The following is a 144,179-nucleotide window of genomic DNA, read 5'->3' as shown; positions in this document are numbered from 1 at the left end:
CGCGGTCCCCATGTACTGTCTTTGTCTTTCCCTCGCGGTCCCCATGTACTGTCTTTCCCTCGCGGTCCCCATGTACTGTCTTTGTCTTTCCCTCGCGGTCCCTATGTGCTGTCTTTGTCTTTCCCTCGCGGTCCCCATGTACTGTCTTTCCCTCGCGGTCCCCATGTACTGTCTTTCCCTCGCGGTCCCCATGTGCTGTTTTTGTCTTTCCCTCGCGGTCCCCATGTACTGTCTTTGTCTTTCCCTCGCGGTCCCCATGTACTGTCTTTCCCTCGCGGTCCCCATGTGCTGTTTTTGTCTTTCCCTCGCGGTCCCCATGTACTGTCTTCGTCTTTCCCTCGCGGTCCCTATGTGCTGTCTTTGTCTTTCCCTCGCGGTCCCCATGTGCTGTTTTTGTCTTTCCCTCGCGGTCCCCATGTACTGTCTTTCCCTCGCGGTCCCCATGTGCTGTTTTTGTCTTTCCCTCGCGGTCCCCATGTACTGTCTTTCCCTCGCGGTCCCCATGTACTGTCTTTGTCTTTCCCTCGCGGTTGTCAGCTCTTCCACGAGCCTCGATTCAGTATATTAAAAAAAAAAAAAAAAAAAAAAAAAAAAACTGAATTTTCTCGAGTTTTTGCAGTGTGCCGCCCTGTGGCGAAGCACAAGTACTGCATGGAAATCTGACCTGGCAGGAGTAATTCCCTGCCAGTGGATTAAGGGGTCTCACTCCTATTAAGAGGAGTGGTCCCACCTGTATGACCATGCATTGTGGCCCTCTGGGGGCATGATGCATGCGTTTTGAATGACCATGCGTTTCCCCCTCGGGGTTGAGGCGCATGTGTATTGTAATGGGGACAGCCTTGTTGACGATGTGCCTTGACCATGGGGTCAAGGTGCACGTCCAAGGCTGTTCAAATGTTTGACTTTTTACCTTTTTTATTGTAAAAAAGGCAGGCCTTCCGGGCGGGCCCTAAACGCCAGCATAATCCTTTGCTCTGCTTCCAACTAATGGCTGCATCATCTTAGATTAATGCTTTGACTGAATCTTCTCTAGTTTTGCATTATTCTGCTGCGCTGGAGGTCACATTCCATCCTGAGCTGGGTCATCTCAGCTTCATGTTTCAACTGAATTTTCTCGAGTTTTTGCAGTGTGCCGCCCTGTGGCGACGCGAAGAACTGCATGCAAATCGGACCTGGCAGGAGTAATGCCCTGCCGGTGGATTAAGGGGTCTCACTCCTATTAAGAGGAGTGGTCCCACCTGTATGACCATGCATTGTGGCCCTTCGGGGGCATGATGCATGCGTTTGAATGACCATGCGCTTCCCCCTAGGGGTTGAGGCGCATGTGTATTGTAATGGGGACAGCCTTGTTGACGATGTGCCTTGACCATGGGGTCAAGGTGCACGTCCAAGGCTGTTCAAATGTTTGACTTTTTACCTTTTTTCTTGTAAAAAAGGCAGGCCTTCCGGGCGGGCCCTAAACGCCAGCATAATCCTTTGCTCTGCTTCCAACTAATGGCTGCATCATCTTAGATTAATGCTTTGACTGAATCTTCTCTAGTTTTGCATTATTCTGCTGCGCTGGAGGTCACATTCCATCCTGAGCTGGGTCATCTCAGCTTCATGTTTCAACTGAATTTTCTCGAGTTTTTGCAGTGTGCCGCCCTGTGGCGACCGCAAAACTGCATGCAAATCGGACCTGGCAGGAGTAATTCCCTGCCGGTGGATTAAGGGGTCTCACTCCTATTAAGAGGAGTGGTCCCACCTGTATGACCATGCATTGTGGCCCTTCGGGGGCATGATGCATGCGTTTGAATGACCATGCGCTTCCCTCTCGGGGTTGAGGCGCATGTGTATTGTTATGGGGACAGCCTTGTTGACGATGTGCCTTGACCATGGGGTCAAGGTGCACGTCCAAGGCTGTTCAAATGTTTGACTTTTTACCTTTTTTCTTGTAAAAAAGGCAGGCCCTGTCCGGGGCCCTAAAACGGCCAGCATAATCCTTTGCTCTGCTTCCAACCAATGGCTGCATCATCTTAGATTAATGCTTTGACTGAATCTTCTCTAGTTTTGCATTATTCTGCTGCGCTGGAGGTCACATTCCATCCTGAGCTGGGTCATCTCAGCTTCATGTTTCAACTGAATTTTCTCGAGTTTTTGCAGTGTGCCGCCCTGTGGCGACGCGAAAAACTGCATGCAAATCGGACCTGGCAGGAGTAATGCCCTGCCGGTGGATTAAGGGGTCTCACTCCTATTAAGAGGAGTGGTCCCACCTGTATGACCATGCATTGTGGCCCTTCGGGGGCATGATGCATGCGTTTGAATGACCATGCGCTTCCCCCTAGGGGTTGAGGCGCATGTGTATTGTTATGGGGACAGCCTTGTTGACGATGTGCCTTGACCATGGGGTCAAGGTGCACGTCCAAGGCTGTTCAAATGTTTGACTTTTTACCTTTTTTCTTTGTAAAAAAGGCAGGCCTTCTTGGTGGGCCCTAAACGCCAGCATAATCCTTTGCTCTGCTTCCAACTAATGGCTGCATCATCTTAGATTAATGCTTTGACTGAATCTTCTCTAGTTTTGCATTATTCTGCTGCGCTGGAGGTCACATTCCATCCTGAGCTGGGTCATCTCAGCTTCATGTTTCAACTGAATTTTCTCGAGTTTTTGCAGTGTCCCGCCCTGTGGCGACGCGAAGAACTGCATGCAAATCGGACCTGGCAGGAGTAATGCCCTGCCGGTGGATTAAGGGGTCTCACTCCTATTAAGAGGAGTGGTCCCACCTGTATGACCATGCATTGTGGCCCTTCGGGGGCATGATGCATGCGTTTGAATGACCATGCGCTTCCCTCTAGGGGTTGAGGCGCATGTGTATTGTTATGGGGACAGCCTTGTTGACGATGTCCCTTGACCATGGGGTCAAGGTGCACGTCCAAGGCTGTTCAAATGTTTGACTTTTTACCTTTTTTCTTTGTAAAAAAGGCAGGCCCTGTCCGGGGCCCTAAAACGGGCCAGCATAATCCTTTGCTCTGCTTCCAACTAATGGCTGCATCATCTTAGATTAATGCTTTGACTGAATCTTCTCTAGTTTTGCATTATTCTGCTGCGCTGGAGGTCACATTCCATCCTGAGCTGGGTCATCTCAGCTTCATGTTTCAACTGAATTTTCTCGAGTTTTTGCAGTGTGCCGCCCTGTGGCGACCGCAAAACTGCATGCAAATCGGACCTGGCAGGAGTAATGCCCTGCCGGTGGATTAAGGGGTCTCACTCCTATTAAGAGGAGTGGTCCCACCTGTATGACCATGCATTGTGGCCCTTCGGGGGCATGATGCATGCGTTTGAATGACCATGCGCTTCCCCCTCGGGGTTGAGGCGCATGTGTATTGTTATGGGGACAGCCTTGTTGACGATGTGCCTTGACCATGGGGTCAAGGTGCACGTCCAAGGCTGTTCAAATGTTTGACTTTTTACCTTTTTTCTTGTAAAAAAGGCAGGCCCTGTCCGGGGCCCTAAAACGGGGGCCAGCATAATCCTTTGCTCTGCTTCCAACTAATGGCTGCATCATCTTAGATTAATGCTTTGACTGAATCTTCTCCAGTTTTGCATTATTCTGCTGCGCTGGAGGTCACATTCCATCCTGAGCTGGGTCATCTCAGCTTCATGTTTCAACTGAATTTTCTCGAGTTTTTGCAGTGTGCCGCCCTGTGGCGAAGCATAAAACTGCATGCAAATCTGACCTGGCAGGAGTAATTCCCTGCCGGTGGATTAAGGGGTCTCACTCCTATTAAGAGGAGTGGTCCCACCTGTATGACCATGCATTGTGGCCCTTTGGGGGGCATGATGCATGCGTTTGAATGACCATGCGCTTCCCCCTCGGGGTTGAGGCGCATGTGTATTGTTATGGGGACAGCCTTGTTGACGATGTGCCTTGACCATGGGGTCAAGGTGCACGTCCAAGGCTGTTCAAATGTTTGACTTTTTACCTTTTTTCTTGTAAAAAAAGGCAGGCCCTGTCCGGGGCCCTAAAACGGCCAGCATAATCCTTTGCTCTGCTTCCAACTAATGGCTGCATCATCTTAGATTAATGCTTTGACTGAATCTTCTCTAGTTTTGCATTATTCTGCTGCGCTGGAGGTCACATTCCATCCTGAGCTGGGTCATCTCAGCTTCATGTTTCAACTGAATTTTCTCGAGTTTTTGCAGTGTGCCGCCCTGTGGCGACGCGAAAAACTGCATGCAAATCGGACCTGGCAGGAGTAATGCCCTGCCGGTGGATTAAGGGGTCTCACTCCTATTAAGAGGAGTGGTCCCACCTGTATGACCATGCATTGTGGCCCTTCGGGGGCATGATGCATGCGTTTGAATGACCATGCGCTTCCCCCTAGGGGTTGAGGCGCATGTGTATTGTTATGGGGACAGCCTTGTTGACGATGTGCCTTGACCATGGGGTCAAGGTGCACGTCCAAGGCTGTTCAAATGTTTGACTTTTTACCTTTTTTCTTTGTAAAAAAGGCAGGGCTTCTTGGTGGGCCCTAAACGCCAGCATAATCCTTTGCTCTGCTTCCAACTAATGGCTGCATCATCTTAGATTAATGCTTTGACTGAATCTTCTCTAGTTTTGCATTATTCTGCTGCGCTGGAGGTCACATTCCATCCTGAGCTGGGTCATCTCAGCTTCATGTTTCAACTGAATTTTCTCGAGTTTTCGCAGTGTGCCGCCCTGTGGCTGTGCGCAAGTACTGCATGGAAATCGGACCTGGCAGGAGTAATTCCCTGCCGGTGGATTAAGGGGTCTCACTCCTATTAAGAGGAGAGGTCCCACCTGTATGACCATGCATTGTGGCCCTTCGGGGGCATGATGCATGCGTTTGAATGACCATGTGCTTCCCCCTCGGGGTTGAGGCGCATGTGTATTGTTTTGGGGACAGCCTTGTTGACGATGGGCCTTGACCATGGGGTCAAGGTGCACGTCCAAGGCTGTTCAAATGTTTGAGTTTTTACCTTTTTTCACTGCAAAAAAGGCAGGCCTTCTGTGCGGGCCCTAAATGTGCTCAGTATAATGCAAAACTGGAGAAGATTCAGTCAAAGTATGAATCTAAGGTGATGCAGCTATTAGTTGCAAGAAGCAGAGCAAAGGGTTATGCTGGCGGTCACAACGCTCAATAATCCCGCGCATCAGTGGGTGGCTCGACGGCCAGGCGTGGAACTGGAATACATGCCCCCGCCCTTCGACCGACCGACCACGCCCGGGGGCAAGGCGTGGCCTCGGGACATATACAGGGGCTCTAAGCTCGAGCCTGCCCAGTGCTGATATGCGAGTAGTGTAGCAGCATAGCAAACCTGTTGTGCATTTTGTGATACAAGCACCAAATTTGGCACAAATGTACATTAATATGTTGCGAACATTTTCAGATATTGGGCCACTTGAAATTCTCTCTTTATGTCCGCCATATTGGATTTCAAAATGGCTGCCACTTGAAACTACATTTGCTTTTATCTCTGGACGTAATGCAGCTATTGACTTGATTCTGGTATCTAAATGTATGTTTTTGGGGGCAAGGAATCCAATGGTACCAATTTCAACTTAATATTATCTATCACAGTCTGTTATATAATTTTATTTGGAAATTATCTAGGCAAATATTGGATTCAACACAATACTTTGAAAAGAATGTCTTAGTTCTGTAAATATAAATAAAATAAAAAACTATACTAAATCACTAGTAACAACTCAGACAAGCTCATATATACTGGCAGTCTAAAATATAAATTCATATCCCATTAGGAAACAAAGTGACCCATTCATTTGTGTTTTTCATATGCATATTTTATGTAACATTACATTCATATTGTCAATAAATACCAAACATGCATAATCCCCTTTTCCTAGACCCTTTAAGCCATCTTTTGTGTTTCTAGAGTACAGAAATTTCTTGTATAGGCTTCCATCTGTCTTGTTTCCTTAACAATGCACTGTAGCATGTCTTTAACAATGTTTACAAACATGACTCCACTACATGCAGTATATATAACAAAATGTTAACATTATATCATTGTATCGTTGCAGATTCAGAAGACAGTTCCACCATGTCCAAGAGCTTCAGACTAGCTGATGTTGAGCGAACTTCACCATCAACATCACAGCACCTCACCACAACTGACTGGAAGTTATGCCTTATATGTCAAGAGGACAAGACGGAGACACTGACCAAACCTGACCAATCAAAGAGAAAAGACATTGGGAGTGGGTACACTTCACTCGCAGAGAACTTGGTCAAATTCAGTGAACTTGGAGAGCTTCCAGGATCATTTCACCTGGAAAGACTCGATGATGGTCATGGCATTGAAGCTGCGATGGTTGCACACGGTGCAAAATATCATCAGACATGCAGGCTCCAGTACAACAACACCAAACTGCAGAGAGCACAAAAGAGAGCACTCAAGAAAGAATGTGAGAGCGATGAGGAACAAGCTGCATGCAAACGCACCAGGTTACATTCACGCTCATCGAGTACAGAGAAGAAGGTCCCAGAAAATTGTTTCTTCTGTGAACAACCTGCTGGGGCTGACAGTCTTCGGAAAGCTGCAACATTCCAAATGGACAAACGGGTGCGTGCCTGTGCAACCCTTCTTGGTGATACAGAACTGCTGGGCCGTCTCAGTGGTGGGGACATGATAGCGTTGGACGCCCAGTATCACCCACGGTGCTTGATAGGACTTTACAATCGCACAAGAAAGGCCCAGTCAACAGGATCACAGGACACAAAACAAGAGCGAGCAATGTCGGCAGTTGTCTTCGCTGAACTCGTCCTCTACATTGAAGAAACCAGACAAGATGAGGAGACGGCACCAGTATTCAGATTGGCTGACCTTGTCCAGCTCTATCAGTCCAGAATGGAACAGCTAGGAGTCCAGCTCGACACGAGAGTCCACTCCACACGACTGAAACAGAGACTGTTGGCTCAGTTTCCTGACATGCGGGCACACACCAAGGGGAGAGACATCCTGATGGCATTTGAAGAAGATGTCGGTGCTGCTCTTGCCAAAGCCTGCGAGCTGGACAGTGATAGTGATGCAGTCCATCTTGCCCATGCTGCACAGATTGTTCGCCGTCACATGTTTGGAGAAGCCAAGCCCTTCACAGGATTCCCTGAAGTATGTCAAGAAGAATCTGTGCCACCGTTGCTGCTTGCCCTAGTCAGTATGATCCTAGAGGGACCCAGCATCAAGGAACAGATGGCAGACACTAACCCTGCAGCAATTGCCACAGCTCAGATACTGAAGTTCAACAGCATCAAACACAAGCGAACACGTGGCACCACATCATCCACCAGCGTCAGGCACAGTGTTGCACAGGAGACCCCACTTCCAATATACATAGGGATGATGCTGCATGCTCATACACGCAAGAAGGAATTGGTCGACAGACTGTCACACCTTGGCCTGAGCATCTCCTATGATAGAGTGCTCCAGCTCTCAGCACAGATGGGCAACAGTGTCTGCCAACAGTTTCACAGAGAACGAGTGGTCTGCCCTCCGAAGATGCGTGGCAAAGTGTTTACAACTGCCGCTGTAGACAACATAGATCACAACCCCAGTGCAACAACATCAAAGGACTCCTTCCATGGTACCGCTATCTCCCTCATACAACCTCATACAACGATTGACCAGGCACATGAGCAGAATAATGCCTGCATCAAAGGAGACGGTGGAGCAGTTGGGCTCACTGACAACCCTAGTGCCCTACGTCGCTGGATGGTTGCGGGACCAGAAGTTGCCAGGGTGATCGAAGAATTCCAGGATGGGAACCAACACTGGAGACGGCAAACAGCAGACACACGTCATCATGATCAGACGCCAAGTGTACAGGCCTCATTTGTGAAAGATGTTCGCTCTCTCGTCGGTGTCATAGAGGAGATGGGCAACCCATTCGAGGAGGAGAGTCAGGATGTAGTCAAACTGGACACAAAGGAGTTCGCAGATCCTGCTGCTGTGGAGACCGTGATGAATGCCAAGAGGATTGGCCAAGAGCAGTTCGAGGCTTTCACCAGAGAGTGTCTGTTGGACAGAACAAAGGCAGTGGACGCACCCATTCGTCGTAACAAGCTGAAGGTGTTCAGCACTTCCACTCCAAGAAGCCAGAGCAAAGGTCAGCAACAGCTCGCCTCCATCAAGAATGACCGTGAACTCTTCGCACGCCTGTACATTGGCTGCCAGACGAGGGATGGAAACCTTGAGGAGTTCTTTTGTCACGAGAATCAGGCATGTCCTCCTGCATTGTCTGATGGTGGAAGCCTCTGCACTGGTACCAAGAGTGATCTCCTCACATGCTTGGAAGAAGTCTCCGACGCAAAGACAGAGACTCCTGTCACGACCTGTATTGTGCTTGATGGACAGCCATCGTCCAGATGCTGAAGCCGGCTGCATCAAAGACCTTTGAAGAGTATGCACAACAGATCTTCATCCCATATATGTCCACGAAGCTGCAAACAGTGTCACGCCTGGATCTGGTCTGGGATACTTACCTTGCTGATTCACTGAAAGGTAGTACACGTGCAAAGCGGGGACAAGGTGTGCGGAGACGTGTGGTGGCTGCCGCAGCCATACCAGGAAACTGGCAGAACTTCCTACGAGTGGACAGCAACAAGACCGAGCTGTTCAGGTTCCTCTCAGCAGCTCTCATGGAATGGTTTGGCCAGGAGGACAAGCAACTCGTCATTACTGATGGAGAGGCAGTGCTCAGCAAGCCACTACTGCCAGATCTGACCTCACTCGCCCCATGTAACCATGAAGAGGCTGACAGTCGGATGTTGCTGCATGCATCTCACGCAGTCCAGCATGGACACCATGCAATACTCATCCGGACTGTAGACACCGATGTTGTGGTGCTGGCAGTGTCCCTGGCACAGGAGTTGCAACCAGAAGGCAAACTGTGGCTGGCATTCGGAACAGGCCAGAGTTTCCGATACCTAGCAGCACACGAAATAGCAGCTGGATTGGGACGAGAGAAGGCTCGTGCACTGCCAATGTTCCACGCTCTAACTGGATGCGACACTGTGTCTAGTTTTCATAGACATGGCAAGAACACTGCGTGGGCAGTCTGGACGGTACTGCCAGAACTCACTGAGGCGCTGCTGCTGCTGTCCTCTGCACCTCGTGACATACCAGACGATGCAATGCGCATCATCGAGAGGTTCGTGATCCTGTTGTATGATCGAACCAGCAAATGCACAGACATTGACAAGGCCAGGAGGAAACTCTTCGCAAGGAAGAACAATGTGCAGCTCATCCCTCCAACGAAGGCAGCTCTGGAGGAACATGTCAAGAGGGCAGTGTATCAAGGTGGACATGTGTGGGGTCAGATACTGCTGCCAGCACCAGAGCTCCCTCCACCAACCAACTGGGGTTGGTCAAGGACTGGAGAAGGACAGTACACACCTTACTGGACCAGGCTAACTGAAGCAGCTCACAGCTGCATTGAGCTGGTTTCTTGCAAGTGCAAGAAAGGGTGTGTGAGGCGCTGCAAGTGCAAAATGGCTGCCCTTCAGTGCACAGCCCTCTGTGTGTGTGAAGGGGACTGCACATGACGATGAGTCAACAACATACATGTACTTGTGGCAATGCTGAACTTGTTAACATGACACTGTTTATGTACACGTATCTTCAGTACCGGTATATACCTAGCCTCAGATACCAGTACACCTAGCCTCAAATACTAGACCATGTAGCATGTCAGTATTATACCTAAGACATTTACAGAACTAAGACATTCTTTTCAAAGTATTGTGTTGAATCCAATATTTGCCTAGATAATTTCCAAATAAAATTATATAACAGACTGTGATAGATAATATTAAGTTGAAATTGGTACCATTGGATTCCTTGCCCCCAAAAACATACATTTAGATACCAGAATCAAGTCAATAGCTGCATTACGTCCAGAGATAATAGCAAATGTAGATTTCAAGTGGCGGCCATTTTGAAATCCAATATGGCGGACATAAAGAGAGAATTTCAAGTGGCCCAATATCTGAAAATGTTCGCAACATATTAATGTACATTTGTGCCAAATTTGGTGCTTGTATCACAAAATGCACAATTCTTTTGAATATTTGGGCTAAGCCGCCCCACTAGAGCTCTTAATAAAGAGTCTTGTTTGTATCCACGCGTTGTGGCCTACCTCTCTGGCAATCGAGTCGTGTGTGCACAGCACCACACTGGTGACCCCGATTGGTTCAGCCGTTGCTGACCCCCCAACGCGCCATGGCTACCAACGCTGTCGCAATCAACTCCCGGAGTTTTGGGAAGCGCCAGCCGACGTTTGATTTGTGCAAGCCGAAGCTCAATTCCAACTCCGGGTCATCACGGCGGACGAGACCCTGTACTACCACGTGGGCGCCGCCCTCGGGCCCGGCACTGCCGCCTGCGTCGTGTCCATCCTTTGGCGCCCGCCGGGCGACCACAAGTACGAGGCACTCAAACGTCTCCTCCTCGCCACGTTCGGGCTCACGGAGGTCGAACGTGCCGACCGCCTCCTGGACCTTCCCGCCCTCGGCGACACATGACCATCCGTCCGGATGGATTGCATGCTGTCCCTGCTTGGAGACCAGCACCCGGATTTCTTATTCCGAGCACTTTTCCTACGCCAGCTACCTGTACAGGTGCACCTCGCGCTGGCCGGTTCCAATATAACGGAACCCCGCGCCCTGGCTGGAGAGGCCGACAAGTATTTCGCGACCTGCGACACGCGGTCGGTGTACGGTGCTGCAGTAGTGGATCCCGGCGCGGAGGCTACAGCGCCCCCTGCTTCCCTCGTGGCCGCTGCTACACCCCGCCCACTACCGCCGCCGCCACCACCACCGCCGCCGGCATGGCCGCCGCGGGGACCACCTCTGCAAACCTGGTGCTACTACCATGCCAGGTTCAGCCGCCAGGCTAAAACGTGCCGCCCGCCGTGTTCTTTTGACGGGTCGGGCCGGCGCTCACTTGCGACCATGAGCATCGGCCATTCCGGCAGCCTCCTGTTCATCACGGACACCTCGTCCGGGCACCGTTTTCTTTGCGACATGGGAGCGCAGGTAAGCGTCCTCCTTGCCTCCGCGTCCGACAAGCAAGCCGCGGGCCGGGGCCCCACTTTGCTTGCCGCCAACGGTACACCCATCCGCACATTCGGGAAGCGTTGCCTCTCATTGCGGTTCAGAGGGCAGCGCTTTCAATGGTCGTTCATCACCGCCAGCGTGCCAATGGCCCTGCTCGGCGCGGACTTCCTATTTGCGCATGGGCTGTTGGTCGACGTTAAGCGCAGACGTCTCGTCCAGGCCGAAACCTTCAGCTCGCTCGCTTGTTCGCTGAGCGGCTCGTTGAGCAGCTCGCTGAGCGGCTCACCGAGCAGCTTGCCAAGCGGCTTGCTGAAAGGTTCCGTCCTGGCAAGGTTAGTCTGTACGCTTCCGGCAGCGGACGGGTTAACCCGCCTCCTCGCCAGTTTCTCGGCCCTCACGCGGCCCACCTTCTCAGCGGTGGCCGGCAAACACGGGGTGGAGCACCATATCCCCACGGTCGGGCCGCCGGTCTACGCCCGGGCACGCCGCCTCGACCGCACGAAGCTCGCCATGGCGAAAGCGGAGTTCGCCACGCTGGAACGGCTGGGTATCGTACAGCGCTCCAACAGCGCTTGGGCCTCTCCTCTGCACATTGTGCCGAAGCCCGGCGGCGGACGGCGGCCGTGCGGTGACTGCCGCCGGCTCAATGATGCCACCACCCCCGACCGCGACCCGGTCCCGCATATCCAGGACTTTTCCGCCCGGTTGGCAAACACGACCGTGTTCTCCAAGGTGGACTTCATCCGGGGTTACCACCAGGTCCCCGTACGACCGGACGATGTCCCAAAGATGGCCGTCATCACCCCTTTCAGCCTCTTTGAGTTCCTGCGGATGCCTTTTGGGTTGAAGAATGCGGCCCAGGCGTTCCAGTGGCTCATGGACAGCGTCTTGCGTGACTTACCTTTCATCTATGTCTACCTGGATGACATCCTAGTCGCGAGCGTGTCCCGGGAGGAGCACCTGCTCCACCTCTGCACGCTTTTCGAATGCCTGGGCCAGCATGGCCTGATCATCAACCCCGCAAAGTGCCGTTTCGGCGTCCGTCCTGGCATCGACATCGACATCTTGGGGCACCGCATCACCAGGCACGGGGCCGTCCCTTTACCGGCCAAGGTGGTGGCTGTCAAGAGTTTTCCGCGCCCCCGCACGATCAAGGGGCTCCAGGAATTCCTGGGCATGGTCAATTTTTACCACCACTTCGTGGCCGCGTCGCCCAGCTCCTCCGCCCCCTGCACGAGGCCCTCCGGGGAAAGCCGGGCAAAGGTGACATCGCCTGGTTGGAGCCAATGGCCGCGGCATTTGCGGGCGCAAAGCTGGCCTTGGCCAACGCCACCATGCTGGTGCACCCGGCGCCCGATGCACCGATCGCCCTCACCACCGACGCGTCAGACTACGCGGTGGGTGCGGTGCATGAGCAGTGGATGCGTGGTGCTTGACAGCCCCTGGCGTTTTTTTAGCCAGCAGCTTCGCCCGCACGAACGCCGCTGCAGCACCTTCGACCGCGAGCTGCTCGGGCTCCACCTGGAGTTCCGACACTGCCGCCATCTGCTTCAGGGCCGCCCGTTCACGGCTTTCGTTGATCACAAGCCCCTTGTGTTCGTGATGGCCAAGGTCGCTGAGCCATGGTCGGCCCGGCGCCAACGTCACCTCTCTGCCGTGTCCGAGTACACAACGGACATCCGTCACGTCCGTCGCGCACGCGGTCCACCTCGGGATCGACTATGCCCAGATGGCGGAGGACCAGACCGCCGACCCCGGTGTCCAGGCCTTGCGGACCGCCGTCACGGGCCTCCGCATCACCGAGGTGCCGTTCGACGTCGCGGGCGCGGCCCTCCTGTGCGACGTCTCCCTCGGCCGGCCTCGCCCCATGGTGCCCGCTAGCTGGCAGCGCCCGGTTTTCGACGCCATCCACGGCCTGTCCCACCCGGGCACGAAGGCCTCCCAGAAGCTAGTCGCGGCGAAGTTCGTCTGGCATGGCCTCAGGAAGGACGTCTGCGACTGGGCCAGGATGTGCCTTGCGTGCCAGCGCGCAAATGTCCACCACCACACCCGGGCCCCGTTGGCCCCGTTTACGGTGCCTGAGCGTCGGTTCGACCACGTCCATGTCGACTTGGTGGGACCTCTGCCCCCCTCGCGAGGGTTCACCCACCTCCTCACCATGGTGGACCGCACCACCCAGTGGCCGGAGGCCATGCCCTTGGCGGCGACGACTGCGGCTGACATCGCACACGCTTTCATCGCCACGTGGGTTGCCCGGTTTGGTGCCCCCTCGGACATCTCGTCCGACCGTGGCCCCCAGTTCACCTCGGAGCTCTGGGCCGCGGTCGCGCGGCGGCTCGGGGTCCAGCTGCACCGAACCACGGCCTACCACCCTCAGGCCAACGGCCTGTGCGAGCGGTTCCACCGCTCGTTGAAGGCCGCCCTCCGGGCCACCCTCCGTGACGGCGGCTGGGTCGACAGGCTCCCCTGGGTCCTGCTGGGCCTCCGGACGGCACCCAAGGACGACCTGCGCGCTTCCGCGGCGGAGTTGGTCTTTGGACAACCACTGCGGGTGCCGGGCGAGTTCCTCCCCGACCCTACAACACCATGGTTCGCGGCGCAGGAGCGCTCTGCACTGCAGGGGACCGCCCGGAGGTTCGCCCCAGTGCCGACGGCGTACCACGGGCACCCACCCACGCACGTCGCCCTGGAGCTTCGCACCGCGGAGTATGTCTTCATCCGGCACGACGCCCACCGGACACCACTGCGGCCCCCGTATGACAGGCCTTTCCGCGTGCTGGAGACCGGGGTGAAGCACTTCACCTTGGACATTGGCGGTACTCCCGACCGCGTCTCGGTGGATCGACTCAAGCCGGCCCACCTCGACGTGGACCACCCACCGCCGGTGGCTCAGCCTCCGCGTCGGGGCCGCCCCCCTGTGGGCGGACCCCCGGCACCGCCCGGCGCCGCCGGCACGCCGCCCCCCGGTCCGGCACCCATCCCGGGTACAGCCGGGGGCATCCCAGCTGGCATCCCTGCACCCCGGACGCTGCCGGTCGCCAGAGGGCACTTCGGCCGGGTCATCCGTTTGCCCCGCAAACTGGCCCTCCGGGTGCACGGGAATTCTGGGCGGGGCACCTGTAGCGGACACAAAAGCTCACTGGCATGGCGACATCATTCCGCGCACCAAGTGGGCGGCGGCCACGCCCGAGTGGTATATAGGCGTGGCCTCATGATATACACCGGGCACGCAGCCCGGAGCGCGCCAGTGTTACAGTGAGCTCCTGAAATAAAGACGCTTATAAGTTACCGCTTGTCCGCTTCCTCCTTGCTCGCAAGCAGCGCGCGTAACGCCGCGCTTTACTGGTGACCCCCTCGACGTTGGATCTGCCGGAGCGATCCTTCCACACGCGACGCCATTGCCATGGCCAACCTCATCAAACTTCCCGAATTTTGGGAGGCTCAGGCCGAAGTCTGGTTCGTCCAGGCCGAAGCCCAATTTCAGCTTCGGCGCCTCAGCGGCGAAGACACGCGCTATTGCCACATCGTCGCCTCCCTCGGGCCCGGCACGGCCGCTCGAGTTGTGTCCGTCCTTCGCCACCCACCGGACGGCCACAAGTATGAGGCACTCAAGCGGCTACTCCTAGCCACGTTCGGCCTCACGGACGACGCACGGGCCGACCGCCTCCTGGATCTCCCCGAGCTCGGTGACACGCGCCCGTCGGTCCGAATGGACCATATGCTGTCACTGTTGGGCGACGAAGCCCCCGGTTCTCTATTCCGGGCGCTTTTCCGTCGCCAACTTCCAGCGCAGGTTCGCCTCGCGTTGGCCGGGACCGGGCTAACGGAACCCCGAGCATTGGCAGCCGAGGCGGACAGGTACTTCGCCGCTTCCGACACGCGGGCGAGAGTCGGCGTGGCCGTCACGGCCCTCGAGGCTGATGCTGCTGATGCTGCTGATGCTGCTGATGCTGCTGATGCTGCTGTTCCACAGCATCAGCTTATACAGCATACGCAGCATGCTGATACGCACCTCGTGACCGCCGCCACGCCCCGCCCACCACCGCGGAGAAAACTGCCACCGCGGGGAAACCTGCCAACTCCACCGGCCTGGCGGAGCCAGCCGCGCTCCTCCAGCTCCACCACCTGGTGCTGGTTCCACGCCAAGTTCGGCCACGAAGCTCGGCAGTGTCATCCGCCATGCTCCTTCAACAGGTCGGAAAACGCCCGGGCCGGCGCTCAATAGTGGCGATGAGCGCCGGCCGTTCGAGCAGCCTGCAGTTCATAACGGACACCTTCTCTGGGCGCCGTTACCTGTGCGACACGGGAGCGCAGGTGAGTGTCGTTCCCGCCGGCACGTCAGAGAAGCACGCCGCGGGTGGGGGCCCCGCGCTGCTTGCCGCGAACGGGACGCCCATCCGTACGTACGGAAAACGCTGCCTCTCTCTGCGGTTCGGAGGGCAGGTTTTCCGATGGACGTTCGTCACTGCCGACGTGCCCATGGCACTGCTTGGCGTGGACTTCCTGTGCGCTAATGGGCTCCTGGTCGACGTCAAGCGCAGACGTCTTGTCCAGGCCGAGACGTTCAGCTCGCTCGCTTGTGCGTTGCCCAGCTCAACGAGCGGCTTGCCAAGCGGCTTGCCGAACGGTTCAGTTCCGGCCACGTTGGTCTGTACGCTTCCGGCAGCGGACGCATTCACCCGCCTCCTCGCCGGCTTCCCGGCACTCACGCGGCCCACCTTCTCGGCGGGGGCCGTCAAGCACGGGGTGGCCCATCACATCCCCACCGTCGGGCCACCGGTCTACGCCCGGGCACGCCGCCTCGAGCCGACGAAGCTGGCGGTGGCAAAAGCGGCGTTCGCTACCCTGGAGCGACTCGGCATCGTTCGGCGCTCAGAGAGCGCTTGGGCGTCGCCGCTGCACATCGTGCCGAAGCCCGGCGGGGGATGGCGACCGTGCGGGGACTATCGCCGTCTCAATGACGCCACGACTCCCGACCGCTACCCCGTCCCCCACATTCAGGACTTTTCCGCCCGTTTGGCGGGCAGGTCCTTCTTCTCGAAGGTGGACCTCATACGCGGCTACCATCAGGTCCCCGTCAGGCCGGAGGACGTCCCGAAGACGGCGGTCATCACGCCATTCGGACTTTTCGAGTTCCTGCGCATGCCCTTCGGTCTGAAGAATGCGGCTCAGGTGTTCCAGCGACTGATGGACAGCGTCCTGCGCGACTTGGATTTTGTCTACGTCTACCTGGACGATATCCTCGTCGCCAGTGCGTCCCACGAAGAGCACCTACGCCATCTCCGCACGCTCTTCGAACGCCTGGGCCAGAATGGCCTGATTGTGAACCCCGCAAAGTGCCGGTTCGGCGCCGCCATAATCGATTTTCTGGGGCACCGTGTCACCAGGCACGGAGCCGTCCCCCTGCCGGCCAAGGTGGAGGCGGTGAAGGGGTTTCCGCGCCCCCGCACGATCAGAGGGCTGCAGGAGTTCCTGGGCATGGTGAACTTTTACCATCGGTTCCTGCCCCGTATCGCCCAGCTCCTGCGCCCCCTGCACGAAGCTCTCCGAGGTAAGCCGGGCAAAGGCGACGTTACCTGGACCGAGCAGATGGACACGGCGTTCACGGGCGCGAAGCTCGCCTTGGCTAACGCCACCATGCTCGCGCACCCGGCGCCCGATGCACCGATCGCCCTCACCACCGATGCCTCGGACTACGCGGTGGGCGCGGTGCACAAGCAATGGGTGCGTGGAGCTTGGCAACCGCTGGCGTTCTTTAGCCGGCAGCTTCGCCCGCCCGAACGCCGTTACAGTACCTTCGACCGCGAGTTGCTCGGGCTTCACTTGGCGGTCAGGCACTTCCACCATCTGCTCGAGGGCCGTGCGTTCACTGCCTTCGTCGACCACAAGCCGCTGATCTTCGCGATGGGCAAGGTCACCGAGCCGTGGTCGGCCCGGCAGCAGCGTCACCTCTCGGCCGTGTCCGAGTACACGACGGACATCCAGCACGTCGTGGGGAAGGACAACCCGGTGGCGGATTGCCTTTCCCGGGCCGTCGCCCACGCAGTCCACCTCGGCATCGACTATGCCCGGATGGCAGCCGACCAGGCCGCTGACCCCGACGTCCAGGCCTTGCGGACCGCCATCACGGGCCTCCGCGTCACCGAGGTGCCGTTCGATGGCGCGGGCGCGGCCCTCTTGTGCGACGTCTCCCTCGGGCGTCCTCGCCCCATCGTGCCCGCGGGCTGGCAGCGCCAGGTGTTTGACGCCAACCACGGCCTGTCCCACCCGGGCGCGAGGGCCTCCCAAAGGCTGATCGCCGACAAATTCGTCTGGCATGGCCTCCGGAAGGCCGTCCGTGGCTGGGCCAGGATGTGCCTCGCGTGCCAGCGCGCCAAGGTGCACCGGCACACCCAGGCCCCGTTGGCCCCGTTCACGGTGCCGGAACGCCGGTTTGACCACGTCCACGTGGACCTGGTGGGACCTCTGCCCCCCTCGCGGGGTTTCACCTACGTCCTCACCATGGTGGACCGCACCATCCGGTGGCCGGAGGCCGTGCCCTTGGCGTCGACAACGGCGGCCGATGTCGCGCAGGCTTTCATCGCCACCTGAGTTGCCCGGTTCGGCGCCCCCTCAGACATCTCGTCCGACCGCGGCCCCCAGTTCACCTCGGAGCTCTGGGGGGCGGTCGCGCAGGGGCTCGGGGTCCGGCTGCACCGAACCATGGCGTACCACCCCCAGGCTAATGGCCTGTGTGAGCGATTTCACCGCTCATTGAAGGCCGTGCTCCGGGCCACCCTCCGCGACGGCGGCTGGGTCGACAGGCTCCCCTGGGTCCTGCTGGGCCTCCGGACGGCGCCCAAGGAGGACCTGCGCGCATCAGCGGCGGAGTTGGTCTTCGGGCAACCGCTGCGGGTGCCGGGCGAGTTCCTCCCCGACTCCACGGCACCATGGTCCGCGGCACAGCAGCGCTCCGCTCTGCAAGAGACCGCCCAGAGGTTCGCCCCGGTGCCAACGGCATGCCACGGGCACCCACCGACGCACGTCGCCCCGGAGCTTCGCACGGCGGAGTACGTCTTCGTCCGCCACGATGCCCACCGGACACCACTGCGGCCCCTGTACGACGGGCCTTTCCGCGTGCTGGAGACCGGGGCGAAGCACTTCACCCTGGACATCGGCGGTACTCCTGACCGCGTTTCGGTAGACCGCCTCAAGCCGGCCCACCTCGACGTGGACCATCCACCGCCAGTGGCCCGACCCCCACGTCGGGGCCGCCCCCCTGCGGGCGGACCCCCGGCACCGCCCAGCCCCGCCGCCACGTCGCCCCTCGGTCCTGCACCCATCCCAGGGGCAGCCAGGGGCATCCCACCTGGCATCCCTGCACCCCGGACGCCGCCGATCGCCAGGGGGCGCTTCGGCCGGGTCATTCGTCTGCCCCGCAAACTGGCCCTCCAGGTGCGCGGGAATTCTGGGGGGGCGCGTGTGGCGGACACAAAAGCCCACTGGCGTGGTGACATCATTCCGCGCACCAAGTGGGCGGTGGCCACGCCCGAGGGGTAGGCGTGGCCTCATGATATACACCGGGCGCGCAGCCCGGAGCGCACCAGTGTTACAGTGAGCTCCTGAAATAAAGACGCTTATAAGTTACCGCTTGTCCGCTTCCTCCTTGCTCGCAAGCAGCGCGCGTAACGCCGCGCTTTAAAAGAACCTTAAACCTACCGCGTTGTCCACTTCCTCCTGCGTAGCAAGTAGCGCGCGTGGCACCGCGCTTTAATACACTTTTCATCACACACTTTTCATCATACACTTTTCATCATACACTTTTCATCACACACTTTTCATCATACACTTTTCATCGCACACCTTTCATCATGCACTTTTCATCATACACTTTTCATCGTACACTTTTCATCACACACTTTTCATCATACACTTTTCATCACACACTTTTCATCATACACTTTTCATGATACACTTTTCATCATACACTTTTCATCATACACTTTTCATCATACACTTTTCATCGCACACTTTTCATCACACACTTTTCATCATACACTTTTCATCATACACTTTTCATCATACACTTTTCATCATACACTTTTCATCATACACTTTTCATCATACACTTTTCATCATACACTTTTCATCATACACTTTTCATCATACACTTTTCATCACACACTTTTCGTCACACACTTTTCGTCATACACTTTTCATCATACACTTTTCATCATACAGTTTTCATCATACACTTTTCATCACACACTTTTCATCATACACTTTTCATCATACAGTTTTCATCATACACTTTTCATCATACACTTTTCATCATACACTTTTCATCATACACTTTTCATCATACACTTTTCATCATACACTTTTCATCATACACTTTTCATCATACTAAAGCGCGGCGTTACGCGCGCTGCTTGTGAGCAAGGAGGAAGCGGACAAGCGGTAACATATAAACGTCTTTATTGTAAGAGCACACTGTAACACTGAACTGCTCCGGGCTGGGCGCCCGGTGTATATCATGAGGCCACGCCTACCCCTCGGGCGTGGCCACCGCCCACTTGGTGCGCGGAATGATGTCACCACTCCAGTGGGCTTTCGTGTCCGCCACACGCGCCCCCCCAGAATTCCCGCGCACCTGGAGGGCCAGTTTGCGGGGCAAACGGATGACCCGGCCGAAGCGCCCCCTGGCGATCGGCGGCGTCCGGGGTGCAGGGATGCCAGGTGGGATGCCCCTGGCTGCCCCTGGGATGGGTGCAGGACCGGGGGGCGGCGTGGCGGCGGGGCTGGGTGGTGCCGGGGGTCCGCCCGCAGGAGGGCGGCCCCGACGTGGGGGTCGGGCCACTGGCGGTGGATGGTCCACATCGAGGTGGGCCGGCTTGAGGCGGTCTACCGAAACGCGGTCAGGAGTACCGCCGATGTCCAGGGTGAAGTGCTTTGCCCCGGTCTCCAGCACGCGGAAAGGCCCGTCATACGGGGGCCGCAGTGGTGTCCGATGGGCATCGTGGCGGACGAAGACGTACTCCGCCGTGCGAAGCTCCGGGGCGACGTGCGTCGGTGGGTGCCCGTGGCATGCCGTTGGCACCGGGGCGAACCTCTGGGCGGTCTCTTGCAGAGCGGAGCGCTGCTGTGCCGCGGACCATGGTGCCGTGGAGTCGGGGAGGAACTCGCCCGGCACCCGCAGCGGTTGCCCGAAGACCAACTCCGCCGCGGATGCGCGCAGGTCCTCCTTGGGCGCCGTCCGGAGGCCCAGCAGGACCCAGGGGAGCCTGTCGACCCAGCCGCCATCGCGGAGGGTGGCCTGGAGCACGGCCTTCAATGAGCGGTGAAATCGCTCACACAGGACGTTAGCCTGGGGGTGGTAGGCCGTGGTTCGGTGCAGCCGGACCCCAAGCCCCTGCGCAACCGCCCCCCAGAGCTCCGAGGTGAACTGGGGGCCGCGGTCGGATGAGATGTCTGAGGGGGCGCCGAACCGGGCGACCCAGGTGGCGATGAAAGCCTGCGCGACATCGGCCGCCGTTGTTGACGCCAAGGGCACGGCCTCCGGCCACCGGGTGGTGCGGTCCACCATGGTGAGGACGTAGGTGAAACCCCGCGAGGGGGGCAGAGGTCCCACCAGGTCCACGTGGACATGGTCAAACCGGCGTTCCGGCACCGTGAACGGGGCCAACGGGTCCTGGGTGTGCCGGTGCACCTTGGCGCGCTGGCACGCGAGGCATGTCCTGGCCCAGCCGCGGACGGCCTTCCGGAGGCCATGCCAGACAAACTTGTCGGCGATGAGCCTTTGGGAGGCCCTCGCGCCCGGGTGGGACAGGCCGTGGATGGCGTCAAACACCTGGCGCTGCCAGCCCGCGGGCACGATGGGGCGAGGACGCCCGAGGGAGACGTCGCACAAGAGGGCCGCGCCCGCGCTGTCGAACGGCACCTCGGTGACGCGGAGGCCCATGACGGTGGTCCGCAAGGCCTGGACGTCGGGGTCAGCGGCCTGGTCCGCTGCCATCCGGGCATAGTCGATGCCGAGGTGGACTGCGTGGGCGACGGCCCGGGGAAGGCAATCCACCACCGGGTTGTCCTTCCCCGCGACGTGCTGGATGTCCGTCGTGTACTCGGACACGGCCGAGAGGTGACGCTGCTGCCGGGCCGACCACGGCTCGGTGACCTTGCCCATCGCGAAGATCAGCGGCTTGTGGTCGACGAAGGCAGTGAACGCACGGCCCTCGAGCAGATGGCGGAAGTGCCTGACCGCCAAGTGAAGTCCGAGCAACTCGCGGTCGAAGGTACTGTAACGGCGTTCGGGCGGGCGAAGCTGCCGGCTAAAGAACGCCAGCGGTTGCCAAGCTCCACGCACCCATTGCTCGTGCACCGCGCCCACCGCATAGTCCGAGGCATCGGTGGTGAGGGCGATCGGTGCATCGGGCGCCGGGTGCGCGAGCATGGTGGCGTTAGCCAAGGCGAGCTTCGCGCCCGTGAACGCCGTGTCCATCTGCTCGGTCCAGGTAACGTCGCCTTTGCCCGGCTTACCTCGGAGAGCTTCGTGCAGGGGGCGCAGGAGCTGGGCGATACGGGGCAGGAACCGATGGTAAAAGTTCACCGTGCCCAGGAACTCCTGCAGCCCTCTGATCGTGCGGGGGCGCGGAAACCCCTTCACCGCCTCCACCTTGGCCGGTGACACGGTGCCCCAGAAAATCGATTGTGGCGGCGCCGAACCGGCACTTTGCGGGGTTCACAATCAGGCCATGCTGGCCCAGGCGTTCGAAGAGCGTGCGGAGGTGGCGTAGGTGCTCTTCGCGGGACGCGCTGGCGACGAGGATATCGTCCAGGTAGACGTAGACAAAATCCAAGTCGCGCAGGACGCTGTCCATCAGTCGCTGGAACGCCTGAGCCGCATTCTTCAGACCGAAGGGCATGCGCAGGAACTCGAAGAGTCCGAATGGCGTGATGACCGCCGTCTTCGGGACGTCCTCCGGCCTGACGGGGACCTGATGGTAGCCGCGTATGAGGTCCACCTTCGAGAAGAAGGACCTGCCCGCCAAACAGGCGGAAAAGTCCTGAATGTGGGGGACGGGGTAGCGGTCGGGAGTCGTGACGTCATTGAGACGGCGATAGTCCCCGCACGGTCGCCATCCCCCGCCGGGCTTCGGCACGATGTGCAGCGGCGACGCCCAAGCGCTCTCTGAGCGCCGAACGATGCCGAGTCGCTCCAGGGTAGCGAACGCCGCTTTTGCCACCGCCAGCTTCGTCGGCTCGAGGCGGCGTGCCCGGGCGTAGACCGGTGACGCGACGGTGGGGATGTAATGGGCCACCCCGTGCTTGACGGCCCCCGCTGAGAAGGTGGGCCGCGTGAGGGCCGGGAAGCCGGCGAGGAGGCGGGTGAATGCGTCCGCTGCCGGAAGCGTACAGACCAACGTGGCCGGAACCGAATCGTTCGGCAAGCCGCTTGGCAAGCTGCTCGTTGAGCTGGGCAATGCACAAGCGAGCGAGCTGAACGTCTCGGCCTGGACAAGACGTCTGCGCTTGACGTCGACCAGGAGCCCATTAGCGCACAGGAAGTCCGCGCCAAGCAGTGCCATGGGCACGTCGGCGGTGACGAACGTCCATCGGAAAACCTGCCCTCCAAACCGCAGAGAGAGGCAGCGTTTTCCATACGTACGGATGGGCGTCCCGTTCGCGGCAAGCAGCGCGGGGCCCCCACCCTCGGCGTGCTTGTCTGACGTGCCGGCGGGAATGACACTCACCTGCGCTCCCGTGTCGCACAGGTAACGGCGCCCGGAGAAGGTGTCCGTTATGAACAGCAGGCTGCTCGAACGGCCGGTGCTCATCGCCACTATTGAGCGCCGGCCCGGGCGTTTCCCGACCCGTTGAAGGAGCACGGCGGATGACACCGCCGAGCTTCGTGGCCGAACTTGGCGTGGAACCAGCACCAGGTGGTGGAGCTGGAGGAGCGCGGCTGGCTCCGCCAGGCCGGTGGAGTTGGCGGGTTTCCCCGCGGTGGCGGTTTTCGCCGCGGCGGTGGGCGGGGCGTGGCGGCGTTCACGAGGTGCGTATCAGCATGCTGCGTATGCTGTAGAAGCTGATGCTGTGGAACATGCTGCTGAACATCAGCGTCGAGGGCCGTGACGGCCACGCCGACGCTCGCCCGCGTGTCCGAAGCGGCGAAGTACCTGTCCGCCTCGGCTGCCAATGCTCGGGGCTCCGTTAGCTCGGTCCCGGCCAACGCGAGGCGAACCTGCGCTGGAAGTTGACGCCGGAAAAGCGCCCGGAATAGTGAACCAGGGGCTTCGTCGCCCAACAGTGACAGCATATGGTCCATTCGGACCGACGGGCGCGTCTCACCGAGCTCGGGGAGATCCAGGAGGCGGTCGGCCCGTGCGTCGTCTGTGAGGCCGAACGTGGCTCGGAGTAGTCGCTTGAGTGCCTCGTACTTGTGGCCGTCCGGTGGGTGGCGAAGGACGGACACAACTCGAGCGGCCGTGCCGGGCCCGAGGGAGGCGACGACATGGCAGTAGCGCATGTCGTCGTTGGTGAGGCGCCGAAGCTGAAATTGGGCTTCGGCTTGAACGAACCAGACTTCGGCCTGGGCCTCCCAAAATTCGGGAAGTTTAATCGCCATTGCCTTGTCGTTGGCCATTGCAATGGCGTCGTGTTCGGAAGGATCGCTACGGCAGATCCAACGTCGAGGGTCACCAGTAAAGCGCGGCGTTACGCGTGCTGCTTGTGAGCAAGGAGGAAGCGGACAAGCGGTAACATATAAACGTCTTTATTGTAAGAGCACACTGTAACACTGAACTGCTCCGGGCTGGGCGCCCGGTGTATATCATGAGGCCACGCCTACCCCTCGGGCGTGGCCACCGCCCACTTGGTGCGCGGAATGATGTCACCACGCCAGTGGGCTTTTGTGTCCGCCACAATACACTTTTCATCACACACTTTTCATCATACACTTTTCATCATACACTTTTCATCATACACTTTTCATCATACACTTTTCATCACACACTTTTCATCACACACTTTTCATCATACACTTTTCATCATACACTTTTCATGTGCTGTAAATCACACGGATGTGCTGTAAAACCAGTGGTGTTGTTCACAGCAGATGGGCCGAGGCTGCATCTCCACTCATTATTATTATTCGGACTGGTTTCTGAGTTGTAATATTAATCTCGTCATTATTCTGAATTGTATAATAATCGCAGATATAAAACAGGAGATGCAGGCTTGTTGCTTCCGATACGCCGTTCGCGGCAACTGGGGCGCTGTAAGAGGGACTGTGCGTTAACACTCGGTGGTCAGCGGGTGCATCTCCACTCTTTGTTGTCATTCAGGCTGCCTTCTGCGTTTTAATATTAATCTCATCATTATTTTGAGGTTTTTTATGGGGTGGTAGTAATGAAAATGGGGGTAGTAGTTTTCCTCGTAACACATTCATGCGTTTGACGTCATCACGTTTTGATATGCTTGTCAATTTGTGTGGATTTTACCGTTAAACAAAGTGAACATTGATTATTTTCACGAGTAGATGACTTTTTGAGATATAATTTAATGTTTTCTATTACATATGTACTAGTACCGACTGCAAAGCCGCAATGAGCCGGCGAAGACAAAGCCTCTTGCCACTATTTTACCCATCACTATGGCATCAGTAGGTTAGGTAGTTGGTAGTAGGTAGGTGTAGTAGGTACCGTACCTAGTAAGACTTGGTAAAAGAGAAGAGCAGACAGTCCTCCCCAATACCTGCATACCTCTTGCCACTATTTTACCCATCACCATGGCATCAGTAGGTTAGGTAGTTGGTAGTAGGTAGGTAGGTAGTAGGTAGGTGTAGTAGGTACCGTACCTGGTAAGACTTGGTGAAAGAGAAGAGCAGACAGTCCTCCCCAATACCTGCATACAATAAATGTCACAAGAAGCTTAAGGAAGTAACGATACGATGTGCTAGCTTAAGGCCTATTTTAAGAAATTTTAACTGGGCTTAACATACGTTTTCACAGTATGTGTGTAGTCTTCTAACTTCAGTCGCTGGCAGGACTGGTTCTCTCCGGGCACGGCAGCTTCCTCCACCAGAAGACGTTAGCTTGCAGTGATTAATTCGGTGAATTCCGTCTCAACTTCGGATATTTCCGGCCGTGAAAAACTATCCGTATTTCTAAACGAAATATGTAAACCGCTTATACCGTATTTCTGGCCGTGAAAAACTATCCCATACGGCCGCGAGATTTCTAAAAAATAATTCTTCGTCAATTTTAGAATATTTGACGCCGTTTTCACCGTCCGAAACGCGTAATAATATTTTTTCAAATGCTCGAATCTCATTGGTTCTGGTGTTTGATGACGATTTTCGTTGAAGATAACGACGTTGGTCTTAACGTATTTTAATTACAAATTAGAGGTTTCATTAGATTGTGAATCAAAGAACGACGGGTGAAACAAACTCCTATTGAACTTTTTCGCAATTGTTTTATGCAAACTTCCGCATCCGGTCGATGGCGCCCACCATTGAGCGCTTTCATTTTAGAAATATTTTTGCAAATACTCGACTCTCATTGGGTCCGGTGTTGGTGACGCGTTTTGTTGAAGATAACCAGGCCCGTGCGGGCCAATGTTGGTCTTAAATTATTTTATTAATTCATCGGAGGTGCATAAGATTGTGAATCAAACGACGATGGGTGAAAGAAACTCCTAATGAACGTTCTAAATTTGTGATGCATACTTCCGCATCCGCAAGATGGCTGCGCCCACTGCGCTTCGGATTCTCGAGCCAAGGCATAATCAGGTTTTCAACATAATACGTACTCGTTTATTGACAACACCGGCTTCGCCGGCTACGAGTACCGACTGCAAAGCCGCAATGAGCGGGCGAAGCCAAAACCTCTTGCCACTATTTTACCCATCACCATGGCATCAGTAGGTTAGGTAGTTGGTAGTAGGTAGGTAGGTAGTTGGTAGTAGGTAGGTAGGTAGTTGGTAGTAGGTAGGTGTAGTAGGTACCGTACCTGGTAAGACTTGGTAAAAGAGAAGAGCCTCCCCAGTGACAATACCTGCATACAATAAATGTCACAAGAAGCTTAAGGAAGTAACTATACGATGTGCTAGCTTAAGGCCTATTTTTAACTGGGCTTAACATACGTTTTCACAGTAAGTGTGTAGTCTTCTAACTTCAGTCGCTGTCAGGCGCCAGGGCTGGTTCTCTGACTCTCCGGGCACGGCGGCTTCGTCCACCAGAAGAAGTTAGCTTGCAGTGATTAATTTGGTGAATTCCGTCTCCACTTCGGATATTTCCGGCCGTGAAAAACTATCCGTATTTCTAAACTAAATATGTAAACCGCTTATACAGTATTTCTGGCCGTGAAAAACTATCCCATACGGCCGTGAGATTTCTAAAAAATAATTCTTCGTCAATGTTGGAATATTTGACGCCGTTTTCACCGTCCGAAACGCGTAATAAGCTTTAAAAAAAATATTTTTCCAAATGCTCGAATCTCATTGGTTCTGGTGTTTGATGACGATTTTCGTTGAAGATAACGAGGTTGGTCTTAACGTATTTTAATTACTAATGAGAGGTTTCATTAGATTGTGAATCAAAGAACGACGGGTGAAACAAACTCCTATTGAACTTTTTCGCAATTGTTTTATGCAAACTTCCGCATCCGGTCAATGGCGCCCACCATTGAGCGCTTTCATTTTAGAAATATTTTTGCAAATACTCGACTCTCATTGGGTCCGGTGTTTGGTGACGCGTTTTGTTGAAGATAACCAGACCCGTGCGGGCCGATGTTGGTCTTAAATTATTTTATTAATACATCGGAGGTGCATAAGATTGTGAATCAAACGACGACGGGTGAAAGAAACTCCTAATGAACGTTTTAAATTTGTTATGCATACTTCCGCCTCCACAAGATGGCTGCGCCCACTGCGCTTCGGATTCTCGAGCCAAGGCATAATGAGGTTTTCAACATAATACGTACTCGTTTATTGACAACACCGGCTTCGCCGGCTATTAATTTAAGTCGAACCTCTTTAATACCCATTAATGTCACGGGGTCTGAGCAAGGGAAAAGATGAGGTGTTATTCCAGGAAATACAAGATGCCCCAGCTCGATGGAATGCCAGCTGCGATGCAACTATGAGTTTCAAGTAGCAGAGCAAAGGATTATGCAAAGTGTTGATTATCTGCAGAGTGAGAAGTTCTTGCTGAACCAGAGATTGACCCGTATTGATCAGAAATCGGAGGATGAAATGATCAGGTTTGCAAGCGAGAAGAGAAAATTAGAGCACAAGTTGAAAGACGTGATCACCGCTGAGTTCGCACAACAAAAGCAAATGGAAAAGGATGAGAAAGATTTGGAGGAATTGAAACGTCAGTTGTTGTCCAAGATATTCTGTGCAGAGAAAGAAATCAGGGTCCAGCATGCCAAGGTGGAAGAACTCGAGCATGTTCATAAAAAGGATACAAATGAGGCTGCACAAACACGCACACAACTTGAGCAGAAGGACAATCAAATTGCAGCACTGCAAATGGAGCTGCAGATGCAACAGAATTCTGACAACTTTCCGACAGATGGCCTCACATTATCTTCAAGCACCCTCTGGTACAATGAAGCATTCATAGTTGATTCTATGATGGTGAGCTGCCCAGGCCCTGATGCAGCAAAGCTGCCCCAAACCATAATAATTCCACCACCATGCTTTACAGTTGGTATGAGGTTCTTGTGGTCAAATGCTGTCTTTGCTTTTTGTCAAACATGTCTTCTGGTACTGTGGCCAAATAGCTCTACCTTTGACTCATCTGTCCAGAGCACATTGTTCCAGAAGTGCTGATCTTTGCCTCGGTGTTCATTGGCAAACTTTAGTCTTGCCCTGATGTTCTTTCTGGACAGCAACGGTTTCCTCCTGGCACACCTCCCATGTAGATCAAATTTGTGCAGCCTCTTTCTAATGGTAGACTCGTGCACTTTGACATCAACAGTGGCAAGAGCTACCTGTAGGTCCCTTGATGACATTCTGGGGTTCTTAGAGACTTCTTTCAGCATCTTGCGGTCTGCTCTCAGGCTGAACTTGCTGGGGCGGCCTGGCCTGAACTTGCTGGGGCGGCCTGGCCTGAACAAGTTGGCAGTTGTTTGGAATCCTCTCCACTTGTAGATGATCTTCCCGACAGTCGAATGATTGATTTCAAATTGTTTGGAGATCTTTTTAATCCCTTCCCAGACTCGTAGGCATCTATAACCTTCTTTCTGAAGGCCTCAGAGAGCTCTTTTGATCTCGGCATGGTGACACCGCACACTTCAACAACAAAGAGCAAACCAAACTAAATGTCTGAGGTTTAAATAAGATAGGTTCCTCCAAGATCCTCTCTAACGATGTTCTAATCATTTGCACCTGAGCTGGTGCACCTGATTCTAATTTTAGGTATTTGAAGTAGTGATAAATGTAGGGGTGTACTTACTTTTTCCACATACGAAATTTGCATTTATGTTTATTTAAATTATACAATGGACTACAAAATGTAAATGTTTCATGATAGTTGTTTTATTATATCACCTTTACCTATCAATATTGTTGAAATGAAGATCAAATAGCTGTATGTTGAAATATGTTGAAAAGTCAAAACTTTACATGGGGTGTACTTACTTTTTCACGTGACTGTATATATATACATATATGTATTACATGGAGAAGAGGAAGAAGTTGTTTCTTCGGTTTGTTGATCTGGAGAAAGCATTCGATAGGGTTCCACGCAAAGTATTGACATGGGCATTGAGGAAGTTAGGAGTGGAGGAATTGTTGATCAACGTAGTGATGGCAATGTACAAAAGAGCGCGCACAGCTGTAAGGACGAAGGACGGGAACAGTGGTGAGTTTGAGGTGAAGGTGGGAGTGCATCAGGGGTCGGTACTAAGTCCACTACTATTTGTAGCTGTGATGGAGGTGCTGGTTCAGAACGTAAAGGAGGGCTTACCATGGGAGTTGTTGTGTGCAGATGATCTGGTGTTGATTGCGGAAAGTATGGATGGATTGAAGGAGAAGATGAACAAGTGGAAGGAATGTATGGAGACAAAAGGTCTGAAAGTGAATATCAGAAAAACGAAGGTGATAGCAAGTGGTAAAGTATGTGGTGAGGTGGAAAGAACTGTTAAGTGGCCATGTGCTGTGTTCATGAAGGGTGTCGGAGTGAACTCCATTCAATGTACAATGTGCGCTGAGTGGGTTCATCAAAAATGTAGTGGTTTGAGAGGGTCATTAACCAGTGTGGCAGCTACATTCAAGAGTAAGGTGTGCACAGAGGGAGCTGCAGGTGGAGGAAATGTTGAGTTGGATCTTGGAGACGGCGTGAAGCTGGAAGGTGTGAAAACATTTTAATACCTAGGAGACATGCTGAATGGAGAAGGTGGATCAGACTCGGCAACGGTTGCTCTCGTGAGATGTGCATGGAAGAAGTTTCGGGAACTGAGTGGCGTGCTGATGAGGAGGGGAGTGTTGTTGAAACTGAAGGGAAAGGTGTATGCTGCATGTGTGAGAAGTGTTATGATTTATGGGAGCGAGACATGGGTAATGAATGTAGAGCAGCAACAAAGGCTGGAAAGGGTGGAAATGCGAATGGTTCGGTGGATGTGTGGAGTATCGTTGAGAGAGAGGAATACAAATGATGAATTGCGAAAGATGATGGGAATGGAGCCTGTGATGGATGCTGAGAAGAGAAACAGTTTGAGATGGTTTGGTCATGTGTTGAGGAAGGATGAAAGTGACTGGTTGAGAAGAGTAATGGAAATGAATGTAGAAGGAAGTAGAGGACGGGGAAGACCGCGAAAGACTTGGCTAAATATGGTGGAAGAAGAAATGCAGGCAACGGGGTTAACAAGGGGAGATGCAGAAAATAGGGCAAAATGGAGAAGATTGTCATGGGGCCCGCAAGGCTCAGCCCCGCTCTAGCAGGGAAAATGGCCTTAAAATGCCTGTTGTTGTTGTTGTTATTGTATATATATATATATATATATATATATATATATATATATATATATACATATATATATATATATATATATATATATCTATATATCTATATATATATATATATATATATATATATATATATATATATATGTCCTGTCCTGATCGTTGGGAAAGGCAAAGGCAAACCATCGACAATAAAAAAAATCAGCAACTATTCTTATTGGTAAAGGCCTAGTGTCAAACTGTGTTGGCAGATAGGTAGAACAATGGATGATATCGAGAGAACGTTTATTGAGGTATACCAGCCACCACGGTCCATGAGAAGCTGACCTTCCGAGCGTTTGCCCATCTTGAGCAGAAGACCATCCTTCCACAATAACCCGTGCCAAGAGACTACTTTTGGCAGCACCGACACCAAGTCTGCAGAGTACGGATATCTGAGAGAGTAAAGTAAATTGGGCAAAACAAATGATGTAAAGTGCAAGATATTGCCCCGGGTTTTAATCCTCTTGCCCAAATTGTCATTCCGCAGGCTCTGTGGCTATCCGCCTTTTTATGATGAGAGCGATGCTTGCCTCTTTGAGCAGATTATGCGTGCCGACTACGAGTTTGATTCTCCATACTGGGATGACATATCGGACTCCGGTACGTGTTCAGGTGGCACACACAACAGCACACAGGTAATCACTTAAAATTGAGTGACCTTTTCTTGTTTTTCTTGTGGATGCGCCATTGTTTGCATCATTGCATCATCTTTCTTCTTTGCTGACCTACTTTACATTGTTTTGTTTTGTTTGTTTGATAATGTTTTTTGTAAAGTCGGTCAACAAACAAGAAAGATGATGCAATCGTTAACTTGTTCTTTTAATTCTAGCATTCCAGTGGATGTCTCGTAGAAAACAACTCTTGTTCACAAGTTTCTACAATAAACAAATCTGTTATTTCATTTTATTCCCCCTAACCTGCCCCAACCACTTCGCTTTCCACACTCTTGGTTCTGGGCTTTTCCTACTCCTTCGGCCTTCTAAACCAATCAGCAAAAGACTTTATTCGACACTTGATGGAGAAGGATCCAGCCAAGCGGTACAGTTGCAAGGAAGCGCTACAACACCCATGGTAAATATCACAAGTACCCAAGCTCTCTTTCTAATCACCAACAAACCAAGCTTTCCAATTATTTTGCTTCTTCACTTGCTGCACTTCTTATGTCCATAAGGATGTACGAGGGGTTTCTGTCGTGTCTTTGTTTACATTAAACAAGGTTAGTGGATTGATACAACTTGGAGGAGGAAATCATTCCTGGTTGTTTGCTTGGTTTGGATGTGTGATCATTTTGTAGGCACTTTAGAAGCATCTCAAAAACAATTCGTGATTCGGAACCAGTTTCAGATTTAAGGTGACAACCAATATTTATATGGTGGGAGGTCAAGGGATGTAGACGTGCTCAGTGACAGAATGAGAGGGTGACACGCCAACAATGTAGCGGAGTGGAATTGGTGGATAGAAAGTACGGTACAGACAAACAGGTAGAACATGCAGAACAAGCAAGAGCAATCAGAGATTGCAAACCCTCGCCAGGATGTATTTTCAGTGTTTTTTTTAAGGCTTTTGTGTTAAAACAAATATGGCGGCCGAACCATGTGACCGATGACGTTCTCATTATTTGTTTTCGAAACCAATTTATTCCTAGATTATGCTCAAGAAATTTCATCTTGATCGATGAAGTTTTCTACGAGTCGAATGATGACGTCATAATGGAGGCACCTATGACATCATCATTAACATATTTTATTCCCCATGGAGAGCTCTTTTCTGTGAGCCATGTCTCCATTTTTTCGATTGAGCACTTTCGGAATTATAGAGGTGCAAAGTTTTTCGTTTTTTCCAAGATGGCGGCCGGACCACATGACCAATGATGTCATCAATTGGGCACAGTCTATTCCAGGCAAGACAATTATGTGTGTACAGTTTGGCGATTCTACGTGCAACGGTGTCGACGTAGTGTTGCGCACAGACAAACAGACAGACAGACAAACAAACCAACCGATCAACATACTTGCCGGAATCTTTTCCGGCAAGTAACAAATGAAAAATCACTCATAGAGCGACACTTGGCAAAAGAGAACAAAGCAGAATGGCACTCAGTAGAATATCCTTTTGACCTCACAAATAATTGGTGGTTGAATTCCGTTAGCTGATATGAAAATCCAATTCAAATTTCAAGTCAATCGGATGAAAATTGAGGCGTTTAGAAATTTGAAAAACGTGGTTGACCTTCCTATTTTGACCTTTTGGCCTATGCTGATCTCAAAAATAGTTGGTGGTTGAATTGAGTTAGCTGATATGTAAATCCCTTTCAAATTTCAAGCGAATCAGATGAAAATTAAGGATTTTAGAAATTTGAAATTGTTGTTGACCTTTGGCCTATGTTGACCCTTTGGTCTATGCTGATCTCAAAAATAGTTGGTGGTTGAATTCAGTTAGCCGAAATGAAAATCCCATTCAAATATCAAGTCAATTGGATTAATATTGAGGATTTTAGAAATTTGAAAAAAGTGGTTGTCCAATGGCCTTTGTTGACCCTTTGACCTTTTGATCTCAAATATATGTAGGATTTTGTCAGACCTCAAACTCATTTGGTGCAGTTTCGTGAAGATCGGTTTCAAATTGTGACCTGTATGCAAGTATAAGTGAGCGGACAGACAAACATAAACACACAAACCGGAGTGATCAACATACAGTCACGTGAAAAGGTAAGTACACCCTATGTAATTGACTTTTTCAACATATTTCAACATACAGCTATTTGATCTTCATTTCAACAATATTGATAGATAAAGGTGATATAATATAACAAATATCATGAAGCATTTACATTTTGTAGTCCATTGTATAATTTAAAATTTAAATAAACAGAAATGCAAATTTCGCATGTGGAAAAAGTAAGTACACCCCGACATTTATCACTACTTCAAATACCTAAAATTAGAATCAGGTGCACCAGCTCAGGTGCAAATGATTAGAACATCGTTAGAGAGGATCTTGGAGGAACCTGTCTTATTTAAACCTCAGACATTTAGTTTGGTTTGCTCTTTGTTGTTGAAGTGTACGGCGTCACCATGCCCAGATCAAAAGAGCTCTCTGAGGCCTTCAGAAAAAAGGTTATAGATGCCTACGAGACTGGGAAGGGATTTTAAAAGATCTCCAAACAATTTGAAATCAATCATTCGACTATCCAGAAGATCATCTACGAGTGGAGAAGATTCCAAACAACTGCCAACTTGTTCAGGCCAGGCCGCCCCAGCAAGTTCAGCCTGAGAGCAGACCGCAAGATGCTGAAAGAAGTCTCTAAGAACCCCCAATGTCATCACGGGAGCTACAGGTAGCTCTTGCCACTGTTGATGTCAAAATGTACGAGTCTACCATTAGAAAGAGGCTGCACAAATTTGATCTACATGGGAGGTGTGCCAGGAGGAAACCTTTGCTGTCCAGAAAGAACATCAGGGCAAGACTAAAGTTTGCCAATGAACTCCTAGGCAAAGATCAGCACTTCTGGAACAATGTGCTCTGGACAGATGAGTCAAAGGTGGAGCTATTTGGCCACAGTACCAGAAGACATGTTTGGCGAAAACCAAAGACAGCATTTGAGCACAAGAACCTGATGCCAACTGTAAAGCATGGTGGTGGAAATATTATGGTTTGGGGCAGCTTTGCTGCATCAGGGCCTGGGCAGCTCACCATCATAGAATCCACTATGAATTATTCATTGTGCCAGAGGGTGCTTGAGGATAATGTGAGGCCATCTGTCGGAAAGTTGAAGCTCAACCGAAGATGAACCTTGCAACATGACAATGACCCTAAACATACCAGTAAATCCACCAAGGAATGGCTGAAAAGAAAGAAATGGAGGGTTCTGGAATGGCCAAGTCAAAGCCCGGATCTAAATCCCATCGAGATGTTGTGGGGGGATTTGAAACGAGCTGTGCATGCAAGAAACCCCTCAAATATCGCACAGCTGAAAGAATTCTGCATGGAGGAGTGGGCAAAAATTTCCCCCAGACGATGTCAGAGGCTGGTAGACAGTTATAAGGAACGCCAACTTGAGGTCGTTTCTGCCAAAGCGGGCAATACCACCTATTAGAGCCAAGGGTGTACTTTCTTTTTCCATATGCGAAATTTGCATTTCTGTTTATTTAAATTATACAATGGACTACAAAATGTAAATGTTTCATGATATTTGTTATATTATACCACCCGTATCTATCAATATTGTTGAAATGCAGATCAAATAGCTGTATGTTGAAATATGTTGAAAAAGTCAAAACTTTACATGGGGTGTACATACTTTTTCACATGACTGTACTTGTAAAAAAAACAATTCTTTTTTTGCCAAGTAACAAACGGACTCCAATGCAATACCCTCTCCTCAGGCAAGCATAATGACTAGAACGGCACTTGTTAGGGAGCACACCTCTGCCAGACGAACAGTTTACGTTTTGTTTTGTATTCTGCTGGATCTGTATTTGGACCTGAACTAAAATCTCATTGGCTTATTGTTGTCACCTAACCAACTCATCTACCTAGTTTTGTCAAAAGTCGTCCACAGCTTGAAAGATCATGCTGTACATTGTTTTTGGTCATATCACTCAATGGTGAAGAATCACTTACAAAAATTTAAGAATTATTGTATCTGGATCCGGATTCGGATATTCACCAAAATCGAATCGATTTGTCCTTGTCACACACCCAACCTGTCTTTGCTGAATCTATTCACAACTTTTTGTGATATCCTGCTATATATCCTTTTTAGCCCTATCTCTCAATGATGAAGAATCACATTCAATGATGAATGCAGATCCGGATCTTCACTAAAATGTAATGATTTGTTCAATGATCAAGTACGCAAATCCTTTTCAAATCGCAAGTCAATCAGATGAAAATTAACGACCTATGTTAGAAATTTGGCCTATGTTGTCCCTTTCACCTTTAGACCTCAAAAATAATTGGTGGTTGAATTGAGTGACCGGATATGCAAATCCCGTTCAAATTTCAAATCAATCAGATGACAATTGAGGATTTTAGAAATTTGACAAAGTTGTTGACCTTTGGTGGCCTCCATTGACCTTTTGACTTTTTACCTCAAAATCAATAGTCTTCTTCCTTATGACCAACTCTCTCATTTGGTGAAGTATCCTAAAGATTGGTTTAAAATTGTGAACTGTAGGTGATTGACATCATACTAAAATACACAATTTAGTGTCTGTCTGTGTCTGTCTGTCTGTCTTACAACGATTTTTGACCACGATACATGCGGTCGTTACTTATCCAATCTCAACCAAACTTGACAGAAGGACTAAGGGTCACACAATGAAGGTTGTAACGATTTAACTTTCCCTCCACTCCAAGGGGATTTTCCCTGCCGAGGGGGTTACGTGTTAATGTGTATATCCGTGTTAAGAAAGCTTAATCATGGCGTTTTTCAAAGCCGCTTCTAAGAACAAAAGCAACAAGAAAGAGCAATCAGAGATTGCAGACCGTGCCAGGATGTGATTTCAGTGGTTTTTAATGCTTTTGTGTTAAAACAAATATGGCGGCCGAACCACGTGACCGATGACGTCATCATTTTTTTCTGCACCAATTTATCCCGAGATTATGCTCAAGAAATTTCATCTTGATCGGATGGCGTTTTGTACTTGTCGAATTATGACGTTGAAGAAGCTGCGCTCCAACGCGAGTCGAAAGAATTGACGCGACCAAAGACGGAATTCGTCCGAGTTGCTTTATTGAAACAAAACAGCTCAGGTATTCTGACAAAAGCCCGTTTATCGGGCAGCAATATATATACACATTTATGCCGGGAAGTTTGCCCGGCAAAAGCTATACCGGGCATGCCCGGGTGTCAAGGGCTAGCCTTGGAAAGGCGAGTCTGGACCTGCCCGGGCGTGTTTGGCTGCGGCCTGGCAATTCGAGGCTGGGCGTGCCCGGACGCTCTGGGCGAGCCCTGGAAAGGCGGTAGCGGGCATGCCCGGACGCTCTGGGCGAGCCCTGGAAAGGCGAGAGCGGGCATGCCCGGGAAAGACGAGACCGGGCGTGCCCGGGAGGTTCGGGCGTGCCCGGGAACAGTGAGTCCGGGCATGCCCGGGAGAGGCGCGTCTGGCCGTGTTCTGGCCGGTGCAAGGCGATTGTGTGCATCCAGCGGTAACCGCTACACACGCCCCTCCAGAATCGACCTGCACCGGCAGGGTCAATTTAAGGGGGGTCCGGATGACCCGGCCGAAGCGACCCCTGGAGGGTCGTGGGGAGGGGTCCTACGTGGTGGTGGGTGGTCGAGCGGGGGGAACTGTGGACGGGGGGCGGCCTCGCCGCGGCGGAAGGGCCAACCGTGGTGGTCGGTCGACGTCCATGTGCACCGGTTTGAGGCGGTCCACAGAGATCCGGTCCGACCGGCCGCCAACGTCGACGACAAAGGACTTGTCGCCCCGTCGCAGGACCCGGAAGGGCCCGTCGTACGGCGGCCGGAGTGGCCCCCGGTGCGCGTCATGACGCACAAAGACGTACTCCGCTGTGCGAAGCGCCGGGGGGACGTAGGACTGGGGGCCACCGTGGCGGGACGTTGGCACGGGGGCAAATCGGCGGGCGGCCTCCTGGAGGTCCGAGCGCTGGTGTGCGGCGGACCAGGGACTGGTAGCGTCGGGCACGAACTCGCCCGGGACGTGGAGCGGCTGGCCGTAGACGAGCTCGGCGGCGGATGCCCGGAGGTCCTCCTTGGGGGCCGCGCGGAGGCCCAAAAGGACCCACGGCAGCCGGTCGGTCCAACCGTCGTCCTGAAGGCCGGCCATGAGTGCGGCCTTCATGGAGTGGAGAAACCGCTCGCACAACCCGTTGGCTTGGGGGTGGTAGGCCGTGGTGCGGTGCAGCGTGACCCCCAACGAGCGGGCGACCGCGCCCCAAAGTTCGGACGTGAACTGTGGGCCGCGGTCGGACGAGATGTCCGCCGGTGCGCCGAAGCGCGCGACCCAGGTGGCGATGAACGCCTGTGCCACGTCGGCGGTGGTGGTGGAGGTGAGGGGCACGGCCTCCGGCCACCTGGTGGTCCTGTCCACCATGGTGAGCAGGTGGGTGAACCCCCGCGATGGGGGCAGGCGACCCACCAGGTCCACGTGGACGTGGTCGAAACGCCGTGCAGGCACGGTGAAAGGTGCCAGCAGGGCCTGGGTGTGGCGGTGGACCTTGGCCCGCTGGCAGGCCGTGCAGGCGTTGGCCCAGTCGCGGACGTTCCGTCGAAGGCCGTGCCAGACGAAACGCGCCGACACCAGCTTCTGAGAAGCTTTCCGGCCCGGGTGAGAAAGGCCGTGGATGGAGGAGAAGATGCGGCGCTGCCAGGAAACGGGCACGATGGGGCGAGGCTGGCCCTGGGAGACGTCGCAGAGCAGGACGGTGCCCGCGAAGGGGATGTCGGCCAGGCGGAGGCCCGTGTCCGCCGCCCGGAGGGCCTGCACCGAGGTGTCGGTGGTCTGGTCGGCCGCCATGAGCGCGAAGTCCACGCCGAGGTGGACCGCGTTCGCGTTGGCCCAAGAAAGACAGTCAGCCACAGCGTTGTCTTTGCCGGCGACGTGCCGGATGTCCGTGGTGAATTACGACACGGCGGAGAGGTGGCGCTGCTGGCGGGCCGACCACGGCTCCGTGACTTTGGCCATTGCGTAGACCAACGGCTTGTGGTCGACGAAAGCCGTGAACGGGCGGCCCTCCAGGAGGTGTCGGAAATGGCGAACGGCCAGGAATAGACCGAGCAGCTCGCGGTCGAACGTGCTGTATTTTAACTCGTTCGGCCGGAGCTGCCGGCTGAAAAAAGCGAGTGGCTGCCAAACCCTGTCCACCCATTGTTCATGGACGGCGCCCACCGCGTAGTTGGAGGCGTCCGTAGTGAGGGCGATGGGCGCGTTGAGCACCGGGTGAGCCAGCAGCGTTGCGTTGGCGAGGGCCCGTTTTGTGCTCGCGAAGGCCCGCGTCCATGGCCACGGACCAAACGATGTCATGCTTGGCCGGCTTGCCCCGGAGGGCCTCGTAAAGGGGCCGCATGAGCTGAGCAGCGCGGGGCACGAATCGGTGATAAAAATTCACCATGCCGAGGAACTCTTGTAGGGCCTTGATGGAACGGGGACGCGGGAACGTGGTGATGGCCTCGACCTTGGTCGGCAGCGGCACGGCCCCGGTCTTGGTGATGCGGTGGCCCAAAAAGTCAACGGTCGTCGTGCCGAAGTGGCATTTGGCCGGGTTGACAATTAAGCCGTGCTCGCTGAGGCGACCGAACAGTGTTCGGAGGTGGAGGAGGTGCTCGGCGTGGGACGTGCTGGCGACGAGGATGTCGTCCAGATAGACGAAAAGAAATGGCAGGTCGCGCAGCACGCCATCCATTAAGCGCTGGAACGCCTGGGCCGCGTTCTTGAGGCCAAACGGCATCCTCAAAAATTCGAACAGGCCGAACGGCGTGATGACGGCCGTCTTCGGGACGTTGGCCGCCCGGACAGGTACCTGGTGGTATCCCCGTATCAGGTCAATTTTGGAAAATATGACCCGTCCCGCCAAACGGGTGGAAAAGTCCTGGATGTGCGGGATCGGGTACCTGTCGGGGGTGGTAGCGTCGTTGAGGCGGCGGTAGTCGCCACACGGGCGCCATCCGCCCCCCGGCTTTGGCACGATGTGCATTGGTGAGGCCCACGCGCTATTGGAGCGCCGCACGATGCCGAGGTGCTCCAACGCGTCGAACTCGGCCTTTGCCACGGCGAGCTTGGCCGGGTCGAGGCGGCGGGCCCTGGCATAGACCGGCGGGCCCGTAGTGGGTATGTGGTGCTCGATCCCATGCCGTACTGCGACGGCTGAAAACGTCGGCCGTGTGAGGGCCGGGAATTCTGCGAGCAGGCGAGCGAACTCGTTCGCCGTCGGGAGGGCGCACGCCAGTTCGGTCGGCGCGGAGCTGCTCATCGTGCACGCCAGGGAGCTGAAGGTCTCGGCGTTGACAAGGCGACGATGTTTGACGTCGACCAGCAGCCCGTGCGCGCAGAGGAAGTCGGCGCCCAGCAAAGCCATGGGGACGCAGGTGGTCACAAAGGTCCACTGAAAGCGCTGGCTGCCGAAGCAGAGGGTGACGTTGCGTGGGCCGAAAGTGCGTATGGCCGAGCCATTAGCAGCGACCAAAGAGGGGCCGCAAACGGCGTCCCGCCTGTCCTGCTCGGAGGCGGGTATGACGCTCAGTTGGGCGCCGGTGTCACAAAGGAAACGCCGCCCGGACGCTTTGTCCTGAATAAAAAGCAAGTTGCCCGAGTGGCCGGCGCTCATGGCTGGGAATGAATGCCGGCCCGGCCGTTTCCCGACTTGCCGAAAGTGCACGGGGGTCGGCACGTCCGAGCCTTGTGTCCGAACCTGGCTTGGTAATAACACCATGCCTGGTCAGGTGGAGGCCCCGGCCGTCGTGTCGGAAGCGGTCGGTGCGGCGTGGCGGCCGCCAGTTTCACCGGCAGTTCGGCCTCCAACCGCGCAGGGCGCTCGGGCGTCGTGGGCGTCGCCTCGGACGGCGGCAGGCTCCAGGTAGCCGCGCCGATGTGTTGGCCCACCGAGGAGATCTTATCGGCTTCCCTGGCGAGGGCGCGGGGATCGGTGATCGACGTGCCAGTCAGGGCGAGGCGTACCGGGTGAGGCAGCTGGCGAAGGAACAACTCGCGGAACAGAAAATCCGGAGAGTGCTCACCGAGCAACGAGAGCATATAGTCCATGCGCTCGGACGGGCGCAGGTCGCCGAGCTCGGGCAGGTCGAGCAGGCGCCGTGCGCGTGCCGCCGGTGAGAGGGCGAAAGCGTCGAGGAGGAGCGTCTTCAGCGCGTCATACTTGTCGGCAGCCGGCGGGTGCTCGAGGAGGCTCAGGGCGCGGGCCGCGGTGGCGAACCGAGCGCTGCCATGACGTGGTGGAAGCAGGTGTCGTCCGCGGTGATGCCTCGCAGGGCGAACTGGGAGTACGCCTGGGCGAACCAAACAGCCGCGTGAGCCTCCCAGAAGGTAGGCAGTTTAAGAGTCACTGCCGTGTCCATGTCGGTAGGTCACCAGTGAAGAAGCTGCGCTCCAACGTGAGTCGAAAGAATTGACGCGACCAAAGACGGAATTCGTCCGAGTTGCTTCATTGAAACAAAACAGCTCAGGTATTCTGACAAAAGCCCGTTTATCGGGCAGCAATATATATACACATTTATGTCGGGAAGTTTGCCCGGCAAAAGCTATACCGGACATGCCCGGGTGTCAAGGGCGAGCCTTGGAAAGGCGAGTCTGGACCTGCCCGGGCGTGTTTGGCTGTGGCCTGGCAAGTCGAGGCTGGGCGTGCCCGGGCGCTCTGGAAGAGCCCTGGAAAGGCGAGAGCGGGCATGCCCGGACGCTCTGGGCGAGCCCTGGAAAGGCAATAGCGGGCATGCCCGGACGCTCTGGGCGAGCCCTGGAAAGGCGATAGCGGGCATGCCCGGACGCTCTGGGCGAGCCCTGGAAAGGCGATAGCGGGCATGCCCGGACGCTCTGGGCGAGCCCTGGAAAGGCGATAGCGGGCATGCCCGGACGCTCTGGGCGAGCCCTGGAAAGGCGAGAGCGGGCATGCCCGGGAAAGACGAGACCGGGCGTGCTCGGGAGGTTCGGGCGTGCCCGGGAACAGTGAGTCCGGGCATGCCCGGGAGAGGCGCGTCTGGCCGTGTTCTGGCCGGTGCAAGGCGATTGTGTGCATCCAGCGGTAACCGCTACAACGTCATAATTGCAGCACCTATGACGGAGATATTGAGGTGCAAAGTTTTTCGGTTTTTCCAAGATGGCAGCCGAACCACGTGACCTATGACGTCCTAGTTATCATAAAAAATTATACAGGTGGAGTTGCACCTATGGTGAAAATTCCCTGTCAATCGGACCAACGGTTGCAGAGAAAATCATATTTATTCTGTGCGGACAAACAGACAAACGGACTCGAATGCAATACTCTCTCCTCTGGCGAGAGTAATAATGCTTATGATAATAGCATAATATTAATGTTATTACAAAACAATATTAATACTAATAATATCCACCCTCCCGAAGGGGTATTTCCACCTTGGCCAAAATGCTGTGTTAATGTGTATAAAATAGTGTTACGTTTGTGATGGGGTAGGCAATGAAATAACTTAGGGCCAGGTAGGATTGTATAGGTAGTGTGCTCCGACTGTCGTAAAGAAGAATAAACACACATTTAAGTAAGTAGGGAATCCATTAGACCACATGTCGCGTTCGTGTACAATTGTCCCCATGGCGAGGGATGGGGCTTTGTTAATTAGGTAGGGTATAAGGGCAATTAAATCCCCTGTTTGTAAATGACCTCTGTGATTTTTCCTTTGTTCCTTATGACACACACCACACCAGCCATGCACTCCGGACATATACTAATAACCCCATAGAAAGTAACCAGAACCAGGACATTCAACTACCGCTGATTCCACCAGCCGAGGCACCGTCGGGGACAGTGGGAGGGGCCATGAGGCCACGCCCCAGAGGGTGAGGATTGGTCCGGATGGAACGATGAGATGGACTCTTTGATTGGAGCACGCACGAACGCCATCGGATGACGTGGGAGACCGGGGAACAAAAGGACTGACTCCTGACATTTTCTTTCTTTTGGGGTCCCGAGCTGATGAAAGGCGGTCACAGTTCGTGCTCTTGGCACTTGCTTGGTGGATGTCGTGACAAGCGGACGCATTGCCATTTTGTCAATGGGACAGTCATTACGAGCAGTCACGGTTTTATCTTCTTGGTCCGTGGTTTGCCAACGAGCGGTCACAGCTTTATCCTCGCTTTTGGTCCTGACATTGGCGGTCGCAGCTCGTAGACTATAACACCTTTAACTCGTGGCTTCATGACGGCTGTGTGCACCTGAGAGACCTCCGTGCTTTGTAGAGTGTGGGGCGAGGACGGAACGAGGCCCTACTCACTTCATGTTCGGTGGTTGGCAAGTGAACGAACTTCATGCCAAGGCGTGTTTTTTCCCCGCGCATGGACCAGGGACCTGTTCGAGGACCGACGGGGTTCATGGACTGCTCAAAGCTGAGTACTGAGTAAACAAACCAAACACACATTTGTTACTTTCAGTAATTTTTCCCCTTGTGTTGTATACGAGTCCGTATGTGGGCGCTCCAATTAGGAATTAGATTTCACTGTGCATTATTTTTTTACTGGCATTTCTTTCATTAAACCCAGTATTGTTGCATTTCAATTCCCTGTCGGTTTGATTTGATTATTGTGGTTCGAGGACGCTCCAGTGGAATCCGTGCAGGTACGAGCCTTGCTGCCCTCCTCCACTCCTCCCGCGTTTAAAGAAGGTCCGCCATAGTTGACTGAATGCCTCGGAGGTAAGCTCGATCAGCCTCCCTTCACCTTGGGGGATCTTAATCCCCTGGCAACATGACAATAGCTTATCGTAGCGTTTCATGGGAGCAACAGGCTCAACCAGAGGTAAAATACGATAAACCACAAACATGTATGATTACCTTTTTAAACAGTTGCTAATGCTGTTTAACACTAAACTGAAAAGGAGGTAACCCGTGGTAAGTTCAGTTACTAAGCAGCTAGCTAGCGCTTGCTAAGCCAGCCATTCCTTAACGGTTTTGAATGGAGTGCTTGCTTGAATGCTTTTACCACTTTGTGATCTCTCCACAACAAACTTGGTAAATGAACACACACCCGATGTTCTTGAGACCCGATCATAGAGAGAATGTAATCTATGTACTTCAAAGAGGAATGACCTTTCCTGCCGGTCTCGAAGTGAGCAGATGTTGACGACGTAATGACATCATATATGTAATTGACGTAGCATGACGGCCGGACACAAAAATTGCGCTACTTTAATATATATAAGATATATATTTAACTTCCAGTACGTTTGCAGTCACTACAAAGGGATTCGTGCTACAAATTTACTATAACAATAACGTTACGTTATTATTACGAAAATTATATTATTTTTTAAAAACCAAAGTGAATTCCTTACTTCTGCTTTTACACCGCTTCAATCCATCAACTTTCCATTCATGACATTGGGATTAAAGTGTTATGGTTATATTTACTATAATATTATTATTATTACGAAAACGATACGACTGAAACGATGCACTACGGTACTGTATTTATAAACCTGGGTTTAATTTGTCCGAAGCGGATGGTGAGTCATAACGCCTAAGGCCTGTACGTACTGTTTTATTGGAAGAGACGTAACGTCCATGATTTAGATATTTGATGATAATTTTAACAATCGGTTTGTTTGTGTTTCACACTGAATAAAAATCGTAAAGGTAGAGCATGGCGATTGTGATATATGACAGGTTTGACGGTATGTTCGGCATGAACGGCATCTACATCAAAATTGCGGTGCGTGGAGAGTCAGCCGCACCGCCGTAATGACATCAGACATAATCACATCATCCTGTCATGTGACCAGATTCTCAGCTCTGATTGGTATATGTTTGAGGGGACACACATACATACATATACATACAGACGGACAAACACTGTTCTAGACGGCTCTGCCCGATGGGCTACGCCGTACAAATCTGGCCTTGGAGGGGGTGGGTTGCCACCCAAAGTAAGTATTTGCTATCTTCTCCTTTAATTCACTCATAGGAGGCTGGGTGGAACTCTAAAAACCTTTTCATTACCACGTGTACCTCTCTTAATAGTGGTGTGGTTTTTTTTTTTGGTTTTTTTTTACGTTTAACGAGTATTTCTCCTGAGCAATTATCTTTATTTATTTCCCTGTTCAGGATAGCAGGCGACACAGCATTGGAGAGGAACATCCATGAGTCTGTGAGTGCCCAAATTCGCAAGAACTTTGCCAAGACCAAGTGGAAGGTGAGAGCACAAGACAATAACCTGTGGACTACACTGTGTAAAGGTATATGGATAATCACTCCTTTATGATTTCGCTGAATAAGCAGATCACTGTTACTTTCGAGGTGGGATTTCCTTATATGGCGACGCGGTGGCTGCGATGCTAGTAGTGTAATAATGTTGCTTCTGGGACACCTCCGTTTAACATGGGAAATCCCTATCTAATGTCATTTACCCCCTTGTCTTTTTCAAAAATCATAAACACCTCTATTTCTCCCACCCTCATCTTTATGAACCTTTTGTCTGTAGTACCTATCCTTAATGTTGTTCATTAGACCACTCAAACACTACAAATATTTGTTTTCTCTTATAGACCTATCATCCTTCTTCTACATATCATCTGGCAGATTAATCTTTGACCCATTCACTTCCATATTAATTCTTTCCCTCCCTCATTGCCCCTAAAGACCTCTATTTCTCTCACCCTGTTCTTTACGAACCTTCTAACCTTTTGACATGCTATCCTTATTCATTAGACCACTTAAACACCTGTGATCCTTCTGACCTTATGAACCTTTTAACCTTTTACTCTTAATATCATCTGGTGAATATAACCCACTCAAACAACGACCCTACAAATATTTGTTTATGCGTGGGAAATAATTTAATTCTCCTACAACTCTCTTCACCATCTAATATATTAACAAAAAATATGTTTGAGTTTGGTTCTTTATTAAGATATTTTAACTGAGCTAAGATAAAATGGTAAACCTCCCTCAATGTTCTTGCTTGAGCGCCTCCAGTGCCACATACCATTTTTAAATTAAAGTATATATTTTCCTGACAACCATCAAAGTTTTCCGTCCACTCAAAAATATTTCCATCTTTTTTACCCAATTCACCGGTATTTAAATTAATTCTCTTATTTGTTTTGTGAACTTTTTTACCAGTTGCCTTTTCAATTATACCTATTTGATATTTTTCACATTCATTATGTTTTCCATTTATATACCAAGGTTGATTACACCTCCACTCTTTAGTCTGGTTGATACTTGGTTCTATCATTTATATAATAGTAAAAAAGGCGGCGGTAGCCCGTTAAAATCCCCAACCCCCCCCCCCTTTTAACTTATCACTTATATATATCTTATCACTTATATATATCTTATCACTTATGTATATCTTATCACTTATATATATCTTATCACTTATATATATATCTTATCACTTATATACTTATATAACCATAAGGGAGACTATCAATTCCATTTTCTAAAATAAACCTCTTATCATCAAAAGCCCCCAATGCTTTCTTATTTATCTCTTCTGAATATAATTGATGTTTATAACTTCTTATTCCATTAATCTTTCTAAACTCTTCTTTCTTTGTTGTTAAACAGTTATAATAATCCTTAAAGTTTATTGTTTCTTTAATAACATTTTTCTTTACACCTTTTAACTTCTTATCAGTCTTTTCAACGTTATTCACAATGTATTTATAAGCATAAGCCTTTGACCTCAATCCCACAAATTCACTCTTAACATTTCCTCCTAATTCATCCTTGAACTTTCCAATCACCTTTTTATTTTTAGAAGAGAACAACTCACTCTCTGGACTGTAATTACTCGTGTCATAGATATTAATGTCTCTTTTCATGTCTGAATAAACATCGTTGGTATTAATTTTCAAAATAAAACTATCTGTATCCATATAAAGTAGATTAACATCATTTTGATATTTCTTCCTCAAGTTATTATAAAAGTAATCATACATTAATGACTTTGATAAATCAAGAATTGTTGTTCCAATATAAATAGGTTTGTTCATTTCAATACTCTCTTTAATCAAATGGATCGCACAAAAGTTCTCAGTAAAGACCTCAGCTCGAGTAAAACTCGGTCTATTAATTAATTTTGATGCTTGTTCCCAAGATGTTGATAGTCTGATATTTTGTCTTTTCCTCACATTCTCCATAGTCTTACCAAAGACCGCATTATTCATCAATTTATAAAAGTCTTTCTCAAAATCTGTTTTTGACTCTGTTCTTCTTTGTGTATTAAAATCAATGTACCCCTTTAACCAATGACTTTGATTGAACTTTAGAACCCTATGGATCTTCTCTACTCTTAGACCTTTTGATAAATATTGTCGCAAATTTCTTTGGTGTAGAACATAATTTTTCTTGTTATATAATGTAGTAAGTAATTTTTCTGTTGATTCACCTATATCAAACGATCGTTGATAATCACTCAACCATTCTTTCTTTGGACTTTCTTTCTCACAAGCAAATGGGAGATCTTTGTGTAGGTTATGGAGTTCCTCTGGATATTTTAAATCAATTTCAAAATAATAACCAACTTTTTCTTCATCCAATTCTTTTTGTGTAGAGATACATACATCTTGTAAAACGTTTTTGTAGTCTTTTTCCTTTACCCATCTAAGTTTTCCATAAGGAAGAGCCTGAGACATTGCCCAGCCATACAGGTTGTTCGCGTCATAGTACATCAAGTAAGAACTCTCTTTCGTTGGATCATAATTTGGAAGATATTTGTTATTTGCTTTTGCGTATCTACTCGAGCAGACTTGTGAAATTCCACCTCTTTTTGCCTTTTCAATCATCAAAAGCATATCAACATCGGTTATCAAATCCAAATCTTGTTTTGTCATTTTCAACATCGCACTCCAGGCCAATCCAGGTGCTGTGTAGTAGTGAGCAGGATCCAATCCATATCCAGTGCGACAAACAGATCTAAAGGCTTCAAATACATCGGCCAATAAAAGCACATCAGTTTTGAGATACAAATCGTGATACTCGCCAAGATTCTTGATGTTATATTTTTCCCAAACATTTTGTGCGTGTACATAATCTTTATCAGATATATGACTATTATTTAATTTGTTATAGAAATTTTCTTTTGAAGGAAGTTGTGTTTCATTGAATCTCTCAAATGAGTCCATATAGTCATAGGGGTAAATTCCCTTTTGTGTTAGAAAATCTTTATCTAAAAAATACTCTGAAAGACATGGAAACTCTTTTAGATTTTGAACCAAGTTAACCAATGGACTTGCCATGAATTTAAATGTATCAAGAAATCTGATATGAGTAATAGGAGATGTGTGAATTGTTTTTGTGAATGAAATGTATTTCTGATCCGTGTTTGGAATTGCTGAGATACTTCCAGAAGTCTTTGAGAGTTCCTTGATAAATAGATGTGTATCATAATGAGCGTTGTTATGAAGAAAGACAGGAATGAAAGAGGGGAGTTGATAATTAATATTACAACTTTGATGAGCCGGACCTCTATATTTACCAGTGAGATGACAATGGTCTCTAACCTTTAGACCTTTACCAATTTTCTCCTCACAAATATGACAGACATTGTTTTTTATAAATTCCCTTTTTTCTTTACTTGTTAAGGACATTGGTTTATTGGTTTCTCTCATTATCTTGGTTAATCGAACACAGTCTTTTTCTAGTCGTTTCACAAACTCCTCTGGGGTATTTGAGCCTCTATACATCTCTAACTTGTTATATTTATCACCAACGGATGATTTGATATAATAACAAAAACCACAAGGAGTATGTTTTTGATATTTATTTGTGTATGATTCTTTTGGATCTTGAGAAGCAGTATCAATTTTTTCTAAAATACTTTCAAAATCAGCATATATAACAAATGGATGTTTGATCTTTTTATTTTCATCTTTGAATGTGATCTTTGAGCCTTCTTTAGGCATATTGATTACCGTTGATTTATGTTCGCCACAATAATTTGAATGTTTATCTAATCTTTCTTGTGAATTGAAGAAGTTAAGACAACGCAAACAAATATATATTTTATTTGTTCTCTTACAGACTTGTGGTTTTATTAATTTAGCAATATCTTTGATGTATGTATAATGTGAATTTTCGTCTGAATTAAAATATAGAAGATTAATATGAGTTTGTTTACAATTGTCAGAAAGCTTTAAAACCTGAATGTTGTTTGTTTCTGTTAGACCATAAACATTAACTGATAAATTATTCATCTTTTCAAATTTAGGAATATCATTTAAAGTCATCGGAAACTTTAGATCTTTCGTATTTAATGTATTCTCATATTTTTTATAATGAGATACTCTTTCATCATGAAAATGTGGAGGATGTAAGTGTGCTAAAATAGACCAGAGAAAACATTTATTGTCTTTATTTTTGATATTGATAACTGCTTTTCTATTTTTGATAACACTGGGTAAATCAATGTAAGAAGAAGCTTTTAGAGGATCTGATTTAAGAATATGAATGTCTATGTAAATAATTTTTCCTATATTGAATCCACTTCCTACGATTGAATTATCCACATCTTGCTCTTGTTTAATAAGTTCATCATAGACTCCTGATGTTTTAAAATCTTGATATGAAGATATAAAGTGTGGCTCAGTTCTCATGTATGGTGCATCTATAACTCCTTCATCCTTTGTCATTTCTAATTTTACTCCCATATAAAATTTAAGTGGTTTCATTTCCTTTAGTGTTTTTTCAATCAACGTTTGAACAGCAGGTTTAACTATTTCTACAGCATCAACTATAGACTCTGGTTCAGGAGGTTTGAAGTTAAAGACTCTTATTTTAATATGTCCTTTGAATGCTCCATCAGAGTTTTTAGTTGTGATAAAATTTGATAAATGTAGATTTGTTTTAAGATGTATTTTGAAGCCTTTCTTGAGGATATTTTTATTACATGTAGAACAGTGTTTTGTTTCAGGTGGAAGAGGGGAAAGTTTGTTTAAAATGTTGTATGTATGTTTTGCGGTGAGAATATGTTGTTTATAATATTTTACTTCCTTCTCGCAAGTATCACAATAAACCATATTTATAGCGTGAGAAAACGTGGTGTTTTATATATATCACTGTGCTTAAAATAAAACACTTTTGAGCTTTACAGCTCCGTTTTATATATATCACTGTGCTTAAACTAAAACACTTTTTCACTCAGAATCATCTAAGTCATAACTATCACATGAATACTCAGAATCATACTCAGAGTCATCAATAAAGCTACTCTCATAACTATCATTTGAGCACAAACTATTAGTATCATAACTATCATCTGTGTTCAATGAAATACTATCATCACCATCATCCAAGTTCAATGAAATACTATCATCACTATCGTCCGAGTTCAATGAAATAGTAAAATCTTCACTGCTGTATTGACTCATATTTAATTAGCAAGAAAAATATTCCCATCAATATCTATATACTTTCTTTCATTAACAGATTCAATCTCTACAATTTTTATATCAAAAGTTATCTTTAAATAATCTCTAACTATCATAGAACGAAATGACATTTCACCAGAAATATTAACATCATTCATTTTACTTAGATCTACACCCTTTGGATTATTAAAGAAAATACAAATGTCTCCTCTAGAATTATTAATGGTCTTATCATTCTTTTTCAAAGTATCGTGGTCAATCACTTTTTCAAGCTTTGAATAAATTGCCAGGAGTAGAGGAGAAACTTTTGTTAGATTTACTTTAATGGATGTCTTTCCAGGTATAGTTAGAGCTCTTCCTTTAAATGAAATAGAGGGGCTCATGTTATTTTCCATAACTGGTTTTACCCAAAAATTTCCATATTTATCTTTGTTCAATTTAACATCTTTGACATATTTTTCTATATTTTCCACCGAAGTAGAGATTGATTGAAATTTGTCTTTTGTGCTTTGAAACATTGTATTTATTAATGAATAAACTTGCGTTTAGTTTAAGTAAAAATTTACCACATAAATATGATAAGTTCTGAAGGATATTTAGAATTTCCAGACTCTCCATATGATAAATTAGAGAATTGTCCGGCTTGTGATAGAGTGGGGCTTAATGATGAGGATTCATATAAACAATGTTTATTCTGTGATTATATTCTAATTAATGATAATAAGAAATATAAAAAAACATATAACTCTTTTAAATTAGAACCAAAAATGAATTACTTTACAAGATTAATAAGAGAGATGAATGTTAAGCATTATGGTGATAATACACCATTTCTTACAAGGAAAGAGACTCTTTGTATTGAGGAAATGTATAAGGGTTTAATGATATTTATTATTCAAAATAATTTTAATGGAAATGTTAATACAAGATACTACATAAATAAAATAATGAATTATTTTGAAATTAAACCAGAACTCAGGATAAAATATAGAGTTTCTAAAATAGCTCAAAAAAAGTTGGATGACTTGTTTTCCAAATATATAAATGAATGATTTTTTACCCGTTTGGGAAAATAAGATAAAATTTAATAACCATAAAAACATTCCAAATTCATTGAGATGTCTAATAGTTGGTTCAAGCGGATGTGGGAAAACCTGTTTACTTTTAAAGATGCTCCTTGGTCCTAATTTTTTAGATTATGATAATTTAATAATTTTTACAAAGTCAAGTTTTCAACCCGAGTATCAACTACTCTCACAGGGTTTTAATGCAGGTCTTAAAAAGGAAGACATTATCGGTTTATTTAAACTTCAAAACAAACTGAATGATTATAATATTGAAGATATAATACAATTATTTTGTGATACACAGAAATCAAAATCGAAACCCATAACTTGTATTCTCAGTGATAATACGGATGATATACCTTCACCTCAAGATTTAGATAAATCAAAAAAGAACCTCGTCATCTTTGATGATTGTGTTAATGAGAGAAACCAAACAGTAATGGATAGCTACTATACAAGAGGGAGACATTCTTCTTGTAATTGTATATATCTTAGTCAATCATATTTTCAACTCCCTCGACGCTCAATAAGAAACAATGCCAATACTTTTATTTTATTTAAGTTAAATTCAATAGATGTAAATAATTTTTGGAGAGATAATTGCTCTACGTTATGTAGTAAAAAAGAATTTGAAAATTATATGAAACACACGATTGGAAAATATAAATATATTGTTGTGAAACAAGATGAGATACTAAATGATATTTTTCAATAAATAAATACAGAAAATGAATACTGAAGAAAGAGAAAGAAAGTTTAAGGAACATCAACAATTAGTTTCAAAAGTTGTTAAACAACAGGAAGAGATAAAGAAGAAACGGAGACAGAAACTAACTGGTGAAGAAGCCTTTGAAAGAAAACAAGAGAAATTCTTTAAACCACTTTTGAAAACTCAACACTCACCTACAGTACCCACGGTAGAATTTACTCCGAAAAAACTTCAAATGCTCAAAGATTTTAGTCAGATAACAAAACAAGAACTTGGTGAATTAGAATATGATGACGAGGGATTATTTCGGAAACTTGAGGAGGTAAATCAACCCCCTAATTATGTTGTGGAAGCTCTTCAAAACAATGAATATTCGGCGGGTTCAAAAACCAGAGCAGGTCTCATTCCAACAGAAGAACCAGCAGTGTTTCATCTTGTGGAAGAAAAGGTATTGATATTTAATGATGAATTGATGTTCTTGAGTTCTACTCAACCAAATGTTAAATTAACTCCAAGATTAATGTTTCTTCTAACAAACCCCGGATTCAGCGGTTCAAAATATTTTGAGGAACCACTTGATATGGAAAGAGAGGAAGATAGGGTATATATTGAGTTGCTAAATGCACTTGATTATGGAGTTTCTGTTGCTGGTAAAAGTAAGAAGAATGAGAAGGAGAAACATATTATTGATGCTTTAAGTAAGCTTGGTTCGGGTGTTAGTTTTCTTCCAAATGACCCATCACAATTAGTTAATAGGCTATTATTGTTGTTAGGTAGTAAGAAGGCTGGAAACAACAATTGTTTTAATGAATCCTCAGCCATTTTAGATCAGTTGATGAACATGAAAATAATTAATAAATGTCAATACAAAGATATTTTATTAGATATTAAATAAGATGAGAAGCACAATTCTTAGTTTTAATTTCACAACGAGCGATTACACAGCTTCATTCCCTTACCCACTACAACTTGACCCCCTTACCTCATATGAGGCATCTTTGTTGTCAATGGAAACTTACAATACCCTTTTTAATATCACAGAGAAAAACAACAAGTTTAGTTATAATCCAGGAAGTGGATATAAAACTATAACCGTTTCACCTGGAGCTTACGAGATTTCTCAAATATCTTCAGAAGTCTCTCGCCTTATGAAAGAAAAAGGTGATGAACCAAAAAATATTGTAATAGATATTCAAAAACACACTTCAAAATCAACTATTAAACTTAAAAATAATTATAAAGTTGATTTCACGATTGAAAATTCGTTTAGAGAGCTATTGGGTTTCTCTTCAAAAAAGATTGAAAATAACGGGACGTTTTACAGTGATAATGTTATCCAAATATCCTCCGGTATAAATTCAGTATTAATTCATTGTGATTTGATTGATGGTGCTTATAACGATGGAATAAGAACAAATACAATATTTTCATTCAGTGCATACTCAACCCCGATTGGTTATAAATTTAATATGGAACCAAAAAATCTTGTCTATTTACCTGTGTCAGGAAAAACCATATACAGAGTAAATTTTAGGATAACCGACCAAGATAATCGTATGATATCCTTTAATGATGAAATTATATCCATCAGAATTCACCTACGTGAAGTTTTTCAATAAATAAATAATGGTTATTGTGAGAAAACACGAGTTGGGAAAATATAAAATAATTACAGGGGAGGGCATGTTCCTTTCACCAGACTATACAAGGTATGTGGGTAGAGGATACTATAAACCTAAGAGACAACGAGGTGTAGGTCATCAATTTCGAAATAAAGGAGATGGGATAATTGATACTCTAATGGGTATTGGTTCAACCATCCTTAAACATAAAGACCTAATTGGTTCAACTGCTTCTGCCGTGGGCTCCGTTGCGGGTGCTATAAAGAGTATAAAAGATGCTCAAAAGGAGTCTCATAAATTACAAGCAATCAAAGAAATAAAAAAAGGTAAAACTCAACTATCTTCACAAGAACGACAAAAAATCATTAAAATACTTGGGTCAGGGTTTCAACAATTTTAATGCTATATAAATACAAGTATGGAAGCGATTGATAGTATCTATGATTTGGATGATACGATTATCATTTCAAACTCCACTAAAAAGGAAGACTATTTTAAGGTAAATGCTATAACAGGAACAGACTGGAATTCAAACGGAACAAAAAGTTTTGAAATAAATAATCAACAAACTTACTTGAATATAGCTGATAGTTTCTTGCTGTGTAAATTTAAATTAACTAAGGCTGCGAATAATACTAATGCTACACTCGTAAATGATTTCTTCTGGAAAATGTTTGACAGTGTCCGCCTGTATATTGGAACACAAGAGGTTGAAGCGGTTGATTATGTCTCTGCTACATCTGAAATGATGAAATTTACACTATATTCGTTTAGTGATAGAATGGGTAAGGGAGCTGTTGAGGGTTTTATTCCTGATATGTCAACGGGTACAAACGCAGACCCTGGTTATAGTCAAAGGAAGTCAATGTATAATGATGACGCAAAAGCTGAGAATAGTTTTACCGTAGCAGTACCTCTGAAAGGTATATTTGGATTTTGTGATTATGATAAAGTTTTGTATGGGCTTAAAATTAGATTTCAACTACAAAGGAATGATAATGTAAATAGATTGCTTTTTGGGGATGAAAATGCTTTTGGAGAAAATAATAAATTTGTTATTAATGATTTGTGTTGGTATATCAGTGAATATACTCCTAATCTTAAAACGGAAGAGATGTTAAATAGAAGACTTAACTCAAAGAAACCGCTAAATGTATCATACCTTAAAAGAAGATGTCAACACGTTAAACTGGAACACACTACCTACACTTGGAATTTAGGTGTTCTTCAAGGAAAGCCACGATACCTCTGGCTCATTTTTAAAAAACCAGATGGAGAGGACGGTACTAATAAGAATAATGCCCTGAGTGATAATGCAAAGGTGAAACAACTTCGGGTTTCTCTTGATGGCACATTTTATCCGCGAGATAGATTGGAAATTGATTGGGAAAAAAATGATTATGCGGAAGCCTACAAGTCCTACCAAAAGGTGTGTGAAAGTAATGGTAATAATGATCCTATTTTGGATATGGTTGCGTTTCAAAAACTTTATACAATCTACGCAATTGACCTGAGTTCTCAAAAGGAAACTATAAAGTCTAATCGAGTAGATACTTCTCTATACATTGAAAGAGGGGAGAGTGAAGAGGTTAATGCATATTGTTTGCTTTTGGAGGAAACAGAATTACAGATTAATACAGATAATGGTGTTATGATTAATATCACATAGGTTTTTTCTCATAAATAAATGGTTGGGGTATATGTTAATCAAATCAATCTTAATAAATTAACATCTTGTATTCAAAATCAAAAGCCTTGTATTATTAATGTTAATACAATTCAAAGAAAAGGAGCTGTAAGAATTGATGTTTTACTCACACACACACAAGTAAAAACACTAAATGATGTTGGATCACTTAAAATTAAAATGACGAAACCTATGTTAAAGAAATATTCAATAGACGAGTCAAGAGGAGGATTTCTCCCGTTTCTAATTCCTTTATTTGCTGGTTTAAGTGCGGCGGGAGCATTGACTGGTGGTATTTCAGCAGCGGTAAAAACTGCTAACGAAAGGAAGGCACAACTAAAAGCTCAAAAAGAATTGGAAAGACATAACAAGGAGTTGGAGAAACAAATTAGTGGAAGTGGTGTAATTGTAGATTTTGCTCAAAAACTTGAAAGTCTACCTGATAAAGCTAGATTGTTGGTTGGAGATATGCTTTCCTCTATCGCTCAAGCGGGTGTTAAACTAACTAAACGGGGTAATGGATTGTATCTTTCTCATAAATAAATGGATAAATGGTTTAAACAATTTGGAAAGAATACAACGTCAAATATAGAACTAGCTAAGTATTGTAAAACACTAAAAATTGATAATGTGGTTATTTGTATGAGAGATGAATTAACACATATAAATAAGAATACAAAGAATATTATTATGAATTTAGACACACAGAATGGTTCTCATTGGGTTTGTATTCATAATAGTCAGGATAAATATTATTTTGATAGTTATGGTATGCCACCACCTGTTGAAGTAATACAATTCTTACAGAATGGTGTTTATCAAACATTCCAAGTTCAAGAAATTAATTCTAAATGTTGTGGCCAATTATGTTTATATGTATTATTTCAACTCAACAATAATGAAAATTTTTATGATATCATTTTTTATCTAATATAAATGACCTATGTTGGAAAAGATGGTTCTATCTTTGGAAAATCCTCTCAGGATATTGATTTATCAAATTATTATACAAAGGCACAGGCTGAACGACAAAAATATAGTGTAAGTAAAAATATTAATATGAAGAATACTTATAAATTAATCAATTATCCAAACCCTACAGATGCGAATGACTTGATTAGATTCAGTGATTTATCACAATATATATCTTTAAAGAAAACAGCACGTTTTGTGAAACAAGTAAAATTTACAACCACAACACCTGGTTATACTGACCATACACCTTTCCTCATTGAATTTAACTACCTGCTTACAATTAAATTTTATAAAGAAGGACATTTAGTTAATATGCGAATTAATAAATGGGGGTATGATATGCCTGATTTAGGGTATAATTGGTCTTTTTCAATAAACATAGAAGACCTACATGATTTAAATCAGTCTCGTAAAGAAGAATATTATCCACTTGGTGAAGATAAGGATTTATGTGGAAGTACAATTAGTAAACAACAAATACGTGATTTTAAGAAAATAAAAATATATGATAGTATAGCGATGGTTCGCATGACAAAGAAGGAAGGTAATGAGATAAGGATAGAAAGCCGAGGAATACAAACCGATTTGGTAGTGGGAAGATGGGGTGGTATTACCTGTCATAATATTAATCTCACATATATTTCTGATACATAAATGGCAGGAAGAAGACTACAAGAGAATTATAATTTTTGTATTCAAGGATACCTACAAGAAAAGGGTGCTCGGTATTACATACCTTATGATTTGGAGCATATACATGGGAATTTTGTCATAAAAAACTGGCCTTATACTGATATTGTTAAACCCACAAATATAGACTTGTTTAAAATATTAAATAAAAATGAACTTCTCAAAGTTATGAAATATAAAACTCTTTTAGAAATCGTCAACAAATCTTATTGGTATCCTATTATGAGAAAAATAATTATAGATACAAGAATATCTCAAAATCCAGATGAGTATATGTATAATATTCTTTGGGGTTCAAACTCAAGGGTAGCAAGGGATGAGGAAGGAGTTGAAGAAGAGAAGGAGGAAAGAGAGAAAAAGGAGAAGGAGGAAAGGGAGAGGGAGGAGAGGGAGGAGAAGGAGGAGAGGGAGAAAAAGGAGGAGAAGGAGGAGAGGGAGAAAAAGGAGAAGGAGGAAAGGGAGAAAAGGGAGAAGGAGGAAAGGGAGAAAAGGGAGAAAAAGGAGAAGGAGGAGAGGGAGAAAATGGAGGAGGAGGAGAGGGAGCAAAGAGAGAGGGAGGAAAAATATAAAAAGATGGAAATCAGTGAGATTCATAAAAGATTGAGTGTATTAAAGCAAATAAATCAATCTCAACGCACCGAAGAGGAAATTAAAGAATTAACAACTCTTATGAAGATAATTGTTTCAAAAATAAGAACGTCAATGTCTTCAATTTCAGGGAGGAGATTTAAACGAGAAAGTGGTGAAGAAGAAGAAGAAGAAGAAGGAAAAGATTATGTGATTGATGATGTTGGTGTCATTGACTTTAGTTAGTTTTATTTGTAAATAAATGGAGGAGAGAGTGAAGGCATTCCTTAGGATTATTTATGTTTTAAAAATCAAGATTGAAATGTATATGTTGAAAACCAAAAAGGTTTTGATACTCTGTCGGAATTTTTCTGATAAATAAATATGAGTTATTGTCTCAAATGTAAAAAGAAAACTAAATCTAAAAATATCTCTTATGTTAAAGCTAAAAATAATAGAGTTTGTCAAAAAGGAATATGTCAAGTGTGTGGCTCTAAAAAGTGCCAATTCATCTCTCCTAAAAGAGGAGGAGACATACAAAAGTTTCTGTCAGGAAGTAAATTTACAACAACTGGAATTCCAGGGGAATTACACCTTCCAGGGTATTCTTTCTGTGGTCCAGGAACAAACTTGGATAAAAGATTAGATGAGGCTAACAATCCTAAACCTTGGTCTAAACCTACAAATAGGGTTGATGAAGTGTGTATGAAGCATGATATTGCTTATGGGGATACCACTACGTTGACTGAAAAACATAAAGCCGACAGCGAAATGTTGTATAATTTGTCTTTGATACAAAATCCAACGTTGAGAGAGAAAGTTGATAGGTTTATTGTGAGAAATTTGATAAATGCTAAATTGAAACTTGGTCTTGGTTATTCCTCAAAAAACTATTAGGCTCTAATGATGTCATCAAGACTGAGGAGCTTTTGGCTGAAGAATTACACAAACCTATAATCACAAAGTTTAAAAGAAGGAAGGTTTATTCTAAATACACCGACCACATATGGTCCGCTGATTTAATTGAATTGAATAATGACAGGGGATACAGGTATGCTTTAACCGTTATTGATTTGAGGAGTAGATTTGCCTGGGTTGTCCCTTTAAAAAATAAAAGGGGTGATACTTTAATGTTAGCCTTTAAGCGAATATTTGATCGGGATAAAAGGAAACCAAAGAAGTTATGGACTGATGAGGGAACAGAGTTCTATAACAAAATATTCATGAAATTTCTTAAGGGGAAGGGTATTAAATTATACAGCACCTTTAATGAAGGAAAGGCAGTTGTTATTGAGCGTTTTAATCGTACTTTAAAAGAGAAATTATATAAAAAATTCACACAACTCAGTTCTCAAAAATGGGTGTATTTAATTCAGGATATTGTAGATAATTACAATAATACAGTTCATTCATCAACACAATCAAAACCATCAGAAACATTTACAAAATTAGAATATGAAAAGGAGATTAATTTGAGAAAGCCCAAGTTTAAAGTTGGTGATATTGTAAGAATATACAAATGGAAAAGCCATTTTGAGAAAGGTTATACAAAGAGATGGACTAATGAATTATTTAAAATCGTTGATGTAATGGATACAGTCCCTTGGACCTACAAATTATATGATTTAAATGGAGAAGAAATCTTGGGTTCATTTTACTCACAAGAATTACAAAAAACACAAGTAAGCAGATAATACCCTTGAAAATAATAAATAAATAAATAAAATGTAATGGGGATACGTTTTTAAATCTGTGAACCCCAAACACAGAATCCCTCAACTTTCCAGTTGGGGCTTAACTTTTGTGTGTGTATAATGGGGATACGTTTTTAAATCTGTGAACCCCAAACACAGAATCCCACAACTTTTTAGTTGGGGCTTAACTTTTGTGTGTGTATAATGGGGATACGTTTTTAAATCTGTGAACCCCAAACACAGAATCCCACAACTTTTCAGTTGGGGCTTGACTTTTGTGTGTGTATAATGGGGATACGTTTTTAAATCTGTGAACCCCAAACACAGAATCCCACAACTTTTCAGTTGGGGCTTAACTTTTGAGTGTGTATAATGGGGATACGTTTTTAAATCTGTGAACCCCAAACACAGAATCCCACAACTTTTCAGTTGGGGCTTAACTTTTGTGTATGTGTGAGTGAGTCATAATAATATACAAACCCTAACCCAACCCCATCCCTAACCCAAACCCATCCCTAACCCAAACCCATCCCTAACCCAAACCCATCCCTAACCCAACCCCATCCCTAACCCAACCCATTCCTAACCCAACCCCATCCCTAACCCAACCCAATCCCTAACCCAACCCCATCCCTAACCCAACCCCATCCCTAACCCAACCCCATCCCTAACCCAACCCCATCCCTAACCCTCACATTCAAAATCCCAACCCTAACCCAACCCCATCCCTAACCCAACCCCAACCCATCCCTAACCCTCACATTCAAAATCCCAACCCTAACCCAATCCCATCCCTAACCCAACCCCAACCCTCACATTCAAAATCCCAACCCTAACCCAACCCCATCCCTAACCCAACCCCATCCCTAACCCTCACATTCAAAATCCCACCCAAACCCTAACATAATCTTTTTTTTCTTCTTTTTAAAAAATATGTATTTCATTTTTTTTTTTTCCTCTTCTTCCAATTCTGTCTTTCAAGGCTTTCAAGTTTGAAGAAGTAGAAATGGGAAGAAAGAATTTTCCAGCATTTTCTTCCTCGAACTTTCTTGATATTGCTTAAATCAAGCATCATTAAACAAAGAACATTGTTCATTGCTTTAGAATCCAAAGAGTCTCCAAGATGGACCCCACAGGTAGAGTCTCCAAAATAAAACCAACTTTCCAAGTTCCCAAGGTATAACCACATTCCTGTTGAGTCTCCAAGATAGGTATCACATTCCGAGTTATCAAAACAAAACCCCCATTCAGAGTCTCCAAAACGAAACCAGTTTTCAAAGTCTCCAAGGTAAAACTCTTTTCCTAATTTTATGAAATTTAGTGAGTCTCCAAGGTAGGCTCCACAGTTAGAACCATCTAGGCAGACCTCATAATTTGTTTTTCCCAAATTTAGTGAGTCTCCAAGGTAGGCTCCACAGTTAGAACCATCTAGGCAGACCTCATAATTTGTTTTTCCCAAATTTAGTGAGTCTCCAAGGTAGGCTCCACAGTTAGAACCATCTAGGCAGACCTCATAATTTGTTTTTCCCAAATTTAGTGAGTCTCCAAGGTAGGCTCCACAGTTAGAACCATCTAGGCAGACCTCATAATTTGTTTTTCCCAAATTTAGTGAGTCTCCAAGGTAGGCTCCACAGTTAGAACCATCTAGGCAGACCTCATAATTTGTTTTTCCCAAATTTAGTGAGTCTCCAAGGTAGGCTCCACAGTTAGAACCATCTAGGCAGACCTCATAATTTGTTTTTCCCAAATTTAGTGAGTCTCCAAGGTAGGCTCCACAGTTAGAACCATCTAGGCAGACCTCATAATTTGTTTTTCCCAAATTTAGTGAGTCTCCAAGGTAGGCTCCACAGTTAGAACCATCTAGGCAGACCTCATAATTTGTTTTTCCCAAATTTAGTGAGTCTCCAAGGTAGGCTCCACAGTTAGAACCATCTAGGCAGACCTCATAATTTGTTTTTCCCAAATTTAGTGAGTCTCCAAGGTAGGCTCCACAGTTAGAACCATCTAGGCAGACCTCATAATTTGTTTTTCCCAAATTTAGTGAGTCTCCAAGGTAGGCTCCACAGTTAGAACCATCTAGGCAGACCTCATAATTTGTTTTTCCCAAATTTAGTGAGTCTCCAAGGTAGGCTCCACAGTTAGAACCATCTAGGCAGACCTCATAATTTGTTTTTCCCAAATTTAGTGAGTCTCCAAGGTAGGCTCCACAGTTAGAACCATCTAGGCAGACCTCATAATTTGTTTTTCCCAAATTTAGTGAGTCTCCAAGGTAGGCTCCACAGTTAGAACCATCTAGGCAGACCTCATAATTTGTTTTTCCCAAATTTAGTGAGTCTCCAAGGTAGGCTCCACAGTTAGAACCATCTAGGCAGACCTCATAATTTGTTTTTCCCAAATTTAGTGAGTCTCCAAGGTATAACTCTTTGGCTGGGTCATCAAGGTAGAACTCATTCAGTGGGTTTTGTTTTGATAACTCACAATAAGTATCATCATGGTAGAACTCTTTTTCACGATTTTGTGGATCTCCAAGGTATAACTCTTTGGCTGGGTCATCAAGGTAGAACTCGTTCTGTGGGTCTTGGTTGTTCAAAAGATCTTCAAACAAAAAAAGAACTTTATCCCAAGTTGTGTTAAAAGTAGAATTTTCATTTCGTAGCTCAGATACAATTTCCTCCATCGACAAGAGGTTCGAGTCCAGTTCATCAATCTGAAGGTTGAGCGCTACACAGGTAGTAGGACTCCAAGGGATACCAAAATTATCCCATTCAATTTCGGCATAGTAGTCCATTCTCAAGTGAAGCAGAAAGAGTGTTTGAAAAAGCCTGTGTGGTCGGTGCCTTTTATAAGAAGGACTGGGTGTGTCATTTCCTGTGGAAATTCCCTGGGCATGTCTTCACTGGAAATGATGTGATGGAAATTCCCTGAAAATGATGTAATGTCTTAACTAAAAATGATACAATGACAGAGTTTATAAAGTGGGTGGGGCTTAGCAAGAAGTGGGGGCGGGGCTTGCCAAAAGTGGGCGGGACTTACCAAAAAGGGAGTGGACATACCAAAAGTGGGCGTGGCTTAACAAAAAAGTGGGCGAAGCTTAACAAAAAGTGGGCGGGGCTTAACAAAAAGTGGGCGGAGCTTAGTAAAAAGTGGGCATAGCCTACCAAAAAGTGTGTGGCACAGGAGGTGCTCAGACAAGAACATTGAGGGAGGTTTACCATTTTATCTTAGCTCAGTTAAAATATCTTAATAAAGAACCAAACTCAAACATATTTTTTGTTAATATATTAGATGGTGAAGAGAGTTGTAGGAGAATTAAATTATTTCCCACGCATAAACAAATATTTGTAGGGTCGTTGTTTGAGTGGGTTATATTCACCAGATGATATTAAGAGTAAAAGGTTAAAAGGTTCATAAGGTCAGAAGGATCACAGGTGTTTAAGTGGTCTAATGAATAAGGATAGCATGTCAAAAGGTTAGAAGGTTCGTAAAGAACAGGGTGAGAGAAATAGAGGTCTTTAGGGGCAATGAGGGAGGGAAAGAATTAATATGGAAGTGAATGGGTCAAAGATTAATCTGCCAGATGATATGTAGAAGAAGGATGATAGGTCTATAAGAGAAAACAAATATTTGTAGTGTTTGAGTGGTCTAATGAACAACATTAAGGATAGGTACTACAGACAAAAGGTTCATAAAGATGAGGGTGGGAGAAATAGAGGTGTTTATGATTTTTGAAAAAGACAAGGGGGTAAATGACATTAGATAGGGATTTCCCATGTTAAACGGAGGTGTCCCAGAAGCAACATTATTACACTACTGATGCTGGATCATGGTGAAGTTTTCACTTGCTGTGATGTCTGTCGGGGATTTTGCCTGGAATTACCGCCATACATTTCTGTTCCCCAGGTTATCTATCTATAATTCCAGTAATCTCTGTGTGTGTGTGTGTATGTGTGTATGTCTGTGTGTTTGTCTGTGACCGCTGTTTCTCGACAACCACGGGTCCGATATACTTGAAACTTGCCAGGTATATTGCTGGGGACCCGAGGATGTGCCTTTTCAAGGTTTCATATTAATCGGAGAAGTAGTTACCGAGCTATGTCCAAAAAACGATTCAACCAATCAGAGAGCAGCGAGCTATCACGTGTGCCGAACGTGGCGAACAGACTCTGCCTCGGACGGCACATTTGAGAGCGTATTCATTTATTTCACGTTGGCAAACTATGTTGCCGCTATGTTGGCGTTAAACGATGTTTTAAAACTAATTAAAACTAATTTGCGATTCTTTCGCTTTCCTGCGCGTTTGTGCATGCTATGGCGATTTCTTTACCAAACTCCGCAAGCCGTTCGCTTTGGACCAAACCATTTCATGTAAATAGAGGGGGGGGATTGTCACCGTACTCGCAAGCCGTTCGCTTTGGACCAAACCATTTCATGTAAATAGAGGGGGGGGATATAATTTTAGATATAGATATAGTACTGGCATGCCCTAGTCTATCTATAATTCCAGTAATCTCTGTGTGTGTGTGTGTATGTGTGTATGTCTGTGTGTTTGTCTGTGACCGCTGTTTCTCGACAACCACGGGTCCGATATACTTGAAACTTGCCAGGTATATTGCTGGGGACCCGAGGATGTGCCTTTTCAAGGTTTCATATTAATCGGAGAAGTAGTTACCGAGCTATGTCCAAAAAACGATTCAACCAATCAGAGAGCAGCGAGCTATCACGTGTGCCGAACGTGGCGAACAGACTCTGCCTCAGACGGCACATTTGAGAGCGTATTCATTTATTTCACGTTGGCAAACTATGTTACCGTTAAACTATGTTTTAAAACTAATTAAAACTAATTTGCGATTCATTCGCTTTCCTGCGCGTTTGTGCACGCGATGGCGATTTCTTTACCAAACTCCGCAAGCCGTTCGCTTTGGACCAAACCATTTCATGTAAATAGAGGGGGGGGATTGTCACCGTACTCGCAAGCCGTTCGCTTTGGACCAAACCATTTCATGTAAATAGAGGGGGGGGGGGGGGATTGTCACCGTACTCGCAAGCCGTTCGCTTTGGACCAAACCATTTCATGTAAATAGAGGGGGGGGGGGGGGGGATTGTCACCGTACTCGCAAGCCGTTCGCTTTGGCTTTGCAAATGGACCAAACCATTTCATGTAAATAGAGGGGGGGGGGGGGATATAATTTTACATATATATATAGTACGGGCATGCCCTAGTCTATCTATAATGCCAGTAATCTCTGTGTGTCTGTCTGTGACCGCTGTTTCTCGACAACCACGGGTCCGATATACTTGAAACTTGCCAGGTATATTGCTGGGGACCCGAGGATGTGCCTTTTCAAGGTTTCATATTAATCGGAGAAGTAGTTACCGAGCTATGTCCAAAAAACGATTCAACCAATCAGAGAGCAGCGAGCTATCACATGTGCCGAACGTGGCGAACAGACTCTGCCTCGGACGGCACATTTGAGAGCGTATTCATTTATTTCACGTTGGCAAACTATGTTGCCGTTAAACTATGTTTTAAAACTAATTAAAACTAATTTGCGATTCATTCGCTTTCCTGCGCGTTTGTGCACGCGATGGCGATTTCTTTACCAAACTCCGCAAGCCGTTCGCTTTGGACCAAACCATTTCATGTAAATAGAGGGGGGGGGGGGATTGTCACCGTACTCACAAGCCGTTCGCTTTGGACCAAACCATTTCATGTAAATAGAGGGGGGGGGGGGGATTGTCACCGTACTCGCAAGCCGTTCGCTTTGGACCAAACCATTTCATGTAAATAGAGGGGGGGGATTGTCACCGTACTCGCAAGCCGTTCGCTTTGGCTTTGCGAATGGACCAAACCATTTCATGTAAATAGAGGGGGGGGATATAATTTTACATATATATATAGTACGGGCATGCCCTAGTCTATCTATAATGCCAGTAATCTCTGTGTGTCTGTCTGTGACCGCTGTTTCTCGACAACCACGGGTCCGATATACTTGAAACTTGCCAGGTATATTGCTGGGGACCCGAGGATGTGCCTTTTCAAGGTTTCATATTAATCGGACAAGTAGTTAGCGAGCTATGTCCAAAAAACGATTCAACCAATCAGAGAGCAGCGAGCTATCACGTGTGCCGAACGTGGCGAACAGACTCTGCCTCGGACGGCACATTTGAGAGCGTATTCATTTATTTCACGTTGGCAAACTATGTTGGCGTTAAACTATGTTTTAAAACTAATTAAAACTACTTTGCGATTCTTTCGCTTTCCTGCGCGTTTGTGCACGCTATGGCGATTTCTTTACCAAACTCCGCAAGCCGTTCGCTTTGGACCAAACCATTTCATGTAAATAGAGGGGGGGGATTGTCACCGTACTCGCAAGCCGTTCGCTTTGGACCAAACCATTTCATGTAAATAGAGGGGGGGGGGGGGGATTGTCACCGTACTCGCAAGCCGTTCGCTTTGGACCAAACCATTTCATGTAAATAGAGGGGGGGGGGGGGGATTGTCACCGTACTCGCAAGCCGTTCGCTTTGGCTTTGCGAATGGACCAAACCATTTCATGTAAATAGAGGGGGGGGGATATAATTTTAGATATATATATAGTACGGGCATGCCCTAGTTCCATAAACGCAGTCTATTTACCACCTGTTCACAAATGGTTGCAACACAATATGCTTTGTCCGTCCTATCGATTGGCTCCCAAGAAAATATCGCTAGAAGCCGATTTTTCTTGCTGGAGATTATTGTTGTTGTTGTTGTTGTTGTTATTACTATACACAAAGAATTAAGTTAAGCACCCCCCCCCCCCCCCCGTTTTTTTACAACCTCGCACATTACAAGTTTGTTGTCGTCAAAACAGTGTAATATACCCATGATATTGCTATATTTTCTGGAGAAGTGATATTATGGTCACATAAAAACATAACAATCATGCCGTTTTCAATATTTTATTCTGAATAATTTAAGGTGAAATTTTTTGGGAATTTTAGGCATATTTTCACCTCAATTTAAGTATGGAGCTATAGGTCCATCACGGACAGTGTGGATGACGTTTATGTTTTCTAACGTACAGTCATTGTTCTGAGAAGACCTCTAGCGATCTTTGCGTCAATAACGTGTGTAGGACCCACGTGATCGGATCACTGACTCAACCCTACGTCTCATAGACCCTGTAAGCCGTCGTATGCGTTGCTGTGGCAGGTTGTTCCATTCCCGATGTAATGCACGTTCCAATTCATCCAGATTGGCTATTGGAGGGACCATCTTCGCAATTTGTCGTCCCAACATGTCCCAAACGTGCTCGAGGGGGTTCAGGTCAGGACTGTACGCAGGCCAGGGGATGGTTGTCACAGCACCTTGCTCCAGCAAGGCTCGGACGCGTCTCGCACGGTGAGGCCTGGCGTTGTCATCCATGAAGATGGGTCTGCTGGCGAGGGTGTGGTCATCGAAGTGCGGGATTACGGTGGTATTCAGGATTTCCTCGGCATATCGCTCTCCGTTGAGGTTACCTCGCACAGTTATCAGGTCCAACTTACAGTCATGGGAGAAGCATCCCCAGACCATAATCGAGCCACCACCAAAGGGTACTGTCAGGGAATTTACTGGGGGACTCACAGGACTCCAATGACCGGACTCAGGTTTACCAAAAGGTCTGGTTTATTTTTCACTTCATTCCATTTACCAAATAATACCGCATTATTCAATGGCTGAGATTAACTCTTTTCCATGGTCCTTTTCGTTCGGCTGATGTTCTTCCGCAGCGCCGTACTCGTTCATTCCATCGTTCCGTCGGGCAGGGCTTTCTGAGGACAAGTGTACTTTACTCAACGTTTGCTCTCGTTATATCGCCAAGCTGGACTTAATCTCCTCTCCGCTAATGTCCCGAGGTCATGCATCGCACCGAGTCCTGGCATCAGCTCGCTCCCCTCCTGCTGTGTAAATGGAAATCACAGCAGGGGGGGGGTGCTCTAGCCTGGGGCCTTGACCAGGTGTTTCAAGAGATTACATTGTTCATACACATTCCTAACTCATTTACAAACCCGTCCCCCACAGAGTTTGCATGTAAAATGCATCTGCTTTGTTACTAGGTCAACCAATAAGTTACCAGTGCCAATTAATAAGTTACACTGAATTACACTTCCACAATTCCCTCATCTTTTTGTTTTTGTTTATATTAACCATTAATCTAAACATCAATATAAGTAAACAATCAATCACTACAAGTAAACATCATTACAAGTATAAGTAAATAATCATAACTTTGGTAATCAAATTCCCTTAGGCATACACCGTCATCCTGCAAGAATCACAAAACATTTCGTTGGTCATTGACTCCTTCCATATTGTTCAATCTATTGCATTTGCATCACAAATATATTTTCAAAACAACACTTCACCATCACCAAGATACAACAATTTCACTTCATTTTCAAGTTTTGTAAAGCATCTGCACCATCTGGCAAAAACGTTTGCCTCCACACAAATGTTGACTTTGTTTGAAAGGAAGGGCTGATCACTTGTGTTTGAATCCAGGTATGAAACATTTTCTCCTAATGTCTTCATAGCTCCTGCACTACTTCGTGTAGGATTTCGCTGTTGTGGTAACATTGCGGAGTCATAGACTGACCCTGCTCTCCTTGTAGCATTCTTGCCACTTTTTGCTGTAAACCATAGTAATTCCTGAACAAGGCCTTCACCCAGTTGTAGTCGACTTGCCTCCTCCCTTATTGTGAGTGGGCAGCAAGTATTGGTGTGACATTGATTGGCCAGCAAGATGTGGAACAGGGATGCCGGATGCATCCACAATGATGTTGGGACCATGGTGTTCAGGTCATTCATGGTCCTTACCAGGAGCAATCCAGCAGAATCGTGCACAGCTGTTGTGACAAGGGCACAGCCGTTTTTTGCAGCTCCATGCTGGTTCCCCGGACGTTGGTGAAGTAATAACATATGTCCCCGCATTTCACAGAGGTTGCAGGTAAAATGTCGTTGTCCTGCAACTTCTGATGTGGTGAATGTTCGAAGTCTTCGAACAAGAGTAAGTGATCGCCTTTCTTTCATATGTTGCAGTGTGATCCAGGCAAATGGTCACATAAATTTCCTTGGTGAAGGTAAGCATTCATCTCCAAGTTACACGGGAGAATGTCTTCATCATTCTTTGAGAAAGAGGGTGTATGCCACGATTAACTTCATTTTTTAGCCACAAATTTTCTTTCTTTCTTCTTCCCAATTCCGTTAGCAATCCCTCCTAAATGTGATCTCGTCTTATCCTTATGCTCAGTCCTATCTGAATCTGCTTTCCGCACACACTGAATCAGATAGGGTACATCTTACCATGAAATCAGCATAATCATGTATATCTTCCGACAGTTTCACATTCAACAATTTGTTGTTTTTCCTTAACACAAAAAGTTATATTCATTTATATGCGTCACACAAATAATATTCAATCAGGTATGTATTTTATTACTAAACTAAGAATAGCATTGTATATGATTACAATCACAAACGGGAATACCTAATTCCCAACAACAATTTTCCCAAACCAACAAATTAAGCATAATGTATTATTACCATAATTCCTCTCCACTTTTTCTTTTCCCTCTTTTTCCTAACAGTGTGTCACTCGTGGTGATATGAGTTCATTGATATTGTAATTGACACAACTCATAACATTGTCGTTATGCCATTATCTTAATTCTACTGTTTATGTCGCCATAAAAGTCTTCCTTTTCTGGTTCCACATTTCTTTCCTCATTTGTCACTTCATGTGTTATCATCGTGTTGTTGGTTACCTTATTCAAACACACCGTCACTAAGGCTTTCAAGCAAGCCACCACTAAAACAATTGCCAATATAACTACTAAACCAACAAACAAGTCTGCTACTCCTTGTATATATTCATATCTATGACATAGTTATATGTCGATGACATTTAACATTATATACCAAACTAACAAGCTTCCTAAAAGGTAAATAAAGAAAATCCCTTAATATGTAACATAATCAGATTATTTGTCTTACCCTGATCCCCCTATCTCCCGGGGTTGAACTCAATCCCCTGATCATGAGTGTAGTTGTGATACATTTTTTTCACTCATGCTGTATTAATATCAGCAGGTAATTGTATGTCATGTAGGCAAATAAATGTCACTATTCCAAGTAGGAATATCACATGTTGAAAATGTAATGTTTATCAATGCAAGGGGTGTTAAAATGTAATTCAAATGACTGTAAATCATGACTATCATTTTTCTACCACTGAATGTTCTGCTGGGCTGCTAGGTGCAGCCTCATTTTCTGTGGGATCGTCCACCTTAGCCCCATGTGCTTGCTTGCAATGAGAGGCATGAATCCAACTTTCTATTTTGGGTCCATATTTGTTTCTATTCTTATCAATCTCCTATGGTTTATCAATTCGTTCCAAGATACCGCAACCAAAGGTTTTAACCAAAGCTCTACCAAACTATTTCCAATTTGAACAAAAATGCCAGTGAAACAATGATTCGAAGGATTAACTTCAAGGGGTCAATAAATTTATTCTATAGCCAGATCTAATTTTCCCATCCAATAGTTTGCCTTGCCACATGTCATATTATAACACCTTAATAAACCTTCGAAAAAAATGTTTCCCATCTCAACAAATTTCCTTTTTTACAAATAGCCATGTGTAACTTACGTATTTAACTACAATTTCCTCTCAATTTGTTTGGCCTAACTGGCCGTAAAAGTGGCTGCCAGCATGCAGTACCGTTTTTATCTACCAAGGAAGTGTTCCACACAAGACCTCTACCAAAATGTTGTTTGTAAAAACAAATCTGGGATTTCTGATTACATGGATGCACACTCTCAGGACATTTTCAGGCTGCTGTTAACAATCCACTACGATGACTTAATTCCTTTACCCACAATCAAATAATTAGTACAAATTGAGGATATTATCCCTATCACATTCTTTTATAGATTCATTATGTTGGATCTAATTTTTTCCAATAATTTTCCACTGCTGTAAGGCGGAACAATAGCTCTCATAAGTCTTAGTAATATCGTACTTAATTTGCCCAGCAGAGAATAATTTATTTACTATCCTTTCTCATCTGTTAACCAGTGACTTTGTTTAAACTCCAGAACTGAAAAACCCACAATAGTTCAAACCAGCAAAATTTTCTTTACTCTTTTCCCATATCATCTATGCCTAAAACACATCCATACATACAGCACAATTTATATGCTGATAAAATTCAAGTTTATATATATAAAATCCATGAGCAGAGTATTCTGGGAAGTCAGTGTAAGACCTCTCCCAAATTTGGATGATTTTGTACTTCCTCATTTCCTTTTATGAAGCTCATATCCATAAATAGATGTTATTCTCATATACATTCTATCAAAAATGGAATCCCAAAATTACTCACAATTTTACTATTAATTAATGGCTGCTCATAACCCAGCACATCAAATTTTTTTATATTCCATTTCCCTTGACAAAAGAGATAATGTTCATAATCAAATTATATTTCTATTTTATTTTACGGATTCTCTGGATATTCAATCCCATCCACATATCCCAATCCCATCCACATATAACTATCCATTTCCAGACAGGCACACTGTCGGTGTCAACAATCTTGTAAGATTGAAACACAAAAACACACACACACATGCATTATGCATATTTGTTTGCGTTGGAACCATTATTTACAGATCAGATGGGTGTCAATTTTATTTCAATTTCATAAAATTTGTCAATCAAATTCAAAATGCTTATAGACAAATAAACCAAAAGTCCATTCTTAGAAAACCCTTATGATGTCAAATTGAAATTACCCTTTCTGCCTTCACAATAATCTATCCAAATTTTGACTACACACCCATTTGCATGTCAGTCGACCATTGACCTATCAATCGTGCGGAACAATAGTCCGAAATTCCCACCTGATCATCATGTGACTCTTGTTACTTGGTTTGCTAAAAATTGCAACGCAATTGTTCCAAACTTTGTAAATTTAAAATTGCTGTGCCCAAAATAGAAGATCCAATTTTGGCATTTGATCAATTAATTATTAATTTGTTAACAAGCAAAAAGAAAAATGAATCATTCTTGCTCTGAAAACTTTTCAGACACAAGAATCATCGACAGTTATTCATGTTTGTCCAGTAATCTAATTTGTTGAGGCCAATCGTCATTTGGGATTTGTTGCAATGAAGGCCTAATCATTGTCTGAGGTATCGGTCAGCACTGGTACCCTTGATCTTGGTTTACCCTATTAACTTGTCTTCCTTTTGGTATACGGACATCCTCTTTTCCAATGTCCCATCCGTCCACATTTGAAACACCGGTTTCTGTCGTTGTCTGATCTGTGCACCTGTGCACTTGTATTGCTGGGCTGCATCTCTACATCCCTGAGTTGCCACTGCAATCTCTCGTTATCTCCTGAAACACGAAAAAATTCTCTGTACCGTCCTTTTTGGGGAGACAACTGGAAATCTGATGGGACAACTGTCACTTTCGTTCCTAATTTCGAGGGCAGTTGTGCATTTGTCTCCTCCACTGTATCCTGTATCCTTTTTATTTTAAGTTCTAGATCCGTTATCCGTTCTTGCTGTTCCCGTTGTCTGGATTCACCATCCCAAAGATGGAATGCAAGCCAGTCTACCGTTAGATTCTGTCTCTTCCTGGCTTTCAATCTTTGTTCCAATCTTTCCAATCGACTTCGCTCGAATGTACCATCTCTTGGAAACTCCTCATCATGTCCCTTTGTCCACAAATACCAATTCTCGACCTGTCTTATAGCTTCGGCACCATAACGGTCGTACATATGATGTGTACAAGTACCTTTTTGTGGAATTTCTGGTTGTCCTTGTGTATTCTTGCAGGCTCCATTTCCCATTCTGCCTTTTATCAAAGTAGCGTTGGATGTGTTGTAGCTTGTTCCAGGTTCCTCTAAAGCTTCACTCGTACCTCCAGGAAGGGTCTCTCCACCTGTTCACATGGTGATTTCCAGAGAATCTCCCTCAGCTGTGGCTTTTGCACAATCCAATCTCACAGATCAGTATTTGCAGATGAGCCAAAGGGTCAGTATGAAATGGGTGAATCCTCAGGTGTCCGCTCTGTTGACGGGGAAATCACACAATGGTAACCGCACATATATATCTGTATATAAACTCACCACCTTGCTCAATTTTCCCAGGTTGTCTCCACATTGATAATATCTCGCAAAGATATCAAAGCTTCTTTCTTGAGACCGCATTTTCATCAATCAAACAATCAATATATTCAATTCAATTTATTCAGTTCAATTTATTCAGTTAATTTTATTCAATTAAATTCAATCAATTAGATTCAATCAATCAACAATTCAATCAATTATTCAATTTCAATTAATTCATCAATATTCATCAATAAATCAAATTAATCATTTTGGATGACTCCTTGCATAAGCCCTTTCCCCAATGATATCAGGACAGGTCCATCCATTGACTGAGATCGAATTTTATCGGTCGTCACCTCTGGTTCGTACCTCATGTCAATTGATGAATCACCGTCCTGTCCTAGGGTCATATCTGACATATTTCCCCATTTTGCCTGGTCTCCACAAATTTTCTTTGCAACCACTAAAGGCAACTCATCCTTCATTCGTGAGACAGCCAAAATGGATGGCAGATATTAAAGTTCATTGGAAAAATATCTCATCATTTTTCCTTTAATAGTACCCAAAATCTCTTGGCAATTTAAATTTCGTAAAACTCCTGAAATAAGACTGTAAAATTCCTTCAATCATGCTAAATTTTGAAACTCCATCGCTTGTAACACCCAATTGATCCCATAGGGCTTGAAAGTTCTTTCCCACGTTCATGCAATCATTCTGCATTTGAACCCTATGATATCATTCATAATAATCATCATGATTTTATAGTCATGGTCATATCATAGTCATCTATTTAAACGAACATTTCCTTTATCACCACAGCTATGTGGTATAATCAACACTAGAATAAAACTGTACATAGCAACAGGCTACCTCATGGCCACTTAGTATACCTATTGACAATAAGTCATAACAATATCGAATAATCATTGAACAATTCAAAAATCGCTTCCACTGCTCCAGCCGCAGCATTCGTCATTTTGTCTGCTCATCCGCATGACCAAAACGAAATAAAGGGAGCTCAACCATTACACAGCGCTTTTAATGGCGCATGCCATAGGACCTCAACGCAATTTCGACTCGGCCAGAAAAACGAGCAAATTTTGCAGGATGTTAACTGGAATTAGTCGTGAAAATATATCCAAAATACACAAAAATACCCACCTACAAAAATAAACAACAAAACCCAAACAAACCCAAGGTCGACCATATTACACAATTAAATTACACCTTAAATTATTCATTAAATTACTCATTAAATTACTCATTAAATTACATCATTTCAGCATCGTATTGATTGCTGAAATGTTCATGGGTTTGAACACACCTTAAAAGAGGTATGCTTTGCGGTTTTGCCCACCTACCACGTTTAATTAAATTACATCATTTCAGTATCGTATTGATTGCTGAAATGTTCATGGGTTTATACACACCTTAAAAGAGGTATGCTTTGTGGTGTTGCCCACCTACCACGTTGAATTAAATTACATCATTTCAGCATCGTATTGATTGCTGAAATGTTCATGGGTTTATACACACCTTAAAAGAGGTATGCTTTGTGGTGTTGCCCACCTACCACGTTGAATTAAATTACATCATTTCAGCATCGTATTGATTGCTGAAATGTTCATGGGTTTATACACACCTTAAAAGAGGTATGCTTTGTGGTGTTGCCCACCTACCACGTTGAATTAAATTACATCATTTCAGCATCGTATTGATTGCTGAAATGTTCATGGGTTTATACACACCTTAAAAGAGGTATGCTTTGTGGTGTTGCCCACCTACCACGTTGAATTAAATTACATCATTTCAGCATCGTATTGATTGCTGAAATGTTCATGGGTTTATACACACCTTAAAAGAGGTATGCTTTGTGGTGTTGCCCACCTACCACGTTGAATTAAATTACATCATTTCAGCATCGTATTGATTGCTGAAATGTTCATGGGTTTATACACACCTTAAAAGAGGTATGCTTTGTGGTGTTGCCCACCTACCACGTTGAATTAAATTACATCATTTCAGCATCGTATTGATTGCTGAAATGTTCATGGGTTTATACACACCTTAAAAGAGGTATGCTTTGTGGTGTTGCCCACCTACCACGTTGAATTAAATTACATCATTTCAATTAAAACATCGCTTCTACTGCTCCAGCCGCAGCATTCGACACTTTGTCTGCTCATCCGCATGACCAAAACGAAATAAAGGGAGCTCAACCATTACACAGCGCTTTTAATGGCGCATGCCATAGAAACTCAACGCAATTTCGACTCGGCCAGCAAACGAGCAAATTTTGCAGGATGTTAACTGGAATTAGTCGTGAAAATATATCCAAAATACACAAAAATACACACCCACTCAAATAAACAACATTTATTCCGTTCAACAGAACAAACATTTCCTCTATCATGACATGCATGTCTTCAAAATTATATGACCAAGAGGAAAGTAAAATTAATTAAAAACTGCGGGCAGTGATGATCCGGGGACCATAACGCTCCATCCTGATTGGACGAGTGCATGCTAGAGTCGTTAACAACGACAGTCCAGATCCGATTGTTCAAAATTTCAACTCAATCGATCGAAAAATGAACGCAGGGATGCATTTTAAAGGTGCAGTGGCACTAACTGAGTTGCCACGAATATGGCCACAAAATTGCCAATATGGCCATCACAAAATATTTTCCTTAATCAATTGGCTCATAGCATAACCAATCTGCAAGTATTTCATCCGAAGATGTATCTCTGAGGACTTTAAATTAAATAAGTCATTTATAAATCAACGAGTTAATTTATTAAATGATTAATCAATAAATCAAAATTTTCCTTGACAGCCACATCACTTGGTCAGTGTCATGTCCAAATATCAGTTTCCTTACTCAAAAGGTGCCTGAGTTAATGTAATGTAATTACTGTAATAAGATTATTGCAATTACTGTAATGATTACTGTAATTACTGTAATTACCGGAACTGTAATTACTGTAATTACCTCAGGTAATTAGCATCAGCAAAACACAACATTTGAATGTTCCCAAAACGTTGGAGCAAAACGTTGCAACAACGAAAGTGAAACGTTGTGGCGACGTTGTGGAAACGTTTTACAACAACATTATTTCAATGTTGCAGGAAAGTAATGTGAAAAAACGTTCCCAAAAATGTTCTTCTGTCTATCTCTCTCTGTCTGTCTCTCTTTCTCACTTTGTCTCACTCTGTCTATCTCTTTTTGTCTGTCTCTCTCTATGTGTCTGACTATCATCTTTATCTCTGTTTGTCTCTATGTCTCTCTTTCTTTCTTTTTCTGTCTATCTCTCTCTGTCTGTCTCTCTTTCTCACTTTGTCTCACTCTGTCTATCTCTTTTTGTCTGTCTCTCTCTATGTGTCTGACTATCATCTTTATCTCTGTTTGTCTCTATGTCTCTCTTTCTTTCTTTTTCTGTCTATCTCTCTCTGTCTGTCTCTCTTTCTCACTTTGTCTCACTCTGTCTATCTCTTTTTGTCTGTCTCTCTCTATGTGTCTGACTATCATCTTTATCTCTGTTTGTCTCTATGTCTCTCTCTCTTTCTCTCTCTGTCTATCTCTCTCTGTCTGTCTCTCTTTCTCACTTTGTCTCACTCTGTCTATCTCTCTCTGTCTGTCTCTCTCTATGTGTCTGACTCTGACTATCATCTTTATCTCTGTTTGTCTCTATGTCTCTCTTTCTTTCTTTTTCTGTCTATCTCTCTCTGTCTGTCTCTCTTTCTCACTTTGTCTCACTCTGTCTATCTCTTTTTGTCTGTCTCTCTCTATGTGTCTGACTATCATCTTTATCTCTGTTTGTCTCTATGTCTCTCTTTCTTTCTTTTTTTGTCTATCTCTCTCTGTCTGTCTCTCTTTCTCACTTTGTCTCACTCTGTCTATCTCTTTTTGTCTGTCTCTCTCTATGTGTCTGACTATCATCTTTATCTCTGTTTGTCTCTATGTCTCTCTTTCTTTCTTTTTCTGTCTATCTCTCTCTGTCTGTCTCTCTTTCTCACTTTGTCTCACTCTGTCTATCTCTTTTTGTCTGTCTCTCTCTATGTGTCTGACTATCATCTTTATCTCTGTTTGTCTCTATGTCTCTCTTTCTTTCTTTTTCTGTCTATCTCTCTCTGTCTGTCTCTCTTTCTCACTTTGTCTCACTCTGTCTATCTCTTTTTGTCTGTCTCTCTCTATGTGTCTGACTATCATCTTTATCTTTGTTTGTCTCTATGTCTCTCTTTCTTTCTTTTTCTGTCTATCTCTCTCTGTCTGTCTCTCTTTCTCACTTTGTCTCACTCTGTCTATCTCTTTTTGTCTGTCTCTCTCTATGTGTCTGACTATCATCTTTATCTCTGTTTGTCTCTATGTCTCTCTTTCTTTCTTTTTCTGTCTATCTCTCTATGTCTGTCTCTCTTTCTCACTTTGTCTCACTCTGTCTATCTCTTTTTGTCTGTCTCTCTCTATGTGTCTGACTATCATCTTTATCTCTGTTTGTCTCTATGTCTCTCTCTCTTTCTCTCTCTGTCTATCTCTCTCTGTCTGTCTCTCTATCTCACTTTGTCTCACTCTGTCTATCTCTTTTTGTCTGTCTCTCTCTATGTGTCTGACTATCATCTTTATCTCTGTTTGTCTCTATGTCTCTCTCTCTTTCTCTCTCTGTCTATCTCTCTCTGTCTGTCTCTCTCTATGTGTCTGACTCTGACTATCATCTTTATCTCTGTTTGTCTCTATGTCTCTCTTTCTTTCTTTTTCTGTCTATCTCTCTCTGTCTGTCTCTCTTTCTCACTTGTTCTCACTCTGTCTATCTCTTTTTGTCTGTCTCTCTCTATGTGTCTGACTATCATCTTTATCTCTGTTTGTCTCTATGTCTCTCTTTCTTTCTTTTTCTGTCTATCTCTCTCTGTCTGTCTCTCTTTCTCACTTTGTCTCACTCTGTCTATCTCTTTTTGTCTGTCTCTCTCTATGTGTCTGACTATCATCTTTATCTCTGTTTGTCTCTATGTCTCTCTCTCTTTCTCTCTCTGTCTATCTCTCTCTGTCTGTCTCTCTATCTCACTTTGTCTCACTCTGTCTATCTCTTTTTGTCTGTCTCTCTCTATGTGTCTGACTATCATCTTTATCTCTGTTTGTCTCTATGTCTCTCTCTCTTTCTCTCTCTGTCTATCTCTCTCTGTCTGTCTCTCTCTATGTGTCTGACTCTGACTATCATCTTTATCTCTGTTTGTCTCTATGTCTCTCTTTCTTTCTTTTTCTGTCTATCTCTCTCTGTCTGTCTCTCTTTCTCACTTGTTCTCACTCTGTCTATCTCTTTTTGTCTGTCTCTCTCTATGTGTCTGACTATCATCTTTATCTCTGTTTGTCTCTATGTCTCTCTCTCTTTCTCTCTCTGTCTATCTCTCTCTGTCTGTCTCTCTCTATGTGTCTGACTCTGACTATCATCTTTATCTCTGTTTGTCTCTATGTCTCTCTTTCTTTCTTTTTCTGTCTATCTCTCTCTGTCTGTCTCTCTTTCTCACTTTGTCTCACTCTGTCTATCTCTTTTTGTCTGTCTCTCTCTATGTGTCTGACTATCATCTTTATCTCTGTTTGTCTCTATGTCTCTCTCTCTTTCTCTCTCTGTCTATCTCTCTCTGTCTGTCTCTCTTTCTCACTTTGTCTCACTCTGTCTATCTCTTTTTGTCTGTCTCTCTCTATGTGTCTGACTATCATCTTTATCTCTGTTTGTCTCTATGTCTCTCTTTCTTTCTTTTTCTGTCTATCTCTCTCTGTCTGTCTCTCTTTCTCACTTTGTCTCACTCTGTCTATCTCTTTTTGTCTGTCTCTCTCTATGTGTCTGACTATCATCTTTATCTCTGTTTGTCTCTATGTCTCTCTTTCTTTCTTTTTCTGTCTATCTCTCTCTGTCTGTCTCTCTTTCTCACTTTGTCTCACTCTGTCTATCTCTTTTTGTCTGTCTCTCTCTATGTGTCTGACTATCATCTTTATCTCTGTTTGTCTCTATGTCTCTCTCTCTTTCTCTCTCTGTCTATCTCTCTCTGTCTGTCTCTCTATCTCACTTTGTCTCACTCTGTCTATCTCTTTTTGTCTGTCTCTCTCTATGTGTCTGACTATCATCTTTATCTCTGTTTGTCTCTATGTCTCTCTCTCTTTCTCTCTCTGTCTATCTCTCTCTGTCTGTCTCTCTCTATGTGTCTGACTCTGACTATCATCTTTATCTCTGTTTGTCTCTATGTCTCTCTTTCTTTCTTTTTCTGTCTATCTCTCTCTGTCTGTCTCTCTTTCTCACTTTGTCTCACTCTGTCTATCTCTTTTTGTCTGTCTCTCTCTATGTGTCTGACTATCATCTTTATCTCTGTTTGTCTCTATGTCTCTCTCTCTTTCTCTCTCTGTCTATCTCTCTCTGTCTGTCTCTCTTTCTCACTTTGTCTCACTCTGTCTATCTCTCTCTGTCTGTCTCTCTCTATGTGTCTGACTCTGACTATCATCTTTATCTCTGTTTGTCTCTATGTCTCTCTTTCTTTCTTTTTCTGTCTATCTCTCTCTGTCTGTCTCTCTTTCTCACTTTGTCTCACTCTGTCTATCTCTTTTTGTCTGTCTCTCTCTATGTGTCTGACTATCATCTTTATCTCTGTTTGTCTCTATGTCTCTCTTTCTTTCTTTTTCTGTCTATCTCTCTCTGTCTGTCTCTCTTTCTCACTTTGTCTCACTCTGTCTATCTCTTTTTGTCTCATAATCAAGATAAATTTGGAACAGCCCTTAAACTAACACCAAGCAGATCAATTTTTATATTTAAATATAAAATCATTTTCTCATTAATTCATAATCATAAAATCATTTAATCCGTGTCACCCATGCTATTTATCGAGCAAATTTCGTCAAAAAAAATCGAACGAGTTTTAGTTATGGCGGGAAAACTGAAAAAAATTCTCTATTTAAAACGGGTGTACACGATTGTACACGTGTACGGACCTTACCGACCCGGCAAACAAATCGCCTCATGGTGCACTTCATGAGCCGACTTGCCCGCAGACCAGAGTAAGGCTCTTAACACCCAGCGTATACCGTACGCATATGCAAGCACACGAATAATAGAATCATTTAAACCGTTCCATCCGTGACTTTTTCCTTGGACGGTCGTGACAAAAATCCTTTTACACTCCTTGGATTACCTACGGAATGCAAGTCCCACACACCAAATCCTCCATCTTCAGAATTCATATTTCATAATGGACAGATCCCCAAGACGTCATGCTTACATGCTCACCTTGGCGACGTCCACTCGAAATCCCAGCGGTGCCTCCATAACTGTGGTAGAATTTCGTGTATGACTCGCAGGACTCCAATGACCGGACTCAGGTTTACCAAAAGGTCTGGTTTATTATTCACTTCATTCCATTTACCAAATAATACCGCATTATTCAATGGCTGAGATTAACTCTTTTCCATGGTCCTTTTCGTTCGGCTGATGTTCTTCCGCAGCGCCGTACTCGTTCATTCCATCGTTCCGTCGGGCAGGGCTTTCTGAGGACAAGTGTACTTTACTCAACGTTTGCTCTCGTTATATCGCCAAACTGGACTTAATCTCCTCTCCGCTAATGTCCCGAGGTCATGCATCGCACCGAGTCCTGGCATCAGCTTGCTCCCCCCTGCTGTGATTTCCATTTACACAGCAGGGGGGGGTGCTCTAGCCTGGGGCCTTGACCAGGTGGTTCAAGAGATTACATTGTTCATACACATAAAATGTATCTGCTTTGTTACCAGGTTAATTAATAAGTTACCAGGGCCAATCAATATGTTACACTGAGTTACACTTCCACAATTCCCTCATCTTTTTGTTTTTGTTTATATTAACCATTAATCTAAACATCAATATAAGTAAACAATCAATCACTACTAGTAAACATCATTACAAGTATAAGTAAATAATCAATCACTTTGGTAATCAAATTCCCTTAGGCATACACCGTCATCCTGCAAGAATCACAAAACATTTCGTTGGTCATTGACTTCTTCCATATCGTTCAATCTATTGCATTTGCATCACAAATATATTTTCAAAACAACACTTCACCATCACCAAGATACAACAATTTCACTTCATTTTCAAGTTTTGTACAGCATCTGCACCATCTGGCAAAAAACGTTTGCCTCCACACAAATGTTGACTTTGTTTGAAAGGAAGGGCTGATCACTTGTGTTTGAATCCAGGTATGAAGCATTTTCTCCTAATATCTTCATAGCTCCTGCACTACTTCGTGTAGGATTTCGCTGTTGTGGTAACACTGCGGAGTCATAGACTGACCCTTCTCTCCATGTAGCATTCTTGCCACTTTTTTGCTGTGAACCATAATGATTCCTTGAACAAGGCCTTCACCCAGTTGTAGTCGACTTGCCTCCTCCCTCATTGTGGGTGGGCAGCAAGTATTGGTGTGACGTTGATTGGCCAGCAAGATGTGGAACAGGGATGCCGGATGCATCCACACTGATGTTGGGACCATGGTGTTCAGGTCATTCATGGTCCTTACCAGGAGCAACCAGCAGAATCGTGCACAGCTGTTGTGACAAGGGCACAGCCGTTTTTGCAGCTCCATGCTGGTTCCCCGGACGTTGGTGAAGTAATAACATATGTCCCCGCATTTCACAGAGGTTGCAGGTAAAATGTCGTTGTCCTGCAACTTCTGATGTGGTGAATGTTCGAAGTCTTCGAACAAGAGTAAGTGATCGCCTTTCTTTCATTTGTTGCAGTGTGATCCAGGCAAATGGTCACATAAATTTCCTTGGTGAAGGTAAGCATTCATCTCCAAGTTACACGGGAGAATGTCTTCATCATTCTTTGAGAAAGAGGGTGTATGCCACGATTAACTTCATTTTTTTTTAGCCACAAATTTTCTTTCTCGAACTTCTTCCCAATTCCGTTAGCAATCCCTCCAAAATGTGATCTCGTCTTATCTTTATGCTCAGTCATATCTGAATCTGCTTTCCGCACACACTGAATCAGATAGGGTACATCTTACCATGAAATCAGCATAATCATGTATATCTTCCGACAGTTTCACATTCAACAATTTGTTGTTTTTCCTTAACTCAAAAAGTTATATTCATTTATATGCGTCACACAAATAATATTCAATCAGGTATGTATTTTATTACTAAACTAAGAATAGCATTGTATATGATTACAATCACAAACGGGAATACCTAATTCCCAACAACAATTTTCCCAAACCAACAAATTAAGCATAATGTATTATTACCATAATTCCTCTCCACTTTTTCTTTCCCTCTTTTTTTTTTTTTTTTTTTTTTTTTTTTTTTTTTTTTAAACAGTGTGTCACTCGTGGTGATATGAGTTCATTGATATTGTAATTGACACAACTCATAACATTGTCGTTATGCCATTATCTTAATTCTACTGTTTATGTCGCCATAAAAGTCTTCCTTTTCTGGTTCCACATTTCTTTCCTCATTTGTCACTTCATGTATTATCATCGTGTTGTTGGTTACCTTATTCAAACACACCGTCACTAAGGCTTTCAAGCAAGCCACCACTAAAACAATTGCCAATATAACTACTAAACCAACAAACAAGTCTGCTACTCCTTGTATATATTCATATCTATGACATAGTTATATGTCGATGACATTTAACATTATATACCAAACTAACAAGCTTCCTAAAAGGTAAATAAAGAAAATCCCTTAATATGTAACATAATCAGATTATTTGTCTTACCCTGATCCCCCTATCTCCCGGGGTTGAACTCAATCCCCTGATCATGAGTGTAGTTGTGATACATTTTTTCACTCATGCTGTATTAATATCAGCAGGTAATTGTATGTCATGTAGGCAAATAAATGTCACTATTCCAAGTAGGAATATCACATGTTGAAAATGTAATGTTTATCAATGCAAGGGGTGTTAAATGTAATTCAAATGACTGTAAATCATGACTATCATTTTTCTACCACTGAATGTTCTGCTGGGCTGCTAGGTGCAGCCTCATTTTCTGTGGGATCGTCCACCTTAGCCCCATGTGCTTGCTTGCAATGAGAGGCATGAATCCAACTTTCTATTTTGGGTCCATATTTGTTTCTATTCTTATCAATCTCCTATGGTTTATCAATTCGTTCCAAGATACCGCAACCAAAGGTTTTAACCAAAGCTCTACCAAACTATTTCCAATTTGAACAAAAATGCCAGTGAAACAATGATTCGAAGGATTAACTTCAAGGGGTCAATAAATTTATTCTATAGCCAGATCTAATTTTCCCATCCAATAGTTTGCCTTGCCACATGTCATATTATAACACCTTAATAAACCTTCGAAAAAATGTTTCCCATCTCAACAAATTTCCTTTTTTACAAATAGCCATGTGTAACTTACGTATTTAACGACAATTTCCTCTCAATTTGTTTGGCCTAACTGGCCGTAAAAGTGGCTGCCAGCATGCAGTACCGTTTTTATCTACCAAGGAAGTGTTCCACACAAGACCTCTACCAAAATGTTGTTTGTAAAAACAAATCTGGGATTTCTGATTACATGGATGCACACTCTCAGGACATTTTCAGGCTGCTGTTAACAATCCACTACGATGACTTAATTCCTTTACCCACAATCAAATAATTAGTACAAATTGAGGATATTATCCCTATCACATTCTTTTATAGATTCATTATATTGGATCTAATTTTTTCCAATAATTTTCCACTGCTGTAAGGCGGAACAATAGCTCTCATAAGTCTTAGTAATATCGTACTTAATTTGCCCAGCAGAGAATAATTTATTTACTATCCTTTCTCATCTGTTAACCAGTGACTTTGTTTAAACTCCAGAACTGAAAAACCCACAATAGTTCAAACCAGCAAAATTTTCTTTACTCTTTTCCCATATCATCTATGCCTAAAACACATCCATACATACAGCACAATTTATATGCTGATAAAATTCAAGTTTATATATATAAAATCCATGAGCAGAGTATTCTGGGAAGTCAGTGTAAGACCTCTCCCAAATTTGGATGATTTTGTACTTCCTCATTTCCTTTTATGAAGCTCATATCCATAAATAGATGTTATTCTCATATACATTCTATCAAAAATGGAATCCCAAAATTACTCACAATTTTACTATTAATTAATGGCTGCTCATAACCCAGCACATCAAATTTTTTTATATTCCATTTCCCTTGACAAAAGAGATAATGTTCATAATCAAATTATATTTCTATTTTATTTTACGGATTCTCTGGATATTCAATCCCATCCACATATCCCAATCCCATCCACATATAACTATCCATTTCCAGACAGGCACACTGTCGGTGTCAACAATCTTGTAAGATTGAAACACAAAAACACACACACACATGCATTATGCATATTTGTTTGCGTTGGAACCATTATTTACAGATCAGATGGGTGTCAATTTTATTTCAATTTCATAAAATTTGTCAATCAAATTCAAAATGCTTATAGACAAATAAACCAAAAGTCCATTCTTAGAAAACCCTTATGATGTCAAATTGAAATTACCCTTTCTGCCTTCACAATAATCTATCCAAATTTTGACTACACACCCATTTGCATGTCAGTCGACCATTGACCTATCAATCGTGCGGAACAATAGTCCGAAATTCCCACCTGATCATTCTCATCTGTTAACCAGTGACTTTGTTACTTGGTTTGCTAAAAATTGCAACGCAATTGTTCCAAACTTTGTAAATTTAAAATTGCTGTGCCCAAAATAGAAGATCCAATTTTGGCATTTGATCAATTAATTATTAATTTGTTAACAAGCAAAAAGAAAAATGAATCATTCTTGCTCTGAAAACTTTTCAGACACAAGAATCATCGACAGTTATTCATGTTTGTCCAGTAATCTAATTTGTTGAGGCCAATCGTCATTTGGGATTTGTTGCAATGAAGGCCTAATCATTGTCTGAGGTATCGGTCAGCACTGGTACCCTTGATCTTGGTTTACCCTATTAACTTGTCTTCCTTTTGGTATACGGACATCCTCTTTTCCAATGTCCCATCCGTCCACATTTGAAACACCGGTTTCTGTCGTTGTCTGATCTGTGCACCTGTGCACTTGTATTGCTGGGCTGCATCTCTACATCCCTGAGTTGCCACTGCAATCTCTCGTTATCTCCTGAAACACGAAAAAATTCTCTGTACCGTCCTTTTTGGGGAGACAACTGGAAATCTGATGGGACAACTGTCACTTTCGTTCCTAATTTCGAGGGCAGTTGTGCATTTGTCTCCTCCACTGTATCCTGTATCCTTTTTATTTTAAGTTCTAGATCCGTTATCCGTTCTTGCTGTTCCCGTTGTCTGGATTCACCATCCCAAAGATGGAATGCAAGCCAGTCTACCGTTAGATTCTGTCTCTTCCTGGCTTTCAATCTTTGTTCCAATCTTTCCAATCGACTTCGCTCGAATGTACCATCTCTTGGAAACTCCTCATCATGTCCCTTTGTCCACAAATACCAATTCTCGACCTGTCTTATAGCTTCGGCACCATAACGGTCGTACATATGATGTGTACAAGTACCTTTTTGTGGAATTTCTGGTTGTCCTTGTGTATTCTTGCAGGCTCCATTTCCCATTCTGCCTTTTATCAAAGTAGCGTTGGATGTGTTGTAGCTTGTTCCAGGTTCCTCTAAAGCTTCACTCGTACCTCCAGGAAGGGTCTCTCCACCTGTTCACATGGTGATTTCCAGAGAATCTCCCTCAGCTGTGGCTTTTGCACAATCCAATCTCACAGATCAGTATTTGCAGATGAGCCAAAGGGTCAGTATGAAATGGGTGAATCCTCAGGTGTCCGCTCTGTTGACGGGGAAATCACACAATGGTAACCGCACATATATATCTGTATATAAACTCACCACCTTGCTCAATTTTCCCAGGTTGTCTCCACATTGATAATATCTCGCAAAGATATCAAAGCTTCTTTCTTGAGACCGCATTTTCATCAATCAAACAATCAATATATTCAATTCAATTTATTCAGTTCAATTTATTCAGTTAATTTTATTCAATTAAATTCAATCAATTAGATTCAATCAATCAACAATTCAATCAATTATTCAATTTCAATTAATTCATCAATATTCATCAATAAATCAAATTAATCATTTTGGATGACTCCTTGCATAAGCCCTTTCCCCAATGATATCAGGACAGGTCCATCCATTGACTGAGATCGAATTTTATCGGTCGTCACCTCTGGTTCGTACCTCATGTCAATTGATGAATCACCGTCCTGTCCTAGGGTCATATCTGACATATTTCCCCATTTTGCCTGGTCTCCACAAATTTTCTTTGCAACCACTAAAGGCAACTCATCCTTCATTCGTGAGACAGCCAAAATGGATGGCAGATATTAAAGTTCATTGGAAAAATATCTCATCATTTTTCCTTTAATAGTACCCAAAATCTCTTGGCAATTTAAATTTCGTAAAACTCCTGAAATAAGACTGTAAAATTCCTTCAATCATGCTAAATTTTGAAACTCCATCGCTTGTAACACCCAATTGATCCCATAGGGCTTGAAAGTTCTTTCCCACGTTCATGCAATCATTCTGCATTTGAACCCTATGATATCATTCATAATAATCATCATGATTTTATAGTCATGGTCATATCATAGTCATCTATTTAAACGAACATTTCCTTTATCACCACAGCTATGTGGTATAATCAACACTAGAATAAAACTGTACATAGCAACAGGCTACCTCATGGCCACTTAGTATACCTATTGACAATAAGTCATAACAATATCGAATAATCATTGAACAATTCAAAAATCGCTTCCACTGCTCCAGCCGCAGCATTCGTCATTTTGTCTGCTCATCCGCATGACCAAAACGAAATAAAGGGAGCTCAACCATTACACAGCGCTTTTAATGGCGCATGCCATAGGACCTCAACGCAATTTCGACTCGGCCAGAAAAACGAGCAAATTTTGCAGGATGTTAACTGGAATTAGTCGTGAAAATATATCCAAAATACACAAAAATACCCACCTACAAAAATAAACAACAAAACCCAAACAAACCCAAGGTCGACCATATTACACAATTAAATTACACCTTAAATTATTCATTAAATTACTCATTAAATTACTCATTAAATTACATCATTTCAGCATCGTATTGATTGCTGAAATGTTCATGGGTTTGAACACACCTTAAAAGAGGTATGCTTTGCGGTTTTGCCCACCTACCACGTTTAATTAAATTACATCATTTCAGTATCGTATTGATTGCTGAAATGTTCATGGGTTTATACACACCTTAAAAGAGGTATGCTTTGTGGTGTTGCCCACCTACCACGTTGAATTAAATTACATCATTTCAGCATCGTATTGATTGCTGAAATGTTCATGGGTTTATACACACCTTAAAAGAGGTATGCTTTGTGGTGTTGCCCACCTACCACGTTGAATTAAATTACATCATTTCAGCATCGTATTGATTGCTGAAATGTTCATGGGTTTATACACACCTTAAAAGAGGTATGCTTTGTGGTGTTGCCCACCTACCACGTTGAATTAAATTACATCATTTCAGCATCGTATTGATTGCTGAAATGTTCATGGGTTTATACACACCTTAAAAAGAGGTATGCTTTGTGGTGTTGCCCACCTACCACGTTGAATTAAATTACATCATTTCAATTAAAACATCGCTTCTACTGCTCCAGCCGCAGCATTCGACACTTTGTCTGCTCATCCGCATGACCAAAACGAAATAAAGGGAGCTCAACCATTACACAGCGCTTTTAATGGCGCATGCCATAGAAACTCAACGCAATTTCGACTCGGCCAGCAAACGAGCAAATTTTGCAGGATGTTAACTGGAATTAGTCGTGAAAATATATCCAAAATACACAAAAATACACACCCACTCAAATAAACAACATTTATTCCGTTCAACAGAACAAACATTTCCTCTATCATGACATGCATGTCTTCAAAATTATATGACCAAGAGGAAAGTAAAATTAATTAAAAACTGCGGGCAGTGATGATCCGGGGACCATAACGCTCCATCCTGATTGGACGAGTGCATGCTAGAGTCGTTAACAACGACAGTCCAGATCCGATTGTTCAAAATTTCAACTCAATCGATCGAAAAATGAACGCAGGGATGCATTTTAAAGGTGCAGTGGCACTAACTGAGTTGCCACGAATATGGCCACAAAATTGCCAATATGGCCATCACAAAATATTTTCCTTAATCAATTGGCTCATAGCATAACCAATCTGCAAGTATTTCATCCGAAGATGTATCTCTGAGGACTTTAAATTAAATAAGTCATTTATAAATCAACGAGTTAATTTATTAAATGATTAATCAATAAATCAAAATTTTCCTTGACAGCCACATCACTTGGTCAGTGTCATGTCCAAATATCAGTTTCCTTACTCAAAAGGTGCCTGAGTTAATGTAATGTAATTACTGTAATAAGATTATTGCAATTACTGTAATGATTACTGTAATTACTGTAATTACCGGAACTGTAATTACTGTAATTACCTCAGGTAATTAGCATCAGCAAAACACAACATTTGAATGTTCCCAAAACGTTGGAGCAAAACGTTGCAACAACGAAAGTGAAACGTTGTGGCGACGTTGTGGAAACGTTTTACAACAACATTATTTCAATGTTGCAGGAAAGTAATGTGAAAAAACGTTCCCAAAAATGTTCTTCTGTCTATCTCTCTATGTCTGTCTCTCTTTCTCACTTTGTCTCACTCTGTCTATCTCTTTTTGTCTGTCTCTCTCTATGTGTCTGACTATCATCTTTATCTCTGTTTGTCTCTATGTCTCTCTTTCTTTCTTTTTCTGTCTATCTCTCTCTGTCTGTCTCTCTTTCTCACTTTGTCTCACTCTGTCTATCTCTTTTTGTCTGTCTCTCTCTATGTGTCTGACTATCATCTTTATCTCTGTTTGTCTCTATGTCTCTCTTTCTTTCTTTTTCTGTCTATCTCTCTCTGTCTGTCTCTCTTTCTCACTTTGTCTCACTCTGTCTATCTCTTTTTGTCTGTCTCTCTCTATGTGTCTGACTATCATCTTTATCTCTGTTTGTCTCTATGTCTCTCTCTCTTTCTCTCTCTGTCTATCTCTCTCTGTCTGTCTCTCTTTCTCACTTTGTCTCACTCTGTCTATCTCTCTCTGTCTGTCTCTCTCTATGTGTCTGACTCTGACTATCATCTTTATCTCTGTTTGTCTCTATGTCTCTCTTTCTTTCTTTTTCTGTCTATCTCTCTCTGTCTGTCTCTCTTTCTCACTTTGTCTCACTCTGTCTATCTCTTTTTGTCTGTCTCTCTCTATGTGTCTGACTATCATCTTTATCTCTGTTTGTCTCTATGTCTCTCTTTCTTTCTTTTTCTGTCTATCTCTCTCTGTCTGTCTCTCTTTCTCACTTTGTCTCACTCTGTCTATCTCTTTTTGTCTGTCTCTCTCTATGTGTCTGACTATCATCTTTATCTCTGTTTGTCTCTATGTCTCTCTCTCTTTCTCTCTCTGTCTATCTCTCTCTGTCTGTCTCTCTTTCTCACTTTGTCTCACTCTGTCTATCTCTTTTTGTCTGTCTCTCTCTATGTGTCTGACTATCATCTTTATCTCTGTTTGTCTCTATGTCTCTCTTTCTTTCTTTTTCTGTCTATCTCTCTCTGTCTGTCTCTCTTTCTCACTTTGTCTCACTCTGTCTATCTCTTTTTGTCTGTCTCTCTCTATGTGTCTGAGTATCATCTTTATCTCTGTTTGTCTCTATGTCTCTCTTTCTTTCTTTTTCTGTCTATCTCTCTCTGTCTGTCTCTCTTTCTCACTTTGTCTCACTCTGTCTATCTCTTTTTGTCTGTCTCTCTCTATGTGTCTGACTATCATCTTTATCTCTGTTTGTCTCTATGTCTCTCTTTCTTTCTTTTTCTGTCTATCTCTCTCTGTCTGTCTCTCTTTCTCACTTTGTCTCACTCTGTCTATCTCTTTTTGTCTGTCTCTCTCTATGTGTCTGACTATCATCTTTATCTCTGTTTGTCTCTATGTCTCTCTCTCTTTCTCTCTCTGTCTATCTCTCTCTGTCTGTCTCTCTCTATGTGTCTGACTCTGACTATCATCTTTATCTCTGTTTGTCTCTATGTCTCTCTTTCTTTCTTTTTCTGTCTATCTCTCTCTGTCTGTCTCTCTTTCTCACTTTGTCTCACTCTGTCTATCTCTTTTTGTCTGTCTCTCTCTATGTGTCTGACTATCATCTTTATCTCTGTTTGTCTCTATGTCTCTCTCTCTTTCTCTCTCTGTCTATCTCTCTCTGTCTGTCTCTCTTTCTCACTTTGTCTCACTCTGTCTATCTCTTTTTGTCTGTCTCTCTCTATGTGTCTGACTATCATCTTTATCTCTGTTTGTCTCTATGTCTCTCTTTCTTTCTTTTTCTGTCTATCTCTCTCTGTCTGTCTCTCTTTCTCACTTTGTCTCACTCTGTCTATCTCTTTTTGTCTGTCTCTCTCTATGTGTCTGACTATCATCTTTATCTCTGTTTGTCTCTATGTCTCTCTTTCTTTCTTTTTCTGTCTATCTCTCTCTGTCTGTCTCTCTTTCTCACTTTGTCTCACTCTGTCTATCTCTTTTTGTCTGTCTCTCTCTATGTGTCTGACTATCATCTTTATCTCTGTTTGTCTCTATGTCTCTCTCTCTTTCTCTCTCTGTCTATCTCTCTCTGTCTGTCTCTCTTTCTCACTTGTTCTCACTCTGTCTATCTCTTTTTGTCTGTCTCTCTCTATGTGTCTGACTATCATCTTTATCTCTGTTTGTCTCTATGTCTCTCTTTCTTTCTTTTTCTGTCTATCTCTCTCTGTCTGTCTCTCTTTCTCACTTTGTCTCACTCTGTCTATCTCTTTTTGTCTGTCTCTCTCTATGTGTCTGACTATCATCTTTATCTCTGTTTGTCTCTATGTCTCTCTCTCTTTCTCTCTCTGTCTATCTCTCTCTGTCTGTCTCTCTATCTCACTTTGTCTCACTCTGTCTATCTCTTTTTGTCTGTCTCTCTCTATGTGTCTGACTATCATCTTTATCTCTGTTTGTCTCTATGTCTCTCTCTCTTTCTCTCTCTGTCTATCTCTCTCTGTCTGTCTCTCTCTATGTGTCTGACTCTGACTATCATCTTTATCTCTGTTTGTCTCTATGTCTCTCTTTCTTTCTTTTTCTGTCTATCTCTCTCTGTCTGTCTCTCTTTCTCACTTGTTCTCACTCTGTCTATCTCTTTTTGTCTGTCTCTCTCTATGTGTCTGACTATCATCTTTATCTCTGTTTGTCTCTATGTCTCTCTTTCTTTCTTTTTCTGTCTATCTCTCTCTGTCTGTCTCTCTTTCTCACTTTGTCTCACTCTGTCTATCTCTTTTTGTCTGTCTCTCTCTATGTGTCTGACTATCATCTTTATCTCTGTTTGTCTCTATGTCTCTCTCTCTTTCTCTCTCTGTCTATCTCTCTCTGTCTGTCTCTCTATCTCACTTTGTCTCACTCTGTCTATCTCTTTTTGTCTGTCTCTCTCTATGTGTCTGACTATCATCTTTATCTCTGTTTGTCTCTATGTCTCTCTCTCTTTCTCTCTCTGTCTATCTCTCTCTGTCTGTCTCTCTCTATGTGTCTGACTCTGACTATCATCTTTATCTCTGTTTGTCTCTATGTCTCTCTTTCTTTCTTTTTCTGTCTATCTCTCTCTGTCTGTCTCTCTTTCTCACTTGTTCTCACTCTGTCTATCTCTTTTTGTCTGTCTCTCTCTATGTGTCTGACTATCATCTTTATCTCTGTTTGTCTCTATGTCTCTCTCTCTTTCTCTCTCTGTCTATCTCTCTCTGTCTGTCTCTCTCTATGTGTCTGACTCTGACTATCATCTTTATCTCTGTTTGTCTCTATGTCTCTCTTTCTTTCTTTTTCTGTCTATCTCTCTCTGTCTGTCTCTCTTTCTCACTTTGTCTCACTCTGTCTATCTCTTTTTGTCTGTCTCTCTCTATGTGTCTGACTATCATCTTTATCTCTGTTTGTCTCTATGTCTCTCTCTCTTTCTCTCTCTGTCTATCTCTCTCTGTCTGTCTCTCTTTCTCACTTTGTCTCACTCTGTCTATCTCTTTTTGTCTGTCTCTCTCTATGTGTCTGACTATCATCTTTATCTCTGTTTGTCTCTATGTCTCTCTTTCTTTCTTTTTCTGTCTATCTCTCTCTGTCTGTCTCTCTTTCTCACTTTGTCTCACTCTGTCTATCTCTTTTTGTCTGTCTCTCTCTATGTGTCTGACTATCATCTTTATCTCTGTTTGTCTCTATGTCTCTCTTTCTTTCTTTTTCTGTCTATCTCTCTCTGTCTGTCTCTCTTTCTCACTTTGTCTCACTCTGTCTATCTCTTTTTGTCTGTCTCTCTCTATGTGTCTGACTATCATCTTTATCTCTGTTTGTCTCTATGTCTCTCTCTCTTTCTCTCTCTGTCTATCTCTCTCTGTCTGTCTCTCTATCTCACTTTGTCTCACTCTGTCTATCTCTTTTTGTCTGTCTCTCTCTATGTGTCTGACTATCATCTTTATCTCTGTTTGTCTCTATGTCTCTCTCTCTTTCTCTCTCTGTCTATCTCTCTCTGTCTGTCTCTCTCTATGTGTCTGACTCTGACTATCATCTTTATCTCTGTTTGTCTCTATGTCTCTCTTTCTTTCTTTTTCTGTCTATCTCTCTCTGTCTGTCTCTCTTTCTCACTTTGTCTCACTCTGTCTATCTCTTTTTGTCTGTCTCTCTCTATGTGTCTGACTATCATCTTTATCTCTGTTTGTCTCTATGTCTCTCTCTCTTTCTCTCTCTGTCTATCTCTCTCTGTCTGTCTCTCTTTCTCACTTTGTCTCACTCTGTCTATCTCTCTCTGTCTGTCTCTCTCTATGTGTCTGACTCTGACTATCATCTTTATCTCTGTTTGTCTCTATGTCTCTCTTTCTTTCTTTTTCTGTCTATCTCTCTCTGTCTGTCTCTCTTTCTCACTTTGTCTCACTCTGTCTATCTCTTTTTGTCTGTCTCTCTCTATGTGTCTGACTATCATCTTTATCTCTGTTTGTCTCTATGTCTCTCTTTCTTTCTTTTTCTGTCTATCTCTCTCTGTCTGTCTCTCTTTCTCACTTTGTCTCACTCTGTCTATCTCTTTTTGTCTCATAATCAAGATAAATTTGGAACAGCCCTTAAACTAACACCAAGCAGATCAATTTTTATATTTAAATATAAAATCATTTTCTCATTAATTCATAATCATAAAATCATTTAATCCGTGTCACCCATGCTATTTATCGAGCAAATTTCGTCAAAAAAAATCGAACGAGTTTTAGTTATGGCGGGAAAACTGAAAAAAATTCTCTATTTAAAACGGGTGTACACGATTGTACACGTGTACGGACCTTACCGACCCGGCAAACAAATCGCCTCATGGTGCACTTCATGAGCCGACTTGCCCGCAGACCAGAGTAAGGCTCTTAACACCCAGCGTATACCGTACGCATATGCAAGCACACGAATAATAGAATCATTTAAACCGTTCCATCCGTGACTTTTTCCTTGGACGGTCGTGACAAAAATCCTTTTACACTCCTTGGATTACCTACGGAATGCAAGTCCCACACACCAAATCCTCCATCTTCAGAATTCATATTTCATAATGGACAGATCCCCAAGACGTCATGCTTACATGCTCACCTTGGCGACGTCCACTCGAAATCCCAGCGGTGCCTCCATAACTGTGGTAGAATTTCGTGTATGACTCGCAGGACTCCAATGACCGGACTCAGGTTTACCAAAAGGTCTGGTTTATTATTCACTTCATTCCATTTACCAAATAATACCGCATTATTCAATGGCTGAGATTAACTCTTTTCCATGGTCCTTTTCGTTCGGCTGATGTTCTTCCGCAGCGCCGTACTCGTTCATTCCATCGTTCCGTCGGGCAGGGCTTTCTGAGGACAAGTGTACTTTACTCAACGTTTGCTCTCGTTATATCGCAAAAATGGACTTAATCTCCTCTCCGCTAATGTCCCGAGGTCATGCATCGCACCGAGTCCTGGCATCAGCTTGCTCCCCCCTGCTGTGATTTCCATTTACACAGCAGGGGGGGGTGCTCTAGCCTGGGGCCTTGACCAGGTGGTTCAAGAGATTACATTGTTCATACACATAAAATGTATCTGCTTTGTTACCAGGTTAATTAATAAGTTACCAGGGCCAATCAATATGTTACACTGAGTTACACTTCCACAATTCCCTCATCTTTTTGTTTTTGTTTATATTAACCATTAATCTAAACATCAATATAAGTAAACAATCAATCACTACTAGTAAACATCATTACAAGTATAAGTAAATAATCAATCACTTTGGTAATCAAATTCCCTTAGGCATACACCGTCATCCTGCAAGAATCACAAAACATTTCGTTGGTCATTGACTTCTTCCATATCGTTCAATCTATTGCATTTGCATCACAAATATATTTTCAAAACAACACTTCACCATCACCAAGATACAACAATTTCACTTCATTTTCAAGTTTTGTACAGCATCTGCACCATCTGGCAAAAAACGTTTGCCTCCACACAAATGTTGACTTTGTTTGAAAGGAAGGGCTGATCACTTGTGTTTGAATCCAGGTATGAAGCATTTTCTCCTAATATCTTCATAGCTCCTGCACTACTTCGTGTAGGATTTCGCTGTTGTGGTAACACTGCGGAGTCATAGACTGACCCTTCTCTCCATGTAGCATTCTTGCCACTTTTTTGCTGTGAACCATAATGATTCCTTGAACAAGGCCTTCACCCAGTTGTAGTCGACTTGCCTCCTCCCTCATTGTGGGTGGGCAGCAAGTATTGGTGTGACGTTGATTGGCCAGCAAGATGTGGAACAGGGATGCCGGATGCATCCACACTGATGTTGGGACCATGGTGTTCAGGTCATTCATGGTCCTTACCAGGAGCAACCAGCAGAATCGTGCACAGCTGTTGTGACAAGGGCACAGCCGTTTTTGCAGCTCCATGCTGGTTCCCCGGACGTTGGTGAAGTAATAACATATGTCCCCGCATTTCACAGAGGTTGCAGGTAAAATGTCGTTGTCCTGCAACTTCTGATGTGGTGAATGTTCGAAGTCTTCGAACAAGAGTAAGTGATCGCCTTTCTTTCATTTGTTGCAGTGTGATCCAGGCAAATGGTCACATAAATTTCCTTGGTGAAGGTAAGCATTCATCTCCAAGTTACACGGGAGAATGTCTTCATCATTCTTTGAGAAAGAGGGTGTATGCCACGATTAACTTCATTTTTTTTTAGCCACAAATTTTCTTTCTCGAACTTCTTCCCAATTCCGTTAGCAATCCCTCCAAAATGTGATCTCGTCTTATCTTTATGCTCAGTCATATCTGAATCTGCTTTCCGCACACACTGAATCAGATAGGGTACATCTTACCATGAAATCAGCATAATCATGTATATCTTCCGACAGTTTCACATTCAACAATTTGTTGTTTTTCCTTAACTCAAAAAGTTATATTCATTTATATGCGTCACACAAATAATATTCAATCAGGTATGTATTTTATTACTAAACTAAGAATAGCATTGTATATGATTACAATCACAAACGGGAATACCTAATTCCCAACAACAATTTTCCCAAACCAACAAATTAAGCATAATGTATTATTACCATAATTCCTCTCCACTTTTTCTTTCCCTCTTTTTTTTTTTTTTTTTTTTTTTTTTTTTTTTAAACAGTGTGTCACTCGTGGTGATATGAGTTCATTGATATTGTAATTGACACAACTCATAACATTGTCGTTATGCCATTATCTTAATTCTACTGTTTATGTCGCCATAAAAGTCTTCCTTTTCTGGTTCCACATTTCTTTCCTCATTTGTCACTTCATGTATTATCATCGTGTTGTTGGTTACCTTATTCAAACACACCGTCACTAAGGCTTTCAAGCAAGCCACCACTAAAACAATTGCCAATATAACTACTAAACCAACAAACAAGTCTGCTACTCCTTGTATATATTCATATCTATGACATAGTTATATGTCGATGACATTTAACATTATATACCAAACTAACAAGCTTCCTAAAAGGTAAATAAAGAAAATCCCTTAATATGTAACATAATCAGATTATTTGTCTTACCCTGATCCCCCTATCTCCCGGGGTTGAACTCAATCCCCTGATCATGAGTGTAGTTGTGATACATTTTTTCACTCATGCTGTATTAATATCAGCAGGTAATTGTATGTCATGTAGGCAAATAAATGTCACTATTCCAAGTAGGAATATCACATGTTGAAAATGTAATGTTTATCAATGCAAGGGGTGTTAAATGTAATTCAAATGACTGTAAATCATGACTATCATTTTTCTACCACTGAATGTTCTGCTGGGCTGCTAGGTGCAGCCTCATTTTCTGTGGGATCGTCCACCTTAGCCCCATGTGCTTGCTTGCAATGAGAGGCATGAATCCAACTTTCTATTTTGGGTCCATATTTGTTTCTATTCTTATCAATCTCCTATGGTTTATCAATTCGTTCCAAGATACCGCAACCAAAGGTTTTAACCAAAGCTCTACCAAACTATTTCCAATTTGAACAAAAATGCCAGTGAAACAATGATTCGAAGGATTAACTTCAAGGGGTCAATAAATTTATTCTATAGCCAGATCTAATTTTCCCATCCAATAGTTTGCCTTGCCACATGTCATATTATAACACCTTAATAAACCTTCGAAAAAATGTTTCCCATCTCAACAAATTTCCTTTTTTACAAATAGCCATGTGTAACTTACGTATTTAACTACAATTTCCTCTCAATTTGTTTGGCCTAACTGGCCGTAAAAGTGGCTGCCAGCATGCAGTACCGTTTTTATCTACCAAGGAAGTGTTCCACACAAGACCTCTACCAAAATGTTGTTTGTAAAAACAAATCTGGGATTTCTGATTACATGGATGCACACTCTCAGGACATTTTCAGGCTGCTGTTAACAATCCACTACGATGACTTAATTCCTTTACCCACAATCAAATAATTAGTACAAATTGAGGATATTATCCCTATCACATTCTTTTATAGATTCATTATATTGGATCTAATTTTTTCCAATAATTTTCCACTGCTGTAAGGCGGAACAATAGCTCTCATAAGTCTTAGTAATATCGTACTTAATTTGCCCAGCAGAGAATAATTTATTTACTATCCTTTCTCATCTGTTAACCAGTGACTTTGTTTAAACTCCAGAACTGAAAAACCCACAATAGTTCAAACCAGCAAAATTTTCTTTACTCTTTTCCCATATCATCTATGCCTAAAACACATCCATACATACAGCACAATTTATATGCTGATAAAATTCAAGTTTATATATATAAAATCCATGAGCAGAGTATTCTGGGAAGTCAGTGTAAGACCTCTCCCAAATTTGGATGATTTTGTACTTCCTCATTTCCTTTTATGAAGCTCATATCCATAAATAGATGTTATTCTCATATACATTCTATCAAAAATGGAATCCCAAAATTACTCACAATTTTACTATTAATTAATGGCTGCTCATAACCCAGCACATCAAATTTTTTTATATTCCATTTCCCTTGACAAAAGAGATAATGTTCATAATCAAATTATATTTCTATTTTATTTTACGGATTCTCTGGATATTCAATCCCATCCACATATCCCAATCCCATCCACATATAACTATCCATTTCCAGACAGGCACACTGTCGGTGTCAACAATCTTGTAAGATTGAAACACAAAAACACACACACACATGCATTATGCATATTTGTTTGCGTTGGAACCATTATTTACAGATCAGATGGGTGTCAATTTTATTTCAATTTCATAAAATTTGTCAATCAAATTCAAAATGCTTATAGACAAATAAACCAAAAGTCCATTCTTAGAAAACCCTTATGATGTCAAATTGAAATTACCCTTTCTGCCTTCACAATAATCTATCCAAATTTTGACTACACACCCATTTGCATGTCAGTCGACCATTGACCTATCAATCGTGCGGAACAATAGTCCGAAATTCCCACCTGATCATTCTCATCTGTTAACCAGTGACTTTGTTACTTGGTTTGCTAAAAATTGCAACGCAATTGTTCCAAACTTTGTAAATTTAAAATTGCTGTGCCCAAAATAGAAGATCCAATTTTGGCATTTGATCAATTAATTATTAATTTGTTAACAAGCAAAAAGAAAAATGAATCATTCTTGCTCTGAAAACTTTTCAGACACAAGAATCATCGACAGTTATTCATGTTTGTCCAGTAATCTAATTTGTTGAGGCCAATCGTCATTTGGGATTTGTTGCAATGAAGGCCTAATCATTGTCTGAGGTATCGGTCAGCACTGGTACCCTTGATCTTGGTTTACCCTATTAACTTGTCTTCCTTTTGGTATACGGACATCCTCTTTTCCAATGTCCCATCCGTCCACATTTGAAACACCGGTTTCTGTCGTTGTCTGATCTGTGCACCTGTGCACTTGTATTGCTGGGCTGCATCTCTACATCCCTGAGTTGCCACTGCAATCTCTCGTTATCTCCTGAAACACGAAAAAATTCTCTGTACCGTCCTTTTTGGGGAGACAACTGGAAATCTGATGGGACAACTGTCACTTTCGTTCCTAATTTCGAGGGCAGTTGTGCATTTGTCTCCTCCACTGTATCCTGTATCCTTTTTATTTTAAGTTCTAGATCCGTTATCCGTTCTTGCTGTTCCCGTTGTCTGGATTCACCATCCCAAAGATGGAATGCAAGCCAGTCTACCGTTAGATTCTGTCTCTTCCTGGCTTTCAATCTTTGTTCCAATCTTTCCAATCGACTTCGCTCGAATGTACCATCTCTTGGAAACTCCTCATCATGTCCCTTTGTCCACAAATACCAATTCTCGACCTGTCTTATAGCTTCGGCACCATAACGGTCGTACATATGATGTGTACAAGTACCTTTTTGTGGAATTTCTGGTTGTCCTTGTGTATTCTTGCAGGCTCCATTTCCCATTCTGCCTTTTATCAAAGTAGCGTTGGATGTGTTGTAGCTTGTTCCAGGTTCCTCTAAAGCTTCACTCGTACCTCCAGGAAGGGTCTCTCCACCTGTTCACATGGTGATTTCCAGAGAATCTCCCTCAGCTGTGGCTTTTGCACAATCCAATCTCACAGATCAGTATTTGCAGATGAGCCAAAGGGTCAGTATGAAATGGGTGAATCCTCAGGTGTCCGCTCTGTTGACGGGGAAATCACACAATGGTAACCGCACATATATATCTGTATATAAACTCACCACCTTGCTCAATTTTCCCAGGTTGTCTCCACATTGATAATATCTCGCAAAGATATCAAAGCTTCTTTCTTGAGACCGCATTTTCATCAATCAAACAATCAATATATTCAATTCAATTTATTCAGTTCAATTTATTCAGTTAATTTTATTCAATTAAATTCAATCAATTAGATTCAATCAATCAACAATTCAATCAATTATTCAATTTCAATTAATTCATCAATATTCATCAATAAATCAAATTAATCATTTTGGATGACTCCTTGCATAAGCCCTTTCCCCAATGATATCAGGACAGGTCCATCCATTGACTGAGATCGAATTTTATCGGTCGTCACCTCTGGTTCGTACCTCATGTCAATTGATGAATCACCGTCCTGTCCTAGGGTCATATCTGACATATTTCCCCATTTTGCCTGGTCTCCACAAATTTTCTTTGCAACCACTAAAGGCAACTCATCCTTCATTCGTGAGACAGCCAAAATGGATGGCAGATATTAAAGTTCATTGGAAAAATATCTCATCATTTTTCCTTTAATAGTACCCAAAATCTCTTGGCAATTTAAATTTCGTAAAACTCCTGAAATAAGACTGTAAAATTCCTTCAATCATGCTAAATTTTGAAACTCCATCGCTTGTAACACCCAATTGATCCCATAGGGCTTGAAAGTTCTTTCCCACGTTCATGCAATCATTCTGCATTTGAACCCTATGATATCATTCATAATAATCATCATGATTTTATAGTCATGGTCATATCATAGTCATCTATTTAAACGAACATTTCCTTTATCACCACAGCTATGTGGTATAATCAACACTAGAATAAAACTGTACATAGCAACAGGCTACCTCATGGCCACTTAGTATACCTATTGACAATAAGTCATAACAATATCGAATAATCATTGAACAATTCAAAAATCGCTTCCACTGCTCCAGCCGCAGCATTCGTCATTTTGTCTGCTCATCCGCATGACCAAAACGAAATAAAGGGAGCTCAACCATTACACAGCGCTTTTAATGGCGCATGCCATAGGACCTCAACGCAATTTCGACTCGGCCAGAAAAACGAGCAAATTTTGCAGGATGTTAACTGGAATTAGTCGTGAAAATATATCCAAAATACACAAAAATACCCACCTACAAAAATAAACAACAAAACCCAAACAAACCCAAGGTCGACCATATTACACAATTAAATTACACCTTAAATTATTCATTAAATTACTCATTAAATTACTCATTAAATTACATCATTTCAGCATCGTATTGATTGCTGAAATGTTCATGGGTTTGAACACACCTTAAAAGAGGTATGCTTTGCGGTTTTGCCCACCTACCACGTTTAATTAAATTACATCATTTCAGTATCGTATTGATTGCTGAAATGTTCATGGGTTTATACACACCTTAAAAGAGGTATGCTTTGTGGTGTTGCCCACCTACCACGTTGAATTAAATTACATCATTTCAGCATCGTATTGATTGCTGAAATGTTCATGGGTTTATACACACCTTAAAAGAGGTATGCTTTGTGGTGTTGCCCACCTACCACGTTGAATTAAATTACATCATTTCAGCATCGTATTGATTGCTGAAATGTTCATGGGTTTATACACACCTTAAAAGAGGTATGCTTTGTGGTGTTGCCCACCTACCACGTTGAATTAAATTACATCATTTCAGCATCGTATTGATTGCTGAAATGTTCATGGGTTTATACACACCTTAAAAGAGGTATGCTTTGTGGTGTTGCCCACCTACCACGTTGAATTAAATTACATCATTTCAGCATCGTATTGATTGCTGAAATGTTCATGGGTTTATACACACCTTAAAAGAGGTATGCTTTGTGGTGTTGCCCACCTACCACGTTGAATTAAATTACATCATTTCAGCATCGTATTGATTGCTGAAATGTTCATGGGTTTATACACACCTTAAAAGAGGTATGCTTTGTGGTGTTGCCCACCTACCACGTTGAATTAAATTACATCATTTCAGCATCGTATTGATTGCTGAAATGTTCATGGGTTTATACACACCTTAAAAGAGGTATGCTTTGTGGTGTTGCCCACCTACCACGTTGAATTAAATTACATCATTTCAATTAAAACATCGCTTCTACTGCTCCAGCCGCAGCATTCGACACTTTGTCTGCTCATCCGCATGACCAAAACGAAATAAAGGGAGCTCAACCATTACACAGCGCTTTTAATGGCGCATGCCATAGAAACTCAACGCAATTTCGACTCGGCCAGCAAACGAGCAAATTTTGCAGGATGTTAACTGGAATTAGTCGTGAAAATATATCCAAAATACACAAAAATACACACCCACTCAAATAAACAACATTTATTCCGTTCAACAGAACAAACATTTCCTCTATCATGACATGCATGTCTTCAAAATTATATGACCAAGAGGAAAGTAAAATTAATTAAAAACTGCGGGCAGTGATGATCCGGGGACCATAACGCTCCATCCTGATTGGACGAGTGCATGCTAGAGTCGTTAACAACGACAGTCCAGATCCGATTGTTCAAAATTTCAACTCAATCGATCGAAAAATGAACGCAGGGATGCATTTTAAAGGTGCAGTGGCACTAACTGAGTTGCCACGAATATGGCCACAAAATTGCCAATATGGCCATCACAAAATATTTTCCTTAATCAATTGGCTCATAGCATAACCAATCTGCAAGTATTTCATCCGAAGATGTATCTCTGAGGACTTTAAATTAAATAAGTCATTTATAAATCAACGAGTTAATTTATTAAATGATTAATCAATAAATCAAAATTTTCCTTGACAGCCACATCACTTGGTCAGTGTCATGTCCAAATATCAGTTTCCTTACTCAAAAGGTGCCTGAGTTAATGTAATGTAATTACTGTAATAAGATTATTGCAATTACTGTAATGATTACTGTAATTACTGTAATTACCGGAACTGTAATTACTGTAATTACCTCAGGTAATTAGCATCAGCAAAACACAACATTTGAATGTTCCCAAAACGTTGGAGCAAAACGTTGCAACAACGAAAGTGAAACGTTGTGGCGACGTTGTGGAAACGTTTTACAACAACATTATTTCAATGTTGCAGGAAAGTAATGTGAAAAAACGTTCCCAAAAATGTTCTTCTGTCTATCTCTCTCTGTCTGTCTCTCTTTCTCACTTTGTCTCACTCTGTCTATCTCTTTTTGTCTGTCTCTCTCTATGTGTCTGACTATCATCTTTATCTCTGTTTGTCTCTATGTCTCTCTTTCTTTCTTTTTCTGTCTATCTCTCTCTGTCTGTCTCTCTTTCTCACTTTGTCTCACTCTGTCTATCTCTTTTTGTCTGTCTCTCTCTATGTGTCTGACTATCATCTTTATCTCTGTTTGTCTCTATGTCTCTCTTTCTTTCTTTTTCTGTCTATCTCTCTCTGTCTGTCTCTCTTTCTCACTTTGTCTCACTCTGTCTATCTCTTTTTGTCTGTCTCTCTCTATGTGTCTGACTATCATCTTTATCTCTGTTTGTCTCTATGTCTCTCTCTCTTTCTCTCTCTGTCTATCTCTCTCTGTCTGTCTCTCTTTCTCACTTTGTCTCACTCTGTCTATCTCTCTCTGTCTGTCTCTCTCTATGTGTCTGACTCTGACTATCATCTTTATCTCTGTTTGTCTCTATGTCTCTCTTTCTTTCTTTTTCTGTCTATCTCTCTCTGTCTGTCTCTCTTTCTCACTTTGTCTCACTCTGTCTATCTCTTTTTGTCTGTCTCTCTCTATGTGTCTGACTATCATCTTTATCTCTGTTTGTCTCTATGTCTCTCTTTCTTTCTTTTTTTGTCTATCTCTCTCTGTCTGTCTCTCTTTCTCACTTTGTCTCACTCTGTCTATCTCTTTTTGTCTGTCTCTCTCTATGTGTCTGACTATCATCTTTATCTCTGTTTGTCTCTATGTCTCTCTTTCTTTCTTTTTCTGTCTATCTCTCTCTGTCTGTCTCTCTTTCTCACTTTGTCTCACTCTGTCTATCTCTTTTTGTCTGTCTCTCTCTATGTGTCTGACTATCATCTTTATCTCTGTTTGTCTCTATGTCTCTCTTTCTTTCTTTTTCTGTCTATCTCTCTCTGTCTGTCTCTCTTTCTCACTTTGTCTCACTCTGTCTATCTCTTTTTGTCTGTCTCTCTCTATGTGTCTGACTATCATCTTTATCTTTGTTTGTCTCTATGTCTCTCTTTCTTTCTTTTTCTGTCTATCTCTCTCTGTCTGTCTCTCTTTCTCACTTTGTCTCACTCTGTCTATCTCTTTTTGTCTGTCTCTCTCTATGTGTCTGACTATCATCTTTATCTCTGTTTGTCTCTATGTCTCTCTTTCTTTCTTTTTCTGTCTATCTCTCTCTGTCTGTCTCTCTTTCTCACTTTGTCTCACTCTGTCTATCTCTTTTTGTCTGTCTCTCTCTATGTGTCTGACTATCATCTTTATCTCTGTTTGTCTCTATGTCTCTCTTTCTTTCTTTTTCTGTCTATCTCTCTCTGTCTGTCTCTCTTTCTCACTTTGTCTCACTCTGTCTATCTCTTTTTGTCTGTCTCTCTCTATGTGTCTGACTATCATCTTTATCTCTGTTTGTCTCTATGTCTCTCTTTCTTTCTTTTTCTGTCTATCTCTCTCTGTCTGTCTCTCTTTCTCACTTTGTCTCACTCTGTCTATCTCTTTTTGTCTGTCTCTCTCTATGTGTCTGACTATCATCTTTATCTCTGTTTGTCTCTATGTCTCTCTTTCTTTCTTTTTCTGTCTATCTCTCTCTGTCTGTCTCTCTTTCTCACTTTGTCTCACTCTGTCTATCTCTTTTTGTCTGTCTCTCTCTATGTGTCTGACTATCATCTTTATCTCTGTTTGTCTCTATGTCTCTCTTTCTTTCTTTTTCTGTCTATCTCTCTCTGTCTGTCTCTCTTTCTCACTTTGTCTCACTCTGTCTATCTCTTTTTGTCTGTCTCTCTCTATGTGTCTGACTATCATCTTTATCTCTGTTTGTCTCTATGTCTCTCTTTCTTTCTTTTTCTGTCTATCTCTCTCTGTCTGTCTCTCTTTCTCACTTTGTCTCACTCTGTCTATCTCTTTTTGTCTGTCTCTCTCTATGTGTCTGACTATCATCTTTATCTTTGTTTGTCTCTATGTCTCTCTTTCTTTCTTTTTCTGTCTATCTCTCTCTGTCTGTCTCTCTTTCTCACTTTGTCTCACTCTGTCTATCTCTTTTTGTCTGTCTCTCTCTATGTGTCTGACTATCATCTTTATCTCTGTTTGTCTCTATGTCTCTCTTTCTTTCTTTTTCTGTCTATCTCTCTCTGTCTGTCTCTCTTTCTCACTTTGTCTCACTCTGTCTATCTCTTTTTGTCTGTCTCTCTCTATGTGTCTGACTATCATCTTTATCTCTGTTTGTCTCTATGTCTCTCTTTCTTTCTTTTTCTGTCTATCTCTCTCTGTCTGTCTCTCTTTCTCACTTTGTCTCACTCTGTCTATCTCTTTTTGTCTGTCTCTCTCTATGTGTCTGACTATCATCTTTATCTCTGTTTGTCTCTATGTCTCTCTTTCTTTCTTTTTCTGTCTATCTCTCTCTGTCTGTCTCTCTTTCTCACTTTGTCTCACTCTGTCTATCTCTTTTTGTCTGTCTCTCTCTATGTGTCTGACTATCATCTTTATCTCTGTTTGTCTCTATGTCTCTCTTTCTTTCTTTTTCTGTCTATCTCTCTCTGTCTGTCTCTCTTTCTCACTTTGTCTCACTCTGTCTATCTCTTTTTGTCTGTCTCTCTCTATGTGTCTGACTATCATCTTTATCTCTGTTTGTCTCTATGTCTCTCTCTCTTTCTCTCTCTGTCTATCTCTCTCTGTCTGTCTCTCTTTCTCACTTTGTCTCACTCTGTCTATCTCTCTCTGTCTGTCTCTCTCTATGTGTCTGACTCTGACTATCATCTTTATCTCTGTTTGTCTCTATGTCTCTCTTTCTTTCTTTTTCTGTCTATCTCTCTCTGTCTGTCTCTCTTTCTCACTTTGTCTCACTCTGTCTATCTCTTTTTGTCTGTCTCTCTCTATGTGTCTGACTATCATCTTTATCTCTGTTTGTCTCTATGTCTCTCTTTCTTTCTTTTTCTGTCTATCTCTCTCTGTCTGTCTCTCTTTCTCACTTTGTCTCACTCTGTCTATCTCTTTTTGTCTCATAATCAAGATAAATTTGGAACAGCCCTTAAACTAACACCAAGCAGATCAATTTTTATATTTAAATATAAAATCATTTTCTCATTAATTCATAATCATAAAATCATTTAATCCGTGTCACCCATGCTATTTATCGAGCAAATTTCGTCAAAAAAAATCGAACGAGTTTTAGTTATGGCGGGAAAACTGAAAAAAATTCTCTATTTAAAACGGGTGTACACGATTGTACACGTGTACGGACCTTACCGACCCGGCAAACAAATCGCCTCATGGTGCACTTCATGAGCCGACTTGCCCGCAGACCAGAGTAAGGCTCTTAACACCCAGCGTATACCGTACGCATATGCAAGCACACGAATAATAGAATCATTTAAACCGTTCCATCCGTGACTTTTTCCTTGGACGGTCGTGACAAAAATCCTTTTACACTCCTTGGATTACCTACGGAATGCAAGTCCCACACACCAAATCCTCCATCTTCAGAATTCATATTTCATAATGGACAGATCCCCAAGACGTCATGCTTACATGCTCACCTTGGCGACGTCCACTCGAAATCCCAGCGGTGCCTCCATAACTGTGGTAGAATTTCGTGTATGACTCGCAGGACTCCAATGACCGGACTCAGGTTTACCAAAAGGTCTGGTTTATTATTCACTTCATTCCATTTACCAAATAATACCGCATTATTCAATGGCTGAGATTAACTCTTTTCCATGGTCCTTTTCGTTCGGCTGATGTTCTTCCGCAGCGCCGTACTCGTTCATTCCATCGTTCCGTCGGGCAGGGCTTTCTGAGGACAAGTGTACTTTACTCAACGTTTGCTCTCGTTATATCGCCAAACTGGACTTAATCTCCTCTCCGCTAATGTCCCGAGGTCATGCATCGCACCGAGTCCTGGCATCAGCTTGCTCCCCCCTGCTGTGATTTCCATTTACACAGCAGGGGGGGGTGCTCTAGCCTGGGGCCTTGACCAGGTGGTTCAAGAGATTACATTGTTCATACACATAAAATGTATCTGCTTTGTTACCAGGTTAATTAATAAGTTACCAGGGCCAATCAATATGTTACACTGAGTTACACTTCCACAATTCCCTCATCTTTTTGTTTTTGTTTATATTAACCATTAATCTAAACATCAATATAAGTAAACAATCAATCACTACTAGTAAACATCATTACAAGTATAAGTAAATAATCAATCACTTTGGTAATCAAATTCCCTTAGGCATACACCGTCATCCTGCAAGAATCACAAAACATTTCGTTGGTCATTGACTTCTTCCATATCGTTCAATCTATTGCATTTGCATCACAAATATATTTTCAAAACAACACTTCACCATCACCAAGATACAACAATTTCACTTCATTTTCAAGTTTTGTACAGCATCTGCACCATCTGGCAAAAAACGTTTGCCTCCACACAAATGTTGACTTTGTTTGAAAGGAAGGGCTGATCACTTGTGTTTGAATCCAGGTATGAAGCATTTTCTCCTAATATCTTCATAGCTCCTGCACTACTTCGTGTAGGATTTCGCTGTTGTGGTAACACTGCGGAGTCATAGACTGACCCTTCTCTCCATGTAGCATTCTTGCCACTTTTTTGCTGTGAACCATAATGATTCCTTGAACAAGGCCTTCACCCAGTTGTAGTCGACTTGCCTCCTCCCTCATTGTGGGTGGGCAGCAAGTATTGGTGTGACGTTGATTGGCCAGCAAGATGTGGAACAGGGATGCCGGATGCATCCACACTGATGTTGGGACCATGGTGTTCAGGTCATTCATGGTCCTTACCAGGAGCAACCAGCAGAATCGTGCACAGCTGTTGTGACAAGGGCACAGCCGTTTTTGCAGCTCCATGCTGGTTCCCCGGACGTTGGTGAAGTAATAACATATGTCCCCGCATTTCACAGAGGTTGCAGGTAAAATGTCGTTGTCCTGCAACTTCTGATGTGGTGAATGTTCGAAGTCTTCGAACAAGAGTAAGTGATCGCCTTTCTTTCATTTGTTGCAGTGTGATCCAGGCAAATGGTCACATAAATTTCCTTGGTGAAGGTAAGCATTCATCTCCAAGTTACACGGGAGAATGTCTTCATCATTCTTTGAGAAAGAGGGTGTATGCCACGATTAACTTCATTTTTTTTTAGCCACAAATTTTCTTTCTCGAACTTCTTCCCAATTCCGTTAGCAATCCCTCCAAAATGTGATCTCGTCTTATCTTTATGCTCAGTCATATCTGAATCTGCTTTCCGCACACACTGAATCAGATAGGGTACATCTTACCATGAAATCAGCATAATCATGTATATCTTCCGACAGTTTCACATTCAACAATTTGTTGTTTTTCCTTAACTCAAAAAGTTATATTCATTTATATGCGTCACACAAATAATATTCAATCAGGTATGTATTTTATTACTAAACTAAGAATAGCATTGTATATGATTACAATCACAAACGGGAATACCTAATTCCCAACAACAATTTTCCCAAACCAACAAATTAAGCATAATGTATTATTACCATAATTCCTCTCCACTTTTTCTTTCCCTCTTTTTTTTTTTTTTTTTTTTTTTTTTTTTTTTAAACAGTGTGTCACTCGTGGTGATATGAGTTCATTGATATTGTAATTGACACAACTCATAACATTGTCGTTATGCCATTATCTTAATTCTACTGTTTATGTCGCCATAAAAGTCTTCCTTTTCTGGTTCCACATTTCTTTCCTCATTTGTCACTTCATGTATTATCATCGTGTTGTTGGTTACCTTATTCAAACACACCGTCACTAAGGCTTTCAAGCAAGCCACCACTAAAACAATTGCCAATATAACTACTAAACCAACAAACAAGTCTGCTACTCCTTGTATATATTCATATCTATGACATAGTTATATGTCGATGACATTTAACATTATATACCAAACTAACAAGCTTCCTAAAAGGTAAATAAAGAAAATCCCTTAATATGTAACATAATCAGATTATTTGTCTTACCCTGATCCCCCTATCTCCCGGGGTTGAACTCAATCCCCTGATCATGAGTGTAGTTGTGATACATTTTTTCACTCATGCTGTATTAATATCAGCAGGTAATTGTATGTCATGTAGGCAAATAAATGTCACTATTCCAAGTAGGAATATCACATGTTGAAAATGTAATGTTTATCAATGCAAGGGGTGTTAAATGTAATTCAAATGACTGTAAATCATGACTATCATTTTTCTACCACTGAATGTTCTGCTGGGCTGCTAGGTGCAGCCTCATTTTCTGTGGGATCGTCCACCTTAGCCCCATGTGCTTGCTTGCAATGAGAGGCATGAATCCAACTTTCTATTTTGGGTCCATATTTGTTTCTATTCTTATCAATCTCCTATGGTTTATCAATTCGTTCCAAGATACCGCAACCAAAGGTTTTAACCAAAGCTCTACCAAACTATTTCCAATTTGAACAAAAATGCCAGTGAAACAATGATTCGAAGGATTAACTTCAAGGGGTCAATAAATTTATTCTATAGCCAGATCTAATTTTCCCATCCAATAGTTTGCCTTGCCACATGTCATATTATAACACCTTAATAAACCTTCGAAAAAATGTTTCCCATCTCAACAAATTTCCTTTTTTACAAATAGCCATGTGTAACTTACGTATTTAACTACAATTTCCTCTCAATTTGTTTGGCCTAACTGGCCGTAAAAGTGGCTGCCAGCATGCAGTACCGTTTTTATCTACCAAGGAAGTGTTCCACACAAGACCTCTACCAAAATGTTGTTTGTAAAAACAAATCTGGGATTTCTGATTACATGGATGCACACTCTCAGGACATTTTCAGGCTGCTGTTAACAATCCACTACGATGACTTAATTCCTTTACCCACAATCAAATAATTAGTACAAATTGAGGATATTATCCCTATCACATTCTTTTATAGATTCATTATATTGGATCTAATTTTTTCCAATAATTTTCCACTGCTGTAAGGCGGAACAATAGCTCTCATAAGTCTTAGTAATATCGTACTTAATTTGCCCAGCAGAGAATAATTTATTTACTATCCTTTCTCATCTGTTAACCAGTGACTTTGTTTAAACTCCAGAACTGAAAAACCCACAATAGTTCAAACCAGCAAAATTTTCTTTACTCTTTTCCCATATCATCTATGCCTAAAACACATCCATACATACAGCACAATTTATATGCTGATAAAATTCAAGTTTATATATATAAAATCCATGAGCAGAGTATTCTGGGAAGTCAGTGTAAGACCTCTCCCAAATTTGGATGATTTTGTACTTCCTCATTTCCTTTTATGAAGCTCATATCCATAAATAGATGTTATTCTCATATACATTCTATCAAAAATGGAATCCCAAAATTACTCACAATTTTACTATTAATTAATGGCTGCTCATAACCCAGCACATCAAATTTTTTTATATTCCATTTCCCTTGACAAAAGAGATAATGTTCATAATCAAATTATATTTCTATTTTATTTTACGGATTCTCTGGATATTCAATCCCATCCACATATCCCAATCCCATCCACATATAACTATCCATTTCCAGACAGGCACACTGTCGGTGTCAACAATCTTGTAAGATTGAAACACAAAAACACACACACACATGCATTATGCATATTTGTTTGCGTTGGAACCATTATTTACAGATCAGATGGGTGTCAATTTTATTTCAATTTCATAAAATTTGTCAATCAAATTCAAAATGCTTATAGACAAATAAACCAAAAGTCCATTCTTAGAAAACCCTTATGATGTCAAATTGAAATTACCCTTTCTGCCTTCACAATAATCTATCCAAATTTTGACTACACACCCATTTGCATGTCAGTCGACCATTGACCTATCAATCGTGCGGAACAATAGTCCGAAATTCCCACCTGATCATTCTCATCTGTTAACCAGTGACTTTGTTACTTGGTTTGCTAAAAATTGCAACGCAATTGTTCCAAACTTTGTAAATTTAAAATTGCTGTGCCCAAAATAGAAGATCCAATTTTGGCATTTGATCAATTAATTATTAATTTGTTAACAAGCAAAAAGAAAAATGAATCATTCTTGCTCTGAAAACTTTTCAGACACAAGAATCATCGACAGTTATTCATGTTTGTCCAGTAATCTAATTTGTTGAGGCCAATCGTCATTTGGGATTTGTTGCAATGAAGGCCTAATCATTGTCTGAGGTATCGGTCAGCACTGGTACCCTTGATCTTGGTTTACCCTATTAACTTGTCTTCCTTTTGGTATACGGACATCCTCTTTTCCAATGTCCCATCCGTCCACATTTGAAACACCGGTTTCTGTCGTTGTCTGATCTGTGCACCTGTGCACTTGTATTGCTGGGCTGCATCTCTACATCCCTGAGTTGCCACTGCAATCTCTCGTTATCTCCTGAAACACGAAAAAATTCTCTGTACCGTCCTTTTTGGGGAGACAACTGGAAATCTGATGGGACAACTGTCACTTTCGTTCCTAATTTCGAGGGCAGTTGTGCATTTGTCTCCTCCACTGTATCCTGTATCCTTTTTATTTTAAGTTCTAGATCCGTTATCCGTTCTTGCTGTTCCCGTTGTCTGGATTCACCATCCCAAAGATGGAATGCAAGCCAGTCTACCGTTAGATTCTGTCTCTTCCTGGCTTTCAATCTTTGTTCCAATCTTTCCAATCGACTTCGCTCGAATGTACCATCTCTTGGAAACTCCTCATCATGTCCCTTTGTCCACAAATACCAATTCTCGACCTGTCTTATAGCTTCGGCACCATAACGGTCGTACATATGATGTGTACAAGTACCTTTTTGTGGAATTTCTGGTTGTCCTTGTGTATTCTTGCAGGCTCCATTTCCCATTCTGCCTTTTATCAAAGTAGCGTTGGATGTGTTGTAGCTTGTTCCAGGTTCCTCTAAAGCTTCACTCGTACCTCCAGGAAGGGTCTCTCCACCTGTTCACATGGTGATTTCCAGAGAATCTCCCTCAGCTGTGGCTTTTGCACAATCCAATCTCACAGATCAGTATTTGCAGATGAGCCAAAGGGTCAGTATGAAATGGGTGAATCCTCAGGTGTCCGCTCTGTTGACGGGGAAATCACACAATGGTAACCGCACATATATATCTGTATATAAACTCACCACCTTGCTCAATTTTCCCAGGTTGTCTCCACATTGATAATATCTCGCAAAGATATCAAAGCTTCTTTCTTGAGACCGCATTTTCATCAATCAAACAATCAATATATTCAATTCAATTTATTCAGTTCAATTTATTCAGTTAATTTTATTCAATTAAATTCAATCAATTAGATTCAATCAATCAACAATTCAATCAATTATTCAATTTCAATTAATTCATCAATATTCATCAATAAATCAAATTAATCATTTTGGATGACTCCTTGCATAAGCCCTTTCCCCAATGATATCAGGACAGGTCCATCCATTGACTGAGATCGAATTTTATCGGTCGTCACCTCTGGTTCGTACCTCATGTCAATTGATGAATCACCGTCCTGTCCTAGGGTCATATCTGACATATTTCCCCATTTTGCCTGGTCTCCACAAATTTTCTTTGCAACCACTAAAGGCAACTCATCCTTCATTCGTGAGACAGCCAAAATGGATGGCAGATATTAAAGTTCATTGGAAAAATATCTCATCATTTTTCCTTTAATAGTACCCAAAATCTCTTGGCAATTTAAATTTCGTAAAACTCCTGAAATAAGACTGTAAAATTCCTTCAATCATGCTAAATTTTGAAACTCCATCGCTTGTAACACCCAATTGATCCCATAGGGCTTGAAAGTTCTTTCCCACGTTCATGCAATCATTCTGCATTTGAACCCTATGATATCATTCATAATAATCATCATGATTTTATAGTCATGGTCATATCATAGTCATCTATTTAAACGAACATTTCCTTTATCACCACAGCTATGTGGTATAATCAACACTAGAATAAAACTGTACATAGCAACAGGCTACCTCATGGCCACTTAGTATACCTATTGACAATAAGTCATAACAATATCGAATAATCATTGAACAATTCAAAAATCGCTTCCACTGCTCCAGCCGCAGCATTCGTCATTTTGTCTGCTCATCCGCATGACCAAAACGAAATAAAGGGAGCTCAACCATTACACAGCGCTTTTAATGGCGCATGCCATAGGACCTCAACGCAATTTCGACTCGGCCAGAAAAACGAGCAAATTTTGCAGGATGTTAACTGGAATTAGTCGTGAAAATATATCCAAAATACACAAAAATACCCACCTACAAAAATAAACAACAAAACCCAAACAAACCCAAGGTCGACCATATTACACAATTAAATTACACCTTAAATTATTCATTAAATTACTCATTAAATTACTCATTAAATTACATCATTTCAGCATCGTATTGATTGCTGAAATGTTCATGGGTTTATACACACCTTAAAAGAGGTATGCTTTGTGGTGTTGCCCACCTACCACGTTGAATTAAATTACATCATTTCAGCATCGTATTGATTGCTGAAATGTTCATGGGTTTATACACACCTTAAAAGAGGTATGCTTTGTGGTGTTGCCCACCTACCACGTTGAATTAAATTACATCATTTCAGCATCGTATTGATTGCTGAAATGTTCATGGGTTTATACACACCTTAAAAAGAGGTATGCTTTGTGGTGTTGCCCACCTACCACGTTGAATTAAATTACATCATTTCAGCATCGTATTGATTGCTGAAATGTTCATGGGTTTATACACACCTTAAAAGAGGTATGCTTTGTGGTGTTGCCCACCTACCACGTTGAATTAAATTACATCATTTCAGCATCGTATTGATTGCTGAAATGTTCATGGGTTTATACACACCTTAAAAAGAGGTATGCTTTGTGGTGTTGCCCACCTACCACGTTGAATTAAATTACATCATTTCAATTAAAACATCGCTTCTACTGCTCCAGCCGCAGCATTCGACACTTTGTCTGCTCATCCGCATGACCAAAACGAAATAAAGGGAGCTCAACCATTACACAGCGCTTTTAATGGCGCATGCCATAGAAACTCAACGCAATTTCGACTCGGCCAGCAAACGAGCAAATTTTGCAGGATGTTAACTGGAATTAGTCGTGAAAATATATCCAAAATACACAAAAATACACACCCACTCAAATAAACAACATTTATTCCGTTCAACAGAACAAACATTTCCTCTATCATGACATGCATGTCTTCAAAATTATATGACCAAGAGGAAAGTAAAATTAATTAAAAACTGCGGGCAGTGATGATCCGGGGACCATAACGCTCCATCCTGATTGGACGAGTGCATGCTAGAGTCGTTAACAACGACAGTCCAGATCCGATTGTTCAAAATTTCAACTCAATCGATCGAAAAATGAACGCAGGGATGCATTTTAAAGGTGCAGTGGCACTAACTGAGTTGCCACGAATATGGCCACAAAATTGCCAATATGGCCATCACAAAATATTTTCCTTAATCAATTGGCTCATAGCATAACCAATCTGCAAGTATTTCATCCGAAGATGTATCTCTGAGGACTTTAAATTAAATAAGTCATTTATAAATCAACGAGTTAATTTATTAAATGATTAATCAATAAATCAAAATTTTCCTTGACAGCCACATCACTTGGTCAGTGTCATGTCCAAATATCAGTTTCCTTACTCAAAAGGTGCCTGAGTTAATGTAATGTAATTACTGTAATAAGATTATTGCAATTACTGTAATGATTACTGTAATTACTGTAATTACCGGAACTGTAATTACTGTAATTACCTCAGGTAATTAGCATCAGCAAAACACAACATTTGAATGTTCCCAAAACGTTGGAGCAAAACGTTGCAACAACGAAAGTGAAACGTTGTGGCGACGTTGTGGAAACGTTTTACAACAACATTATTTCAATGTTGCAGGAAAGTAATGTGAAAAAACGTTCCCAAAAATGTTCTTCTGTCTATCTCTCTATGTCTGTCTCTCTTTCTCACTTTGTCTCACTCTGTCTATCTCTTTTTGTCTGTCTCTCTCTATGTGTCTGACTATCATCTTTATCTCTGTTTGTCTCTATGTCTCTCTTTCTTTCTTTTTCTGTCTATCTCTCTCTGTCTGTCTCTCTTTCTCACTTTGTCTCACTCTGTCTATCTCTTTTTGTCTGTCTCTCTCTATGTGTCTGACTATCATCTTTATCTCTGTTTGTCTCTATGTCTCTCTTTCTTTCTTTTTCTGTCTATCTCTCTCTGTCTGTCTCTCTTTCTCACTTTGTCTCACTCTGTCTATCTCTTTTTGTCTGTCTCTCTCTATGTGTCTGACTATCATCTTTATCTCTGTTTGTCTCTATGTCTCTCTCTCTTTCTCTCTCTGTCTATCTCTCTCTGTCTGTCTCTCTTTCTCACTTTGTCTCACTCTGTCTATCTCTCTCTGTCTGTCTCTCTCTATGTGTCTGACTCTGACTATCATCTTTATCTCTGTTTGTCTCTATGTCTCTCTTTCTTTCTTTTTCTGTCTATCTCTCTCTGTCTGTCTCTCTTTCTCACTTTGTCTCACTCTGTCTATCTCTTTTTGTCTGTCTCTCTCTATGTGTCTGACTATCATCTTTATCTCTGTTTGTCTCTATGTCTCTCTTTCTTTCTTTTTCTGTCTATCTCTCTCTGTCTGTCTCTCTTTCTCACTTTGTCTCACTCTGTCTATCTCTTTTTGTCTGTCTCTCTCTATGTGTCTGACTATCATCTTTATCTCTGTTTGTCTCTATGTCTCTCTCTCTTTCTCTCTCTGTCTATCTCTCTCTGTCTGTCTCTCTTTCTCACTTTGTCTCACTCTGTCTATCTCTTTTTGTCTGTCTCTCTCTATGTGTCTGACTATCATCTTTATCTCTGTTTGTCTCTATGTCTCTCTTTCTTTCTTTTTCTGTCTATCTCTCTCTGTCTGTCTCTCTTTCTCACTTTGTCTCACTCTGTCTATCTCTTTTTGTCTGTCTCTCTCTATGTGTCTGAGTATCATCTTTATCTCTGTTTGTCTCTATGTCTCTCTTTCTTTCTTTTTCTGTCTATCTCTCTCTGTCTGTCTCTCTTTCTCACTTTGTCTCACTCTGTCTATCTCTTTTTGTCTGTCTCTCTCTATGTGTCTGACTATCATCTTTATCTCTGTTTGTCTCTATGTCTCTCTTTCTTTCTTTTTCTGTCTATCTCTCTCTGTCTGTCTCTCTTTCTCACTTTGTCTCACTCTGTCTATCTCTTTTTGTCTGTCTCTCTCTATGTGTCTGACTATCATCTTTATCTCTGTTTGTCTCTATGTCTCTCTCTCTTTCTCTCTCTGTCTATCTCTCTCTGTCTGTCTCTCTCTATGTGTCTGACTCTGACTATCATCTTTATCTCTGTTTGTCTCTATGTCTCTCTTTCTTTCTTTTTCTGTCTATCTCTCTCTGTCTGTCTCTCTTTCTCACTTTGTCTCACTCTGTCTATCTCTTTTTGTCTGTCTCTCTCTATGTGTCTGACTATCATCTTTATCTCTGTTTGTCTCTATGTCTCTCTCTCTTTCTCTCTCTGTCTATCTCTCTCTGTCTGTCTCTCTTTCTCACTTTGTCTCACTCTGTCTATCTCTTTTTGTCTGTCTCTCTCTATGTGTCTGACTATCATCTTTATCTCTGTTTGTCTCTATGTCTCTCTTTCTTTCTTTTTCTGTCTATCTCTCTCTGTCTGTCTCTCTTTCTCACTTTGTCTCACTCTGTCTATCTCTTTTTGTCTGTCTCTCTCTATGTGTCTGACTATCATCTTTATCTCTGTTTGTCTCTATGTCTCTCTTTCTTTCTTTTTCTGTCTATCTCTCTCTGTCTGTCTCTCTTTCTCACTTTGTCTCACTCTGTCTATCTCTTTTTGTCTGTCTCTCTCTATGTGTCTGACTATCATCTTTATCTCTGTTTGTCTCTATGTCTCTCTCTCTTTCTCTCTCTGTCTATCTCTCTCTGTCTGTCTCTCTTTCTCACTTGTTCTCACTCTGTCTATCTCTTTTTGTCTGTCTCTCTCTATGTGTCTGACTATCATCTTTATCTCTGTTTGTCTCTATGTCTCTCTTTCTTTCTTTTTCTGTCTATCTCTCTCTGTCTGTCTCTCTTTCTCACTTTGTCTCACTCTGTCTATCTCTTTTTGTCTGTCTCTCTCTATGTGTCTGACTATCATCTTTATCTCTGTTTGTCTCTATGTCTCTCTCTCTTTCTCTCTCTGTCTATCTCTCTCTGTCTGTCTCTCTATCTCACTTTGTCTCACTCTGTCTATCTCTTTTTGTCTGTCTCTCTCTATGTGTCTGACTATCATCTTTATCTCTGTTTGTCTCTATGTCTCTCTCTCTTTCTCTCTCTGTCTATCTCTCTCTGTCTGTCTCTCTCTATGTGTCTGACTCTGACTATCATCTTTATCTCTGTTTGTCTCTATGTCTCTCTTTCTTTCTTTTTCTGTCTATCTCTCTCTGTCTGTCTCTCTTTCTCACTTGTTCTCACTCTGTCTATCTCTTTTTGTCTGTCTCTCTCTATGTGTCTGACTATCATCTTTATCTCTGTTTGTCTCTATGTCTCTCTTTCTTTCTTTTTCTGTCTATCTCTCTCTGTCTGTCTCTCTTTCTCACTTTGTCTCACTCTGTCTATCTCTTTTTGTCTGTCTCTCTCTATGTGTCTGACTATCATCTTTATCTCTGTTTGTCTCTATGTCTCTCTTTCTTTCTTTTTCTGTCTATCTCTCTCTGTCTGTCTCTCTTTCTCACTTTGTCTCACTCTGTCTATCTCTTTTTGTCTGTCTCTCTCTATGTGTCTGACTATCATCTTTATCTCTGTTTGTCTCTATGTCTCTCTCTCTTTCTCTCTCTGTCTATCTCTCTCTGTCTGTCTCTCTATCTCACTTTGTCTCACTCTGTCTATCTCTTTTTGTCTGTCTCTCTCTATGTGTCTGACTATCATCTTTATCTCTGTTTGTCTCTATGTCTCTCTCTCTTTCTCTCTCTGTCTATCTCTCTCTGTCTGTCTCTCTCTATGTGTCTGACTCTGACTATCATCTTTATCTCTGTTTGTCTCTATGTCTCTCTTTCTTTCTTTTTCTGTCTATCTCTCTCTGTCTGTCTCTCTTTCTCACTTTGTCTCACTCTGTCTATCTCTTTTTGTCTGTCTCTCTCTATGTGTCTGACTATCATCTTTATCTCTGTTTGTCTCTATGTCTCTCTCTCTTTCTCTCTCTGTCTATCTCTCTCTGTCTGTCTCTCTTTCTCACTTTGTCTCACTCTGTCTATCTCTTTTTGTCTGTCTCTCTCTATGTGTCTGACTATCATCTTTATCTCTGTTTGTCTCTATGTCTCTCTTTCTTTCTTTTTCTGTCTATCTCTCTCTGTCTGTCTCTCTTTCTCACTTTGTCTCACTCTGTCTATCTCTTTTTGTCTGTCTCTCTCTATGTGTCTGACTATCATCTTTATCTCTGTTTGTCTCTATGTCTCTCTTTCTTTCTTTTTCTGTCTATCTCTCTCTGTCTGTCTCTCTTTCTCACTTTGTCTCACTCTGTCTATCTCTTTTTGTCTGTCTCTCTCTATGTGTCTGACTATCATCTTTATCTCTGTTTGTCTCTATGTCTCTCTCTCTTTCTCTCTCTGTCTATCTCTCTCTGTCTGTCTCTCTATCTCACTTTGTCTCACTCTGTCTATCTCTTTTTGTCTGTCTCTCTCTATGTGTCTGACTATCATCTTTATCTCTGTTTGTCTCTATGTCTCTCTCTCTTTCTCTCTCTGTCTATCTCTCTCTGTCTGTCTCTCTCTATGTGTCTGACTCTGACTATCATCTTTATCTCTGTTTGTCTCTATGTCTCTCTTTCTTTCTTTTTCTGTCTATCTCTCTCTGTCTGTCTCTCTTTCTCACTTTGTCTCACTCTGTCTATCTCTTTTTGTCTGTCTCTCTCTATGTGTCTGACTATCATCTTTATCTCTGTTTGTCTCTATGTCTCTCTCTCTTTCTCTCTCTGTCTATCTCTCTCTGTCTGTCTCTCTTTCTCACTTTGTCTCACTCTGTCTATCTCTCTCTGTCTGTCTCTCTCTATGTGTCTGACTCTGACTATCATCTTTATCTCTGTTTGTCTCTATGTCTCTCTTTCTTTCTTTTTCTGTCTATCTCTCTCTGTCTGTCTCTCTTTCTCACTTTGTCTCACTCTGTCTATCTCTTTTTGTCTGTCTCTCTCTATGTGTCTGACTATCATCTTTATCTCTGTTTGTCTCTATGTCTCTCTTTCTTTCTTTTTCTGTCTATCTCTCTCTGTCTGTCTCTCTTTCTCACTTTGTCTCACTCTGTCTATCTCTTTTTGTCTCATAATCAAGATAAATTTGGAACAGCCCTTAAACTAACACCAAGCAGATCAATTTTTATATTTAAATATAAAATCATTTTCTCATTAATTCATAATCATAAAATCATTTAATCCGTGTCACCCATGCTATTTATCGAGCAAATTTCGTCAAAAAAAATCGAACGAGTTTTAGTTATGGCGGGAAAACTGAAAAAAATTCTCTATTTAAAACGGGTGTACACGATTGTACACGTGTACGGACCTTACCGACCCGGCAAACAAATCGCCTCATGGTGCACTTCATGAGCCGACTTGCCCGCAGACCAGAGTAAGGCTCTTAACACCCAGCGTATACCGTACGCATATGCAAGCACACGAATAATAGAATCATTTAAACCGTTCCATCCGTGACTTTTTCCTTGGACGGTCGTGACAAAAATCCTTTTACACTCCTTGGATTACCTACGGAATGCAAGTCCCACACACCAAATCCTCCATCTTCAGAATTCATATTTCATAATGGACAGATCCCCAAGACGTCATGCTTACATGCTCACCTTGGCGACGTCCACTCGAAATCCCAGCGGTGCCTCCATAACTGTGGTAGAATTTCGTGTATGACTCGCAGGACTCCAATGACCGGACTCAGGTTTACCAAAAGGTCTGGTTTATTATTCACTTCATTCCATTTACCAAATAATACCGCATTATTCAATGGCTGAGATTAACTCTTTTCCATGGTCCTTTTCGTTCGGCTGATGTTCTTCCGCAGCGCCGTACTCGTTCATTCCATCGTTCCGTCGGGCAGGGCTTTCTGAGGACAAGTGTACTTTACTCAACGTTTGCTCTCGTTATATCGCCAAACTGGACTTAATCTCCTCTCCGCTAATGTCCCGAGGTCATGCATCGCACCGAGTCCTGGCATCAGCTTGCTCCCCCCTGCTGTGATTTCCATTTACACAGCAGGGGGGGGTGCTCTAGCCTGGGGCCTTGACCAGGTGGTTCAAGAGATTACATTGTTCATACACATAAAATGTATCTGCTTTGTTACCAGGTTAATTAATAAGTTACCAGGGCCAATCAATATGTTACACTGAGTTACACTTCCACAATTCCCTCATCTTTTTGTTTTTGTTTATATTAACCATTAATCTAAACATCAATATAAGTAAACAATCAATCACTACTAGTAAACATCATTACAAGTATAAGTAAATAATCAATCACTTTGGTAATCAAATTCCCTTAGGCATACACCGTCATCCTGCAAGAATCACAAAACATTTCGTTGGTCATTGACTTCTTCCATATCGTTCAATCTATTGCATTTGCATCACAAATATATTTTCAAAACAACACTTCACCATCACCAAGATACAACAATTTCACTTCATTTTCAAGTTTTGTACAGCATCTGCACCATCTGGCAAAAAACGTTTGCCTCCACACAAATGTTGACTTTGTTTGAAAGGAAGTGCTGATCACTTGTGTTTGAATCCAGGTATGAAGCATTTTCTCCTAATATCTTCATAGCTCCTGCACTACTTCGTGTAGGATTTCGCTGTTGTGGTAACACTGCGGAGTCATAGACTGACCCTTCTCTCCATGTAGCATTCTTGCCACTTTTTTGCTGTGAACCATAATGATTCCTTGAACAAGGCCTTCACCCAGTTGTAGTCGACTTGCCTCCTCCCTCATTGTGGGTGGGCAGCAAGTATTGGTGTGACGTTGATTGGCCAGCAAGATGTGGAACAGGGATGCCGGATGCATCCACACTGATGTTGGGACCATGGTGTTCAGGTCATTCATGGTCCTTACCAGGAGCAACCAGCAGAATCGTGCACAGCTGTTGTGACAAGGGCACAGCCGTTTTTGCAGCTCCATGCTGGTTCCCCGGACGTTGGTGAAGTAATAACATATGTCCCCGCATTTCACAGAGGTTGCAGGTAAAATGTCGTTGTCCTGCAACTTCTGATGTGGTGAATGTTCGAAGTCTTCGAACAAGAGTAAGTGATCGCCTTTCTTTCATTTGTTGCAGTGTGATCCAGGCAAATGGTCACATAAATTTCCTTGGTGAAGGTAAGCATTCATCTCCAAGTTACACGGGAGAATGTCTTCATCATTCTTTGAGAAAGAGGGTGTATGCCACGATTAACTTCATTTTTTTTTAGCCACAAATTTTCTTTCTCGAACTTCTTCCCAATTCCGTTAGCAATCCCTCCAAAATGTGATCTCGTCTTATCTTTATGCTCAGTCATATCTGAATCTGCTTTCCGCACACACTGAATCAGATAGGGTACATCTTACCATGAAATCAGCATAATCATGTATATCTTCCGACAGTTTCACATTCAACAATTTGTTGTTTTTCCTTAACTCAAAAAGTTATATTCATTTATATGCGTCACACAAATAATATTCAATCAGGTATGTATTTTATTACTAAACTAAGAATAGCATTGTATATGATTACAATCACAAACGGGAATACCTAATTCCCAACAACAATTTTCCCAAACCAACAAATTAAGCATAATGTATTATTACCATAATTCCTCTCCACTTTTTCTTTCCCTCTTTTTTTTTTTTTTTTTTTTTTTTTTTTTTTTTAAACAGTGTGTCACTCGTGGTGATATGAGTTCATTGATATTGTAATTGACACAACTCATAACATTGTCGTTATGCCATTATCTTAATTCTACTGTTTATGTCGCCATAAAAGTCTTCCTTTTCTGGTTCCACATTTCTTTCCTCATTTGTCACTTCATGTATTATCATCGTGTTGTTGGTTACCTTATTCAAACACACCGTCACTAAGGCTTTCAAGCAAGCCACCACTAAAACAATTGCCAATATAACTACTAAACCAACAAACAAGTCTGCTACTCCTTGTATATATTCATATCTATGACATAGTTATATGTCGATGACATTTAACATTATATACCAAACTAACAAGCTTCCTAAAAGGTAAATAAAGAAAATCCCTTAATATGTAACATAATCAGATTATTTGTCTTACCCTGATCCCCCTATCTCCCGGGGTTGAACTCAATCCCCTGATCATGAGTGTAGTTGTGATACATTTTTTCACTCATGCTGTATTAATATCAGCAGGTAATTGTATGTCATGTAGGCAAATAAATGTCACTATTCCAAGTAGGAATATCACATGTTGAAAATGTAATGTTTATCAATGCAAGGGGTGTTAAATGTAATTCAAATGACTGTAAATCATGACTATCATTTTTCTACCACTGAATGTTCTGCTGGGCTGCTAGGTGCAGCCTCATTTTCTGTGGGATCGTCCACCTTAGCCCCATGTGCTTGCTTGCAATGAGAGGCATGAATCCAACTTTCTATTTTGGGTCCATATTTGTTTCTATTCTTATCAATCTCCTATGGTTTATCAATTCGTTCCAAGATACCGCAACCAAAGGTTTTAACCAAAGCTCTACCAAACTATTTCCAATTTGAACAAAAATGCCAGTGAAACAATGATTCGAAGGATTAACTTCAAGGGGTCAATAAATTTATTCTATAGCCAGATCTAATTTTCCCATCCAATAGTTTGCCTTGCCACATGTCATATTATAACACCTTAATAAACCTTCGAAAAAATGTTTCCCATCTCAACAAATTTCCTTTTTTACAAATAGCCATGTGTAACTTACGTATTTAACTACAATTTCCTCTCAATTTGTTTGGCCTAACTGGCCGTAAAAGTGGCTGCCAGCATGCAGTACCGTTTTTATCTACCAAGGAAGTGTTCCACACAAGACCTCTACCAAAATGTTGTTTGTAAAAACAAATCTGGGATTTCTGATTACATGGATGCACACTCTCAGGACATTTTCAGGCTGCTGTTAACAATCCACTACGATGACTTAATTCCTTTACCCACAATCAAATAATTAGTACAAATTGAGGATATTATCCCTATCACATTCTTTTATAGATTCATTATATTGGATCTAATTTTTTCCAATAATTTTCCACTGCTGTAAGGCGGAACAATAGCTCTCATAAGTCTTAGTAATATCGTACTTAATTTGCCCAGCAGAGAATAATTTATTTACTATCCTTTCTCATCTGTTAACCAGTGACTTTGTTTAAACTCCAGAACTGAAAAACCCACAATAGTTCAAACCAGCAAAATTTTCTTTACTCTTTTCCCATATCATCTATGCCTAAAACACATCCATACATACAGCACAATTTATATGCTGATAAAATTCAAGTTTATATATATAAAATCCATGAGCAGAGTATTCTGGGAAGTCAGTGTAAGACCTCTCCCAAATTTGGATGATTTTGTACTTCCTCATTTCCTTTTATGAAGCTCATATCCATAAATAGATGTTATTCTCATATACATTCTATCAAAAATGGAATCCCAAAATTACTCACAATTTTACTATTAATTAATGGCTGCTCATAACCCAGCACATCAAATTTTTTTATATTCCATTTCCCTTGACAAAAGAGATAATGTTCATAATCAAATTATATTTCTATTTTATTTTACGGATTCTCTGGATATTCAATCCCATCCACATATCCCAATCCCATCCACATATAACTATCCATTTCCAGACAGGCACACTGTCGGTGTCAACAATCTTGTAAGATTGAAACACAAAAACACACACACACATGCATTATGCATATTTGTTTGCGTTGGAACCATTATTTACAGATCAGATGGGTGTCAATTTTATTTCAATTTCATAAAATTTGTCAATCAAATTCAAAATGCTTATAGACAAATAAACCAAAAGTCCATTCTTAGAAAACCCTTATGATGTCAAATTGAAATTACCCTTTCTGCCTTCACAATAATCTATCCAAATTTTGACTACACACCCATTTGCATGTCAGTCGACCATTGACCTATCAATCGTGCGGAACAATAGTCCGAAATTCCCACCTGATCATTCTCATCTGTTAACCAGTGACTTTGTTACTTGGTTTGCTAAAAATTGCAACGCAATTGTTCCAAACTTTGTAAATTTAAAATTGCTGTGCCCAAAATAGAAGATCCAATTTTGGCATTTGATCAATTAATTATTAATTTGTTAACAAGCAAAAAGAAAAATGAATCATTCTTGCTCTGAAAACTTTTCAGACACAAGAATCATCGACAGTTATTCATGTTTGTCCAGTAATCTAATTTGTTGAGGCCAATCGTCATTTGGGATTTGTTGCAATGAAGGCCTAATCATTGTCTGAGGTATCGGTCAGCACTGGTACCCTTGATCTTGGTTTACCCTATTAACTTGTCTTCCTTTTGGTATACGGACATCCTCTTTTCCAATGTCCCATCCGTCCACATTTGAAACACCGGTTTCTGTCGTTGTCTGATCTGTGCACCTGTGCACTTGTATTGCTGGGCTGCATCTCTACATCCCTGAGTTGCCACTGCAATCTCTCGTTATCTCCTGAAACACGAAAAAATTCTCTGTACCGTCCTTTTTGGGGAGACAACTGGAAATCTGATGGGACAACTGTCACTTTCGTTCCTAATTTCGAGGGCAGTTGTGCATTTGTCTCCTCCACTGTATCCTGTATCCTTTTTATTTTAAGTTCTAGATCCGTTATCCGTTCTTGCTGTTCCCGTTGTCTGGATTCACCATCCCAAAGATGGAATGCAAGCCAGTCTACCGTTAGATTCTGTCTCTTCCTGGCTTTCAATCTTTGTTCCAATCTTTCCAATCGACTTCGCTCGAATGTACCATCTCTTGGAAACTCCTCATCATGTCCCTTTGTCCACAAATACCAATTCTCGACCTGTCTTATAGCTTCGGCACCATAACGGTCGTACATATGATGTGTACAAGTACCTTTTTGTGGAATTTCTGGTTGTCCTTGTGTATTCTTGCAGGCTCCATTTCCCATTCTGCCTTTTATCAAAGTAGCGTTGGATGTGTTGTAGCTTGTTCCAGGTTCCTCTAAAGCTTCACTCGTACCTCCAGGAAGGGTCTCTCCACCTGTTCACATGGTGATTTCCAGAGAATCTCCCTCAGCTGTGGCTTTTGCACAATCCAATCTCACAGATCAGTATTTGCAGATGAGCCAAAGGGTCAGTATGAAATGGGTGAATCCTCAGGTGTCCGCTCTGTTGACGGGGAAATCACACAATGGTAACCGCACATATATATCTGTATATAAACTCACCACCTTGCTCAATTTTCCCAGGTTGTCTCCACATTGATAATATCTCGCAAAGATATCAAAGCTTCTTTCTTGAGACCGCATTTTCATCAATCAAACAATCAATATATTCAATTCAATTTATTCAGTTCAATTTATTCAGTTAATTTTATTCAATTAAATTCAATCAATTAGATTCAATCAATCAACAATTCAATCAATTATTCAATTTCAATTAATTCATCAATATTCATCAATAAATCAAATTAATCATTTTGGATGACTCCTTGCATAAGCCCTTTCCCCAATGATATCAGGACAGGTCCATCCATTGACTGAGATCGAATTTTATCGGTCGTCACCTCTGGTTCGTACCTCATGTCAATTGATGAATCACCGTCCTGTCCTAGGGTCATATCTGACATATTTCCCCATTTTGCCTGGTCTCCACAAATTTTCTTTGCAACCACTAAAGGCAACTCATCCTTCATTCGTGAGACAGCCAAAATGGATGGCAGATATTAAAGTTCATTGGAAAAATATCTCATCATTTTTCCTTTAATAGTACCCAAAATCTCTTGGCAATTTAAATTTCGTAAAACTCCTGAAATAAGACTGTAAAATTCCTTCAATCATGCTAAATTTTGAAACTCCATCGCTTGTAACACCCAATTGATCCCATAGGGCTTGAAAGTTCTTTCCCACGTTCATGCAATCATTCTGCATTTGAACCCTATGATATCATTCATAATAATCATCATGATTTTATAGTCATGGTCATATCATAGTCATCTATTTAAACGAACATTTCCTTTATCACCACAGCTATGTGGTATAATCAACACTAGAATAAAACTGTACATAGCAACAGGCTACCTCATGGCCACTTAGTATACCTATTGACAATAAGTCATAACAATATCGAATAATCATTGAACAATTCAAAAATCGCTTCCACTGCTCCAGCCGCAGCATTCGTCATTTTGTCTGCTCATCCGCATGACCAAAACGAAATAAAGGGAGCTCAACCATTACACAGCGCTTTTAATGGCGCATGCCATAGGACCTCAACGCAATTTCGACTCGGCCAGAAAAACGAGCAAATTTTGCAGGATGTTAACTGGAATTAGTCGTGAAAATATATCCAAAATACACAAAAATACCCACCTACAAAAATAAACAACAAAACCCAAACAAACCCAAGGTCGACCATATTACACAATTAAATTACACCTTAAATTATTCATTAAATTACTCATTAAATTACTCATTAAATTACATCATTTCAGCATCGTATTGATTGCTGAAATGTTCATGGGTTTGAACACACCTTAAAAGAGGTATGCTTTGCGGTTTTGCCCACCTACCACGTTTAATTAAATTACATCATTTCAGTATCGTATTGATTGCTGAAATGTTCATGGGTTTATACACACCTTAAAAGAGGTATGCTTTGTGGTGTTGCCCACCTACCACGTTGAATTAAATTACATCATTTCAGCATCGTATTGATTGCTGAAATGTTCATGGGTTTATACACACCTTAAAAGAGGTATGCTTTGTGGTGTTGCCCACCTACCACGTTGAATTAAATTACATCATTTCAGCATCGTATTGATTGCTGAAATGTTCATGGGTTTATACACACCTTAAAAGAGGTATGCTTTGTGGTGTTGCCCACCTACCACGTTGAATTAAATTACATCATTTCAGCATCGTATTGATTGCTGAAATGTTCATGGGTTTATACACACCTTAAAAGAGGTATGCTTTGTGGTGTTGCCCACCTACCACGTTGAATTAAATTACATCATTTCAGCATCGTATTGATTGCTGAAATGTTCATGGGTTTATACACACCTTAAAAGAGGTATGCTTTGTGGTGTTGCCCACCTACCACGTTGAATTAAATTACATCATTTCAGCATCGTATTGATTGCTGAAATGTTCATGGGTTTATACACACCTTAAAAGAGGTATGCTTTGTGGTGTTGCCCACCTACCACGTTGAATTAAATTACATCATTTCAGCATCGTATTGATTGCTGAAATGTTCATGGGTTTATACACACCTTAAAAGAGGTATGCTTTGTGGTGTTGCCCACCTACCACGTTGAATTAAATTACATCATTTCAATTAAAACATCGCTTCTACTGCTCCAGCCGCAGCATTCGACACTTTGTCTGCTCATCCGCATGACCAAAACGAAATAAAGGGAGCTCAACCATTACACAGCGCTTTTAATGGCGCATGCCATAGAAACTCAACGCAATTTCGACTCGGCCAGCAAACGAGCAAATTTTGCAGGATGTTAACTGGAATTAGTCGTGAAAATATATCCAAAATACACAAAAATACACACCCACTCAAATAAACAACATTTATTCCGTTCAACAGAACAAACATTTCCTCTATCATGACATGCATGTCTTCAAAATTATATGACCAAGAGGAAAGTAAAATTAATTAAAAACTGCGGGCAGTGATGATCCGGGGACCATAACGCTCCATCCTGATTGGACGAGTGCATGCTAGAGTCGTTAACAACGACAGTCCAGATCCGATTGTTCAAAATTTCAACTCAATCGATCGAAAAATGAACGCAGGGATGCATTTTAAAGGTGCAGTGGCACTAACTGAGTTGCCACGAATATGGCCACAAAATTGCCAATATGGCCATCACAAAATATTTTCCTTAATCAATTGGCTCATAGCATAACCAATCTGCAAGTATTTCATCCGAAGATGTATCTCTGAGGACTTTAAATTAAATAAGTCATTTATAAATCAACGAGTTAATTTATTAAATGATTAATCAATAAATCAAAATTTTCCTTGACAGCCACATCACTTGGTCAGTGTCATGTCCAAATATCAGTTTCCTTACTCAAAAGGTGCCTGAGTTAATGTAATGTAATTACTGTAATAAGATTATTGCAATTACTGTAATGATTACTGTAATTACTGTAATTACCGGAACTGTAATTACTGTAATTACCTCAGGTAATTAGCATCAGCAAAACACAACATTTGAATGTTCCCAAAACGTTGGAGCAAAACGTTGCAACAACGAAAGTGAAACGTTGTGGCGACGTTGTGGAAACGTTTTACAACAACATTATTTCAATGTTGCAGGAAAGTAATGTGAAAAAACGTTCCCAAAAATGTTCTTCTGTCTATCTCTCTCTGTCTGTCTCTCTTTCTCACTTTGTCTCACTCTGTCTATCTCTTTTTGTCTGTCTCTCTCTATGTGTCTGACTATCATCTTTATCTCTGTTTGTCTCTATGTCTCTCTTTCTTTCTTTTTCTGTCTATCTCTCTCTGTCTGTCTCTCTTTCTCACTTTGTCTCACTCTGTCTATCTCTTTTTGTCTGTCTCTCTCTATGTGTCTGACTATCATCTTTATCTCTGTTTGTCTCTATGTCTCTCTTTCTTTCTTTTTCTGTCTATCTCTCTCTGTCTGTCTCTCTTTCTCACTTTGTCTCACTCTGTCTATCTCTTTTTGTCTGTCTCTCTCTATGTGTCTGACTATCATCTTTATCTCTGTTTGTCTCTATGTCTCTCTCTCTTTCTCTCTCTGTCTATCTCTCTCTGTCTGTCTCTCTTTCTCACTTTGTCTCACTCTGTCTATCTCTCTCTGTCTGTCTCTCTCTATGTGTCTGACTCTGACTATCATCTTTATCTCTGTTTGTCTCTATGTCTCTCTTTCTTTCTTTTTCTGTCTATCTCTCTCTGTCTGTCTCTCTTTCTCACTTTGTCTCACTCTGTCTATCTCTTTTTGTCTGTCTCTCTCTATGTGTCTGACTATCATCTTTATCTCTGTTTGTCTCTATGTCTCTCTTTCTTTCTTTTTTTGTCTATCTCTCTCTGTCTGTCTCTCTTTCTCACTTTGTCTCACTCTGTCTATCTCTTTTTGTCTGTCTCTCTCTATGTGTCTGACTATCATCTTTATCTCTGTTTGTCTCTATGTCTCTCTTTCTTTCTTTTTCTGTCTATCTCTCTCTGTCTGTCTCTCTTTCTCACTTTGTCTCACTCTGTCTATCTCTTTTTGTCTGTCTCTCTCTATGTGTCTGACTATCATCTTTATCTCTGTTTGTCTCTATGTCTCTCTTTCTTTCTTTTTCTGTCTATCTCTCTCTGTCTGTCTCTCTTTCTCACTTTGTCTCACTCTGTCTATCTCTTTTTGTCTGTCTCTCTCTATGTGTCTGACTATCATCTTTATCTTTGTTTGTCTCTATGTCTCTCTTTCTTTCTTTTTCTGTCTATCTCTCTCTGTCTGTCTCTCTTTCTCACTTTGTCTCACTCTGTCTATCTCTTTTTGTCTGTCTCTCTCTATGTGTCTGACTATCATCTTTATCTCTGTTTGTCTCTATGTCTCTCTTTCTTTCTTTTTCTGTCTATCTCTCTCTGTCTGTCTCTCTTTCTCACTTTGTCTCACTCTGTCTATCTCTTTTTGTCTGTCTCTCTCTATGTGTCTGACTATCATCTTTATCTCTGTTTGTCTCTATGTCTCTCTTTCTTTCTTTTTCTGTCTATCTCTCTCTGTCTGTCTCTCTTTCTCACTTTGTCTCACTCTGTCTATCTCTTTTTGTCTGTCTCTCTCTATGTGTCTGACTATCATCTTTATCTCTGTTTGTCTCTATGTCTCTCTTTCTTTCTTTTTCTGTCTATCTCTCTCTGTCTGTCTCTCTTTCTCACTTTGTCTCACTCTGTCTATCTCTTTTTGTCTGTCTCTCTCTATGTGTCTGACTATCATCTTTATCTCTGTTTGTCTCTATGTCTCTCTTTCTTTCTTTTTCTGTCTATCTCTCTCTGTCTGTCTCTCTTTCTCACTTTGTCTCACTCTGTCTATCTCTTTTTGTCTGTCTCTCTCTATGTGTCTGACTATCATCTTTATCTCTGTTTGTCTCTATGTCTCTCTTTCTTTCTTTTTCTGTCTATCTCTCTCTGTCTGTCTCTCTTTCTCACTTTGTCTCACTCTGTCTATCTCTTTTTGTCTGTCTCTCTCTATGTGTCTGACTATCATCTTTATCTCTGTTTGTCTCTATGTCTCTCTTTCTTTCTTTTTCTGTCTATCTCTCTCTGTCTGTCTCTCTTTCTCACTTTGTCTCACTCTGTCTATCTCTTTTTGTCTGTCTCTCTCTATGTGTCTGACTATCATCTTTATCTTTGTTTGTCTCTATGTCTCTCTTTCTTTCTTTTTCTGTCTATCTCTCTCTGTCTGTCTCTCTTTCTCACTTTGTCTCACTCTGTCTATCTCTTTTTGTCTGTCTCTCTCTATGTGTCTGACTATCATCTTTATCTCTGTTTGTCTCTATGTCTCTCTTTCTTTCTTTTTCTGTCTATCTCTCTCTGTCTGTCTCTCTTTCTCACTTTGTCTCACTCTGTCTATCTCTTTTTGTCTGTCTCTCTCTATGTGTCTGACTATCATCTTTATCTCTGTTTGTCTCTATGTCTCTCTTTCTTTCTTTTTCTGTCTATCTCTCTCTGTCTGTCTCTCTTTCTCACTTTGTCTCACTCTGTCTATCTCTTTTTGTCTGTCTCTCTCTATGTGTCTGACTATCATCTTTATCTCTGTTTGTCTCTATGTCTCTCTTTCTTTCTTTTTCTGTCTATCTCTCTCTGTCTGTCTCTCTTTCTCACTTTGTCTCACTCTGTCTATCTCTTTTTGTCTGTCTCTCTCTATGTGTCTGACTATCATCTTTATCTCTGTTTGTCTCTATGTCTCTCTTTCTTTCTTTTTCTGTCTATCTCTCTCTGTCTGTCTCTCTTTCTCACTTTGTCTCACTCTGTCTATCTCTTTTTGTCTGTCTCTCTCTATGTGTCTGACTATCATCTTTATCTTTGTTTGTCTCTATGTCTCTCTTTCTTTCTTTTTCTGTCTATCTCTCTCTGTCTGTCTCTCTTTCTCACTTTGTCTCACTCTGTCTATCTCTTTTTGTCTGTCTCTCTCTATGTGTCTGACTATCATCTTTATCTCTGTTTGTCTCTATGTCTCTCTCTCTTTCTCTCTCTGTCTATCTCTCTCTGTCTGTCTCTCTTTCTCACTTTGTCTCACTCTGTCTATCTCTTTTTGTCTGTCTCTCTCTATGTGTCTGACTATCATCTTTATCTCTGTTTGTCTCTATGTCTCTCTTTCTTTCTTTTTCTGTCTATCTCTCTCTGTCTGTCTCTCTTTCTCACTTTGTCTCACTCTGTCTATCTCTTTTTGTCTGTCTCTCTCTATGTGTCTGACTATCATCTTTATCTCTGTTTGTCTCTATGTCTCTCTCTCTTTCTCTCTCTGTCTATCTCTCTCTGTCTGTCTCTCTTTCTCACTTTGTCTCACTCTGTCTATCTCTCTCTGTCTGTCTCTCTCTATGTGTCTGACTCTGACTATCATCTTTATCTCTGTTTGTCTCTATGTCTCTCTTTCTTTCTTTTTCTGTCTATCTCTCTCTGTCTGTCTCTCTTTCTCACTTTGTCTCACTCTGTCTATCTCTTTTTGTCTGTCTCTCTCTATGTGTCTGACTATCATCTTTATCTCTGTTTGTCTCTATGTCTCTCTTTCTTTCTTTTTCTGTCTATCTCTCTCTGTCTGTCTCTCTTTCTCACTTTGTCTCACTCTGTCTATCTCTTTTTGTCTGTCTCTCTCTATGTGTCTGACTATCATCTTTATCTCTGTTTGTCTCTATGTCTCTCTCTCTTTCTCTCTCTGTCTATCTCTCTCTGTCTGTCTCTCTTTCTCACTTTGTCTCACTCTGTCTATCTCTTTTTGTCTGTCTCTCTCTATGTGTCTGACTATCATCTTTATCTCTGTTTGTCTCTATGTCTCTCTTTCTTTCTTTTTCTGTCTATCTCTCTCTGTCTGTCTCTCTTTCTCACTTTGTCTCACTCTGTCTATCTCTTTTTGTCTCATAATCAAGATAAATTTGGAACAGCCCTTAAACTAACACCAAGCAGATCAATTTTTATATTTAAATATAAAATCATTTTCTCATTAATTCATAATCATAAAATCATTTAATCCGTGTCACCCATGCTATTTATCTAGCAAATTTCGTCAAAAAAAATCGAACGAGTTTTAGTTATGGCGGGAAAACTGAAAAAAAATTCTCTATTTAAAACGGGTGTACAAGATTGTACACGTGTTCGGACCTTACCGACCCGGCAAACAAATCGCCTCATGCACATCAGTGGTGCGTTTCTTCGTGGCGCGTGTCAGAAGAATTACACAGCGCAGGAAAAATACGTATTTACAGAAATCGTTAAAAAAACTCGGATAATCGCTAAAATCGTTGTGGCCGGTGTACCATATTGGAAATATATATATATATAAATATAATTCCGTTTCCCGATTCCCTGTCGCTCGCCAAGCGCCGATCAAGTCAAGTGCTTCGAACAAGTGCAAAAAAAAAGTAGTACTTTATCCGTGTGCTGGTGGGTAAACGAGTGTACCGGCCTTACACGTCCTGGAAGCAGATCGTCCCATGGTGCACTCATGGCACGATCTTGCTCCCAGTTCATGGCAAGGCTTCTAATAACCAGCGCATCGAAATCCCATTCGTGATGGCTCACGCCACCTATATCGCGGCATCGGTGTGCAAAGGAGCCCCAGATCACCTGCTCCCCCATGTATGTACCCATAACTTCCAAGTTCGTAAATCATATTGGGCAAGACAAGACACACTCACCTTTTAAAGAAGACTTGCTTGTACAATTGATCGCAGCGGTGCCTCCAAGATTGTCAGGGAATTTACTGGGGGACTCACAGGACTCCAATGACCGGACTCAGGTTTACCAAAAGGTCTGGTTTATTATTCACTTCATTCCATTTACCAAATAATACCGCATTATTCAATGGCTGAGATTAACTCTTTTCCATGGTCCTTTTCGTTCGGCTGATGTTCTTCCGCAGCGCCGTACTCGTTCATTCCATCGTTCCGTCGGGCAGGGCTTTCTGAGGACAAGTGTACTTTACTCAACGTTTGCTCTCGTTATATCGCCAAGCTGGACTTAATCTCCTCTCCGCTAATGTCCCGAGGTCATGCATCGCACCGAGTCCTGGCATCAGCTCGCTCCCCTCCTGCTGTGTAAATGGAAATCACAGCAGGGGGGGGGTGCTCTAGCCTGGGGCCTTGACCAGGTGTTTCAAGAGATTACATTGTTCATACACATTCCTAACTCATTTACAAACCCGTCCCCCACAGAGTTTGCATGTAAAATGCATCTGCTTTGTTACTAGGTCAACCAATAAGTTACCAGTGCCAATTAATAAGTTACACTGAATTACACTTCCACAGTACCGTTGGTTGAATGTTTTTAGGTGCATACGCGGTGTTTTTGTGGCGCCACACCCGAACACGCCCATCTGTCACGTACAGCAAGAACCGGCTTTCATCCGACCAATGAACTCGCCTCCAAGACCGGATGTTCCATCCACGTCGCGCTAGGCACCATGCCAAACGCTCCCTCTGATGTCGTTCGAGTAGCCTTGGACGCTTGATCACTCGTCTTGACCTTAAACCGGCCGATTTCAGGCGGTTCCTCACGGTACGGTGACATAGCCTTCTGTTGGGCAGCCAGTTGTCCTTCAGGAAATGGCTCGAGGCGAAGGGATATCGTCGCACCAGTCTCAAAAGCGCTCTATCTTGGCGGACTGTTGTCACGCGAGGTCTTCCAGACCTTGGGCGGTCCTTCACCGCATCCGTTTCCTGGTGTTTCTGCACCAACCGACTGATCACCGAATGGTGGTAACCAAACGTTCGAGCTACAGCTTTTCTGGACATTCCGGACTCGATCATGCCTATTATCCGCCATCGTTCTCTGTCCGACAACCGTCTACGAGCCACCATTACGAGAAAATGACCATGTAACCCCCACACGAGCTCAGGCGTGACTTGCAATAACCCGTGATGATAGTGCATTTACAGAAAATCACGACCACGTGGATGATAACACGTGCTGCACGAGCGATGGGCGTCACAGATGAGTGCACTCATCTGCATTTCATCAATGGATAATTGCTAATGTCATACCAATCATTATTTGATCTCACATACCTTAGAATATATGCCAATGTATACATATACACAAAGAATATATATTAGGGGGTGCTTACCTTAATTCGTTGTGTAGGGGTGCTTAACTTAATTCTTTGTGTATATATCCCCGCAGCCGAAGGCACATGAGCCGTTATGTTTTTGGGGTGTCCGTTCAGCTGTGTGCGCATGCGTGCGTAGCAGATTTTCATTACCGTGATAACTTTGAACTGCTGAATGGGTTTTGACCAAACTTGCTTTAAGTATGCACTTCTGATGCAATGATGAACTGATTAAGTTTTGGGTTCAACTGATTAAGTTTTGGGTTCAATAGGTCAAAGGTATGGCATTTGAAAATCATTTTGCAGATCACAACTCGAGTTGGAAGCATCGGATGTTTTCTCTCTTCTACTTATCTTTATTGTCTCTCTCTCGTACTCCCACTCAAGTGACCATTATTTATTTACTTCATGTAACTTGTAACCCTCGCCTGAGGAGAGGGTATTGCATTTGAGTCCGTTTGTTTGTTTGTTTGTCTGTTTGTTTGTTTGTCTGTTTGTCCACACAGAATAAATATGATTTTCTCTGCAACCAGTCCGTTTGACAGGAAATTTTCACCATGAGTGCAAATCCACCTGTATAATTTTATAATGACAATTATGACGTCATATGTCACATGGTTCGGCCGCCATATTGGAAAAACCGAAAAACTTTGCACCTCTATATCTCCGAAAGCGCTGAATAGAAAAAATTGAGACATAGCTCTTTGTAAAGAACTCTCCATGGGGAATAAAATATATTAATGATGTTATAGGTGCCTCCATTATGACGTCATAATTCCACAAGTACAAAACTTCATCCTATCAACATTAAATTTCTCGAGCGTCTAGCGAGCATGAATTGGTGGAGAGAAAAAATAAATAATGATGACGTCATCGGTCACGTGGTTCGGCCGCCATATTTGTTTTAACACAAAAGCCTTTAAAACCACTGAAAATACATCCTGGCGAGGGTCTGCAATCTCTGAATGCTCTTTTTCTTGTTTTGTATGTTGAAGGCTCCAGTCACGGATTATATTGTCCTCATCGAGGCCCAGGCCTTTAATAATTGAGATCAAATGTAGGTTGACTTCTAACACGGACATCCATTGATGCATTTTTCTCATGTTCCATTTTCTAATTACGATTATTATTAGTATGATTATTATGATTGCACCATATTTTGTGATGTGTTCTTCTTGGATACCATCACACCGATATACCTAGAACCTCATGGGGCTGCTACAAGTAATGAGATCTGATTGAAATCTTGCAATTAGTACGATTGGTCCAAAGACTTTGTGGTCATATTGGATATTTGAATCTATTTTCAAGAAGTACTCAAAGACTTTGTTCTTCAGAACCGATGAGCAGATCAATTCAAAACTTCACATACATCTTGGATGAACCGATGCCCGTCCAGTTTGTGAAGACTTATTTAGAAAATAAAAATAAAAAGTTAGGAGGTTGATGGATCTCTATGGAGACAGCTGGTATATATAGTAATATAAGTTACAGGCTGTAACGATTATGGTTTTAACACTGGTGGTCATATTTCCTGAATCCACCCTTTGCAGCCATGATGTCACATGATGGAGACACATATGTGGAACATTAATCCTTATTCCGACAAAGAAAAACAGATTTTTGTAGTTTTGTTGGTTTCAAAAATGATCAATTTGAAGGTGTCTCTTGGTTTCTTCTTTCAATTTGGCTTTACTGCCTGAAAGGTTTGAAAGTTGTTAGCAAGTCGAGTTTTATATTATATTTGTTACCATGATTGTACATTATAAACTTGTTTGTGCATTTATGTTCTTGCGGAACCAAAGTCGACTGCATGTGAGATTTCCACTGCAATCTTGTCCTGTAAATGCAACAAATGAATATGGCAAATTTGAGGCCAATACGGTGCTCAAGTTGCTTCTTGATGTGTGCACAAATGTACGCAACTTTGAGCTTCTTTCTTTTTAAACAGCGTGCATTCAACGCCACAGCTGTGATTAGACACATGAAGAAACTGCAACTGGGGTCCAGCCAAGATGGTGCGGGGGTGAGTCCTCCCCCAGGCAGCCCTGCCAAGAGTGATTCTACAAACAAGCAGTGTGAGTTTCGAGTTAGTGAAGAAAGGGAGGGGAGATGCACGCTTAAAGGTGTGTGTGTGTGTGTGTGTGTGTGTGTGTGTGTGTGTGTGTGTGTGTGTGTGACTGCATTGACAGGTCTTACTAACGTCAACCGTCACTCAAAGGGTCTATAGCCCTGAAGATCGCTGAATTCACATTGCATTCAATAACTGTATGATTTTCCCTAAGGATCGCTCAAATGCAAATCTAATTTGCCGGCTGTGCATGTGAGAACGCACATGGCGGGGACACTATTCTTTATGGTTTATAAGGTTTATTATGAAAGAATATGGGGGTTGAGGAAGACGAAACACTATAAATAACGGAACGGACCTGGTGGTCAAAAAACACACGAATGGAGAAAAAGGAAACACACAAGCTTATTGTACAAAGTGAAGAAACCTGAAACCCATTTAGAGGCCACGAAAATACCGGACTCAAAGCAGAACAAAGGGAAATGCAGACGAGAGCTTGAGGTAGGCACGAGCTGGTTTGTCCACAATAATGGCACGATGCAGACTGGTGTGTGGTACAGGGCTGGAGATGAGATGGGCAATGGTGGGGAGATGGCATCCATGATCTCTTAAGCATTCTGCACCAAAGGAGTGTCAAAGATGTCAGGCAACGAAGAAGAGAGAGATAGGTGGACTTTGTCTTGCGCATGTGCGGACGTACCTTTTTAAGCCTTTTGGGCCCACCTTCCAGGACACGGCTGGTCCTATAATTGGCTGTCCCACCACATGGGATGACCCACCTGCTAAAACTTCCCAACTCCATCACACCCTCTGCACCTTACTATACTGCTGAGTGCATGGTTCTCCATAAGCCGCCAGTAATGGATTCCCCAATCATTGCCCGTAGCATGTTTACATGCCCGTTTTCACTCGCCTCAAGTCCTCTACCTATTCTCGCCTGTAGACAGGAGGTTATACACAACACAGCCGTATCCTAAGCTGTTCTATTATGGACGGTCACTGCCTCCTAAGTGGACATATTACATATGACTTACCTTTGATGTACCCCTAACGCAGGTGTAAATGTAACTTACGGACGTTATTGCACAATGCACATGGACGCAAGCTATTCTTAAGACATTCTAGTTATATATCATATGTGATATGGAATGATGGTATGAAATAAAGTGTGTTTGACCAGCTTAACTAATTTGCCTAAAACTAAATTTAATGAACTGTTAGACTCACTCAGGTTTGTATCGCATCGGCTTAAGCGGCTGTCATTTGTCAACAAGTTGCCCTCTTTGTAACCGCAACCGATCGTGTGTTCATGGTCTTTTTCCCACCGCCACTGAAGGTGGACAGAGGTTATGTTTTCAGCCGTTTGTCTGTCTGTCTCTCTGTGAACAGGATATCTCAAACTGTTGTGAACAGCTTCAGATCGAAATTTCGTGGAAGTGTTGGGTGTGGGACAAGAACGAAATGATTACATTTTGGTGAAGATCTGGATCTAGATACTGTAATTTTTAAAGTGATTTTTCACCATTGAGAAATAGGCCCAACAACGATATACAGTACACCACGATATATGAAAAATTTTACAGACAGATTCGGACAAAGCTCGGTGGTTGAGTTGGGTGTATAACAAAGAGCAGGTAATTTAATTTTGGCGAAGATTCGAATCCGCATCCGCTAATTTTTTTAATGATTCTTCAGCATTGAGTGATCGGACTAAAACCGATTACATAGCACGGTATTTCAAAAAGATAAAGACAGATTCAGCCGAAATTTTCTGGATAGGTTGGGTGTGTGACAAGGCTGAATCGATCGATTTTGGTGAAAATCCAACTCCTGATACGATCATTTTCACCATTGATTGAAGTGATTCTTCACCATTGAGAGATGGGGCCAAAAACGATATATATCATAATATCGTAAAAAGTTGTGAACGGCTTTTGCGAAAACTTGGTGGATGAGTTGGTTCGGTGACAAGAACAAGCCTATTAGATTTTGGTTCAGGTCCGTATCCAGATCAGGCATATTGGTGGGATATAAAAGGTAAACTGTTCACCTGCTGGAGGTATGCACTCTGCCGAGTGCCGTTCTCGTTTGTTTCTGCACCCGTCATATGCTACCTGCAGACCCAGATGTTACCAACGCGTGGGTTGCCTCTAATATAGAATTGCTTGATAATTTTCCTCGTTACAAACAAAATATTTTTCTTGTATGAAATCTGTTATTGTTTTTCGATTTTGCATTGAGTTTAACAAGCTTGATTAAAGCAACTCAACAAATCAATCCTAAATATCCCAGTGGCATACACACTACATGACCAAAAGTATGTGGATACCCGTTCTAATTAGTGGATTCGGCTGTTTCAGGCACACCTATTGCTGACAGGTATATATAACCAAGCACACAGCCATACAATCTCCAGAGACAAACATTGGCAGTACAATGGGCCGTACTGAAGAGCTCAGTGACTTTCAACGAAGCATCGTCACAGGATGCCACCTTTCCAACAAGTCAGTTTGTCAAATTTCTGCCCTGCTAGAGCTGCCCCGGTCAACTGTAAGTTCTGTTATTGTGAGGTGGAAACGTCTAGGAGCAACAACAGCTCAGCTGCAAAGTGGTAGGCCACACAAGCTCACAGAACGGGACTGCTGAGTGTTGAACCGCGTAGCGCGTAAAAATCGTCTGTCCTGAGTTGCCACACTCACTACCGAGTTCCAAACTGCTTCTGGAAGCAACTTCAGCACAACAACTGTTCATCGGGAGCTTCATGAAATAGGTTTCCATGGCCGAGCAGCCGCACACAAGCCTAAGATCATCATGCGCAATGCCAAGCGTCGGTTAGAGTGGCGTAAAGGTTGCCGCCATTGGACTCTGGAGCAGTGGAAACGCGTTCTCTGAAGTGATGAATCACGCTTCACCATATGGCAGTGCGACGGACGAATCTGGGTTTGACGGATGCCAGGAGAACGCCACCTGCCTGAATGCATAGTGCCAACTGTAAAGTTTGGTGGAGGAGGAATAATGGTCTGGGGCTGTTTATCATGGTTCGGGCTTGGCCCCTTAGTTCCAGTGAAGGGAAATCTTAACGCTACAGCATACAACAACATTCTAGATGATTGAGTGCTTCCAACTTTGTGGCAACAGTTTGAGGAAGGCCCTTTCCTGTTTCAGCATGACGATGCCCCTGTGCACAAAGCGAAGTCTATACAGAAATGGTTTGTCAAGATCGGTGTGGAAGAACTTGACTGGCCTGCACAGAGCCCTGACTTCAACCTCATCGAACAGCTTTGGGATGAGTTGGAACGCTGACAGCAAGCCAAGCCTAATCACCCAACATCAGTGCCGGACCTCACTAATGCTCTTGTGGCTGAATGGAAGCAAATCCCTGCAGCAATGTTCCAACATCTAGTGGAAAGCCTTCCCAGAAGAGTGGAGGCTGTTATAGCAGCAAAGGGATGGACCAACTCCATATTAAATCCCATGATTTTGGAATGAGATGTTCGATAATCAGGTGTCCATACTTTTGGTCATGTAGTGTATGTGTGGTGCAGAAAAGCAAATTAAACGATGTTAGAAACGACATTGCTTGTTCGCTATCCACAAACGACATTATTTGTTCGCTATCCAAAAACGACATTGCTTGTTCGCTATCCACAAACGACATTGTTTGTTCGCTATCCAAAAACGACATTGCTTGTTCGCTATCCCAAAACAACATTGCTTGTTTGCTATCCAAAAACGGCATTGTTTGTTCGCTATCCAAAAACTACATTGTTTGTTTGCTATCCAAAAACGACATTGCTTGTTTGCTATCCAAAAAACGACTTTGTTTGTTCACTATCCAAAAACGACATTGCTTGTTTGCTATCCAAAAACGACTTTGTTTGTTCACTATCCAAAAACGACATTGCTTGTTTGCTATCCAAAAACGACTTTGTTTGTTCGCTATCCAAAAACTACATTGTTTGTTCGCTATCCAAAAACGGCATTGTTGGTTCGCTATCCAAAAACGACATTGCTTGTTTGCTATCCAAAAACGACTTTGTTTGTTCGCTATCCAAAAACGACATTGCTTGTTTGCTATCCAAAAACGACTTTGTTTGTTCACTATCCAAAAACGACACTGCTTGTTTGCTATCCAAAAACGACTTTGTTTGTTCACTATCCAAAAACGACATTGCTTGTTCGCTATCCAAAAACGACATTGCTTGTTTGCTATCGAAAAACGACTTTGTTTGTTCGCTATCCAAAAACGACATTGCTTGTTCGCTATCCAAAAACGACTTTGTTTGTTCGCTATCCAAAAACGACTTTGTTTGTTCGCTATCCAAAAACGGCATTGCTTGTTTGCTATCCAAAAACGACTTTGTTTGTTCGCTATCCAAAAACGACTTTGTTTGTTCACTATCCAAAAACGACATTACTTGTTCGCTATCCAAAAACGACATTGCTTGTTTGCTATCCAAAAACGACATTGCTTGTTCGCTATCCAAAAACGACATTACTGGTTTGCTATCCAAAAACGACTTTGTTTGTTCGCTATCCAAAAACGACATTGCTTGTTTGCTATCCAAAAACGACTTTGTTTGTTCGCTATCCAAAAACGACATTGCTTGTTTGCTATCCAAAAACGACATTGCTTGTTCACTATCCAAAAACGACATTGCTTGTTTGCTATCCAAAAACGGTATTGCTTGTTCACTATCCAAAAACGACATTGCTTGTTCGCTATCCAAAAACGACATTGCTTGTTTGCTATCCAAAAACGACTTTGTTTGTTCTCTATCCAAAAACGACATTGCTTGTTTGCTATCCAAAAACGGCATTGCTTGTTCACTATCCAAAAACGACATTGCTTGTTCGCTATCCAAAAACGGCATTGTTTGTTTGCTATCCAAAAACGACTTTGTTTGTTCGCTATCCAAAAACGACATTGCTTGTTTGCTATCCAAAAACGATTTTGTTTGTTCACTATGCAAAAACGACATTGTTTGTTCGCTATCGAAAAACGACATTGCTTGTTTGCTATCGAAAAATGACATTGCTTGTTCGCTATCGAAAAATGACACTGCATGTTCGCTATCCAAAAACGACTTTGTTTGTTCGCTATCCAAAAACGACATTGCTTGTTCGCTATCCAAAAACGACATTGCTTGTTCGCTATCCAAAAACGACATTGCTTGTTCGCTATCGAAAAACGACATTGCTTGTTCGCTATCGAAAAACGACATTGCTTGTTCGCTATCCAAAAACGACATTGCTTGTTCACTATCCAAAAACGACATTGCTTGTTTGCTATCCAAAAACGACTTTGTTTGTTCACTATGCAAAAACGACATTGCTTGTTTGCTATCCAAAAACGACTTTGTTTGTTCACTATCCAAAAACGACATTGCTTGTTTGCTATCCAAAAACGACATTGCTTGTTTGCTATCCAAAAAACGACTTTGTTTGTTCACTATCCAAAAACGACATTGCTTGTTTGCTATCCAAAAACGACTTTGTTTGTTCACTATCCAAAAAACGACTTTGTTTGTTCACTATCCAAAAACGACATTGCTTGTTCGCTATCCAAAAACGACACTGCTTGTTTGCTATCCAAAAACGACTTTGTTTGTTCACTATGCAAAAACGACATTGCTTGTTCGCTATCCAAAAACGACACTGCTTGTTTGCTATCCAAAAACGACTTTGTTTGTTCACTATGCAAAAACGACATTGCTTGTTTGCTATCCAAACCGCTGAAGGGATTTTAATCAAACTTGTTTCTTTATTGGACAGTCAACGAGGGCATCTACCCATTATCACGGACAGGGACTACGTGGAGGCATATTGGCGACACAGTCGCCTTGCTCTAGTTTTTTTCGTATTTTGTTGGTGCCTAAAACACTCACATACCCAATAAGAAAAAAATTATATTTAATATGAGATTACACACACACACACTATTTTATAATAATTTAATATTACCTGACGTATAGCTACAAAGGTTCAGGCACTATAAAGCGATTTTTGAAAAGAAAAAAAAATACAGGTATATACAAAAAAGAATTGTTTTTCAAAATGTAATTATTTTCTTTTTTGGCTTACAGCAATCCCCGGCACTCATTGATGAACCTCTGAAATTTGACAAAGATCCGTTCAGCCATCTCTGATAAAATAGCGACACATAGACACACACAGATATAAGCAGACAAACGGCTCTCTTATAGTATAGATGGCTTTGTGGTGTAAATGGGAAAGTGGATCAATCAGTTCATTCAAACCATTTTTCTGACCCTGGATTAGTCAAAACTGGTTGGACACACTTTCTTGCATCAACAAGGTATATGCACAATTGTAAAAAATATGTGTGTTTTGAAGATGATGTGCTGCGAGTCATGGTAAATGGGGAAATGTGAGAAATACTTGATGTGTTTCACCCACAGGTTGATGGGCTGCATTGATTTCCTCACCCTAGCTACACCCTTTACCCTCTCTCCACCGCACCCTTTCCATCTCTCCAAGCAATGATGCTAATGACTTGCAACGGGGTATTCCTGCTCCCCCCTCAAGCTCTCTGCTTGCCTGCATGCTTACAAATAGAATTTCTTGGCATTGCAGTTGGGGAAGGGTGAGGTGGGGTTAGGGTTTTGCAAATATCATAGCCATAAGGGAATCATTATGATCATGGAACTGAAAATGCTACTTCCACTGCATCGGAAAAAAACCCGATTCCCAGTTGGAAAGCTCAGAGTTGCATAATTTTTGCACATTGAGGAAGCTTTTGCACGATGAGACTTCCCATACCGTACCAGCCTGGCTGTCCGGCATGTTGCTCTAGTTCTTCGCTTCTCTACATCTACATGCACGATACCCTGCAGCATGATGATAAGGGCTCTAGAAGAACTGGCATGACCTTCCGACTGTTGGATTCTGACCCTTTGTAAGCTCAGTACATGAGTTTTGTCTGCTTTGTTTTGTTTTTGTTTTCATACTTATATTCACCCAAGTGGTTACAAATAAACATTTCCTCATTTTCACGTGTCCTACCTTGTGTATATTGCTTGCTGGGTGTTGTTTTTGTTGTTGTTGTTGTATAGCCCCGGACAGTACTCTTGAACAAGCCCGTGGCACGGAGACAGCCAATCGACCTCACAGAAGCGACCCAGAGATCCCCCACATCCAAGATGGGGTACCCCCACCTTCACAAATGCAGGGCCATGACAGAGTTAGAGAGAGAGAGAGAGAGAGAGAGAGAGAGAGAGAGAGAGAGAGAGTGTGTGAGGGAGAGAGAGAGAGAAAGAGAAAGACAAGAGGGGAATGGTCCATCGTGCCATGACAAATCCGAGCAGAAGGGAAGAATGTAGAAGATTTGGCCCCAGACTTCCGTTTAGGGGGTACAACCACCACGAAGAGGCGTCCCCGATATCTGTGCTTGGTGGGTGTTTTACATTTTCGTATTTTAAATGGTGAATCATGCTGGACGCACAGCATCTCGTTAGGAGAAATATGCTGATGCAAAGTTTCATTTAAATTGTTGGAGAAAGTGCTGCAAGGATTGTAAACATTTGCCTTCAATTGTGAAGACTTCAACTGTTCCCACATTCACCCCCACCCTGACCCCTCTTCCCAATTGGAAAGTAATTTACCTTCCCTTTAAGTAAAACACACTGGAGTGTTATGCAAAATGATTTGAAAGGACTGAAGAGGAAGATTGTGGAGACTAGAGACCTTTTGGACCATGTTGCCCAAAATTCCACGGGACACAAGCAAAAATGTGATTTATTGTGCATTTATTTTCAGGAGTTGCGAATGCAGAATTGGACTTGGATATGAATCATTCCAAACACATTCTTGTGCTTGGAAGTCGACTGTCAGGTCATTTGACAAAAGCAGCAGCAAAGCATATTCCCATGCTTGTTGTTGTTGTTGTTGTTGTTGTTGTTATTATTGTTATATCGCCCCAGACAGTTCTCTTGAACAAGCCCGCGGCACGAAGACAGCCGATCGATCTCCCTGGAGAAACCCAGAGATCTCCCACATCCAGGATGGTGTACCCCCGCCTTTACGAAGTCAGGGCCACGACAGAGTTAGAGTTAGAGAGAGTGAGGAGTGAGAGGAGAGAGAGACAGAGACAGAGACAGAGACAGACAGAGAGAGAGTGACAGACAGACAGAGCGAGAGAGAGCGAGAGACAGACAGACAGAGAGAGAGAGCGAAAGACACGGACAGAGAGAGACAGAGAGAGAGAGAGAGAGAGAGAAACAGACACACAAAAAGAAAAAAGAGAAAGAGAAAAGGGCAAAAAGAGAGACTTTTTGACTTTTGCGTCCTTTTATTACAAAAATACAAAAAGTAAAAATACACATGTTTTACAATCAAATCAATAATGCCAACAAAACGAAGAACCACCCAATGATCATCAAATAAAAGAAACATAATCAGCATCTCATAACAGTATTTTCAATTCGTTTTATTCAACCTCACAAAAACCACCGACACACCAAGTATCAATAAAGTTTTGAAGATTTCCGGCCTCGTTGGAAAAGGTAAACTCAAGTTTCAATCTTGCTGAGACCAATGCATTAAAAGACACCATGATATTGCAGTGCTCTGTCGGTTTGTCAGATAGTTTATCTTTTCTTGTTAAATAAACAGCAAGTTTTGCAGTTGCTATTAGTAAACTAAACAGTTTAGATGCAGGATCTTGTTTAGGAGCAAAACAAAAGATGAAATTTCTCAAAGAAAAAGTAACATGCATTTCGTGTGCAATATAATTCAACCAATGAAACAAAGGAAATAATCGTACACAGTCTATGAATGCATGAAACAAGTCTTCATTGACTGTACAGAAGGGACAACAAACAGATACAGGAGAAAAATGTCTAATAAATGTGTTGGAGGGAACAATCCAGTGGGCCAAACGCCACTGGAGATCACCTGTTCTTTTTGATATGGGCTCACTATACATGGCTTCCCAGATAGGTTCGGAGGGGGGTCCTCCGGGTAACAATCCTTTCCATCGGGTAACCCCATTAAACGAAGGGTTCCCATGTAACAATTTAAGGCACATCTTATAGATGCCCTTGCTGTCCATGGACTGGAAAAGCTTTGACCCATTGCTTACAGGGGGCAAATCGTTTTGAATGGGTTCAACAATCAATTTAGGCACTGTTGGCTCATTCAAATCTTCTTCTGTACCTTGAGTCCGAGTTAGGCCAAGTTGCCGTCCCACCTGAATCATTTTCTTCAAAATTTTTGCAATCACCCTATGGGACCAAATCCCTGTCAGGTCTGCGATTTCACTTTTGGATTTCCAACCATACCCTGAGTCATGTCGGAGATGCCGCACCTTCACGATACCAGCTGCTATAAAATGTTGGCAAAAATCTCGACTTTTTGGAATGTTGGGAAAGAGAGGGTTATAAAACAAAGGCTCGTGTGCTAGCATTTTTGTGACATATGTGTCCGCCTGACGACTCACAGAAAGGCTCTGCCAGGCATGCAAGAGGCTTTGGTAAAAAGCAGGGAGGAGCGATATGTCGACATGTTGGAGGTTCATTTGAAAAAGTTCAAAATCGTACCCGAGCCTACCCGCTCGCTGTAGTACAAGGCGTGCAGGGAGCCGGCCTGACAGATGTTCCATGTAGAGATGTTCCATGTGTTGATATACTTTCGCTTTAAAAATCGTTTTCTCTGCAAGCGCTTGGCCCATCAATGCGAATCTTTAAACATAGGAGGGACTTCCCCATGGAGAAT

The 144,179-nt window shown here is 42.7% G+C and overlaps 1 protein-coding gene across 1 annotated transcript; it reads left to right on the top strand.

Annotated features, from left to right (window-relative positions):
* Window positions 1–30,256: 30,256 nt before the first annotated feature.
* LOC144891504 (calcium/calmodulin-dependent protein kinase type 1-like) lies at window positions 30,257–141,464 on the top strand. Its single transcript, XM_078775125.1, has 5 exons — window positions 30,257–30,666; window positions 31,059–31,137; window positions 43,829–43,916; window positions 134,325–134,451; window positions 140,867–141,464. The coding sequence occupies exons 1-5, from the start codon at window positions 30,612–30,614 to the stop codon at window positions 140,869–140,871; spliced, it is 354 nt and encodes a 117-aa protein (XP_078631251.1). The 5' UTR covers window positions 30,257–30,611; the 3' UTR covers window positions 140,872–141,464.
* Window positions 141,465–144,179: the final 2,715 nt, after the last annotated feature.

The sequence above is a fragment of the Myxine glutinosa genome, chromosome 4 (assembly GCF_964187855.1).
Source record: "Myxine glutinosa chromosome 4, kmMyxGlut1.1, whole genome shotgun sequence".
Taxonomy (NCBI): domain Eukaryota; kingdom Metazoa; phylum Chordata; class Myxini; order Myxiniformes; family Myxinidae; genus Myxine; species Myxine glutinosa.
The sequence above is the reverse complement of the archived record's forward strand: the minus strand, read 5'-3'. Positions and strand labels throughout refer to the sequence as shown.

Bases quoted from the DNA above. Each gene is read 5' to 3' on its own strand.
- LOC144891504 (XM_078775125.1), top strand. From the start codon at position 30,612: ATGCGTGCCGACTACGAGTTTGATTCTCCATACTGGGATGACATATCG. The intron at 30,667-31,058 runs GTACGTGTTCAG...TAAACCAATCAG, and splicing joins GGATGACATATCGGACTCCG to CAAAAGACTTTATTCGACAC. The intron at 43,917-134,324 runs GTGAGAGCACAA...CTTTTTAAACAG, and splicing joins TTGCCAAGACCAAGTGGAAG to CGTGCATTCAACGCCACAGC.